The sequence below is a fragment of the Bidens hawaiensis genome, unplaced genomic scaffold, assembly GCF_021521415.1.
Source record: "Bidens hawaiensis isolate Kalapana, Puna unplaced genomic scaffold, B.hawaiensis_p1.1 tig00037257_1, whole genome shotgun sequence".
Classification (NCBI taxonomy): domain Eukaryota; kingdom Viridiplantae; phylum Streptophyta; class Magnoliopsida; order Asterales; family Asteraceae; genus Bidens; species Bidens hawaiensis.
In genome coordinates, this window is record NW_027496503.1 from 864 (window position 1) to 145,042 (window position 144,179).

Consider the following 144,179-nt stretch of genomic DNA (forward strand, 5'->3'; position numbering starts at 1 on the left):
GGAAAACCTCCACGCAGGTCAGATATAGGTAAAGTTTAGCCATCCTACTAAGTGCAAGTGACGGTCCTACCCGCACAATCACGAAGGAGGAAGCAAAACTTCAACCTATTATCTACCACGTTCAAAGGTTAACTTATTCTAAACACTTGGAAAATTGCTAATTTAAACTAAAGTATGCATGAGCAAGTCATACAACGTTTATAAAGCAAGTCATCCAGTGAAAGTAGCGGTATTACCCGCACAAAGATTTATATTTCATAATATTCATTACAAGGGCCGGGTAACTACCCGCCTACAAGAATATAAATCTATACAAGCTAAACCTATCCTAACAGTGGGAAGGGATCTTCAGGATCAAGCTTCAGGACCACTTCCACTTGGACCAACACCATCAGTAGAGCGTGGCGGTTCAAGGAAAGCTTTAAGGATAGCTAGCCCATCATCAGCAGCAGCAACTTCGTTCACCTTCTCCACCACCGGATGCGGGAAGGCGGCATACTGATTCACTGCTTGGTCATAAACAGCTTCAGTATCCACATCATACAAAGGGAAGTTGGAAGGCGGGATGCCTTTCTCAACGAACCCTAGACCAAGCAGGAAGCCGGCCTTTTCCCCATCCTCATGAGAAGCGTTGAGGGCTGCGCTCATGGCATCGTCGTATGATGTGTCCGTGAAGACACGATGCACAACCTACAAAAAAAATATACAAGTATCAAAACCTTTTCTATTTACAAAGAAAAGCGTGAAGACATTATGAAGCTAAGCTTACCTGAGACAACGCTTCTCGAAGAAGCCATTCCTTGGTAACCAGAGCTTCCTGGAGGGCAGCTTGAGCTTGGTTACGGGCGCGTTCGGCTTCACTTTTGTTAAGGTTGGCAAGCAACACTTCTTTAGCCGCAGCCTCTTCAACGCCCTTTAGCTTCCGCTCAGTATGGTCAAGCACCCCCCTCTGGTCCAAGATCTCTTGGAGCTTCTTGGCGTCTTCCATCGCCAAGGCATCATGAGCCTGTTGGAGAGCCTCTAGTTTGGCTTTAAGTTCCTCATTCTCGAGGCGTAAAGGCTCAGCAACAGCTTCAGCCTTGGTGGCCCTCTCGGTTGCGTTCCGTGCAGTTTCCTTAGCCAGCCGAAGCTGTTCGTTAACAGCTTGGGCAGCCTTGGAACGGGCCTGAACTTCAACCTCGAGGGCCTTGAAGGCCTTCTCCTTTTCCGCAGCCACTGCGGTAAGCCTCTTGTTCTCCTCCCGGACAGCCCGCGCCTGAGCTACTTCTTGGATGCGAGCTGCTTTTAACTTGTCGTTTTCACGACAAAGCAGCTCGACGCGCGGCTGCATCCGGGCCAGGAGAATCCGCAGCTCATTGGTTAGCCTACCCTCCTGGTAGCTAGCCATTGCTTCACCCAACGCACCACTGGGAGCTGCGTGACGAGCCCACTCCACGCACTCCACAGGCGTGCGAAGGGTTGTTCCTCGGCGGATGTTCCAGCGTGGAACATACACTTCATTGGAATCCGACACTGCAAAAAACAAAAAGCAGTTAGGAAAAGATGATATATATATAAAAAAAAAAGGCCAAAAGAACCCTACGCACCTGTAGGGTCGACAACAGGCCGATAGCCGCCAAACCCATCACCTGAACCCAAGGGAAATCCATCCAAGAGGTCAGGCAGATGGGAAGGAGGCAGAGGTTGGCGAGAAGCCCCAAGCATACCTGAAGGATCGCCTGTAGCTGCCGACGTCGGAGGCATGGAGGCCGCCGCGGTAGAAACCAACGGAGGTGAACTCACCGGAGGTGAACTCACAACCGTGGTCGCCGCTGCGGAAGTACCCGCAGAAATAGTCACCGCCGGCTCAGTGAAAGATTCAGTAAATATGGCACTGACAGCCGGCGATGTCATCGCAGTTGGAACAGTTGGCTCAACTGGGTGAGCAACTGAACCAACTGAAGCAGGCGCAGCCGCCTGGGTCATCGCCTCAGGTAGGTTGACCAAACCTACCGTCATGGGTCCGGAGGCGCTCCTCCCCACTCCACCCTGGAATGCGATAGCATCCACGCCTGCACAAAGAAGATATAAGTATAATGATGGAAAGCTATGAAGTTAAAAGTAAAGGAAGTTTGTACTTACGGGTTTTCTTGAGCCTAAAAGTGCGAACAGGCGGGGACGAACCCGATGGAGCCGGCCTCTTTACGCCGCTCACCGTCGTCATCCTGGGCTCTCCGGAGGTGAAAGTCGTCGCAGCCTCCGGAGCAGTGGTCTTATCACCACCAGGGTTCCTCGCCACCTCCTCGCTCTCGGTCTCTGAATCAGACCGAGGCACCGGATCGGCAGTGGAGGCCACCTTCGCCTTCCCCTTCCCGCCGGCAGCCTTCTTTTTCCGCACCAACGGAGGACCATCTGCGGATTCCTCATCAGAACACAAGATTAGAGGAATTCCAGCAGAGGTTTCAGCATTGAGGGGTCGAGGGTTGAATAACGCCTTACCTGGCCGCCTGGCGCTCAGGATCTCGTGGCCTGGCGGGTAGACCTCCACGAACCGATCCGCCGTCTGTTCAAGGATGGGCAACTCGTTCTCATCTAGAGCACGAGTACCCATCCGAGCGGGACTATCAGCCTCCCGCGGATGCAGGAGCGACTGCAAGTCGTTCCCCTCTGAAATAAAAGAAAAACAGTTAGAAGACAAACCTATATAAACAAAGAAGACAGAGCATACCGTAAGGGACAGAGTTCAAACCGTATTCAAGGACGATCGGGATCTTTTGCGCCTCCGCATCCTTCCACACCCGGCTCATCCCGAGCATCACCATCCCGGACTCCGCAAAGCGGTAAACCGGAGATTGGACTCGGGAAATCTTTGAGAACCATTCCGCCTCCTGGTAGTTGGAGGCGTGAAGACTGGGGAGTGCTTGCCCATTCTTAAACTTCATGGCAAGGGGGATGGCGCGAGCGGAGATATAAAACAACTCCCGCTTCCATGAACGAAGACTGCGCTCGGTTGCGCAAATCTTCAAACCCTTGATCCGGGTTATCAGAGTATACCACACCTGGATGCACCTCCAAGAGTAGAAGGTCATCAGGCGTTCGACGAAGGGCTCAACGCCCAGAATCCGGCACACCCACTCAAAGTGGCGAATCTTTGCGATCGCCATCGGGTGTACCTCTGTAACGATTCCGGCAAATTCAGGTATACCCTAGCCGGAATATACTATTTACGTGTTATTCAATACCGAATATGTGAATTATAATGTGTTTATAGGAGTATATAAGATTCACAGTACGAATTATACTCGAATGAATAGCTAGTTGTATTGGAATTACGATTAACCGATGAACGGTTATTGAAACCAGAACGAATCGGGGATTACATTATAGACGAAATATATGATGTTTAGTAAGGTTTACGAAGTATTAAGGCTACGAGATAAGTGAATTATAGCACAAAAAAAAGGATTTCGATTTATTGGTACGTCGGTACGATAAACGAAACCTTTAACATCAAACCAAGCAAGAGAAGAACGATCAAGCCGAAAAAGATGCACAATGACCGACAATATGATGTGTTGAGTCAATAAATGTCATGGTTTAAGTTTTTAAAGATTTTAAATCAGTTTTATATAAATTTTATTTTTAAGCCGAAAAACGATCGTTTTACCCTCGTTTTAAGCCGAATTAAGTGTTTAACCGAAAAACGAACTGAACCAGATTATCCACAACGTTATCCGGATTACACAATCCAAATGTGTGGCCAAGGTTTGAGATGTGGGCCCCCCCACACCATACATGGACCGATCGGTCCATGTGGTGCACACACACATTACATTTTCTTTTTTCTAAACTCCCAACTCCACATTTCTCTCCATCCTTCACACATTCAACCAAAAACCCTTGTTTTTTAAGAAGATCCATAAGGTATAAACATGTTATTATGGTTTGATCTTGCTTTTTAATTCCAAAATCATGAGAAAATGAGGTTTCAAGTGAAAAATGGGTGAAAACCCGAGATGAAACCGATTCTTGCATGATCAAGTTATGTATACAAGTTATACAAGGGATCTTGGTCCAAGAAAGGAGTTAAAAGAGTCAAAAACGAATTTTTACGGTTAAAATCTTTGTTTTGATGTCTTAACCGAAACCATGAAAGAAATGGCTTGATTGTGGGTATAACTTTCTTGGTGTGGTGTTGTTGTGCTTGTAGGTGTTGTATCTAGTTGCTAGCAAAGGCTAGAAAGCAAGATCTTTGCGATCTAAAGCTAGAAACACAAGGTAGTTCGGTTTTTCGTATGATTTGTAAGATTTGGACAGATTATGGTAGACTTAAAGTTGAGTCATGAAATTTCACAGAGATGATCTACACATGATTATATGAGATCTGTGAAATTTTGGTAATTTTTGGATAAAGGATGAATATTTGGTGAATTTAATGCTCGGTTTTGGCTAAAAATGGTGAAAAATAGCTAAACATCATGAAAAATTCTGGAAAAATTCAGATAAGCTTTTTATAACATATAAAAGTCACACACAAAATTTCAGGTCCATTGGAGAAGTCTAAGTAGGCTTTTCGGTAAAATGAGTTCTAAGGTTTTCTAGCTCGGTTTTGGTGAAAATGGCATGAAAAATGAGTTTTTGGTTCTGTAAAAATTACTGGGAACTATATGGATGGCAGGAGTCATTCCAGAAAAATTTGGGATTTTTCTAAGGTCGTTCGGTATTTTCGGCATATTTGGTGTTTAAATGACGTTTAAAAATAGATAAATAAATGTTAAATATAAAAATTAACTCTGGAAATATTTTTATAAAATTCCTTACTGTCAAAAACTGATTTTTGCAAAATTTCAAGATCCGAGACTAAACGGATATTTATTTGTGCTAAATGGAACTTAAAAACAAACTTTTAAAGCTTAAAACGTGTAAACCGGCAAAGTTCGCCTAAGCGAGCTGACCGGTGTATAAAAACCTTAAAAATGGACTATTTTCATGAAACTAAGTTATTCAAGTAAAAATAAATCATCCGAAAATAATTCGGATGATTTGGGTAATTTTACCCGATTTAGTCGTTTCCGGTATATTAAAGACGGAAACGGGCCCCGCGGCCAAACGGGGTGTCTAAACCGAGCTCTAATTTCACCACTTTAATTAAAATATCAATAACAACTATTTTCGGGTCGTATGTGGCCAAACTCATTTTTGAAAACATAAAGACGAATAACCGTGCTAGGCACGCAAAACGAGAAAACAAACTAATGGTAGTTTTGACTAAAGAACTCTAAGTGATATCACAATCTAAGTCCTGAGAAGTGTATCGGGGTTAACATTGTCCCCGGATCGTGTACGGTACTGGGTTAACAGTGTCCCCAGACGTACCGGTTAACACGAATTTAAGTTATATTAATAGAAATTGTGTAGTAACGACTTAGGGATCGTATTACAGATCCGGGCCGGTAGCTGTTCACAGTACTACATCTTGCTCACAAAAAAGGTGAGTTTCACGAGCCCCTTTTTATTGAACTGTTTTAAATATTTTCCCGGGGCGGAAAGCATGTTTTTATCAAAGTGTTTAAGTACATGCCGATCGCATGGAAATGAATGTATTTATATAATGTTTATTGTACGGGAATCGTACGTTAATATATTAAGATGGTAATTGTCTGAGTTGCTAATATTGTAAGACTCGAAACAGTGTTCTGGGTTAACAGTGTCCCCAGAGGTTATTAAAAGTATTTCTGGGTTAACAGTGTCCCCAGAGGCTATTAAATGTATTTCTGGGTTAACAGTGTCCCCAGAGGTTATTAAATGTATTTCTGGGTTAACAGTGTCCCCAGAGGTTATAAAATGTGTTTCTGGGTTAACAAAGTTTTCACTTGTAGGCTCAGCATAATTACATCATTAATTTATGATTATTAAAATGATTTGTCATGGTTTATTTAAATTAGTGAAACTCACCAACTATTCGTAGTTGACCGTTTTCTTTACATGCTTTCTAGGTACACCCAAATTGGAATGAGTGATACGTGCTTGCTGATGTGTGCTATTTTGTGGAAGCTTAAGAGTCTATATTTTGTTTTAAACATGTTAACGTACTATTGGTAAAACTTATGTGATAACGCCTAGTCGGTAACGAAACTCGGAACAATGTAATACGTTTAAATTATTGCAGTGGTGTTTTCTTTATAAGCAATGCTGTTGATATCAGATGTGTCTGTTGCATCCTGTGTGCGTTTCCGCTGCGGTTACGGGGTGTTACAGAACTTGGTAGCAGAGCCATTGGTTATAAAGAATTAGGATGTCTTTAAAAGATACCTAAAATATAACCAGTAGCTCAAGTGTTATAGGATCTGAATATCTACTAATAATTTATTGTGAGGAGGTCTGGATGAACTTGGATGGACAAGTGAGTTATTATGGTCCGGAACATAATAACAGACTTGTCCGCACGAGGGAATTCAGGGGAAGTCACGGGGGACTTTAATAGGTAAAATTTGCAACATATGTGCAAATATATGATAATATTGTATGTGGTCAAGTTGTATAAGTAAGTGTATATTAATTTGATTACGATTTACACTATGGAAAGAACTATATGTTTGTTAATTTGTGTGCAGGTTTGAATGTCAAGAACACCTAGTGTATCGATGGAGGAGGACCCGGAGGAGGTCAGCTCCGGGAACTCTGGGAGCCTCCCCGTTTCATCCAGCTCTGAGCCTAGCGAGGCTAGTGTTAGGAGCTCTAGCCAGTCCTCCCCAGCCAGGATTGCTAGATCTCCTACCCAACCCGCACCACAGGCCATCCCTGTCCCACCCGGATTCGGACCCCGCCTCACGGCGCGGATCAGTGTCCCATATGCCCCACCTACCTCGCCCCCACCCAGACCTGCTACCCGCAGGGGCGAGTCCTCCCGCTCCCAGCCCGAGCCTGTGACTCCACCTGTGTGGGGTCTCCCTAGGCAGGAGAGGGACGCGGCGGCGTGGCTACGAGTGCTCACCGAACAGGTGAATGAGCACTCCGCCGCCTTGACGGTGGGGGTACAGAGGCGGATGTACCTAGGGGACTGCATACTGGACCACCAGTATGCGATTTCGCAGCTGAAGAGGGAGTGCTCATACTCCCAGTGGATGATCGGCCGGATGGAGACGCGGATCCGGGTTATGCTGGCTGTGATGGTAGTGTTGGTGGCGGTGTTGGTGGGTTTGGTATACCACCGTGTTTAGTTGTGTTAGGATGGGAGTAGACAGGGACCGCTTTTTGATACTCTGTGTAAGCAGTTAGTGGTGATGCTAACATAGAGTGAATCTTGGGTAGTTATATACAACCACTGGCCCTTAGGGGGGTCTCTTTTGGGGTATATCGTTATAGATACTTTTGGGTATCATTCAAGCACTGACCCATTGTGGGTTATGTCGAGATGATGCCGACATAGGCCCTATGTAGGAAAACTTAACTTATGTAATGATGACAGGAAAAGTATGTGAACTGACAGGGATGTAATATGTACTAATGTTTGTTAATGAATGGAATGTTTGTTGTGTTTTATGATTGGAACTTGTATTAATTATATATATTTTCTTGATGTTGTGTAGAATGGCACCAAAACGTTCAGCCCAATTGTCGGAAGTGGACGTGAGCCGTTTGATTGCTCAACAGTTAGAGGCGGCGATACCGGATATAGTATCGCGCATCGCCGCCAGTATTAACAATTCGGCCAATCCAACCCCTCCGAGCAATCAAACGACCACCAATAATGACGGGGAACAAAATGTTAATCCTCCACAGAATGATAACACGATTCCGAGTAATGACGCACCGCCTAGGGTGGTCGTTACAGACAGTAATGGCCCTATACCTACGGTAGAGACGAACCGTACTGAACCGATTCGTGCATCCAGGGGATGTTCGATCAAAGACTTTATGTTGTGCAAACCTCTAGAGTTTAGCGGGTCTGAAGGACTAAATGGGTTGGTTAAGTGGATGGAGAAAATAGAATCCGTTGTGAATATCAGCAACTGCCCCGAGGATTGTGTTGTTAAGTATGCTACCTGCACATTCACGGACCATGCCTTGACATGGTGGAACACGATAGTGCAGACCCGGGGTCAGGCGGCGACAAACCGCATGACCTGGACAGAGCTCAAGGCTCTTGTACTGGAACATTTCTGCCCAAAAAACGAATTGCAAAAATTAGAAAATGAATTGTGGAACCTGGAGATGCAGGGGGCAGACCATTTGGGTTATACGAACCGGTTTAATAAGTTGTCGCGATTGGTACCATGGTTGGTCACCCCAGAGTCGAAGAGGGTTGAGCGTTATATTTGGGGGCTAACTCCAGTTGTAAGGAGTATAGTCAATTCTGGGGGACACCAGACGTATGAGGGTGCGGTGACGCAAGCTGGTATCGTCACGTATGATTTCGTAAGGAGCGGGTCACTGAAGGTGGCGGGAGAGTCCGCTGGGGGAAAGCGGGGTACACATGACCATAGGATCCAGGAGAAGCAGCAAGGTAAACGTGCTAGGCCCACTGCCCAGAACTACGCCATGACTAGTTCAGGCGGAAGGCAAGAACCGCAGAAGGGAACGTTTCCTAAGTGTGGGTTATGCGGTTACCACCATGGTGGCATGTGCAAAGAAGTGGTGTGCCACCGGTGCGGCAGGATTGGGCACTACGCACCAAGTTGTAGGACAAACCTGAACAACTTGAACCGGCAACCGCAACCTATCCGTGCGCAGCCATTTAGGACCCAATCAGCCCGACAACAAAACCTGCAAGGAAACCAAATGGTGACCACCAGCCGTGCTTGCTATGAATGCGGCAGCACGGATCACTTCAAAAGACACTGTCCGAAACTGAACCAGGGAGGAAACGGGAGGCAACCCACGGGTCAGGCATCGTCGTCCAATCCGGCGCGAGGCCGAGCATTCGTGATGGGGGCGAACGAAGCACGCCAGGACCCCAGTGTAGTGACAGGTACATTCCTCGTCTCTGATTATTACGCTTCTGTATTATTCGATACAGGCGCCGATAGAAGTTTTGTTTCCGTTAAATTCCTGTCGATAGCAAACCTTCCAATTGGTGAAACCATAGAGCCTTACACCGTAGAAGTCGCTAACGGTAAAACCATGATAGTTAATCAGATAGTTCGGAATTGCCCCTTTCTTCTGAACGAACAATCCTTTCTGATTGACTTGTTACCGGTAGAATTGGGTAGTTTTGACGTGATAGTGGGAATGGATTGGTTAGCACGTAACAAGGTAGAAATAAACTGTGAAAAGAAAATCGTCAAGATCCGGGTGTCGGATGACGAAGAGGTATTAGTGCAGGGTGAGAAGTCGGGCAATATGATACCGTTTATATCCCACCTCAAGGTGTTAAAATATATACGCCAGGGATGCGTGGCGTATCTAGCGAGCTTGACGGCCACGAATCCTGAGGAAAAACCGGTGGACGATATCCCATTGGTACGTGAATTTCCACAAGTTTTCCCAGAGGAACTTCCTGGATTACCGCCAACCCGACAGGTCGAATTCAGAATCGACTTATTACCTCAAGCTGGCCCTGTTGCTAAGGCGCCCTACCGACTTGCACCATCAGAGATGCAAGAATTATCCAACCAATTGCAAGAATTGTTGGATAAAGGATTTATACGTCCTAGTTATTCCCCGTGTGGTGCACCGGTACTATTCGTGAAAAAGGACGGAAGCCTTAGAATGTGTATTGATTACAGGGAGCTGAACAAGTTGACAATCAAAAATAGGTATCCTCTCCCCCGAATTGATGACCTGTTCGACCAACTGCAAGGTGCGAGCTATTTCTCAAAAATTGATCTTAGATCGGGATACTATCAGGTTAGAATTCAGGAGGAGGATATCCCAAAAACCGCATTCCGGACTCGCTACGGCCATTACGAGTTCTTAGTTATGCCTTTTGGGCTAACAAATGCGCCAGCAGTGTTCATGGATCTCATGAATCGAGTCTGTAAACCCTACCTCGATAAATTCGTCATCGTGTTTATTGACGATATTTTGATATACTCGAAGAGTAAAGAAGAGCACGAGCAACACTTAAGATTAATTTTAGAGCTTCTAAATCAGGAGAAGTTGTATGCAAAATTCTCCAAGTGTAACTTCTGGTTACAAGAAGTGCAATTCCTTGGTCACGTTATAAACCATCAAGGAATACACGTTGATCCAAGTAAGGTCGAAGCAGTTAAGAATTGGCAAGCGCCTAAATCGCCAAAGGAAATCCGCCAATTCTTAGGCTTAGCTGGATATTATCGTCGATTTATAGAGAACTTTTCCAGCATCGCCCAACCTTTAACCCTTCTGACCCAAAAGGATCGAAAGTATGAATGGGGTGAAGAGCAGGAAACGGCGTTTCAAACGCTAAAACAAAGGTTGTGCCAAGCGCCGATCTTAAGTCTCCCCGACGGAGACGATGGTTTTGTCGTGTATTGTGACGCATCCCGGAGAGGGTTAGGATGTGTGTTGATGCAAAATAATAAGGTTATAGCCTATGCTTCTCGACAGTTAAAAATACACGAGAAAAATTACACTACTCATGACTTAGAACTGGGAGCAGTTATCTTCGCACTTAAAATCTGGAGACATTATCTCTACGGTACAAAGTGCACCATCTTCACCGATCATAAAAGTTTGCAACACATATTCGATCAGAAAGAACTGAATATGAGGCAACAAAGATGGGTCGAGTTGCTAAGCGACTATGACTGTGACATCCGTTATCACCCCGGCAAGGCTAACGTCGTAGCCGATGCCCTGAGTAGGAAGGATCGGGTTAAGCCATTGCGAGTGCGAGCACTGGAAATGATAGTCCAGTCAAACCTTTCGGACCTGGTTCGAGTCGCTTAACGCGAAGCGTTGAAAGATGAACAATTGGATAAAGAAGGACTTTACGGTAACGAGAAGAATTTCGAACAGCGCGTGGACGAAATTCTCTATTTCAAAAATCGGATTTGGATCCCGACCCTCCATGACCTTCGAGAACTAATAATGGACGAAGCGCATAAATCGAAATATTCCATACATCCGGGATCGGATAAGATGTACAAGGATGTGAAGGAGTTCTACTGGTGGCCGGGTATGAAAAAGGATATAGCCACATACGTCGGCAAGTGTACGACGTGTGCGAGGGTTAAGGCGGAGCCCCAGAAATCCTCGGGAATGTTACAACAACCGGAAATTCCTGAATGGAAGTGGGAGCAGATCACGATGGATTTTGTGACACATCTCCCCAAGACGTCCCGAGGACATGATGCAATTTGGGTAGTCGTGGATCGATTAACCAAATCGGCACATTTTATTCCGATTAGAAATAATTATAACACAGAGAGACTTGCGCAGATTTATATAAATGAAATTGTGTCTCGTCATGGTATACCCATCTCGATCATCTCCGATCGGGATAGCCATTTCACCTCCAAACTTTGGCAAGCTGTACAAGAAGCGCTGGGAACGCGTATTGATCTAAGCACAGCTTACCACCCTCAGACCGATGGTCAGTCTGAAAGGACCATCCAAACCCTGGAGGATTTGCTTCGTGCATGTGTACTGGATTTTAAGGGAAATTGGGATCAACATCTCCCACTCGTTGAATTTTCCTATAATAGCAGTTACCATAGCAGTATAAAGGCAGCACCTTACGAAGCATTGTATGGACGGAAGTGCCGATCACCACTCTGCTGGACTGAGGTGGGCGACACACAGGTTATTAGATCGGATCTGGTCCAGGAAACGACCAGCAAAATTCTTGAAATTAAGAACAATCTAAAGGCCGCACGGGATCGGCAGAAGAGTTATGCCGATACCCGTAGAAAACCGTTATCATTTGAGAAAGGTGATAAAGTGTATTTGAAAGTATCACCTTGGAAAGGAGTAGTCAGATTTGGAAAGGCGGGGAAGTTAGCCCCTAGATACATTGGACCATTCGACATTACTGCAAAAATCGGTCCTGTAGCATACCGATTAGAACTGCCTGATGAACTGAGTGCAGTTCACAACGTGTTTCACGTGTCGAACTTGAAAAGGTGTCTGTCGGATGAGACATCGGTGTTACCTTTAGAGGGTGTCCAAATAAATGATAAGCTCAACATTGTAGAGGAGCCCATAGAAATAGTAGACGGGAAAATCAAACAACTTAGACACAATAAGATCTCGTTGGTCAAAGTTAGATGGAACTCGCAACGAGGCCCAGAATATACTTGGGAACGAAAGGACGAATTTCGGAAGAAATACCCCCACCTATTTCCGCAAAAGGAAGTAGTTGATGCGTAAAATTTCGAGGACGAAATCTTTGTAACGGGGGGAGAATGTAACGATTCCGGCAAATTCAGGTATACCCTAGCCGGAATATACTATTTACGTGTTATTCAATACCGAATATATGAATTATAATGTGTTTATAGGAGTATATAAGATTCACAGTACGAATTATACTCGAATGAATAGCTAGTCGTATTGGAATTACGATTAACCGATGAACGGTTATTGAAACCCGAACGAATCGGGGATTACATTATAGACGAAATATATGATGTTTAGTAAGGTTTACGAAGTATTAAGGCTACGGGATAAGTGAATTATAGCACAGAAAAAGGATTTCGATTTATTGGTACGTCGGTACGATAAACGAAACCTTTAACATCAAACCAAGCAAGAGAAGATCGATCAAGCCGAAAAAGATGCACAATGACCGACAATATGATGTGTTGAGTCAATAAATGTCATGGTTTAAGTTTTTAAAGATTTTAAATCAGTTTTATATAAATTTTATTTTTAAGCCGAAAAACGATCGTTTTAGCCTCGTTTTAAGCCGAATTAAGTGTTTAACCGAAAAACGAACTGAACCAGATTATCCACAACGTTATCCGGATTACACAATCCAAATGTGTGGCCAAGGTTTGAGATGTGGGCCCCCCCCACACCATACATGGACTGATCGGTCCATGTGGTGCACACACACATTACATTTTCTTTTTTCTAAACTCCCAACTCCACATTTCTCTCCATCCTTCACACATTCAACCAAAAACCCTTGTTTTTTAAAAAGATCCATAAGGTATAAACATGTTATTATGGTTTGATCTTGCTTTTTAATTCCAAAATCATGAGAAAATGAGGTTTCAAGTGAAAAATGGGAGAAAACCCGAGATGAAACCGATTCTTGCATGATCAAGTGATGTATACAAGTTATACAAGGGATATTGGTCCAAGAAAGGAGTTAAAAGAGTCAAAAACGAATTTTTACGGTTAAAATCTTTGTTTTGATGTCTTAACCGAAACCATGAAAGAAATGGCTTGATTGTGGGTATAACTTTCTTGGTGTGGTGTTGTTGTGCTTGTAGGTGTTGTATCTAGTTGCTAGCAAAGGCTAGAAAGCAAGATCTTTGCGATCTAAAGCTAGAAACACAAGGTAGTTCGGTTTTTCGTATGATTTGTAAGATTTGGACAGATTGTGGTAGACTTAAAGTTGAGTCATGAAATTTCACAGAGATGATCTACACATGAAAATATGAGATCTGTGAAATTTTGGTAATTTTTGGATAAAGGATGAATATTTGGTGAATTTAATGCTCGGTTTTGGCTAAAAATGGTGAAAAATAGCTAAACATCATGAAAAATTCTGGAAAAATTCAGATAAGCTTTTTATAACATATAAAAGTCACACACAAAATTTCAGGTCCATTGGAGAAGTCTAAGTAGGCTTTTCGGTAAAATGAAGCCAAGAATACCTCGGCGACCAAGTAACTATAAGACGGGTGCGGGTACAGTGTCAAGGCAAAACCCTTCACATACTTAGCACCCGCAGGGAATTGACGCCAGGAATACCTTGGAAGTAAAGTAACCATAAGACGAGTGCGGGTACAGTGTCAAGGCAAAACCCTTCACATACCTAGCGCTCCGCAGGGAATTGAAACCAAGAAGGATCTTCTGGGCAATGCTTGCGGAAACGGGAATAACATCCCCGCATAGCGGGAACGTCGAGAACTACATTGTTTGAAGCTCCAAGATGGAATTGGTGGTTTTAACATAATTGATCACTATGTTCAAAACTACCAAAACCTCATGGAGAATCCACACAAGTGGGACTCAACGCTCCTGACTTGCGAGGAGGTTACAGACCTACCCGCATCATACCCAAAGATCAAGCAGGAAAGTCGGGAATTTCTGCAAGTGACATAAGGACTTCCGCGGGAAGAATCCCCATGGAAAACCTTAAAACTAAACCTTTTTCAAAAACCCTTTGCTTAAGTCCAAAAGTTCACCTCACTTATTAAACACTCATGAGAAGAACATTGGACTGGGGGGACTTGAAGAGGTAGGTCCCAGCAGAGCCCAGTTGGACCCACCACAGGACTCACCTTGAAGAGAGACGTCTGCGCAGAAACCAACTGGATCCGCAGGATCCACCATGCTCAGAGACGTGACATCCTTACGCGCAGTACGCAAGCTGTTCCCGCAGGAAATGCCTCCCAATGGTGAAGTACTCCGCTTGTTCCCGCAGCTGCGGATACAAGCCATCAGGGAAGGCCACCCGCGCAGCAAGGCTACACGCACAAGGCACTTAGCTCTCAATAATTCAGTAGTCACCTGAAGGAATGAGCAAAGCCGGGAACAATCCCGCACAAAGGCGGGAGGGGGAATACTCCCGCCCAAATGAGCCAGTCCGTACGATACTGGAAGATCTTTTGTACTGTACCTGACGAGGTATGGGCAAAAGATCTGACCAGAGATACGACAGCCCATTGACAACAGTATGGCGAGCAGCATGCTCTTGTACTGTATGTCACTATTAGCCGCTACCTACTCATCAACTCCTGTCATACCACGTGTATAGCCTGCAGTTGGTGGAAAAGTAATAGTACACAGCAGGCCTGGTCACTGTCAGCCGCTGCCTACCCACCAACTACCAGCATGGCACGTGCGTAGGCCACAGTTGGTAGAACAGGAATACTATTCAACCGGCTATACCCTCTTGGAAACCTACCTTCGGCTATAAATACCCCAAATGGTATGATCATCTCATCTTATCTTGTATCTTACATCTTATACCTGATATCTGTTCTAGCAATCTCTTAATATACACTTATATTCAAGAGCAATCTAGTCTGATTCTCACGCCGGAGGGTGGTCACAAGGAGGTACCACCCCTTCTCAGTGACGAGCTCACGGTGTCTGTTTTGCAGGTTATCAGAAGAACCATCTTTGCCGGGTCTAACCCCTCGTGGGAAACATCTATTTAACCCCCAGATTATCCGTAATCTGCCCGGGGTCGATTAGTGTTTCTTCATTAAAACTTAACCAAAGTTTAAAAAATCAAGTTTTTACTATGTAAAATAATAAACGTTAGACATAAGATAAATTAATTTTGAAATTATTTTTTTACTCTGTAAAATTTTCACATACTATTGGTTTTGGTATATTGTGGTTAACACCGACGTGCGTTATTCATTGTCCACGTTGGAGCCGGCCGCCACGTCACCATAGCGCCTCCCCTTTTTCCCCTCTACCCGTTAACGCAATAGCTCCTAAACCTGATAGCGCCAAACACTACCCTCCAACGTGGTGCTTAACGCCGAAAACATAGGCATCCTCTAAAAAGCATGCCACATCGATGGCCATCGTGGTGTTAACGCCTTTCCTACCACACCCGCAACGAATATCCTTAGAGGGGGAGGGGTAGTGATCTAACGTACTCTAATCACCATCAAATTCACACCGTCATGTCAAAATCGTCATTTACCACCTCAAAACCATTTAAACAATAGATAACACCTATCTTAACCACCCTAAATTTTTTTATATTTTAAATAAAAATAAAAAAGATTATTAAATTAAAGCTTAATAAATAACCCCAAATGCCTAAAGACACATTTTTAAAGCACTATCTCTCTATATGGCTCTTTCTCCTCGTAGTACGGGAAAAAAACAATCTCTCACATCTCTCTATACCCCAAAACGATAATGAAATTTCCAAGATATTTGATGAATACGATGCTCAAATAGCTCGTTGCTTGAAGCTCGTTTGAAAAAAAAAATTGAGGAAAGCTCGCTTGAAATTGGCTCTCTTTGTAAACAAGACAAGGTTAGCTTAGTTAGGTATAAGCCCGAATTTTAATTGTTATCAGTCAACTAAAATAAATTCAATCTTCTAATCACAGTTTTTTTCAAATTATCACAATGAAACTGAATTAAACCAAGTGGATTTAGTTTTTTCTCTTCTTTTCATATTTCTCTTCTGATGTTGAACCAAACTCGAGTTCACTTTTCAGCTCGCTTTAACTTTTGACTTGAGTTAAGCCGACTTGATTTAAAATGTGGGTTGACTTCGAGCTCGTACTAGCTAAGGTTTACTCAACTCTACTTGATTAGGCTCGAGCTTGGCTCGTGAGTCAATTTTTCAAGCTCAAGCTAATGTGCAATACCTTGAATGAGCTAAAGCCCGGTTTGAACTTGGTTGTCAATGTCAAATTGGCACATAGAAGTTAAAAAGAGTTGAACCATAAAATTACACTAGACAAGATAAAAGCTCAACAAGCCTAAACGATCTTCCCCTAAGAAGCTCTAAGGCTTGAGCTCAGCTCGTGAGTCATTTTTCAAAACTCGAGCTCATGTGCAATACCTTGAATGAGGCAAAGCCCGCCTCAAACTCGGCTGTGAGTTAGAACTTAAGATTACACTAGGCTCGTGCTCGACGAACCTAAACGATCTTATCATATAAGGAACGAGCCAGTGCTTGATTACTAAATGAGCTCGATAAGACTCTAGTCTTTTCTTTTTATCAATCCGGTTTCGAGTAGCTCATAAGCAGCTCGATTCCTCTGCACCCTACTCGTGAAAACCCATAAAAAAGAGGAAAAAATTATGATTTGTGCCTATGGACTGTATGGGCCGGCGACACTATACAAATCTGAATCTTAATTTGAGTGATGCGTGTCATCGTACTTTTCCGAAGAGCTTTTTTGTGCCCTTTTGTCTGTTGATCGTCAATTAACTCGTTGACCCAAAGGCATAAGAGTATTTTGCTATCCCCGATTAGATAAATAATAATTATAATAATAAATACTACTAATAATAATGATAAGCATCACAACTATACCCCCACCGTCACATGCCTTCATCTTCTACCCCACCATCGATCCACCTTCACAACCACTGGCATATCTCGACACTTCCGGTCGCCGGAAAGGCAACCGACGATGGTCCGAGGTTGAGTCGCGTTCGAATCTATGTTTACATTCGATTTCCCGATTCGAATATGTGTTTTCATTAGTTTGAATATGTGGTTCACGCCAGATTCATAGCTCGCCGAACTAATCGGTGTTTACATTCGATGGTCCGGACCCTTGTTGCCGCTATCAATAGCTCACCGAATAATCAGTGTCTAAACGTTTTTGGTTCTTTAGTTAGATATTGGACTTGTTTATCTATAACTAAACCAAAGCGCAACCTTGTTCACATTGTAGGATTTGTGGTTGGTAAACCAGAGGTCCGGGTTTGAATCCCAGCATCTCCTTTATTATGGAAGATTATTTTTCGATAAAAGAGAAGCTTAGGGGTAAAATTGTCATTTCATCACAATAATAACGGGTCAACAGACAGGGTGGCACAACAAATCCCGTCGAAAAACTACACTGAGCACAAATCACTCAATTTTAAGAATCAGACTTGTATAGTACCCCCACTCATATAGCCTAGTAGCTCACAAATAACTACTCCTCCACATAAATAAGAAAATAACGCCGATGAGGTCCAGCCCAGCTGGTCGGAGGTGGGGGGATAACTCGCTTGCAAGGGTCCCGCCCGGGTGGTGGCTTAGGTTCGAGTCTCTGCGGAGGCAAAAAAAATACCATTTTAGGTTGAAAGGTCCCTCTCTCTGGGAGATTCGAACCCGGGTCCTTTAGGTGTTAGGGGGTGTGCATTGCCAGTGAGCCAAACTGTTAAAAAAAAATAAATAAGAAAATAACAAAAAAAGGGATAAAAGCTATCATATCTTGAAACAATAGCACACATTTTGAAAATATGTATGCTTTCAAAAACACCAAATCCCCTCACTTTTCATTTCATTTCAAAATACACACAAAAACCCTGTGGCGGCGATGGATCCAGATGCAGTGGCGAAGGCGTTCGTGGAACACTACTACTCCACATTCGACACCAATCGGTCCACTTTGTCCAATCTCTACCAGGACTCATCGATGTTGACATTTGAAGGTCAGAAGATACAGGGTTCTACCAACATCGTAGCCAAGCTGACGTCACTCCCCTTCCAACAGTGCAAGCACAGCATCACCACCGTTGACTGCCAGCCTTCTGGTCCTTCAGGCGGCATGCTTGTTTTCGTTTCCGGTAATCTTCAACTCGCCGGCGAACAACACGCTCTTAAGTTCAGCCAGGTACATTGTGCAGTGTCTGTTTTAATTTGTGATGTATAATTGTTTTTTCAAGCTAGGGTTTGTCTTGTTAGTTATTAAATTTTAATTAAAGAATATATGTGTTTTATTGATTTTGTAAATTTAATACATAGAAGTACAAATTAGGTAAAATTTAATAATACATAAGGGATTGATAGCTAAATGAGCGTTATTTGAGGCTTAAGCTTGGCTCGTTTCCAGCTTTTTATTGATCTGAGCTCAAGTAGTTTGCGAGCGGTTCGGCTCGTTTGCACTCCTAATCTAAAGAACAGTTTGGTTATTAATTATTGAACATTTGAAAGGAATTTGTTTAGTGGCTTTAGGGGTGCAAACGAGCCGAGCCGAGCTCGACTAGGCTTGAGCTCGACTCGTATAACTTACACAGAGCTTGAACTCAGCTTGTTTCGATCTTTATTTCTAAAGCTCGAGCTCGGCTCATGAGCTTTTTTTCAAGCTTAAGCTCGGCTTGTTTACAATTTATTAATTAATTTTTACATATTTATAATTATTTTTATATATATTGTTTTGAATTATAATTTTATATATAGCATAATATATATTATTTAGTTATTTTTTTCATAACATTATATATAAAAATTACAAGCTTGTTTAAGCTCTTGAGTGGGCTCGAGCTTGATAAGTGAAGCTCGAGCTCGAGCTCATTTATTAAACGAGCCTGCTTGTAGGCTTGAGCTCGGGCTCATTTAAGCTCGGTTCAATCAAGCTTTTTCACGAGCCGATCTTGATCGCTCGCCCGCCCCCCTAAGTGACTTGAAGCCAATGTCTAGTGGTTATTTGCAAGTTTTGGGGTGTTTAGTTGAATAAGAGATAAATATTATATAAGCAATTTCAAACTCTGTTAATATGAAATTTACGAAAAATAATGTGAAGCTGAGATAACATCCTTTATTATTTACACACACATATGAAGGCAAGCGTATGTGGTTATTGTGTTGAAGGTCACATCTATTTAAGATTGTTTCTTATGTTAGTATCTCTGATGAATTCATTCGTGGAAGTCATTCATTAACATCATTCAATTTAATCATCTCATTCATCAATGGTTACAAATAATAAACATCTGTTACAAATTCATCAATGGGAAATCATCATCCATCATTAACATTTTGTTGTTACTCTTATTTGGTTATGTTAATATCCTTGCCACTTCTGCACATTGAGCTATCTATCATAGCGTTTGAATACTTTATAAAAACCAAGAATTCAAATACGTGGGTAACGTTTTTTGTATTTGATGTGCTTATATATAAGTTGTTTATATCTGTCTCACCTCTTTACTGGCTAAAGGGGTGTTTTAGACTTGCTCACTATAACTTATTATTTTCTTATTACTTTTTGAAACACGTATTTGGAATAAGCAACTCCTAATTCCTTAAGTTAGTTAGTTTAGCTTCTCATATTTATAACTTGGAAGAAGCATAACCCATTGCTTTAGTCATAATTTCACTCATTTTGTCATAAGTTTTTCAGCTAATCTATTTCTTTTGTTGTTTTCAGATGTTCCATCTAATGCCCACAACACAGTCAAGCTTTTATGTTCTCAATGACATTTTCCGGTTGAATTATGCTTGAGCTTAATCAGGCTACATCTGTCACAGTGTCACCTCACTGGAGAAGATTTTTGGTTGTGATTGCTTTATTTTTCGTTTTTGGTATTTCATCAGAACTAAGATTTTAATTGGGGCAGTACTTGAGGGGGATACATGACTTGATGATATGCTTTTTGTGATGTGTTTTAAGCGATCAAATATGAGATGTTCTTTTGTTTTGTTGCGCTCTGATATCATTTCCATTGGTTTGCAAGCAGAGATCATTATGTGTTAGTTTGCAATGTTTTGGACCATAATGCAGGTTGATTGATAAATATATGTTCCATGCAGTTATTCTCGTTTTTACAATTGATTTCTTAAAAACATTAAGCCACTATGTTTGAAAATCCAGATGATTTGTCAAACCGAAACGTTTTTGCAAATCAGTCAACATGCTGATCAAGTAGAGGCAAATAATTGCCTTTCGTTTTTTCTATTTATGCAGTTGGCCTTCTATAACCGGAAAAGGCAACTGCATCATGTAACAATGGATGCAGTGTCAACCTTTTCTCTGTTATTGCAGATTAACCGAATCGAACTGTAAGAAAAAAATTTAACTGTTATGGACAAATTCACGTTTTGTATCAACGTGACCTGAGCTACACGTTTAGACCGAAAGCCCTTCACTCGGTACCCTATCTACCCATTTAGAAGAGTATTGTGAAAGCATGTTGCATGCATGCAGCAGCTAGAGTAGCATTCCTCACAGCAACCAAGGGGTTTCTAAGAAGGGGGTGATCCTCATCGTTACAAGACGTGTTTCAGAATGCATTTAATTAATTTCAACTGCTTCGACACCTACAGATGATTAGAGTCTGATCTAACTGGAAAACAAGTCAAAAGATTGCTCCTGTGAACCGGTGTTCGTGACATGACGGAAACAAACTACACACGAACTTTTAAAGTCCTCACCAATGTTCGTGACGAGTCTGATCTAATTAGTAGCATCTTGACATGCTACTAATTAAAAGTCCTCACCAAGCCATGCTTCTTGGTTGAGATAGCTTGCCGAAAAGATATAGTTAAACGGACTTTCCATTGCCTGAAATTGCTTTTAGGACCTAGTATACCCGTCTTATAAGTAACAACTAGTATCAATCTAACAACTAACGAATAGTATCAATCTAACAATCACATGTCCAGCAACAGGAAACAAACAGGCATTTCCTTCAAAGTTAAGATGGCATTGTAAAATCATAGCAGAATTATGATCCATACAAATCAAAACAATGATGCTATATGAGCTTAATAAGTTATTCAAATGAAACCACAAAAGAATGTGCATGAAAAGCAGCAAAAGAAAAAAGTCCATAACAGCATCAGTGACATGCTTAATTAAAGCTAACACATATAATAATCATCCATCATAAGCACCAAACACAGTTCACCTCCTCAAGTAAAGAATGCACACCCACCACCACCAAAACCATCACTTTTTTAAATGAAAATAAAAAAGAACATAAACCCTATGTATTGTATATGTCTTCATACATAACTGAACATCCAGAGCTTCTTCATGCACTAATACTTGAAAAAGCTCTCCTAACTGTTTTCTGGGCACTTAAAACAATCTCCCTCCCAGTTCACAACAGTTTCCATGCTACATAATAATAACAACATTAACAATTAAAGTGCATCCAAATGTAAAGTGTGGACCATTAACATCTCACACATAGCAACATAAAGTGCATTTAATATACACTCTTGAAAGATGTTAGAAACATATTTAACATCATGGTACCCCTTTGGTCCTACTTATTGAACAAGTTCATCAAACACAATACTTCCAAATCTAAATTGATGCACATGCTTTTAGTTCAATCAATATAGTTTCATTATCATTCGTATGTGACCACACACAAATCTATAACTTTATCTTTTCCTTCAAAAAGGTATACAACAATATCCATAAACCAAGACTTAATTTCAAAAATAGTTCTACATTTATAATTTAGTACTCCAAATTTCCATTAAACACAATCTAATATTTCTAAAATCGTACCAAAATGTAAGTCAGGCCCAGCTCCGAGGCAAGGCGGGCCACGACTGCCGCTTATGATATGCTATCGCAGGGGGCGGGAAATTTTTTAAAACTTCATATATTTTAAAGTTTTAAAACAATAACCAACCAATAAACACACTATAGTTCTCAAGTCCAACTTTTTATTATTTATTTTTTAAAAAACTGGTAATCCAAGCATTGTATCAAATAAAATATCCAATTACAACAGAGGCAGGTAAGTGGGCCAAAAGTTGGCCGCCACCCCCTTTTAAATGACAATTCTGGTCATACCGAAAACCAAATAAGAGTGAACATCATGGGCGACAAGCTGGGAGTTTTTTGAGCGACAAGGGGGCTCCCACACCGCCCCCAGGCAATATTGGGGGGGTAGGGTGGGGGTAGGGGTGGGGGCGCGATATAGATTTGTCGACGGTGTGGGTTTGAAAATAATAATAAAAAAAAATAAAAAATGGGACGACAACAACACTATACCCCTAAAATGAAAAGGGCCCCTTTGTTGATGTGGGGCAAGTGTCAAAAATTTTGTAGCCATTCACTACACATACACATAGCCTAATAACACATTAGAGCGTAAAAGCATAAAAGGGCACAATAGTGATGTACTGACAGTCCAATACCCATTTTGTTTTTACGCAAATAGTGATGGACTGATAGTCCAATACCCATTTTTTTACGCCCAATTTACGCCAAATAGTGATGGACTGATAGTCCGATACCCATTTTTTTACGCCCAATAGTGATGGACCGACAGTTCAATACCCATTTTGTTTAGCGACAATTTCCTACTTTTTTTTAACCACATGTATTTAATTCAAAACCAATACCCATTTTTAAAAACAAATCATATATAACTCATATAAGGGCCCATCTTTTAGTACTTGTTTGGGCATCCAAAATCTCGGTCAACTTAAGTCACCCACAACTTAGGTTATAATAACAGAAAGTCTGAAATTATAATACAACTAATCAATCAACAACAAAATCATACCATGAACGGTCTTTCGAGGCGAAGCCGGAGCCAAAGTATGGCAGAAAATCGCCCGACCGAGTATCGATAAACTCGAAACAATTCCGGCGACATACAACAACATAACCAATCCAATAACCCAAGGCATCAACAAAAACCCTATAAAAAACGTGATCGACCCACAGAACATCAACGCCAACGACACCCCTAACAACATCGACGCCAATCCCGCCGGCGTAATCCGCCGCGGCGTTGAAACCTCGCCGGAGTATTGAATCGACGACGGCGGAGGGTACCGGATTAGGTTTAGGATCAAAGCAGATAGCTCGTAAAAGGCCCTGGATTGCTGATCTTGGTGACGTTGTTGTCTCGTCATCATGATGTTATACAGATCTAGCTGAGTACTCGTTGGTTATAAACTAAATATGAAAATATATCACTCGGATTGAAAAATTCGAGGCGGTTGGATAAAGTTTATTATTATTAGGGTTTGATTGATTAATTGAGTATGCAAGTGGATTTGTGGAAGCTTCTGGAGTCGAGTTGCATATGCAGATCAGAAGATCAAATAGAGAAGTTGAAGTTACGATATAGACGGAAATATTTATGACGGGGTTACCTATCTTCAAAGTTTAAAGGCGTGAGTGATTGTTTAAATAAACAAGATAACGTAAAAAGATAACGACGTAAGCTACAAGTTTAGTCCCTATATTATTCACCGAACTTCAACTCTAGGGGGTGTTTGGTACAGAGAATTGGGGGGTGAGAAATGGAAATGGAAACAATTCTCTTGTTTGTTTACGAAAGAAAGAGGTGAGAAATGGAAATAAACCATTTCCATTTCCCTGATTTCTTTTCTCTAAAAAAAGCGGAGAAATGGTTTCATTTCTCACTTCCATTCTCTTCCTTTTCACTTCTATCACCATCCTCTAATCTCTATCTAATTACCCACCCACGCACACCACCACCATCCTCGCTTGATTTCTGCCCGAACCAGGTATGATTTTTGTTTCCCTATTCCTATTCCCTATCCTCGTAGATTTTCTGTTTCCCGACTTCTAGTCTTCGTGTTCTATTAAGAAACCTTCTGATTCGTCACAGTAATCAATTGATTGTTTGATTCACATGTTGCAGACTGGATTATGTATTGTTAATTTCAATTGGGTTGAGTTTTGCCCTAATTTTGATGAATTTTGTAATTGTTATTGAGATTACAGTGCTTAATTTCTAGGGTTTTGTGTTAGGGGTTGTACGCGCACCGAACCGATAGAATTGTTCGTGAATTGTTTGACGGGAAGTTCGTTTATTTGACATAAACTTAAATTTGTGTTCATTAATTAAACAAACAAACAAAAACGCGTGTTTCGGTCGTTCATCGTTCACTTATTTATGCTCGTTTACATAGTGATAAAAATAATTAAATGTTATTTGTATTTTATAAATTATATCATCCTAATATCTAATTAAATATTGTTTGTTTGTGTCCGTTTACTTTTATTTGTGTTTGTTTACGTTTGTTCACATACGTTCTTTTGTGTTTGTTCAAATATTTCCATTTATGTTTGTCAACAGTTCGTTAAGATTTTAAACGAACAAACAAAAACGTGTGTTTCGGTCGTTCACTAAATCACTTATTTATGCTTGTTTACATATTTATAAAAATAATTAAATGTTATTTGTATTTTACAAATTATATCACCCTAATGCCAAATGTCTAATTAAATATTGTTTGTTTGTTTGTGTCTGTTTACGTTTATTTATATATGTTCCTTTGTGTTTGTTCAAATATTTTCATTTATGTCAACAGTTCGTTAAGATTTTAAACGAACAAATATAAACGAACGCGAACATGTTCATTTTTTTAAACGAACGAGCATGAACACGTATATTTGTCCGGTTAACTGTTCGTGTTGGTGTTTGCTTAAAGTTAAATGAACAGACACAAACAAATGAACATGCCCTTGTATGCGTTCGTTCGGTTCGTTTACAGGCCTACGCATGAAGGCTAATAAATGAACACTAGCATTGTAGTTCCGTCTGGTCACAGGTTGTAGCTAGGATATTCTTATTATGAGGTGTTAGAACATTACAAGTGCATATGATCATTATATAGACAAATATTAGGTGCATGGTTGTAAAAATCGATTCTAGAAGGCACCAATTTATCGCTAACCGATGGGCTTCCGTTGCGATTTCAACTAATCAGCCTTAATATCAGGTATTTTAACCTGTCAGAATATGATAGTATCAGGTCAGTTTCACTGAAATATATGTGACTACTGTCTTCTATCTTTAATATTCATTATACTGTATGTGTAATGTGTATCATGATTCATGTGTCAGCTTTCCATGTTTTTTTATATCATTCCAGCTATTTTAGTTCTCAAAACTGCACATGGGAATTATTGTTCTTGTTTGACTAGCTGCACAACTTGTATTACAAGCCACTGAAATTGACAACTAATATTGGTACATTAGTTTAGAAGGCACCATCATATTAATAACTATATGATGAATTTTTAAAGTTTTAAAAGCATCCCTTAGTTCCAACGGGCCTGTTCGTTGTCTGCATAAGATCCAATGGAAAAAGAATCTTCACAAGTACTTCCAACCTGTGAGTCAACCCTTCTGACCTGTAACCCGAACCTGTTTTGATCCGAATTCATTTGTTTTGGAACCCCTTCTGACTTAAAAGGAAAAAAATAGCATATGATGTCAAAATTTTGCACTTTAGCTTTAGCTCAATTTTGAGTTCTGTGTAGTTTCTTTTCTTTCACTTTGGCTGCGTTTTTGCATTAATTTACCTGCAATCTCTCGTGAGGTCTAGTTTAGTGTATAATAGGAACTATGAACTCTTTTGATTTGTTATATATATGAGGTCTAGTTTGTTTTTCTTGAATTTTCTTATATTTTTATGTGTAGATGGCAAGATCACCTTCCAGACAAAGAATAGTTGCCATAGGTGCATTTTATGTCATTTATGTTACGATTCGTTGGTGGATGTTGTGTACTTATCATTTGCGTCGGTCGATTGAGTCAATGACTTTACGTAAAAAATATTTAATGAGTTACCATAATAGGCGTGAAAACATGGTGAGGATGGTTTATGAAAGTGATGTTACGAGTGTTGTTAACATAAGAATGAATATACATGCATTTACAACACTTTGTGATATGCTAGAAACTAGAGGGGACTAAAGAATAGTAAAAACATGCTAGTCGATGAGCAAGTTGCTATGTTTTTACATACCCTTGCTCATAATGCAAAGAATAGGATACTAGTCAACAGATTTCATCGGTCCGGGGAAACTGTAAGTCGGTATTTCAAGTTAGTCTTAAATGTTATATGTCGATTACACAAAGAACTCTACAAGTCATCCGTGCCAGTGCCAGATAATGAAACTGATGAAAGATGGAAATGGTTTAAGGTTAGTCAAACACATTTTTTATTAAAGATATTTTTTGCTAACATGCATTAGATGGAACATACATTAAAGTTAAAGTCCCTGCTATTGATAGAAAACCATATAGGACAAGAAAAGGGCAGATTTGTACTAACGTACTCGGAGTATGTACGAGAGACCTTTTATTTACGTATGTCTTAGCGGGATGGGAGGGTTCTGCAGCTGATAGTAGAGTTTTGCGTGATGCAATCAGTAGACCCAATGGTCTTAAAATAACTCCGGGTATGTGATAGGCAATTTTCAAAGAATATACATAGATTTAAGTATGATAATTAACATAGAGTTTATGGTTAATTGTAGGAACATACTACCTTTGTGATGCCGGTTATACAAATGGTGAAGGATTTTTAACTCCATATCGAGGTCAACGTTATCATCTTAACGATTGGTCTCGTCCTCCTACGAATGCTAAGGAGTTCTTTAATATGAGACATTCATCGGCCAGGAATGTTATAGAAAGATGTTTCGGAATGATTAAAGATAGATGGGCTATTTTGCGTGATAACTCATATCATCCCATAGAGTCCATGCCACGTATCATCATTGCTTGTTGTTTATTGCACAATTTCATACGAACAACAATGAGTGAAGACCCTCTTGATAACGAAATCCCAGTAAATCACACACAACCTGCAAATGACCATGACAATGTTATTTCTATGATCGAGCCCTCACAAGAATGGACCGATCGTAGAGACCTTCTTGCTAATGAAATGTTTAATAGTTGGACTGCGATGCGTGCGCAGCGTGCCAACAATGTTTCTTAATTATGTTTGACAATTATGTACTTTTTATTTGTAGAACCAAGGATGTTTCTTATTAATGTTTATTTATGCACTTTATTTGTTTCTTATTAATGTTTCTTGTTATATTTGTATTTGTAGTTACATGAATTATGATTTTTAATTGTATAATTATGCATTTGTACGTAGACATGGCAGATTCATATATAGTGAGAGGAGTTACTCGGAGCAAGCATACCTGGACAAATGATGAAGATGCAAAGCTAATTGATGCATTAATGGAGATACATGCATCCGGAAAGTATGCTGGTGCTGACAATGGATTCAAACCAGGTTATTTAAATGGTGTTCAACAATTGCTAGATGTAAGTCTTCCTAACTCTGGCCTCAAAGCAGAACCACATATAAAGTCTAGGATGAAGACATGGAAGACACACTTTAGCATTGTATATGATATGGTGCATACAAGTGGGTTTGGTTGGGATGAACAAAAATGTTGTATTATTGCCGATGATAGTGTTTGGAATGGTACGTGAAGGTATATTCTAAAAAATATGTTTTTTAGATTTTAAAATTTTAGTCTAATTTATTTGTAATTGTCTTGTAGTCTCACAAAGGTGCTGTGAATTTTCGTGACAAGTCATTTCCTTTCTATGACAAATTGTGTACCATATTCGGTAAGGATAGAGCTACTGGTAGTAAAGCAGTTGACCTTGGAGAAGAAGATGTTGTTCAAGAGACGCAAAAAAGCTCACCTGTTGATATTGAAGACTTTGATTTTGTTGATGAAGCCGTTCCAAATGTTGATAGATCTGAAGGACAAACAGGAAGTGTAACAAGCAAGCGCAAAAGAGGTAGAAGCACGGATGCAGATGAGATATATCGAGAGTCGTGCAAAGATATAAAGGAAGTTTTGCTTCGATTTGGGGAGATGGTGGGTGAACAACTTAGCAAAAAAGGTATGGAGGCTCGTGAAATCTATGAAAAGGTTAGTGATGAGTTGAAAGCTTTACCAGGTATCACTACGAAAAAACGGTTCAAAGCAGCTCATTTGATTGGTAAAGATGTGGATCTAGGACGTTCTTTTCTTGCGTTGACAATAGAAGAGAAAATTGAGATGGTCGAGTTGTATACCGATGGTTCAATGGGATAGTTGTGTATGGTTGAAGTATGTTTTGTATGTGAATTGGTTTTAACTATGGTTGATGTTTTTTGCTTAAAAACTATGTTTTGTATGTGAATTGGTTTGATCAATGCATATTTTGGTTGGAATTTATGCATCTTTTTATATGTTTTTTATTTTTTAATAAATATTTGTTATGAAAAAAATACTTGTGCTAATGATAAAGTTGATATAATTCTCTGTTTATTTTCTATGTACCAAACAAGAGAAATGATTCTCAGCTATATTTCTCTACTGAAATCTCTGTACTACCAAACAGAACAGTCAATTCTCATTCTCCAGACCAATTCCCTTTCTCTGCAATTCCATTTCTCTATTCCATTTCTCTACAATTCCATTCTCTGTACCAAACACCCCCTAGTTTATTTTAACTACTCTTATGTCTCTTTATAACAACAAAAAATACGCTTATTCGACGGCCACGTCATAAAAATATCATTTGTTAAAAGCACTTGAAAGTTAAAACCCACCACCTGCAAAAGGCCCAAAATTCATCTCATTATTTCTAGCTTTTACTTAAGAACTTCTTCTAAAAATCGGTCATGAAAATAATGTCCATAATAATTAAAAGCTGATCACATGTGAAAACACCTTATAATGGATGCTCACATCAGTTAAAAACTATGTCATACTAAAAGTCTGATGTTCAAAAAAATAAAAGTTATGTCATACGTGAGTAACTTTTCGCGCAACACCTTTGTATTTTTTATCGTCAAGAAGATATATGTTCAACTGACAAAATTAAAACGTATAAGAATAAAAATAGTGTGGTCATGTATCTGACTGCTAGTATTACTATTTATTGCATGAGGCTTGACTCATCATAACACTTGAATCAGTTATTCATGTTAAAGTTTGTGATATTCATCTTTCATAACAATCAATATTGTTCAATGTGTGCATGAACAATTTAGAGTTCTACTTTTTATTGCTTGGGTAGAAACTTCTAATATGTCACTCATCATGGATTGCTCTCATCCAATCAAGTTTTTGGTTTCACTATCAATTTATCCTATAAACTACAACATTATACACAAGACGTGTTGGTGATATTTAAGCTGAGACATCTTTTAGGGTTGGATGTCTCTCTCATGGATAAAACATAAAAGAAAAAAATGGATATTGGATTTTCTTAAGGTATCACAAAAAGATAAAAGAAATGTCTATACTAAATATTAGATTGAAGACTAAAAGTGAAGCTACTTAGTCGGGTTTAAAGGAATGATTATCGTAATATTAAGAACCTAAAAATTAAAAGATTTGGTTTTTTCTCTTTTAGTTAAAAAAATATTAGCAGCACAAGTTGTTACTCGTTTGCCTTTTATGTTTATTTTGATTTAAAAGTTGTTATTTTAAACCAGACAGTATATATAAAAAAAATAGAATAAAGTGAATGTCATAGTAAAGAGAAAGAAACATACGTGTGTAAAAGAGATTTGGAGAAATATTGAAGAAACATTAATCCGCCCCGGGCAGATTACGGATAATCTGGGGGTTAGATAGATGTTTCCCACGAGGGGTTGGACCCGGCAAAGATGGCTCTTCTGATAACCTGCAAAACAGACACCGTGAGCTCGTCACTGAGAAGGGGGGGGGGGGGTTCCTCCTTGTGACCACCCTCCAGCGTGAGAATCAGACTAGATTGCTCTTGAATATAAATGTATATTAAGAGATTGCTAGAGCAGATATCAGGTATAATATGTAATACGAGATAGTATATGATGATAAGATGATCATACCATTTGGGGTATTTATAGCCGAAGGTAGGTTTCCAAGGAGGTGTAGCCGGCTGAATAGTATTCCTGTTCTACCAACTGTGGCCTACGCACGTGCCATGCTGGTAGTTGGTGGGTAGGCAGCGGCTGACAGTGACCAGGCCTGCTGTGTACTATTCCTTTTCCACCAACTACAGGCTATGCACGTGGTATGACAGGAGTTGGTGAGTAGGTAGCGGCTAATAGTGACATACCGTACAAGAGCATGCTGCTCGCCATACTGTTGTCAATGAGCTGTCGTATCTTTGGTCAGATCTTTTGCCCATACCTCGTCAGGTACAGTACAAAAGATCTTTCAGTATCGTACGGACTGGCTCATTTGGGCGGGAGTATTCCCCCTCCCGCCTTTGTGCGGGACTGATCCCGGCTTGCTCATTCCTTCTTCAGGTGACTACTGAATTATTATGAGTGTTAAGCCTTGTGCGTGTAGCCTTGCTGCGCGGGTAGCCTTCCCTGATGGCTGGTATCCGTAACTGCGGGAACAGGCGGAGTACTTGGGAACCATTGGGAGGCGTTTCATGCGGGAACAGCTTGCGTACTGCGCGTAAGGACGTCACGTCTCTGAGCGTGGTGGGTCCTGCTGATCCAGTTGGTTTCTGCGCAGATGTCCCTTTAAGTTAAGTCTTGCGGGTTCAACCGCGCAGACGTCCGTTAAGGAGTCTTGCGGGTTCAACTGCGCAGACGTCCCTTTTCAAGGTGAGTTGCGGGTCCAACTGGGCTCTGCTGGGACCTACCTCTTCAAATATTAAGCTCTTTGAATAAATGAGACTTAATAAAAAAAAATTGAACTGAAGGAAAATAACTTCTTCAAATACAAAAGAAAATGATGCAACTTGATTGATAGTCCGAGGACTAAGGTTGTGCTTGTTTGAGACAAACTGATTGGATGATAAATAGAGCGTGGGTAAACGCGCGCCATTCATGTTGGAGCTTATCGGCACTAGTGGATGACGTGGAGCCTTATCTAATTTGACTCAGGAACGCCACACGTTTACGATCGTCCCGCTGCAGCAGCGCGTGGATTCAAAAAAAGGCAACTGGTGAGATGACGTGGCCAACAAGGCTCTCTTTTTATGCTCTTTTTCCTTTTTTTATGGATACCCGGACACACTTTAAAGGACTATACTCGGGGTGTATTGGTTGGTTTTTTTAGCGAAAAAAGGTATGAATGTCCATAAAATTTCCCTTTTCTATTTTCATCTGATAATAAAAAGTCAAAATGAAGTGCCCATTAAATTATTTTTGAGATGTTAATAATAAAATAGCCTAATAGGAATAATCAATTACATGCCGGTTCAGGATAAGAAAAAAAAATCGTCAATTAGGGGCTTGAATGATAGTTTTATGTTGAATCATTAAGAAACTTAACTGATTAAAAGATACCATCTGAATTATTCAATGTGTTTCAAAATCTTAGATGTTGTTTAGTAATATTGCGCTGAATCGTCAAGAGACCTAACAAAATAACAGATAGCCTCTGCATTATTTAATATGTTTATGAAATTATTATCCAGTAAGAGACTTTATGAATAATTAAGAAGTTTTTTAGTAAACCAAAAAAACTCTATCTCTACGGATTCATAGGTACCCTTACTAGAGTCAATAAAAGCTATTAAAGAACCCCTTAGTTATAATTAAAAGTTAGTTGGTGCATTGTCAAAAACATACTGTACTATACCATTCATTAAAAAAAAGTCTACTACATGTATCATGTGTGGAACTGATGCCGACACGCTTCCCATTTTTCCATTGCTATTATATAATCTAGTTGTTTAAAATACTCAAAAAGGGTTAACTATTATATATGATAATCATTGGCAAAAGTTGAATCCAGTTTAAACTAAATCGGTAATACGTTAGTTTGCTTTAGTTCAAGCTGATCGCCTGATCAATTGACCAAGTGGAATAGCCCGCAGATTTTAACTGGTTTAAACAACGAGGCAGGGTTTACACATGTGACTTTAAACGTTAACGTTAGAGGAAAGGGGATTAACCACATTAATATCACATTTTATTTTTCTCTAATTCTTTCACGAAATGTCAAAAACAACCTTGGGTTTTATTTTAACTTCGATTCTAAATGTACTTAAAAAAAATCATTAGTGTGTAACACCTAGGGGTAGAGGTGCACAAATCGGTTTTTTTAAAAAAACCGGTTCGGTTATTAACCGGACCGGTTTTTTTCGTCCAGAAAAAAAAACCGGTTCGGTTAATAACCGGACCGGTTAATAACCGGTTTTTGTGTATGAAAACCATAACCGGTCAAACCGGTTAGGACCGGTTTGGGAACCGGTTTTTTTATTAACCGGTTTTTTAATAACCGGTCTAACCGGTTAACCGGTTTTTTTTTTTTTTTAAATAACCATTATTTTTTCACAGTATAAACAAACCGGTAACTACAAGGCAAACCGGTAACTACAAGCATTAAATCGTTATCGCATATTCGTAACTCAAAAATACATAACTTTCATTTATAGCTTTTACATTAAAAATACAAACATTAAATCGTTATCGCATATTCGTAACTCAAAAATACAAACATTAAAGAATGCTTAGACACGATTACATTAACAACTTGCTGTTTCTTACTCATTATTTTCATCGCTACCCGATCCCGAGCTATTCCTTAGGTAATCGTCGTACGTGGCTTCTTCATCGGTCATTGGTTGAGTGTGTCCTTGATTGACCTCGTCTTCATACAAGCCCGCCTCATAGTCCATTTCCCCCTCGAGTGAGCGTTGATGTTGTGCCCTATCTAAAGAGTCCAAGTAATCCTTGTAGCAAATAGACATCTCTACAGCTGGTGGAGTGAGTCGAGTCCTCCTAATCGATATAACCCTGCCAGAAACAGAAAAAGCAGACTCCGAAGCTACCGTGGAAGCTTGGACCGTTAGTAAATCTTTGGCCATGGCGGCGAGGATCGGAAACTCATCCTCCTTACCTCTCCACCAAGCCAGCAAATCAAGACTTCTAAATTCATCTGGAGTCATGTGTTTCACAAAGTTGGTACCACCATACCTTCCAAGTTCACTGCTTGGGGTGTTTACCTTTTGACGTTTACCGGTGTCTTCCCAAATCATGTAGTACATCCCCATTTCAAGGTCGGTTTGGGATTGGGATTGGGCAACAGCTCTTAACGAGTCATGAATTTGGGAAGACGACCCGTATTTTGTAAGGTAAACATCATACATGTTAGACAAGGTGGTGTTGAAAGCATTCTTTAAAGTTTGGTTATAATAGGGGTTTTGATCGTCGTTTAACTCTAGCTCATCACAAATTTTTTCTATTAAAGCTTCAACACCACCAACATTTATGCAAGGGTTTAACGCAGCAGCACATGTCAAAACAGCGGGTAGTTGTTGAAAATATTTTCTAAATTTTTCTTTCATTTTTACACCCATATCAAAATAAGATGCACCCCTACAATGAAGTTCACTCAACGTTGTGCACATGACAGCAATTTTTGGTAAAGCAATGGGGCTTGTTGGATAGTAAACCCCGGATAAACTAGTTGTGCAAGATTTAAAAATTTGAAGGACCTCCGTAACGATCTCAATCAATAACCAGTTTCTAGGATCGTACGGTGCACATTTACCCCTACTTGACATTATTTGATGAAATGCAATTAGTGATTCTTTTTGTTGGATGGCTTTCTCAAACATATCACAAGTCGAGTTCCATCTTGTTGGACAATCCCAATTGGGCCCCAACCATTGACAATTAGCTTCATCACAAAATTTTTTTTATCTTGAAAATATTTTATTGTTGCTAAAAACATCTCGTAACATTCTTTTAAAATTGTTTCTTTGCGTTTCGATCACGTTTAACCCATCTTGCACGGCCAAGTTGATAATATGTGCAATGCATCGGCTATGAAAAAACGCTCCATCACAAATAGGTTTATACTTTAATTTTAAATGGCCAACCGCGGCCGTATTGTTGGACGCGTTATCAAACGAAATTGAAAAGATTTTATCTTCAATCTTGTATTGTCGAATGACTTTATCCAAGAGTTTAAAAATATTTCTACCCGTGTGCGGGTAATCAAACAATTGAAACGCAACGGTTCGTTTCATCATTTGCCACGACCCGGGGTCAACCCAATGAGCCGTCACACAAATGTATGAGTCGGGCGAACCATTAGATACCGACCACACATCCGTTGTTAAGTTTACACCAGTTTGTAAGTTTGAAAAGTATGAAATTAGTTCGGATTTAGCGTTTTTCCAAGCTTTAAGACAATCTCTTCTAAGAGTCGAACGACTTACGTGTTGGTAGCGTGGTTGAACATACTTTTGCATCATCTCCGTGAATTGAGGGTTGTCGAAGTGGTTGAAAGGAAGTGTATTTTGAATCACAAAGTTTGAAAACTTTTGACGTACCGCTTCAAGGTCGTACGTAAACACCGTTCCTTGATTCGTCATCTCCGGCTGCGAACTACTTCCCGATTCGTCCTTCAAGGCCTTGCAAAAGGGCCTTTGTACATGCGCTCTTAAAGTGGAGTTTGTATCTTTGCCATAAAACTTCAAACAATGTTTGCATCGAGCTTTTTGGGTACCGTTAGACATTTCGCATAGGTCGAAATGTTGCCAAACATCTTGGTTTCGTTTCGTGGGGATGACCCGAACGACCGTTTCTCCCGTGTTCGAGGCACCCATGTTGACGGATGAAGTAGCACTTTGGGAGGCCATGATAATCGACTACGAAATAAGAGCGTATGGAGTGGTAATGTGGTATAATTGAGCGTGAGATAACAAAATAATCGCGTATGTAATAAACGTTTAGAGCGTTTGGAGTTGTATAATCGAGTGTGATCTAACCAATACCCAACCTAAGCTATATATAGATGTTTGTGGGGGTAAAATGGGGAAAAAAAAAAAACGGTCAAAAATTATAAAAAACGGCTATATGGCCGTTACTCAACGGGAAAAAAACCGGTTTTTAACCGGTTAACCGGTTTTTTTATAACGGTCAAAAACCGGTTTATAAAAAAACCGGTTAACCGGTTTTTTAAAAAACCGGTTATTAAAAAAACCGGTTTTTTAATAACCGGTTATTAAAAAAAACCGGTTTTTTTTAATAACCGGTTTTTAAAAAACCGGTTTTTTTTTTATAACCGGTTATAAAACCGGTTTTGGCTCCAAATTGTGTAACCGATATATAAACCGCCGGTTTGTAAACCGGTCAAACCGGTTTACAAAAAACCGGTTTTCTTAAAAACCGGTTTCCGGTTTAAACCGGCAAACCGGTTCGAGGACCGGTTTTTTTGACCACCTCTACTTAGGGGTGAGCATTTGGATCGGACCGACCCGAACCGGGATATACCCGACCCGGACCGAAACCCGGGAAATCACAAATATAGGAACCGACGACCGGCCCGCTGGACTAACTTCGGGTATCACGTAACATCGGTCTTCGCAACCCGGGTAATATTGAAAGACCGAGACCGATTAATCTTCATTCCAATTGTTGATTTAGACTGTAACTTTAATGTTCGCAGATGATGGGAATCATCTTCAAGCCAACTTTTAGTTTGGAGGTAGAAGAAAGTGAGGCAGTAAAAATGATTGAAGAGAGAGAAATGAGAAATGATAAAAAAAAATTTAGATAAATGATACAACTTTAGGATCATAAATGAATAAAATATAAATTTTTATCTGTACAACCTATTAGTCTACAACCTTTCAAATTTGGCTTGTCTCTGACAAACTTAATGCATGACATCTTTTGGATTCCCAAACTTACTTTAATGTATTATTATAATAATAGCTTAAAATTTTTAGTTTATTTTTTTCGCAAAGTTACTGGAATCTATTGTAATAATTATTATATATGCATGCATCTTGTCAATTTCAAAGTTAATGGTATTTGTTTATTTAGTTAAAACTCTTTCAAAAATATAAAGAACATTTTGATGTTTTGTTTTTTCTTTCTTCACCACTTATATCTCTCACACAAGTACCAATATTCTTCGACAACCATGAGTTCAAAAGCTTTTCCGGCGGCCATGGAACAAAGGATTGTTCATCATGTCACTACCCCTGTCATCGTAAGCTGCAAATATGAAGCCATTGGTGTAAACCCACACCTACTGTCCCAGAACCCCTAGATTTTGATTACACATTCGGGTCGGTCCAGAAATAGGCGGTTAACCCGGGTCTCGGCCCGATACCCGACCCGAAACCGAAATGCACAGGATATATGGCCCGATGAAAGACCGAAGGTTATAATGCAGGTCCGAGTTTCGGTCTTTTTCGGTCCGGGCCTAATTATGTGCACCCCTAGTAACACCCCATAAAACACTATAGGTCCCCCCTTTCAAAACCACCCCTCCCCCCGCCACCCACCAAAACACCAACTGAAGAAACACTAACCGGACCCCGGACAGATTACTGGTAACCTGGGGGTTGGAGAGATGTTTCCCACGAGGGGTTAGACCCTTGGAAGATGGTTCTTCTGATAACCTGCAAAACAGACACCGTGAGCTCGTCACTGAGAAGGGGGGGTTCTTCCTTGTGACCACCCTCCGGCGTGAGAATCAGACTAGATTGCTCTTTAAATATAAAAGTATATTAAGAGATTGCTAGAGCAGATATCAGGTATATTATGATGATAATGTAGTAAGATATGATAAGATGAGATGGTCATACCATTTGTGGTATTTATAGCCGAATGTAGGTTTCCAAAGAGGTATGGCCGGCTGCAACAGTGTTCCTGTTCCACCAACAGTAGCCTACGCACGTGCCCTGCTGGTAGTTGGTGGGTAGGTAGCGGCTGATAGTGACCAGGCCTGCTGTATACTATTCCTGTTCCACCAACTGACGGCTACGCACGTGGTATGGCAGTAGTTGGTGAGTAGGCAGCGGCTAATAGTGACATACAGTGCAGGAGCATGCTGCTCGCCATACTGTTGTCAATAAGCTGTCGTATCTTTAGTCAGATCTTTTTCCCATACCTCGTCAGGTACAGTACAGAAGATCTTCCTGTATCGTACGGACTGGCTTATTTGGGCGGGAGTATTCCCCCTCCCGCCCTTGTGCGGGATAGTTCCCGGCTTCGCTCATTCCTTCAGGTGACACTGAGTGATTGAGAGCTAAGTGCCTTGTGCGTGTAGCCCTGCTGCGCGGGTGGCCTTCCCTGATGGCTTGTATCCGAGGCTGCGGGGACAGGCGGAGTCCTTCACCATCGGGAGGCATTTCCTGCGGGACCAGCTTGCGTACTGCGCGTAAGGACGTCACGTCTCTGAGCATGGTTGGTCCTGCGGATCCAGTTGGTTTCTGCGCAGACGTCCCTCTTCAAGGTGAGTCTTGCGGGTCCAACTAGGCTCTGCTGGGACCTACCTCTTCAAGTCCCCCCAGTCTAATGTTCTTCTCATGAGTGTTTAATAAAGTGAGGTGAACTTTTGGACTTTAAGCAGAGGGTTTTGAAAAGGGTTTTTTAAGGTTTTCCATGGGGATTCTTCCCGCGGAAGTCCTTGTCACTTGCAGAAATTCCCGAGTTTCCTGCTTGGTCTTTGGGTATGATGCGGGTAGGCTGTAACCTCCTCGCAAGTCAGGAGCGTTGAGTCCCACTTGTGTGGATTCTCTGTGAGGTTTTGGTAGTTTTGAACATAGTGATCAATTATGTTAAAACCACCAACTCCATCCTGGAGCTTCAAACAACGTAGTTCCCGACGTTCCCGCTATGCGGGGATGTTATTTCCGTTTCCGCAAGCATTGCCCAGAAGATCCTTCTTGGTTTCAATTCCCAGCGGAGCGCTAGGTATGTGAAGGGTTTTGCCTTTACACTGTACCTGCGCTCGTCTTACGGTTACTTTACTTCCAAGGTATTCCTGGCGTCAATTCCCTGCGGGTGCTAGGTATGTGAAGGGTTTTGCCTTTACACTGTACCCGCACCCGTCTTATAGTTACTTGGTTGCCGAGGTACTTGGCTTCAATTCCCTGCGGGTGCTAGGTATGTGAAGGGTTTTGCCTTAACACTGTACCCGCATCCGTCTTACGGTTATTTGTTCGCCAAGGTTTTCTTGGCTTCAATTCCCTGCGGGTGCTAGGTATGTGAAGGGTTTTGCCTTAACACTGTACCCGCATCCGTCTTACGGTTACTTGTTCGCCAAGGTTTTCTTGGCTTCAATTCCCTGCGGGTGCTAGGTATGTGAAGGGTTTTGCCTTAACACTGTACCCTCATCCGTCTTACGGTTACTTTTTCGCCAAGGTTTTCTTGGCTTCAATTCCCTGCGGGTGCTAGGTATGTGAAGGGTTTTGCCTTAACACTGTACCCGCATCCGTCTTACGGTTACTTGTTTGCCAAGGTAAGGGGTATTTTCCCGCTTACTTTTTAATATTTTTAAATTTTGAATTTTGAAATTCGAAAGGTTGGTGGAAAGATAGGAACAGTCCAAACCTCTGAAACGTCGTGCGACAGTTTTCTTCTGACTGTGTCAGGACGTGCAGGAAGTTATGGTGACGTGACATTATATGGTCATTCCAGACGCTTTTTTAGGCGCGTGGGCGCGATTTTCCGGGCGCGTGGCCGCGAAATTACTGGCACACGTCCTGTCAACAGCTGTTGCCAGCCTGCTTTTTGCCACGTGTCATAGTTTCATTGCACCTTCGATTTCTCTCTCCTCCGCATTAATTTCACCGCATTAATTGCGATTAGTATATAAAGGGGGAGAGGCCTCTTTGTAATCCACACTTTCACCTTTCTTCTTCTTCTTAGTGATTTCCGGCAAATACTCCCCTTTTCAGGCAAGCATTTTCCCGAAATCACTTTCTTCTTTCTGCAAAATGTCTTCCCATGATGCTGAAGCTGTAGCCGATGATAGGAGTACTGCTGGCGAGTGCCAGTGTGCTCTACCTGTCGATCAGTACCAGTACATCGTCAGGAAGTTCATGCTTGAGTCTCTTGAGCCTGAGTTTCCTGAATCCCACCAGACTGTGTACGATGCCCCCAGTGGCAAGATCGGGGTATATGCTGCATTCTTTGTCTATGGGAACCTTAGGTTTCCTTTGACAAAGTTTATGTACCGTGTCCTGGAGAGGCACGGTGTGCACCTGACCGAGGTGCATCCGATGGCGATTGCCAAGATCCGGCACTTCGAGTGGGTGTGCCGGATTCTGGGTATTGAGCCCTATGTGGACCGCCTGATGACCTTCTATACTTGGAGGTGCGTCCAGGGGTGGTACACCCTGACAACCCGTATTAAGGGTTTGAAGATCTGCGTGACCGAGCGCAGTCTCCGATCGTGGAAGCGGGAGTTCTTCTACATCTCTGCCCGCGCCATCCCCATTGCCATGAAGTTCAAGAAGGGTCAAGCGCTTCCGAGCCTTCACGCTTCCAGCTACCAGAAGATATCCCGGGTCCAATCTCCGGTTTACCGGTTTGCGGAGTCCGGGATGGTGCTGCTGGGGATGAGCCGGGTATGGAAGGTGGCGTCTCGGTTTCCTATCCTTCTCGAATACGGTTTGAACTCTATTCCTTATGGTATGTCTTGTCTTTCTTGCTGATATTAGTTTATTTTCTAACTGTTTCTTTTCTTTCAGAGGGGAATAATTTGGAGTCGCTCCTGTTCCCGCGGGAAGCTGACGGTCCCGTGCGGGTGGGCACTCGTGCTCTGGACGACAATGAGTTGCCCATCCTGGAGCAAACGGCGGATCGGTTTGTGGAGGTCTATCCGCCGGGCCAAGAGATCCTGAGCCACCGGCGGCCAGGTAAGGCGATATTCTATCCTCAACCCCTCAATGTTGTACCCGCTGTTGGAAATCCTTACATCCTGTCTTCTTCTGAGGAATCCGCAGATGGTCCTCCCCTTGTGCGGAAGAAGAAGGCTGCCGGAGGGAAGGGAAAGGAGAAGGTGGCCTCCACGGCTGATCCAGTGCTTCTATCTGACACCGAGTCAGATAGTGAAGAGGTGGCGGGGAACCCCGGTGGTGAGAAGACCACTGCTCCGGAGGCTACGACTGTTACCTCCGGAGAACCAATGACGACGACGGTGACCGGCGTCAAGAGACCGGCCCCATCGGGCTTGTCCCCGCCCCTCCGTACGTTCAGGCTTAAGAAAACCCGTAAGTACAAACATTCTTTTTGTAGATTTATCACTTCATAAATTTATTAACACTTATCTTCTTGTGCAGGCGTGGATGTTGACGCATTCCAGGGTGAAGTACCAAGTAGTATCTCTCCGCCGATGACGGTAGGCTTGGTCAGCCTACCTGAGGTGTCGACCCAGGCACCTGCGCCTGGTCCCGCTGGTTCAGTTGCTCATTCTGAGCCGACTGTTCCAGCCGAGTTTACGCCACCGCCGGCCGTGAGTGCGATTTTTACGGCGTCCTTCACCGAGCCGGCGGTTACGATTGCTGCGGATTCTGCGGGCAGCGGCTGCCACCATGCCCCCGCCACCGGCACCGATGGCCGGCCCATCAGGTACGCATGGGAGTACTCGCCAGTCCTTGCCACCTTCCCATCTGCCTGACCTTTTGGATGGGTTTCCTTTGGGTTCAGGTGATGGGTTCGGCGGTTATCGGCCTGTTATAGATCCTACAGGTGCGTAGGGTTCCTTTGGCCCTTTTTAACTTATTTTTATCATCTTTTCCTAACTGCTTTTTTGTTTTTTGCAGTGTCGGATTCCAATGAAGTGTATGTTCCGCGATGGAACATACGCCGAGGAACAACCCTTCGCACCCCTGTGGAGTGCGTGGAATGGGCTCGCCACGCTGCTCCTCATGGTGCGTTGGGGGAAGCCATGGCTAGCTACCAGGAGGGTAGGCTAACCAATGAGCTTCGGGTTCTCCAGGCCCGAATGCAGCCGCGCGTCGAGCTGCTTTGTCGTGAAAACGACAAGTTGAAAGCAGCTCGCGCCAAGGACGTATCTCAGGCGCGTGCTCTTCGGGAGGAGAACCAACGATTGACCGCAGCTGCTGCGGAGAAGGAGAAGGCCTTCAAGGCCCTCAAGGTTGAAGTTCAAGCGCGACTCGAGGCCCGCTCCAAGGCTGCCCAAGCTGTTAACGAACAGCTTCGGCTGGCTAAGGAGACTGCGAGGAACGCGACTGAGAGGGCTACCAAGGCTGAAGCCGTTGCTGAGCCTTTACGCATGGAGAACGAGGAGCTCAAGGCCCAATTAGAGGCTCTCCAACGTGCTCATGATGCCTTGGCCATGGAAGATGCCAAGAAGCTCCAAGAGATCCTGGACCAGAGGGGCGTGCTTGACCATACAGAGCGGAAGCTTAAGGGCGTTGAAGAGGCTGCTGCAAAGGAAGTGCAACTTGCCAACCTCAATAAAAGCGAAGCCGAACGCGCCTGCACCCAAGCCCTGGTTGCCAAGGAATGGCTTCTTCGAGAAGCGTTGCCTCAGGTATTTTAGCTTTACGTCTTCACGCTTTCCTTTATTCATAGAAAAGGTGTTTGACACTTGTATTTTTCTTTGTAGGTTGTGCATCGTGTCTTCTCAGAGACATCCTACGACGATGCGATGAGCGCAGCCCTCAACGCTTCTCACGAGGATGGGGAACGGGTTGGCTTCCTGCTTGGTCTAGGGTTCGTTGAGAAAGGCTTCCCGCCTTCCAACTTCCCTTTGTACAATGTTGACACTGAAGCCATATATGACCAAGCAGTAAACCAATATGCTGCCTTCCCGCATCCAGTGGTGGAGAAGGTGAACCAAGTAGCTGCTGCTGATGATGGGTTAGCTGTCCTTAAAGCCTTCATCGAACCGCCTCGTTCTTCTGATGGAGCGGGTCCAAGTGGAGGCGGCCCTGAGGCTTGATCCTGAAGATCCCTTCCCATTGCTAGGATAGTCTTGTACGGATGTATTTATTTTTCTTTTCGTAGGCGGGTAGTTACCCGGCCATTCTTGTAATAATTCATTTGTGAAATATTAATCTTTTTGCGTATAAGATTGTTATTTCCTTCTTTGGGTTCCTTGCTTTATAAACTTATGACTTACATATTTAGTTTAAATTAGCAATTTTCCAAGTGTTTAGAATAAGTTAACCTGTTGCGCGTGGTTGATAATGGGTGTGAAGTTTTGCTTCCTCTTTCGTGATTGTGCGGGTAGAACCGTCACTTGCACTTAGTAGGATGGCTAAACTTTAACCTTCATCTGACCTGCGTGTAGGTTTTCCTCATCTTTTGAGGATAAGTTAACCTTTGAACGTGGTTGATAATAGGTGTGAAGTTTTGCTTCCTCTTTCGTGATTGTGCGGGTAGAACCGTCACTTGCACTTAGTAGGATGGCAAAACTTTACCCTTATCTGACCTGCGTGTAGGTTTTCCTCATCCTTTGAGGATAAGTTAACCTTCGAACGTGGTTGATAATAGGTGTGAAGTTTTGCTTCCTCTTTCGTGATTGTGCAGGTAGAACCGTCACTTGCACTTAGTAGGATGGCAAAACTTTACCCTTATCTGACCTGCGTGTAGGTTTTCCTCATCCTTTGAGGATAAGTTAACCTTCGAACGTGGTTGATAATAGGTGTGAAGTTTTGCTTCCTCTTTCGTGATTGTGCGGGTAGAACCGTCACTTGCACTTAGTAGGATGGCAAAACTTTACCCTTATCTGACCTGCGTGTAGGTTTTCCTCATCCTTTTAGGAATTTGTTTTGAACCGTTCGACGCGCGGTTGTCAATAGGTTAGTGTTCAGTTTCCTTTAATGATTCATGCGGATAGACCGGCACTTTCATTTAATGGGATAATTGAACTCTTCCCCTTCAACTGACCTGCGTGAAGGTTTGCCACGTTATTGGGTTCGTGCGGGTAGGACCGCCTTCCCACGCAACGACTTCACGTAATGTGTGCCGTCACCAGTGTTGCATAGTTTAACCGTTCGACGCGCGGTTGTTGATAGGTTTTTATTCAGTTTCCTCGTTATGATTGGTGCGGATAGACCGGCACTTTCATTTTTGGGTGCTGAACTTTTTCCCCTTCAACTGACCTGCGTGAGGGTTTGTTACGTTATTGGGTTCGTGCGGGTAGAACCGCCTTCCCACGCAATGACTTCACGTAATTATGCGGTGAAAACCGGCATATTAGTGTTCAGAAAAGTATAAATGTAAAATCATCAGCTTCGATGTTCTTAAAGAGAATCATTTCCATTAGAAGTGGCTCTTGGCCTTTTCTTTACAAATTGGAATTGATTTACATGCAAACTGTGTAAATGAGCTCCCTTCCATGATGTTGGGATGGGAGTGCCATCGAGCCGATACGCACCTGGTTCGGGATCTCGTTCTTTACGCAGCATGTAGTCTCGATATTGAAGCTGGAATTTTGATTCGTGTTTTCCCCAGCTGGGGTTCTACACGCACCTGCCTGCTCAGCTTTTATTGCGCCACGAGGTGCGCGAGCGTCCCATCTCTGACAAATGCTTCGACCATGTCTTTTACGTCTGTGCATTCTTCAGTGTTGTGGCCTTTTGTCTTGTGAAAGTCACAGTATTTGCTCCGATCAGCATCGTGACGATGTCGGATTATTGGAGGCTTTGGCCACGGGAGCTCCTCGGTGGCGAATATCTCAGTGACGCTTTTGCTGAGCGGCGTCCATCTGGAGTTCCGGTGCGGGTGTGCATTATCCCTTCCGCCCAATCGATGTTGCAAGCCGGATGAGGTGTCAAAGTTTACCCTTGACTGCCAAATGCCTTGCTTCCGCTTTTTATTTAGTTGGGCAGTGAGGACGTTGTCTTCCCTCGTCTTCTGAGTGTAGAGGTTTGTGCTCTGTGGCAGATCTCTACCCAGTTGCTTCTCCGTTTCCGCATAGCGTTTTGCTGCTGTCATGATGGCATCCCATGTAGATGGCATGCCATCTTTACCCGTTAGGGTGCGGATGAGCTCTGGGTCGTGCGCGCCCTGGATGAAGGCAGCGCGAACAAGATCTTCGCTGATATTGCCCAAACTTAGCTTCTTTGAGTTGAAGCGAGTGATGAAGTTTGGCAGAGATTCATCTTCTTCTCGTATGCATTTGAGGATTGTCCATTGCTCCTCGGTATACTTCCGTTGCTGGCTGAAGTGTTGGCTAAACTTCTGCTGGAAGTCTGCCCAGTCGTAGATGTGGTTGACCGGTAGACGATCAAACCAAGCTCTAGCAGCCCCAACAAGCGTCATTTGGAACATGTAGCACCACGTGGGTTCCGTCCAATTGCTGACGGTTGCCCCCGCTATGAACCTGTTCAAATGATCGTCTGGATCGGATATACCGTCATATGTGCCTATGTTAGGCATTTGTTTGGCACTCTTTGGGGCGATTGCTTCCGCAATGTCCCTTGCAAACTTGGACGTTCCTGCATTTGCAATGTTTGGTCTGAACGTTTTGGAGAAGTCTCGTGGACTTCCACCTGTGCTTTTTGGTTTGAAGGCTTGTCCAAAATGCCTTTTTGGTTGGGATTCCATTTCCTTACGCTTCCCTTTTGCCCTATGGCGAGGGTTCGCGTCGGAGTCGGATTCCTCCGAGTCATCCAAGTAATCTTCGAATTCGTCAGCCTGTTGGACGGAACGCAAGCGTTCGTCCAACTCAGCCTGGAATTCCTTTTGTCGTGCCTCCGCCCATGCCTTGACTTCATCGAGAGTTTGGCGGGGGAGTCTTCGTTTCTCAACCTGGGTATCAGTGAATCCCAGTAGGCGATCATTTACTGCACTTGCCCCAGCTTGAGTAACTGGGGTAGTGTTCGTAAAATTTACTTCACTTGCCCCGGCTTGGGTAACCGGGGTAGTGTTTGTAAAAACTGTGTTACCGGTGTTCATCCCAGTAGCTGGGGTTGTGGTTACCGGAATTTCTCTAACCATCTTTTGTAGAAAGTTTGAAAAAACTGGAGATAAAGTTCTAGCTTTATGCACGGATGGCGCCAATGAAGAAACACTAACCGGACCCCGGACAGATTACTGGTAACCTGGGGGTTGGAGAGATGTTTCCCACGAGGGGTTAGACCCTTGGAAGATGGTTCTTCTGATAACCTGCAAAACAGACACCGTGAGCTCGTCACTGAGAAGGGGGGGTTCTTACTTGTGACCACCCTCCGGCGTGAGAATCAGACTAGATTGCTCTTTAAATATAAAAGTATATTAAGAGATTGCTAGAGCAGATATCAGGTATATTATGATGATAATGTAGTAAGATATGATAAGATGAGATGGTCATACCATTTGTGGTATTTATAGCCGAAGGTAGGTTTCCAAAGAGGTATGGCCGGCTGCAACAGTGTTCCTGTTCCACCAACAGTAGCCTACGCACGTGCCCTGCTGGTAGTTGGTGGGTAGGTAGCGGCTGATAGTGACCAGGCCTGCTGTATACTATTCCTGTTCCACCAACTGACGGCTACGCACGTGGTATGGCAGTAGTTGGTGAGTAGGCAGCGGCTAATAGTGACATACAGTGCAGGAGCATGCTGCTCGCCATACTGTTGTCAATAAGCTGTCGTATCTTTAGTCAGATCTTTTTCCCATACCTCGTCAGGTACAGTACAGAAGATCTTCCTGTATCGTACGGACTGGCTTATTTGGGCGGGAGTATTCCCCCTCCCGCCCTTGTGCGGGATAGTTCCCGGCTTCGCTCATTCCTTCAGGTGACACTGAGTGATTGAGAGCTAAGTGCCTTGTGCGTGTAGCCCTGTTGCGCGGGTGGCCTTCCCTGATGGCTTGTATCCGAGGCTGCGGGGACAGGCGGAGTCCTTCACCATCGGGAGGCATTTCCTGCGGGACCAGCTTGCGTACTGCGCGTAAGGACGTCACGTCTCTGAGCATGGTTGGTCCTGCGGATCCAGTTGGTTTCTGCGCAGACGTCCCTCTTCAAGGTGAGTCTTGCGGGTCCAACTAGGCTCTGCTGGGACCTACCTCTTCACCAACTCAACATTCCGTTACTAGTTTTAACATGGCAACCATTGTTGCATGTAAAGCAATATTCAAACCTGGCCTTATCTTGTAGTACTGTGTATCGGTTCTACATATTTATCAGTGTTAGTGGATTGGTTGAACACATGTTGTTCAATGAGAGGATTAGAGATAGTAGTCTTTACCTGGTTCTTTATAAACCATGAGTTGATTTTGGTTTTGTTTTTGTTTTATGTTAAATAATTTAACGATCTAGAATTATGTGTTGAAATGGGCCAAGGATGTTGTAATTTTCCTTCCATTATCGATTTTGAAAAAATTGTATTATTATTTTAATCATGTAGTCACTATGAAAATATGTTAACTTTTAGACAAGAAAGTGATAGTGGGTCATACCAACTCGGCCCATTTTGTCGTCATCCGTACCAAAACATGACTACTTGACAAGTGTTAACCAAAACAGTTTTTTACTTTTTCCCTACCCATATGACTGCCATATGATTATACTGTTTTTTTTTCTGAATGTTTAAGCTTGCCTCCTACTATTTACAATAAACCGCCATTGCCAGGGATCGAACCCTGGACCTCTCACCCAAAGGCCTAAGCCTTTACCATCCCAACAAAGTGGAGATGACGATTATACTGTTTAATCAAGTCTACAAGTGAAGATGTTAATCTTCTTTTATTGATATGAATCTTCTTTTATGATTCATAAAAATTCATTCATTCTTACTTTTATCGAAAGTAGAGGTGTACAAAACCGATTTTTTTTTCCCAAACCAAACCAAAACGAACTAGTCTGGTCAAACCATCGTCCAAATCGATTTGACTCAAACCGGTTCGATTTAGAAACTGGTTTAGGAGCAAGAAAGGTCGAGCTGGTCCAACTCGATTTGGTTCGGTTTAACCAGTTTAAACCGGTTTTTCTCAATCCGATGCGGTTTTAAAACCGGTTTGGTAGTTCAGAATGGGAACCGGTTCCAAAATCGACCGGTTTGGGTCGGTTTGGGACCCAGTTGGGTGAAACTGGTTTTCTTGTTAATCGGTTTGGATTGCAGTGACCTGGTCCCATGTTTGGATTAGTGAAGTACGTTGGGTCGTGTCTATTGGTTGACAATTAGAAAACTAAAGGGGACGACCCGCTTAATTATGGAGGATGACTTATTTGACTTTTTATTGATCCCTATGTCATTTAACCTAATTGTTCTCTATATATATCATGGTCATGTATTGTAATCTTTATACCGTGCTTAATAAAAATACTCTAGTTGCAGCCCGTGGACATAGGTCGCCTTGACTGAACTACGTAAAATATCGTGTCTCTTGTTTGTTGCTTTTGTTTGTGTGTGTGCGTTTGTGTTTCCGCTACGTATCAACTCTGATTAACACCTAACAAGTGGCATCGGAGCCGAAAGTTCGTTAAACACATGGCTGCACTGACAAGAGGAATTATCTTCGGTTCATAAAGTGTGTGGAAAATTCTTGGGTGAGTTTTTTACTTTTTAGTTTGTCACGATATTCAAGAAATTTAATTTGCTAGTCAGAAAGAAGGTGAAGAATTAATTTTGTTATTTTCTTGTCGTGGCTGGCTCACAGAGAAAAAAATAGAAGCCGTCCACTTTGTCAAAAGCAATTAGGGTTATCTGTTTGTGATCTATTATATGCATACGAATGGAATTGTTTGCTTTGTTTTCAAGCAATTGGGTTTGACTATTTTACTCATATTGAATCGCGGCTATGCCATCGAAAATACGCCAACGTCGCATGACAGGGTTAGAGTTTTGTTTATTGGTTTTTTTCCTTTCTGCTTTCTCATTTGCGATGTCTGAAGATGGGAAGGTTCGAATTGACAAGTTTAACGGGACTGATTTTGCATGGTCGAAAATGCAAATAGAGGCGTTACTTGGTGAACATGATTTGGATATAGTATTGGAGGAAAAGCCAGATAATATGGATAAAGCTGAAGAAGCAATTTGGAACTCAAAGGACAAGAAGGCTAGAGGTAAAATTACATCGGCTTTGACGAGGAGCGTTGCATTTAATATCATGAAAGAAGCCATGAATCGTGGTATGATGACGGCTTTGTCAAATAAGTATGAAAAACCGTCTGCAACCAATAAGGTGTTTTTTATGAGGGATTTTTTATGACGAGGATGTACGAGGGAAGTTTAGTCACATGTCACATTAATGATTTCAACTCAATTATGTCCAGGTTAGCTTCAAGCTATGAAGTTGGATAATGAGACTCAAGCTGTGATATTGTTATCTTCTTTGCCTGAGAGTTGGTCTGGAACTATAACTCTAACGGCCATTGCTAGTTCTATGGGGGCCGATGGTTTGACATTTGAGGGTGTCCGAGACATTGTGTTGGGTGAAGACGTTCGCCGAAAAAGCACAAGTGGCGGATCATCTTTTGTTATGTTTTATGCAGGGAGGGGAAGGAAAAATAACAGAAGCAGTGGGAGTTGGGGGAGGAGTTCGTCTAGAACTCGAAAGAATGTGAAGTGCTGAAGGTATGATGAAGTTGGGCACGCTAAGAGTGAGTGTCCAAATAGATTATAAGAAAATTGCTGCTGAGGTGAACGCTGCTGAACAGGTTAATAAAGGCGTCAGTGATGACGATGCATTATTTTGTAGCGTAGCATGGTGGACTCTTGGGTCATGGATTCCGGATCTTCGTTTCACGCTACGCACAGTAGGGAGACAATGGTGAATCTAACGGTTGGTAACTTTGGAAATGTACGTATTGCTAATGGTGTTGTTCTTAATGTTACGGGTAGAGGTGGGCAAATAAACCGGTTAACCGAACCGACCCGAAAATTGAACCGAAACCAAACCGGTTTGAAACCGATTATGTAGAAACCGGTTTGGAACCGATTGAAATCGTAGGTTCGGAACCGGTTTGTAATTTTCTCCACAAAAACCGGTTCCAAACCGGTTAACCGAACCGAAACCGGCCAAAACCGGGCAAAAACCGGTCAAAACCCGAACCAAAACCGATCAAAACCCGAACCGAAACCGATCGTAGCATGGTAAGAAACCAGTTTCAACCCGAACCGAAACCGATCATAAACCGGTTTTGACTTTTGTTGACCAAACTGAACCGGTTTTAAGTTTTAAACCGGTTTGTGCACCTCTAGTTATGGGCATGGGGGACGTTAATTTGGTAACTCAATTGGGAACCGTTTGGAACTTGAAGAATGTTAGGCTTATTCCATCGTTGAAGAGAAAGCGTATCTCTGTTAGTTAACTGGATGAACTAGGCATAGAAGTAAAGTTCGGTGAACGTAAATGGAAGTTAACTAAAGGTAGTCTACTTATTGTTTGTGGAAACAGGTGTGGTTAATTATACATGGTGGAAGTGCCTACTAAGGGAAGTATGACCGTCCCTCAAAACAAAGTTGGGTTCGCGGAGTTGAAGGGGCAAAATAAGGTTCAATATGCAAGAGTGGAGCCTGGTGCTAAGGTGATTCAAGCTGAGCGGGGTCAGAGGTCTAAAACATGTTAGGGGTTTGGTGACAGTGGGAGCGCAGGTTGTGTTCCGAAAACAATTACAAAACAACGTTGGGTTATGAAGACTGTTATTCCGATTGATAAAATCTCTCTTAGGGAACTCTTGCTGAAAGAGGAGAGTGGAAATGGTTCTCGGGTTACCTCTGGAACTGGTGGATCGTGCGTATCAGTTGAGATAGAGGACGAATCAGTTTTGGCTGATGAGTTGGAGCTCGGTGAAGCTTCTGGTACTTGATGTTGAAGGGGTTGCTGCAATTAGGGGGTAAGGCTTAGCTTGTTTATGAGAACTCGAAGCTTGGAAGATTTGCTAATAAAGATTGCTGATATAACTTATAACTGGGTTGCTATGTACTTGAATGGTGGGCTGGAGTTTATCGCAAGGCCTTCAAGTGAGAGATTGTTAGGATTAGTGAAGGCTTTTGGGTCAGGTATGTTGGTTAAAAATTAGAAGACTAAAGGGGCAGCCTGTTTAATTATGGAGGATGACCCATTTGATGTTTTCTTGGTCCCTAAGTCATTTAACCTAATTGTTCTCTATGCATATCATGGTCATGTATTGTAATCTTTGTACCCTGAGTAATAAAAAATTTCAAATACCCTAGTTGCAGCCTATAAACGTAGGTCGCCTTGACCAAACCACGTAAAATCTCGTGTCTCTTATTTATTGCTTTTGTTTTGTGTGTGTGTATTTGTGTTTCCGCCGCATATCAACTATGACCAATACCTAAGTCCCAAACCGTTTTTCTTTACATATCTAATCAAAAGTGTTCCTTCCATTTGGATCTTATGGGGCTTAACCTATATGTTAAGTGGGTCCACAGTTGAGCTTAAGAGTCAAGAGACGATGTATCGAATATCGATTGCTAATGTGGGCCCAAGATCATGTGTTTCAGGTTTGTTGTATATATATTTTTTATTCTCAAACAATAATTAAACAGATTAATTACTGATAAATAGTTTCAATAATTAAACAGATCAATTTATGATAAATAGTTTGTTGTATTTTTTTTGAGCTTAAGAGCATTACCATTTTTAAAATTTTTGATTGAATCTTTATATAAAAAAATAGAAAGAACATGTGTTTTGTTTCTACAAACCCGACCCGTATGTATCCTCACTCTGTCACTCATACATGCATGTTTCTCAACATGTCCTAAAGATTCAAATCATAATATGATTTCCATGGCTGATACTTAGGTGTGGCGGGTGATGACAACCACTTAGGCTGTTCTATATTATGGGGTTATCGAAGCCCCTTCACAGTGCCACGCCATCGTCACGTAGAAAATGGGGTTTCGAAGCTCACCCCACTTTGGTTTAAAGCCTCTTGGGCGTCCCAATACACACACACACACACATATATATGTGTGTGTGACATTTGAGCCAAAACAAGGTACACCTCAGTACGTATTTACCGATTAAGCAAATAAACGCCTTTGCGTAACAAACGAATGATTAACCGAACGGGTCGGGTTATGACCCAGATATCTTGGGGGGCCATTTATAAGTGATATACGATCTATACAAGCTAAAATATTAGAAATATGGTCTTAGTTTGATAGCAAACAAGTTAAACGAAAACATGCTCGTTTAACTACCCGCTATAGATTTAAATGCGAAAGATAGTTACAAACCAAGCATTGTATCATTCGTTAAGCCAAAAAAGACTTACCAAACACTTATTTGAAATGTTTTAAGCGATCCGTGAAAATATTTTTGATTTTTACAAACGTATAGTATGCTTTTATAATTTTACACAAAACTAGCCGAAAAACACTCGTTTTCGCGCTGTGTAACGCACCCGATAAGCTTTTCGCGCCAAAACGAACCCGAACTAAATTTGGACCGGGCTTTTCTTATTTGGGCTTGAGAAATCAGAAACTTGGGCCAAAATGGGCCCATGGACTTCTGATCGGCCAGCAGCCACCCCCCTTTTTATTCTTTCACATTTAAAATAGATCCAAGATATTTTCAACATTATTTCTTGAAAACTCTGGACACAAGCTCTGTTCCAGCCAGAAAGCCTTCAAACCCTAAGGTAAGGGGCTTAAATAAGTAGCTTTTGTACTTGTTTAAACTTGTTTAATACCATAAAAACATGTCTTGGTTATTAAAAATCATTCCTAACTGTGTAAAAATCCTAAAAATAGTCCATAAACATGTTTTGATCATAAACACGGTAAGGAACCTGTTTTGATAGTTTTTTTTGGCCATAAACACGGATTAAAGGGTTGAAACGACGTTTTTACGGTTCAAAAGTTCGTTTTTATGCACTAGCCGAAACCCTAAGTTAAGGGCTGTTATGTTGATGAAAAATTGCTTGGTTTGTGATAGGACTTTTACCTAGCTTGCTTAGAAGCACAAGAACCTGAAAACTTGATTAAAAAGTCGGAAACGAGCCAAACCCGCTAAGGTAATGCCGAAACACTCGCGTACGGGCTATTTAGGTTAAGGTTGTGATGTGCATATTTTTAGGACTTGAAATTTTTCAGGGACATCAGGGACCATGTCAATGAGCCCCTTTTCAAATTTGGTAATTTTTTGACCATCCGAGAATATTTGGTGAATTTATTACCGAATTGAGACGTTTATTTGGGAAAAATAGCTAAAATACTTCAAAAATTATGAAAATTTTCTGGGAACTCAGATTTGATGTATTTTGATTACATATGAATTTTGGGATCATTTGGAGAAGTTTAAAGGTGTTTTGTTTATTTGCGTTCGTGTGAATTTTTACAGCCGAATTTGGGCCGAAAAGAATATTGCACGAGCTTTTTACCTTTTGGAATTGATACAGGTTGTTTTGGGACATGATTTGAGTATTCAGGAATTTTTGTGAAATTTTTGGAAATTGTTTGGGTAAACGGACGATTTTTAGGCGAAATATAGCTGATAAAATGAATTTTTATAAATTAATAAATCAGTAAATAAATTCCAGAAATATTTTTATAAAAATATACATATTTTAATTGATAAGTGGTTAAATTTTCATAATTTAATGATTAACGGTTAATTAATTATGCTAATCTGAATATTAAACAAATTCAGTTTTTATAAAAACCGGCAAGTTCGTGACTAGTGAATCTGCGGGAATATCAAAACACCAAGAGTGATCAAAAATCATATTTTTGGACTAATTAAGTGAAAACGAACTTTTCTATGAGAAACCTGGACAATCCGGGTGGATTGTGCGCGTTTCTTCTTAAAACAAACTGAATAAACGGAAACGGGCCCCGTGGCTAATCCGGGACCCCAGTATGTGATCATTCTTTATAACTTAATCATGTTATTAACCAATACATTTACTCAAGCTTATTTTTCCATAACTGTTTTCTGAACGCGTAAACGAACAACTTGGCCCAGCTGTGAAAACGGGAATCTGAGCCAAGTTCAGTTCTAAGTATTAGACATTGAACAACATCACAACCTAAGCCTATTGCCACTTTCTGGGCGTTCCAGCTACACCCAGATTAGTTATACAGCCCAGATTAGTATTGAGATTATGATAATATTAAAATATTAATATTATTATAATATTGATTATAGGAACTACTGATAGCGGACCGAACAAACCAAGAGCTGATACAGTACTGATTATCTACTAAACCGTGAGTTTCATGACCCCACTTTTAAACTGTTTTACGAACTTTTGGGGTGAAAAGCAAGTTTGATTACATATACATACCTGAAACATGTATTGATGTGAATTATCTAAGTGCTAACACACGAAAGTCCCCACGATCACAGTGATTAACTTCGAGCCATTGGCTTGTAAATAGTACTATTGGTTTGACAAACCCAAACGAAATCGGCCTGATTGCCGTGTCACATAGCGCAATTTGCACATGACCATATTTATACAAATAGGCTATGTAGTGTTAGACATAGCTACCGGGGCATGTTGTGGGCGGAAAGGGGCCACGGTGGTTGATGGAGCGTGGGAAATGGATGCACGCAACACATACAGTCAAGGCTTCACTGTAGCTTAGCATAATTACATCATTTACATACATACATACTTATTTCATGATTACAAGTGTTGACTTGTGAATACTCATTACTGTTTTCTTGAAACTAGTGAAACTCACCAACTCTAGTAGTTGACCCGTTTTAAACTGTTTTTCAGGTGTACCTAAATCGGAGTAATTTGGTGATCTGTTACTTACCTGAAGTGTGTGGTTGATGCTATGTGAATAGAGGCAAGGGTGTTAGTAGTAAGAACGTATAGTTAATGAACCAGTTTTGTTTGTATCGCCTAGACTGTAAAACAATAATAGAACAATGAGTTGTAATATATTGGAAATTAATTTGTAATGTTTCTTTATAAACAATGTGTTGATACCAGAGGTGTCTTTTACATTCCTGTTTTACGCTTCCGCGTTGTTCTAGTCGGGGTGTGACAATATATATATATAGGGGAAGGATATTTTGAGAACCATGTTGAATTGTAAGAATTTAAGAACTCTCATTTTAGACCACACATTTGATTAAATGAATTAGAATAAATATGTAACTGATTACACTAAGTTTTACGTCCGTTACACATGTGTAAAATGTCGACTCGGTGCGTAAAAAATTCTGTAATTTTTTTACGTCTATGTAACCTACATATATTACGCATGTGTAAAAAAAATTCGAAAAAAAAAATCGTTACACTGAGTTGTTTCGAGTTCTTAAAACTCAAAAGGGTTCTTATTTGAAATCTCCCACACACATATATATATATATATATATATAGGGTTAGGTTAAAATTAAAACCCACTTGAGTTGTGAAAACTCTAGAAACCCATTCTCAACCACATGTTTTTAATTGAAGATTAAATTTTGTGGTCCACAATTAAAGTTAATAAAAAATGTTAACATAAATATAAATTTTTCTCTCTTCTAAAAACATATAAAAAAATTAGTAAAAAAATGTTAAAAATAACAAAACATTTTTTTTAAGGTTTCGATGTTTTGTATTAAATGTTACAACATATATTACATGTAAAAAAAAAAAAAAAACGATGTTACATAGGGTTTTCGCGGGTTTTCACAACTCAAGTGGGTTTTTATTCTATACTTTGCCTATATATATAAATTCGAAAAAAAAATCGTTACGTTGAGTTTTTTCGAGTTCTTAAAGCTCAAATGGGTTCTCATTTGAAATCTCCCATATATATATATATATGTGCGTGTGAGAGATGAGGGCCCACCTTTTCCCCTCTTACGCTCCGGTCGTTCCAAAGACGCCCCCTTCCGCGCCCCTCGGCGGTGTTCAGCGCCCTCCACGCCCCCTTCTCTGTGCCCATAGCATGAAGCCTTAGGGTCCAATCAGACGGGGACCGGAGTTTTCAATATAATAATAATAATAAAAATAATAATAATAATAATAATAATAGTATCTTTAAAAAATTAGAATTAAACCCACAAACCTTTTATAAACCTGTTAATATTTTCAAAACACAATAAAAAATTAGAATTGTTTAATTTACAACCCGGCCAACTCAAAATTTTCGGAAAAATATAAAATTCTATATGTTTTAAACAATAAACAAATGTGCTAAACAAATAAACGATGCATTGCATATTTGCATAGACAAATTGAATTAACGAGGTTTGGTGCATGAAATCCTAATTACATCGCACTTATCGCCATGCCTAAATTAATTGCTCCCTATTAATGGCATACCCAAATTATAATTATTATATTCAGGGTCTGATTAAACTTGAAAATATTTGATCTATGATCACTATTCCGTAAATGAAGGTGCCAAATCAAATTAGTCAAATAGGTTTATTATTAGAAAGTTGTTGAAACAAATAAATTCACAAATGTAATAAGGCAAATTTACTACATTGCAGGGGTTATGACTTCTTTCACAAGTTAATAATATATGCCTATGTAACCGATGCCGTATCTTTTAATGTCGGATCATTAGTGGATCTTTGTACAAAAATAGACACAATATATTATTAGCGGATCATTTATGGGCTTAATACTAATTTCTTAAAGATATTATTATTATTATTATTATTATTATTATTATAACTATATAAAGAATATATCTCATGTAAAAACAAACGAAATTCATACCAATCATCATGAATCATATTTCTTGAATGGAAGATCTATTATAGAAATGGCTTCGGATTGTTTTTAGAAACTTATTTTAATTCCATAAATCACTCCAATTTCTTCCCTACAATTCATTCAATTAACCTTCTCTCTTTATTACATAAATATTTCTTCATCCTAATACCAAAATCATCTTCCTACCAGCTTATTCAGATACCAGAGGTACGTTAGTTGCAGATTTAAACCTTTTCTTCATGTTCTTCAAGTTTTCCTTTTATGCATTAATTCATATGTTTATAGTCGCTTTCTTTTTTCTTTTTTTTTCTGGAACGGCAGACTATCATATTCCTAAAAATACTCCTTGTAAAACCACCTGTACCTACACCCGCTTTTGATTTTTTATGCATATATTCATATGTTTATAGTTGTTTTCTTTCTTTTTCGTTTTTTAGAACGGCAGACTATCATATTCCTAAACGCTCATTCTAAAACCACCTATACCTACACCCGTACCTTGCAAACTTTTACAGTTGCTTTTGATTTTTTATTTCAATATATATATGTTATTACTATACATCGATTCCATCGAAACATTCTAAATATTTGTCCCTCAAATAGTATACAATCTTATTAACATGATTCTTTGCATGCATGCACATGTATTTATTATGTGTTATGTTTCACTAAACACTTTTATGTAACTATATATGTTCTTTATAGGAATTAATTAATGGAGAAGTATACGGAACCAAGATATGTGAATAATTATGATAAAGAAATTGATAACAATGGCTATCTACAAAAATACAAAGGGGTGGTCCCACAACAGAATGGGAATTGGGGGGCTCAAATATACACAAACAACCAACGTATATGGTTAGGAACCTTCGAATCAGAAATAGATGCAGCTAAAGCTTATGATAGTGCATCAATATTGAAGTTTAAAAGTGCTGATGCACCAAGAAACTTCCCGTTGACTGAGTCAACTGCTCTAGAAGCAAATTTCCAAAGTCATTACCCCGATGAAGAAATTCTTGGTATGATCAAAGATAAATCATATAAAGCAAAGTTTGAAGATTATCTGAGGCAGAAAAAGGGTCAAGAGAATGATAATATTTTATGTGTTGAAAATGGGAATTTAGGGTTTTGTTGTAGGGTGCTTTTTCAAAAGGAGCTGACTCCAAGTGATGTTGGTAAGCTAAATAGGTTGGTTATACCTATGAAATATGCTGTGAGGTATTTTCCACGCGTACCCGATGATGTGGCACAAGGGTTTGCTAACGACGAGGTGACGTTGCCGTTTTACGATACTAAAAAAAGGTTGTGGAAATTTAGGTATTGTTATTGGAAAAGCAGCCAAAGTTTTGTGTTCACTAGGGCGTGGAATCAGTTTGTGAAAGATAAGAAACTAATGCCAAAGGACAAGATAACCTTCTATTATCAAGAGAATCTTGAAATGCAGAATATGGGGTTTTGGGTGATTGACACGTGTAAGTCTACGAGCCGTAGTGGAGAAAGTTTAAAACTTGGTATGGAAGCAACTGAAGATACTTTTAAGCATGGCAGCAAGATGGATGATGATGATGATCAAGTCAATAGTGAGATGGAAGATGATCAAGTCAATAGAGAGATGGAAGAAGATAAAGTGAATAGTGAGATGCATGAGGATCAAGCCATGCAAACAAGCAATGTAAAGACTCATGGATTTAAGCTTTTTGGTGTCCACATATCTAAAGAGGAGATGGATTAATGCTTGTTTTAAGATAGAGAGCATGTGTTTTTTAGCAACAACTATATATCTATGTTTTAGCATATCAATCTATGTCAGACCTTTTTTTTATGGTTATGATATTATCCAATCTACAACATAGACTTATACTTATTTAATTATTTAATTTGCCTCTTTTGTAAAGACTTATGTTCTAGACCATATCCACAGAACTTCAGAAGTTTGCTTATATTGTCTCAAAATGACAAAAGGGGTTCCAATTTTAAGTAACCAATAGTGCTGTTATCACTAAAACTTAAGAATATTTAAGTCATTTTCACTTTTAAAAGATTCATAGGTAAGGATATGGTTTAAAATGCTTTTACTAAACTAAAACTTCTCCCACCATTATATCTCATTGAATGTTTTAAAGGAATTACAAAAGTCAAACAGACAGTCAAACTATACAACAATTATAATTTTTGCATGTGTGATCAAAACCGACTTCAACTATCATGATTGATAATGATGAACCTATGCCAATTTGTAGAAACAATAGCCATTGTGTTGAATCAGCATTTCAAATTTCTTGCCACATGAACAGCCCAACTCAAATTTCAAATCTCCATTCATTACTCGTTCAACACCTACACACTCCTCTTGTTCCTGCAATCAGTGAAACATGCAGCCGAGTTTGAGTAAGATTAATAGGATTAGGATTAACTTTCTCTTCAAGAATTTGTTCTTGTTTCATAATTTCCAAACACCTGTGTTGAATCTCCCAAACCGTATCTTCTAAGTTTCTCAATCTATGTTCATAGATTAAACATTTAAATATTTAATCATAACTCACCAACAAGAAATATACAACTTCACTATTCGATCAAGGATTAAATATTTATTTAAAAAGTAGTGATTACAGAAGGCAAACAGGCAACAAGATACGAACCTCGGAATGGAGACTATATTTTCTGGTTCTCTTTGGTTGTTGAAGATCAGAGAGCCATCGTCGAAGTGGGTCGTTTCTTGGGACCTTAGGAGGTGTGGTGGTTGTGTGATTAGTAGATGAATTAGCGTCGAATAACGTTAAGAGAAATGCGTCTTGGAAACAAGTACGGGGAATGCTAGAGATTGGATGGCAAAATGTGGGGGCGAGTGTTGAGTTGGTTAAGATATTGTTGTTGTTGTCATTGTCGTCGTTGTTGTTAACATTGATCGGAGATGGAAGTAGTTTGGTGAAGTTATCGGCGGAGGAGTTCGCTGGTGGGGATTGGTGGAGGATGATCGATGCTCGTTTTCGATTTACGTTTTAGGTTTATGGGATTCTAACAGATTCATGATTTATATCATTTAATACATACCATGTTTATTGATGTTCGGTCAGTTTGTACATAGTTCGGTTTGTTATTTTAGTTGTTTTAATTGTTTATTTTAGGAACTTCGATACTTCATACGTGTTTATTGCATTTCAGGTCACGGGTATTTAAGGGAGCTATTTTGACCTGTACGAGCACGGGATGCAGACCCGAGATGCCCAACACGCGAAACGAGACGAAAAACTAGTTCAGCTGATGAAGGGACCCATCGTGGTACGTGATGGGTTGGAACGATGACCATTGCGATACGCGATGGTGTTTAATAATAATAATAATTTATTACTGACTGCGGTCCATCGCAATACGTGATGGACCAGGGAGAGATCCATCACGTACTGTGATGGGTGGCACAGCGGGAAAGTTAGGGTTTTCATTTATATTCTATTATGACGACCCTATTCGACATTAACCACTTCCCAGGCAGTTTTTAGAGCACAAGAGAGTTCTTCCATCAATTCCACTCATCCTAAGATCACTATTATGCTCCATAACATCAAGATTGAAGATCGAGAGATAACGAATCGCGGCTAATCCCTTCGAATCATACATGGGATGTATAGTTTGTAAAATCTCCGTATTTTCTCATGTACTAGAACAATTGATTTGTAATTATTGTTGGTTAATCTATGAGTATTGATGTTTAGTATTGCTGTGCATTCAGTCGGTTTAGGTATTTGTCGATCAGAACGATTAGTTTGCTGGTTGCTATAATAATTGCTCGCATGGTTGTTTTGATTAGTTAATTGCAATGAAGCATATAATTGCCCTTAGTTGAGTCACACTGGTAGGGACCGTTTGATAACTAGTGTCGTGTGTTAGTGATTGTTTATGCCTTTGGTTTAGCTCGTTAAGCAATCTTTAGTTGACTAATGATAGTTAATCTGTTAAGTTGCATGAGAATACTGTTTAATTGCATACTTGAATTCCCGGGTGTGATTTGTTTTTATTAGTTGTTTGAAAGTTGTTTAATTGCTTTAGTAATATTAAATCCAAATTGTTTTCTATTGTGATCAGCACTTTTGACATTCACTTCATAATTCTAATAATTAGTTGCACGTACACTGACCACATACTCCTCGTGGTTCGACACCCTACTTACCCTAGCTTGTTTAGGTGATTAGGAGTTGATTATAATTGTTTTTGACTAGATAGCGACAGCCTAGCATCAAAATGGCTCCGTTGCGGAGAGTTAGTGCGCTTAGTGTTTTCGTGTTATTTGATTTCTTTGTTTCAGTTTAATTTAGTAATAGTTTTATTTTTAGTTTTTAGTTTTTATTTTCCCATTTTATGCAGGGTGTGTTATTTGTGCAGGTAATAGGTTTATGCACGCCCACAATTCGGGAAGAAATTCACCACTTATTTTCGAGTTAGAAACTGAACGAGTAGCCTGGCAGAACGGAGCTCAGATCAGAGAATCAGCTATGGAAGGTCAAAATCAAAACCAAAACCAGAATTAGAACCAAAACCAACTACCTGAAGACAACACCTTTCACCCGAACCAAAACAACAACCAAAATCCATTCGACAATTATCAACTACCACCCATCAAAACCAATCAACAGCCAAATAACTCAACCCGACAATCGAGAAACCGAAACATTAGCAGACCTGGGCCATCAGCCTCACATAACACTCCTAACCGCAGAGTTTGGATTAACTGAGATGAGGATTATGTCAGTATTCACACCGAGGATGAAGAATGCATGGAGTGGAATGAAACAGATTAGTGGAAAGATGGCAGTAATGGGGACGATTGGAGAGTTAGATAGAATGACGGGTATGAGCCTAGAAATGAAGAAGATGTTGTTTGGGATGAAGAGGTGGAAGAGCCAGTGAATTGGAGAGGTGCCGGGTTTAGAAATCAAAACAGGGGTAGAAATGGAATTGGGAGGTTTCTTGCTGAAAGAGGACAAGAGATTAAGGTTAACAGGGGGCGGCTTGGAAAATCAGGGCCGGGGGTGGAGGATTAATTTTGTGGCTCCAGTTCAAGGTGTTAGCAGCTGCTTCAGACCGGCCATTTCAGATGGTGCATCCCCGATTGTCCCACATGTTTATATACCGGGACAACAAACGTTTAAGTCACGACCATCTTACATCAACATTGTTCCACATTTTCACAGGATGGCGTCTGAGGATCCGTATTCACATTTGTTAGATTTTTCAACCATTTGCGGGTTATTGGTGACGGTACGTTTGACCAGGACGAGATTCGGTTACAGTTGTTCCAGTTTTCACTAAAAGACAAAGCAAAGCACTGGTTCAACTCATTACCGATGTACAGCATTGAGAACTGGGGTGAGATGCGGCGGGTATTTCTGAACGAGTATTATTCGCATTCGAAGACAAATGAGGCCCGAATCGAGATTTGTCATTTTTCACAGTTACCGGGTGAGTTATTTCATGACGCTTTTACTCATTTTAAGGAGATGATCAGAAAATGTCCGCACCATCAGATTGAGTTGTGGGAATTGATGAAGAGTTTGTTGAAGGGCTAACTTATGAGAACTATAAATATTTGAAGGCGTCGTGTAAAAGCTTATAAGGATTCTGTAAGTGTCTTTTTGAGAAGGCTCAAGGGTCTTTTTTAGTTTCCCCTTAAGTGAATAATATAAGATCACGGTTTCATAACGTAGCATTTTTCTACCATTTGATAATTAATGCATTAGGGATTCTAGCCTAGGTGGTTTTTCCATCATCATCTGAATTAAATTCAAGTTCTAAGTTTAGTCGTCTTTAGTTTTATTTAGTTTAAAATTAGTATTTTAGTAAGTCCCCCTCAAAATAATAATAAATAAATAATCGTGTCTGTAGTTAAGTCTAATTTAGCTAGTTTACGTAATTTAAAGAGTCTCGTGGGTTTGATATCAAGACTTACTTAGCTGTACCAGAGTCGACCGGTTCACTTACCTGTTAGTAGTTTTAGTTAAGTTTAGAGTCCGGAATTATTACTTAGTGTCTAGATTAGTGTAATTTTAATTAATAATTTTATAACTACTTTTAGCATATCACTGAAGAATCTACAATAATACCAATCAACTATGTTCGCCACTGTAGAATTTACTTTGATAGAAATGAACAGATGGTTAGAGTAAATGAAGAAAAGAGGGTTTCTGAAAAGAAGATATAAATCATATAGCCACATTTTTCAAACGACGGCTTATCACAATTACATCAACTTTATTTTTTTTTTTTTCAAATATAAAAGGCCTAAAAAATTGTAGAAAATAGATCATATTTTGAACCCAAAATTTGATCTCTTAACCAAAATAAAATTAGCCCATATAATCCCAAAAATATATGTATTGTAGAAGAAGGCTTATATGTTAGCTAATATATCTACAAAAGTCTATATTTTCACCCATTAAGATTATTATTATATCTATGCATACCTCATATTGGATAAAATGCATAACAAGTAATATAACCTTCACTCGGACCATAATATCTCAAATAGATTATCAATCTGGTAACATAAACAAATAACAACATATAATTTATAAGACTCCATTTAAAATATTTAATTATATAGCCCATGAAAATTATTATATCCATAAACACAAAATTACATAACTAAAAAAGTCTTCGAGCAAGCTTTAGTCTTTCTCGAGCACGGATCCTTGACCTTAGTAATCTTCAAGCAAATTTTGGTCTTTAGCGAGCAAGCGTATACTTAGAATAATTTGCATCGAGAAAGCATGCCTTAATCTTCTCAAGCAAGCCAAACCTTGCTCGACATGCTACCACAAGAAAGAGGATCCTTGCTCGAATCAATTCAATCTTTACTTGGTTTTTATTAGAACAACCAATAGTATGCTCGGGTACTGTTGACTTGCTCGAAAATGAACCTTGCTGGGAGTGTCACCTAGATGACTACCAAAAGTCTCTACTAGCCTGAACGTGATGTTTTATTCAAGCAACATCTTGCTTAACCCACAAAATTATTCGGGAACCTTCTTTAAGCAGTCGCTCTTCAACAAGTTTGCTCGAAAACAAAATGTGACATTCGTCAATTTCGGGTCTTGTTTGTATTCGTTTTTGTATTTGTTTATTATGTAAACCGACCCGATTTGTAAACCAAAGCTTATGTTATAATCAAAATGATGGATTTATGTTACAATATTGTTTCACACTTGTTGGGTCTTGAAAACATCCTACCTTTATTTTTATTTTTATTTATTTATTTATTATTATTATCTTATTATTATTTTTTTTGTTGTTTTGTGTTTTTGTCTTGATCCATTTTGCATGAAAACTCTTGTGTCTCACACCCATATTTGACCACCAACATTACTCTATATATACACCACATTTTCTCTTCATTTTCCCTTGCTACAACTCAAAAAAAAAAAAACTCTCTTAAACATCAAAGATTCAAGGTTATCTTTTTAAGTGTTCTTGAAGGTTTTTAGTCTTTCATCTTAATTAGTTTATGTAGCCTTATTAATACTTGTTTATGGTTGTGCAACATATATATAATATACACCCCTTGTTTACCTTTGGTAGTTACTTCTCCGATTCCGGTCGGTGAGGTTTCGGACCCCATAAGGCAAGGCTTCATGGAGGACTTCATGTTCTTGATATATATACATCTATATAACTTGTTCATACATATTAATCTTGCTTATTTTAGTTTGTTGGTCATGTTTACAAGTTCCATGGTTATGGGTTTTTAAGAGTCAATGCTTCGGTTTAACCGTAAATAGCTCTAAACCGTAAACCGAACTTTGTTACTAGTTTTGTTTGTTTAAACATACTTAGTGTTAGATCTAAGTTTCTAAAATCATTTTTACAAATTCTATGGTTATGGGTTTGTAGAATCTTACCTCGGTCTTAACCCAAAACACAATCCGAACCGAAAACCGAACTTTTGTTTAAAGACTTTATTGTTAACTTTTGGTATTTTTTTATTTGTACATTATTATACAAGTTCTTTAGTGTTTGGACATGTGGAAACCATCCATGAACTTGTTTTGAGATCGAAACCGAACCAAACCGATTCTTGCTCGCTTAAGACACACAAGTGTGTGTTTTTTTTAGCCATCAAGACTTGTATATTTCTTTAAAAATAGTTACAAATTGATTTTTAAATATTTTCTTAAGTACTTGGAAATGTTGGATCCAACTTGATCTCATAACAAAGTTTAGACCAACAAAACCGAACACTCGCTTAACGTGCGTTATTAGTTCTAAAACAATGGAACTACATACTTGGTTAAGTCTTATTAAATTTTATTGAGTTATCTCATAACATTCAATATTTCGGAAAGTTGACTTTGGGTTTGACCAATTATCAAGACCCGAACCGACAACCCGAACACTCGATAAAAAAAAACCCATTTTAGTATCTTTATTCCAAAGGGATTTGCATTCTTGCATTTTACCCACCTTATTACTTAACATAGGTTGAGTAAATATTAAGGTTAGATACTTTAACCCGGTTTCGAGCAAACTGACATTTTTAAAGGGTTATTATTATAAATTCTTAAATAGTTACATTTTAAACCTTGAACTTTAATTATTTACATTTCTCAACATTTATTTTGTTTAAAGACCTTCAAGACAACCTTTCTAAATTCAAGACTTCTTTTCTTTTTAGGCATTGTGCGTTAAACTTGTCGTTCCGACAAATCTCCAAATTATCATCTTTCAAGTTTACTACTTGAAGGTGAGTACTTCATACCCCATTTTCCATCTTTTATTTTGGGGGTGACATTTCATACTTATTCAACAAAATGCTTTATATTTGAATCTTAAACCACAAACGTAGTTGTATACTTTACCTAAATAATTGCTCGATTTGGTGTTCTATGCTTATATGCCTATGTGTTTATCGCTTTTAGTTGGTGGAACTATAAAATCCTAGACTATTTGACATCCCCTTATAGCAAGGTGTCGTTAACGTAATGCAATTAAAGATAACTATAAAATCCTAGACTATTTGGCATCCCCTTATAGCTAGGTGTCGCTAATGTGTTTAGCGATATCTATTTATCCAAATTACCACTTTTATTTATCGTTTCATATGCAAGTTTTGTGGTTATCTTTATTATATACTAATATGATTAAACTTATGAATTGCTCACCAACCTTTGTGTTGACAAACTTTATTTTATGAAATGTTGCAGGTTTGCATCTTGGTTGATTTATGATTGTGAAGAAAACGACATCAAAGACCTTAGGATATTAGTAAAAATGAACAATATCAAATTTGCCATATTTTGTGATATCTTGTTTATGGTTATTTTATGGATAATTGTTATGTGACATTTTCGATGTTGTGAAATGAAATGAGTTATTAAATACTGTCACTTTAATTAGTGTCATGTGCTTATGGACAATCGTTACACCTCGGCATGTTCCGCCACCTTTGGTCGGGGTGTGACACAAAACTTGTATGCTCAAGGACATCACTTGCTCGAGGAAGTGTTACTTTGCTCGAACTAACCACTTAGAAAATATGGGAGACTTATCTTGCTCGAGGAAGCATTTGCATTGCTCAGAGTACACTGGGTTGCTGGGAATATCTTACTCGGTATTAGGTATGATGCTCGAGGAAGCATTTGCCTGGCTCTGAGTGCGCTGGATTGCTCAAAATCCATACTTACCGAATTTTGGGGAGGTTGGGATATTTTAACCACTCTTTGGACCCAACAATCTCCACCTTGATTGAATCAACTCGGATTCAACCAAAACACACTAAGATTACTTACAAACTTTTAAAACACACATTTCAATAAATCGATTGAAATTCATATGCCGCATAACCCCTTTCAGTCATTAGTATTTAAATAAAAGATAAAATTAAAATAAAAAAAGGCCTTGATTGGACAACCTTAACAAACCCCCCATTGAGAACTCTTTCTCTCTCTCTCTTTGTCACCGCCACCTACTGTCTCTTTCTCTCTCTTTTTCTACCATCGGCTACAAACACCGTCGTCTCCATCATCGGTTTGCCCTGAGAGTTTTCATGTTCCCTGTCTTAGTTCGTTTCACTTGACATAATGAAATAAATCAACTTTAAAAAAATAATTAATATAATTCCTATATAATATATATAGTTAATAAAGATATATCTATCTAAAGATACATAAATTAAAATTTTAAAATGTTTATGGTATTTTTTCTATTATATTATTACTTGAGAATTAAGTTACAAATTAAAAAAAAAATCTTCAATTTTACTAAAAACAATATTATTGTCCTTATAAGTTTAATATAAATGAGCCAAAAGCTACCATAGAAGTTGTATTGGGTCAATCATTTGAAAATTGTATAGTTATAGGTCATAAAAATATCATTGATAATAACTGACATAATGAACAAATCATCTTAAAAAAATTAATATAATTCCTATATAAGCTTTTTTTATTTTTAACAAACGAACATATTGATTTTTTTAAACGAACAAACTTGAACACAAATGTTTGTCGAACAAATTCAAAATCATCAATCCAATGAAAGCCCTATACACGTACAATTAGAGGTACACAAATCGGGTTTTTCAAATGCCCGGGTTTGGGTATGGAACTGGGTTCGAGTATGGCCGGGTATTGGAAAATCGGGTATTGGTTATACCCGGGTGGTCTGGTTCGGGTCCGGGTATTGTCTCTAAAAACCATACCCTATGCATCGGGTTCGGGTCGGGTATGAAACCGGGTATTCTAAAACCGGGTATTTGAATACCTTATTTTTGGATATTGAAAAAACCCTACTTTTGGGTTTTTTGGGGTTTTTTTCTGGGGTTTTTCGGGTATAGATTGGATTTTTAATGGGTTACAATTTTTAGGGGTATTTTCGGGGGGTTTTCAGGTATTTTTTGGGTAATTTCGGGTATAGATTGGGTATTTGAAAAACCCGATTTCGGGTATTGGAAAAACCCGGTTCCGGGTTTTGGGTATTACCGGGTATAAATCGGGTCCGGTTCCGGGTACAGGTTTTGGTACTAAAATGCATACCCTATTCGTACCCTACGGGTAGGCTCGGGTATTAAAAACCCGGATATAAAAAAAACCGGTTTCAGGTATTTTTTTCGGGTCCAATTCCAGATTCGGGTTTTTTTGCACCTCTACGTACAGCCCGAAATGAAAGTCTTTAGAGCCCATTTAACCTTGAGGAATAAAAACACATCGATTACTTGGAGCATATTATATATACTAACCCAGACAACATCATACAAACATAAACAATGAAATAAAAACCTAAAAGTAAAATCATCCTTGAACTAAATACATAAATTAGTATCTTTTATTTTTAATAATTATATCTACTCACAATAAAACCTATTGGGCCAAATCGGACTATATCGGACATTTTTTTTTATACTTTTCTAAATATTTTGAAATAAAATTTTTAAAAGTTCTTTTTTTAATTTTAGAAGACAATCAGACCTCGGTTATTACCAATTAATCCTACTTATATTTGATCTTATATTATGTGAGCTTTGAAGTATTTACGTGAACTTTTTATGCTTGGTTTTAATGATTGGGCGTTTCAATTCATTGCTTTAATAACATTTTTGAAAAAGTACCACTAAAATCGAACTTTTGGCCAGTCTGATCGACTTATGTTTCTTCAAAATCGGTGACCGACCGATCAAACAAAGATCAAGTTAGAAAGATCTGTGTTGCTACAGTCTTTTGTAAACAATAAGCTACTAAATTGCAATTTGATGATGCGAAAACTGTATAAAATGTAAAAGAGAAAGAACAAATCAAATATAAAGTTCATCAAATTTAATTAGGTTCAATTTTAGTTCATTAACTCTCACTTGCATAATCTAAATTTATATTACATAGACACGATTCGAATGTTCGGTACAATCTTTAACAATCAACCATACGTTCCTTGAAGAAATTAAGCATCACTGTGGATATACAAGACATTTATTCATTATACATTTTTAAGTTTTACGATTCAAAACATCCTTCAGAAAATGTAATAGGAAAATCCAAATTCCAACAAACTCCCTAACAAAACCAGGCTCAATCACAATCTTAAAACTAAACAATTTCTAGTTTAAGATTAAACTAAGCTCGCTCTACCCGTGAGATACTTCCCACCAGGCCAGCCCCTCAAAGGCTTTCCCCATCACCATCTTCCTATTAATTACAAAAATATATGTCCAGCTTTAGATCAGTAAATAATAATAATAATGCTAGACGCTCTTAGTTACTATTTATTTGGAGGACGCCCGCGTGAGAAAACAGAACTTATTCCAGAAAATGTTCGACCTAGCACACTCGCGTTCGCGCTTCCTTCTTCTGTAATGTTTAACCCGTTTGACGCTCGGGGAGTGTTTCTAGCATCTTCAGGCGCATCATGAAGCCCCTGCAACATATAATTCATTTTCTAAATTAATACCAAACTAATAAAGAAAGAAAATTATATCTTCTAAATTTCACAAGCCCGAGAATAACCTTTAATCCAGAAGCAGAGACGGCAGTTTCCAAAGGTCGCTTAGCCTGAAAAATATGAACTCATTAGTCTATCCTTCTTAATATAAATATATAACTAATGTGAAAAGCAAACCTTGGGAGACACAGGAGGGGACGATTGTAGCTCCTCTATTTGAACGGGTGGCAAAGACATAGCCTGCAAAGAAAAATAGATTATTTAAATAACCAACATTAATAACTGTATTGTCTTTTGATTAGTGTATATATAAGCTGTCACTTATATATGCACACATAGCTTATACATTAAGGTTTACCCTATGTGGCAATTCAATAGTTGGGTTTGACGAACTGGCTTGGTTTGCCTACAACAAACGAAAAAAAGGTGATTAAAATAAAATAGAAAAAAAAAAAGAAAAACATGATGAATAATGTCAAGCCTATTATTTTGTACCTGGTTTTCCATTGATATGGCAGTGCGTATCAATCTCTGCACTCCTAAGTTTGTTTCATCCTGCACACAAGTCAATTTAACAGTTTGAACAGAGCATATAATAACATTAACCGTTAACCTCACTTTGTAAATTTTACGCTTTAAAAAACATTACCTGCTTCAGTTCAAACATATGCAGCCTACTCTCCTGAAACAATAAAATATTAGAACACAACATGAGCATAAATAGACATCAATAAACTCACAAGCTAAAAGATAAAAACCGCATACCAGTGTGTAAACCTTGTTATGTATAGATTGAACATCCTCAGAAAAAACCTTTGTTTTCCCACGTATTGCAGAAACCTATGAGTTGTTTTAACAAATATTCCAAAAATCAATGCAAAATTTATTTTATAAATTAATGTAGCTTTTGTGTACCTCTTCTTTAGTTGTAGCAGTAATCTCTGCAACCTCATCTAAACTACAATCAACACGATCAATTCTTGAAGATAGATGTCGCTTGGTAACCTAAATAAAACAACATAAACAAGAACCTTAAACAAATCAAAAATGATAAGTTTATATGAAATCCAGCTTAAAGAATACTAAGAAACAAACGAATAAGTACCGCAAGTGAAGAGTAAACAGTCTCAAGTTGTTTAGCTACAGCATTTGTTGCATCAGATAAACTACGTTTTGTAGCAAACATCATATCAGGAAGTTTCCAACCCTGATAACAAAAAGGAGCAAAAAGTAAGATAATAACTTAGCACATTCTTGAAAAATGAATACAGCAAAGTTCCAATGTTTTATGCATTACTTGATTGATGATAATACAGTTTCTGAAACGTAAATAATGATGATAAAATAAAACTGTTATTACCTTCCACCAAACATAACCATATCCTACAACAGCAACTATGATAACGATACCGTATTTACTGCCTGCACGAGTGAAATATAAAGTTAATAAAAACTTAAGTCTATTGCAATTTGATGCACACAAGATTTATATAAAATAGCAAACCTGCTGAGCCACTAGAGGTCACAATAGTAACAGGCCTATTTGATGCCAGAAGTTGCAGCTCATGCCTTAGACTATTGACCTGTTTAAAGTAATACAAGACAACAATCCAGTAATTTGACAATACACATGCAAAGCAAAAACAATCATCATATAATATATTAGAAATTTATTAACATATCATATAGCTGTTCAAAATGAAGATTCAAACCTGTGCCAACAATGAGTCATTGAGTGGTTTTGGCTTCGACGCAGGTTTATCATCACGACTAAGTGCTTTAAGTACCTAAACAAAATAAAAGAACACGTTATTGTATGATCTAAAACATAGGGATCAAGTAATTAACTAAAACACAAAATGCTTACTTTAGAAGCACCAGAAAACAAATCAGAAAAACCGGGCAGGCGACCTTCTTTTGCATAAACAGATCCAACAAGGCCTGCAAACATAACATCAAGTCGACGCATTCAGCTTCAGTTAGCCGATTAGTTTTTTATCAAAAAACAAACAAATTGTAAAGCTACAGACGGTGTTTTAAACTATTTACGGAACCGAAAAAACCATTTCGGGTACGCCTAAACTATTTAAAGTTTGTCTACATGCTGCCTAACGAGCTTCAATAATAATGTGTAAAACAAAATGAAAAACAACACGTTTCTATAGTTAAATGAAGCCCTAGCAAATTAGACTAAAACAAAATTACAAATGATTAATCACAAACAGTTACGTTCCTAAATGAGATTAACAGTAATAAAAGTAATTAGGGCAAAAGGTAAAAACCTGCTCCGATAATAATCGTCAGCTTGCCGAGAGGGAGAGCCATCGTGTTAAATCGATCAGCCAAATACGACTATGTGAAAACTTTGATCATATCTATAAGCTTGGAGAACAAGAAGCGTCAATTTGGTCTCTAATTTGTCAAAATAATAATATAATGAATGGTTGGTTTGTTCAGAAGTGAGGCACAAACAAACCCTAGCTCGTGATCCCCCAATAGTGACGCATGGTGGTGGTGGTGAGTTGCGTTAACATAATAAAGCAACCCTGTGCACAAGCCCACCCGTAGCCCAAGTATAAGCCCAAACCTTTTTTTTTTTAAACCGTAAAGAAATGCGTGGAACCGGTCTTTTTATAGGGTATTCTATACCCGAAACCGGAACAATCCGACCTGTAGAGTATGGATAGGGTATGCATTTTAAGCTCAATGCCATACCCAGAACCGTACTTGTTTTATACTCTAACTAGCTTTTGAACCCGTGTATTACACGGGATTTATCAATCGATATAAATAAATAAGGTCTGTTATTTTAATTGTGGTTCTCAAAATACTTATGAATTAATTTAATGTAGACTTAAAAAAAACAAACGGGTTATGGAAAATTACTAAAATAGCATGATTTTGGAAACGTCAGGTGTGGATTTGCAAGAAATTTAAAAAAAGTGCTAAAGTTGCGTAGTTGGTCAAACTTCAGGTATAGAAATGACACTGTGTTATAAAATCCATGCTATGTTATAACCCGCTTGACAAAATGATTTTAACCCATAACCTATGGATAGCTAGAATAAATGAGATGAGAGATTAAAAATTAGGAGAAATGTAGACTTGACACCTAAGCTTCAATATTTTCTTTTATTAGTATTGTAAGATAAGATAAGATTCGTAAATATCCAGAACCGGTCATACCTATACCTATGCCTGGCTATATCCGATACTAATTTTTAACACCCGAGATAATACATGAATTTTTATAGTATATTTTTATGTTTATTTCACAACTATTATGTTTAAGTTTTTTTAAAATACATATTATAAAGTAAATAATTTGTACTTGAGTGAATATATGGTTTTTGTAATATATTATAATTATTTTATAAATTACAAAGCAAATTTAATTTTTAAACGAATTGAAATATGTATAAAAAACTACAAATTCAAAATCTGGTATTAATACTTGGTTTCAGGACCCGGTTATATCTGAACCCGATCATACCCTACCCAGACACATAGGGTTGAGTTTTTTTCCTCAGTACCCTACACGATTTTACAATACTCGAAACCGATTTCACACCCGAAATTGGGTATTAGAAAAAAAAACCAATTTGTGCACCTCTAACTATAACATAACCCAAACACATTAAAAGAAAATTACACCAATTTGACCAATCTATACGGGGCCTCTTCGATCTATGGTTGGACCATAAGAAGCCGAGCGACTTTATCTCCCCAATAACCTCCTAAACCTTAATCTCTTTATGCTTAATATTATTTTATTCATTGCTTTCCAAATACTCCAACAAGCTATAATCACTAACCCGTGGAACACCTATTTTTCCTTATCCGAATGGCATGTTGTCTTATCTAACTCCAAAACGTCTCTCACTGAGAAACTATAGATAGGGAGGGACCTTGCACCAACGGCTTAAGTGATCCCAAACCATCGTCGCCACTGAATAATCTGGCAATAAGAGGACAACCGTTTCCAAACACAGTGGACAAAAACAAACCTTTTTTTTGTTGAGGTACATAACACTTAATATATTTATTGTTCTTTTATAGTAATTAATAACAGTATTGTAAAAAAACTTAATTTAATACATCCATAATTACACATATGAATGTGGTTTTGTAATGAATGAAAAACAACATCATTAATGTATTATTGGAGTGTCGTTAATTTAAAATATCAAATTGTTTCGGTCTCGTTATCTGTGCAATTTATCCGATTAATATAGTTGTATCTCGTTTTCATCTAGGGGTGTTTTTTTTCGTTTGTGGCAGTCCTCCTTTCGCTATATATTTATGTGTTCGTTTTGCGATTTAAAAAGGGTAGAGTAGCTTATTGTCCATTTGTCTTCCGTTTTGATGTAATTAAAAATTTAAAGTTTAATCATTTTGAATGAAATTACTGGTTAATTCTTAAATACTTAGTTCACTTTTTTTTTAAATGCCAACTTTTATAAAAATAAAAATAAACGGCTTACAAGTAGCAAGACGCCTAAAAAGAAAACAAAGAAGAAACAACTAAAAACAACTAAAGGACTATAATAAAGCATACAACGGGAGACCTATAAAGGAAAAAAAAAACCCGATTTGTGCACCTCTAACTAGAACACAACCCACCCACACATTTAAGGAAATCATAACAAACTTTGATACAGGTTAGAACGTGTGAATTACACGCTCGATCAAGATTATTGTGATATTTGCATCATGGAACCTCAAGGTTTCTATATGGGGAGCTTTGAGAGGCTATCGCCCCCTTGGTAGGATCAGGGGTGTTCCTATTTGGTCCAAGGGCAACACCTCCCGCTGGGTTGGCATAAAATCCACATTAGTGATGCTTTATTGGAACCACATCGGATTAATTACCATTGATGATAAGTTGTTACTTAGTCTCACGGAGGCAAATTAATGGTATTAGTATTAAGAGTAACTAAAAAGCAAATGAGAAATCAATAGGAAAAAATAATAATAATAAATAAAATAAGTGGAAACTAATCGTCAATTGCACTTTGGTTAGCTCCAACTCTGCAGCATCGCCAACATGAGTAGTGAATACATGGTTCCAACTAACGATTTTTCCATTGGTATAACCGATATAACTTATATGGTTACCCCTTATTATGACTTTTCATGAAAGGTATCAACGTTTCACCCCAATCATTTGTGTTGATTCTGACTTTTACATAAATCATAAAATCATATCTTTTTTTTTTTTTTTTTGGCATTAGTTCATTGTTTTGATACATTCAAATGACTAGTATTTCACAATAACTAAACTGGATTTATTGTCATAACATGCATTTTTCAACAAAATCGATCCATTTAACCCATGTAGTACATAAATATACTCATGAAAAATCAGTGGATATAATAACTTGTTTATCCTTGGTAATTAGAAGCTTATATAGAATATTTTAGCAAAGTTGAAGATGATGTTAATGCATTGTAACTTAAATCATAAAGTAAATTAATTTATAGGCTATTTCGTTTAGGATATATCACCAATTCTGATAACCAAACCTGATTTTACTTAAATAAGAATACATAAAGAAATGAGTACGAATGCATAATTGGATCACAAATTCACATTCAACAATTAACACTATCTGATCTTAAGATAGTAGACAGTGAAGCATGGTCCCAGCGATTGTGCGGGAACATATTAGTTGATGGTGCAAGATATCTCCCGTCTACGGTTTTTTGGTTCGAGATATGTTAGAACTTCACAAGACCGTCAAGCTTGGTGAGGCCAAGAAGGAGACGTTTCACGGGATTATTATTATTGCTTGTTGGAGAATTTAGAAAGCGAGAAACGAAAAGGTTTTCGAAGGTGAGGAGGTGAAAGTAGAGGAGATTATTGGAGATATTAAAGCGCTAGAATTTTTATGGTTCAAAAAAAATCCAAGTATAGTTCGGTAGATTGGTTAAATTGGTGTAACTTTGATTTCACGTAGTTTGATCTTATTTGTGGCACTGCTCTCCAGATTGTAGAGGTTGTGCGTGGGTGTGTTGATCGATGTTGTGTTTTTTGGTGATGGTTGTTTATAAAAATTCACAGTTCGGAAAAAAAAATCTTCAATTTTGACAGGAACGAGGCTTTAGTGGACTCACCCAAAACATCATTAAGGGGCAACCAACCACTGTAGGAAAATTTATTTGAAACAAGTTTCGAAACCTTAAGATCATAAAGATCTCAAGTCTCAACTATAAGCCGATTGCTAAGTTTGTTGTCATGTTATATGCAAATGTCAATTTTCATTGTCAAAATCCCATTTATAATTTTCTGAATTTGTGATGATTCAATCAAGTAATCAGCGAGACAAAAAATGGATTGAGTAAAGACACAACAAATGATGGCCTGCGCCGGTATACTTATTGTTAGAAGAAAATAATGCTTTTAACAAGTTCGCTTTGATACAAACTCTAACAAAAAAGAACAAAACACATTTATTCAATTTGTCTAATCCACCGACTCTAAACATCTCTAATCACATGTTAATTGAACTAGATTATAAACCCGTGTACTACACGGGATTGAGTACAAAAATGATTAATTTAAGAAAAATTATAATAAATATATATGCATATTATATTTGATAATGTTACAATTACAACTAGTACTTTACCCGTCCGGTGGACGGGAATATCAACGCGAAAATGTAACGACCAAATCAATTCAGTAATTTGAATAGGCAAAACGCAAGGTCTGGATGAGATACTATCATCATCATCATCGTACTCAGTATATCCCACCAATAGCAAACCAAGTTGAGACTTTTTTAAAATAACTCATTTAAACCCGAACTAAGTTTACACTTTCTATAAAACGACCCATTTATTTCAACTGAAAACAATCATGAGAATGAAAACAAAAAAAAATGTGCCAAAATCTCGATCATGACACCAATCAAGTCATGTTTGACCAATATTTGACCAATATCTCTCCAACTTAAAACTATAAACAACCAACAGTGAAAACGAAAAACAAAAACAATATATCCCAAATAAACTACCTTCTGAAGCTTTCACAAGGGCTTCAAGTTTTTATCCATTGGACTGTCGTATTGAATTTTATACGCCTATTTGAGATTACAATAATCTTGTAAGTGGATATGTGTGTCAAAGGACTGTTGGTCAATTTGCCATTATTCAGTTGAGTTGACGACAACCTGGATGTACCGAACACATTTCCTGTTTACCCGTGGTCCGACCATTTGTATACATGGGTTGACCGAGCCCAGTAAAATCAAGTCCTCTTGCATTGGAACCTACATAAAACATAAAGTTTGAAATCTTTAATAATAATAACAATTAATAATAATTATCAGCACAAACCTTTTGGGACTAATCTCATGTGTAGAGCCCTTAAACATGAGCCTTTTCATGTTACCCAAACTAAAACTTCAAAACATGAAGAAAAACCTCATAAATCCATTTAAAAAATTGTTGTGGGTATATATGTTGTGGGTATATATACCACATAAATCCACATGAAGAAAAACCTCATAAATCCACTTGAAAAATTGTTGTGGGTATATATGCTGAAATCCATGTAGTCTTTGCACCATTGGTAAAATTCCCAGCCTGTCATTCTGTATCTTAAAAGTCCGATCAAGTACAAATTTAGAACAAAGTTTTCAATTTTATCCAATTGTAATAAGTCATGTAGTACAATTTTACGTCTCAACAGGGTCGAATACAGACCCATCGGGACTCTCGAGAACATGGATTCACATTTTGTGAAAACATGTAATTTGAATTTATTTAATAAAATTTTTCATTTTAAAAAGAAGTGATTCTATCAAACAAAAAATATACAATACCTTTCTAATGAGGTTCATCTTAAAGAGACTGTCAGTGATGGGCCCAATAGAAAAGTAATATCACTATTTTAATGTCATAATGAGATAAGTAATTTTCTTTGCATTCTAAACAAAACAATATTTGTTTAAGAAAAGCAAAAAAACAATATTTGTTTAAGAAAAGCAAAAATGTGTGGAACGTTTCATGGAAATTGGGCTCAATAGGCAAGTAATATCATTATTTTACTAAGCTTAAAAGTACATTTTTCAATATTTAAACGTCATTGAAGATCACTTACAACAGAATAAGACCACCAATTTCAGCTTCCTTGTTAGCAAAAGGCTCGGTGAAGGAAAATTTTTAAGTTGGAATTAACGCCGGCCAATGGGTCAAAGTTAAAGTTTGGATTATTAGAATCCAATATTCCTTATATTATTATTATTATTTAAAGTGTAGACATTTATACCTTTCTCAACCTAATATATATGTTTAAGTCGATGCTCCAAATACTAAAGCTCTTTCACACTCAAGGAATCAAGGTCTTCTCCATAGCCTAAAACCCAAAACAGACATATACAAACATATACACACACTTTACCAAAAATTAAAATAAAAGTAACAAAAATGCAACGAAATTTTTACTGATAATTTACCTTTGTGCTTTTTGCAAAAGCTTCATACTTGACTTGAGTTTGTCATGTTGCAACCTGGTGAAATATAATAATTTATTTGATGAGGAACTACTCAAAACACCTCAGTGAGAATCTGATTGATTGCCCTTCACTTCACAATCCAGGTACTATTAACGTCTCTGCCAAAAGTATCACGCCTTGCTTCAAGTACTATTAACCTAACCAAAATACCATAAATTTTGTTATGTAATATTACAAAAACATGCTGGATACTAACTAAACATTCAACTAAAGGATAGTTTGGTTAGTCAACCTGGTTGGACATCACAATGTCATTAGTTGAATCAATTACCCAATCAATCTAAAGCACAAAGCCATGACAACTCACGCCTCAATGAACTCAACCTGTAATAACGATCCTTTTCAATTACAATAGCCAAATTTAATGCTTCCTTTTGCAATTTTTTTAATTATTTTTTGTTTTTTCAAAAGAACGGCAGTGTACCCTTGTTCTACAATGGAATCAAAATCAAAAATAAAATCATGAAATCAAATCAAATCAAAACAATATAATATTGCACGAGGAAACCTAAAGTATAATTGAATCCCTTATATATACTTGAAGCAAGAAATCTCCAAATTTCTCTTGGAATCTTGGATTCGAAGCCATACTCTTTTCTTTTAAGACGAAACGCTCCAAACTCACAACTTTTGACTGATAAAGACAATGACTTAATCTAACCACCCACTATAACCGCAGTAATCGTCATAATTTATTTACAAATAATATGTTGAAAGAGATGGCATACCAGTAAGGAACTCGCCAGGTTCGTTTTCATGAAGATTGTGAATCACCGGCGGAGAGTGCAAGACCATCTAAAAGCACCGATAATTCTGATTTCTCTCTATAAACATATGCAAATTTAACTACACATCATCTGCGCTAACAAAATACACAAAAAACCTAACGTAATTAAGTAATTATGTACTCGAAACAGTAAAATTAGAAGATAATCCAGAAATTACCGTCTCGTTTTAGCGTTTTACTGTCAACGGAAACAGTTAAAACGCAATGAATCAATAGAATCAACGAAACTGCTGCAATTACGCGAACACGCACCATTTTAGGTCCAATTAATTACGATCGGCTTGTATTTACTGTCAGTCAGCAGAAGGTTGAAGAAAAGAAGAGGACAAAATATCGGTCTCTTTTTGGTTGGTATATAAGGGGAGGCGACATGGGAGAGACAGAAGGGGATGAACTGCCAGCGAGTGGAACTGCCATTAACTTCTCACAATTTACTGATTGAGAAAGATGAGCCCTAAACACGTGATAACAAACCATAACTGCCTTTTAACCTTATCCGAGGGGCTGAGTTCTTATCGGACTGCCAGGTTTAAATTTCACTATAGGTTTATCGGAGGGCTGAGAATCAATCTTATGTTTTTATCCAACGGTCAGGTTTAAATATGACTCTATGGTAACTAGTATATATAATTTACAACTACAAACTACAAATCTCTTTTTCATCAATTTATCATAACCTAATGCATAGTCTTTATTGTCAAATACCTTGTAAAATCACTAATCAAGAACAACAATATGATTGCGTGACATGCACGATATGTATGAATCGACTTGATTGCTTAAAAACAATACCTTTACCTCGATCTACTTCATATCCCAGCGCTAGGCATCGGTTTCATCTATGAAATTAACTTTGAATTAGTATCATATCTTCATATTGTCTTTGCCAATAAGTCTTTTCATATTAATCTGGTCTTTGATCTGCATTATATAAAGGAACACTAAACACATGTATATGAAATTACAAAACGAAGAGCATAAGTAATCGTTGCTTTTATAACTTATTTGGCTACATTTTTAACTCATTATTAATTATTATTATTATTATTATTATTATCTAGAATTTTTTTATGTAATAACTTAAATTGGCCGTTGGCAATCTCGTACCAAAATTTAAAACTTAAAAAAGTGTTGACGATTTTATAACTAAAATTTAGTTTTACACAAATTTGCTTTGTTGTTAAAAAAATGTAAATTTAAAGAACGAATATGTGAAAAAAGATTTAAATAAAATAAAAAAACTATCATTTTCAAGCAGGTCGGGTCAACCCGTGAATATACGAGTCGTGTTATGGTTCACATGCTTGACACTCCCAGTTTCTCTAATGTTGCTTGTTGTCACACCCCAACCAATGAAGGCGGAAACGTCGAGGCGCGACATGATTGCTCATTGCATAATGACACTATAAAGTTAGAATATTTAAACAACTCATTTAAATCCATATCATCATAAATAACACAACAATTGTTCATACAAAATGCCAAATAGATAGATAAACAAATAACTTGTTCTTTTATTTTCTAATATCCTAAAGCCAAGATAATAAGTTTCTTCAAGTAATCCAATCAAGCTAACATCAAACCTGTAACATTGCATAAAATAGAGTTTGTCAACACGAAGGTTGGTGAGCAATTTTCATAGTTTTGGACAATAAGTATATAGTATGAAATCCACAACTAGTATATGAAAACAATAAATAATAGCAACAATTTAGAAAATAAAACCGTCAATAAGAATACATTGACGACAATAATGAAATCGTCAATAAGAATACATTGACGACACATTTCTATATGGGGATACCATATATACTCGGAATTAACGTATGATCATACTTTGATGAGGCTACCCGCCTTAGCATTCAAGAGGCTACCCGCCATTCAAGAATTTGCACATAATCATATAAAGCATATAACACCAAATCGAGCATTTATTTAAGTAAACATATACAATACGTGTTGTGGTTTAAGACTCAAGTATAAATCATTTGAATTTGAATAAGTATGCAATGCCACCCCCAAAACGAAAGATGGAAAACGGGGGATAAAAAAGTACTCACATTAACAAGTAACTTGAAAGATAGTGTCGTGAATAATCGGAGAGATCGGTTTAACGAGCAAGACCTATATTAAACGGGTCTTGTGTTAGTAGGTAGTCTTGGAAGGGTTTAAAATAAAATACATGACAAATAAAGTAAATAAATAAAGTTTAGGATTTTAAAATGTAAATATTTGAGAAATTAAAGAAACGAGTTTTGTAAAATAAGTTTACTCGAAACCGGGTCTCGGTATTCTATTCATTAGTTTTTTTCTTTTTTTACTCAACCTATGTTAAGTAATAATGTGGGTTAAAATGCGATATTGCAAAACCTTTGGTTATAAGAATACCAAAACGAGGTTTAAACTAGTGTTCGGGTTTGTCGGTTCGAGACTTGATAATTGACCAAGCTCACAGTTAACTTCCCAAAATAATAAATGTTATGAGATAACTCAATAAAATCAAAATAGACTTAACCAAGTATGTAGATCTATTGTGAAGAACCTTAACGTTCGTTAAGCGAGTATACGACCTTATCGGTTCAAACTTGTTATAAGATCAACTTGGTTACCGACATGCCAAGTATGTTTAGAAACTAACTAAAATTGATTTAAAATATAATCTTGAAGAAAAATATGAGTTTTGGTGGCTAAAAACACACTTGTGTGTCTTAAGCGAGTGAACTCGGTTTAGTTCGGTTTTTGGTTCGGTCCTTGACTCGGAATAAGACCGAGGATGGTTACCACATACCCAATTACCATGGAACTTGTAAAATAACTTATAAATAATAATACTCAAGTTTTACATTCAAAAAGTTAACAATAAAGCTTTTAAACAAAAGTTCGGTTTTTGGTTCGGTCCTTGACTCGGAATAAGACCGAGGATGGTTACCACATACCCAATTACCATGGAACTTGTAAAATAACTTATAAATAATAATACTCAAGTTTTACATTCAAAAAGTTAACAATAATGCTTTTAAACAAAAGTTCGGTTTTTGGTTCGGTTCTCAACTCGGGATGAAACCGAAGCTAGTCACCACATACCCAATACCATGGAACTTGACAAATATGAAAAATAAACTAAAATATGTAGAATTTAAGCAAGTATAACAAGTTATATGGTTAGATTTGTTAAATATATAAACAAGGACTACAAAGTCCTCCATGTAACCTTGCCTTACTAGTCCGACATTTCAACCGGCCGAGACCGGAGAAATGAAAGACCGAAGGTAAACAAGGAGTGTATATTATATATATGTTGTAACATCAAGCTTTAAGTATGGAGAAGTTAGTTAAAATGAAAGATTAGCTTATGAAGAACAACCTTAGAATTCAAGAATTTGAGAGAGAAATGAAGAAATGAGCAAGCACAAATGAAGAAAATGAGTGTGTATACATAGGGTATGTTGAATGGGTCTTCATAAAGGGTGTTTCATGAAAATGGGTTGGTTATAGACCCAAGAAAGCACAAACTATAAATGGGTCCTTCAAGTCTCCATTTTGGTAGTTTTAGTCCCTGGAGTTCGTTTTGAGCGTTTTCGGGGAATTTTAAGAACCGAAAAGGGTGTTTTTTTTTATCCAACAAATATTTAACATACAATTCATCATTTTGATAATATCGAAAGGTTCGGGATACAAAACGGGTCGGGTTTACATTAAGAATACAAGTATAAAATAACCCGAAATTGACAAATGTCACACTTGTAGTATGAAGTTCGTTATAACTACCGTCATACTTGTAAACATATAAAGAAAACTTAAAGCATTACCCAATTTGATAAGGAGCACTTCTATCCATTTCAGTAGATGTTACCTATGAGACTTCACCAAATAAATTGCGACCACCAACTACTATATCGCCTACGTCCATTCAGCAAGCTAACCATACTTCTCTAGCAATCAGCATTGTCAACTATGAAGTAAAAGAGAACTGCAATGATGTGTTGATCATATAAATATCATGGCAATACAATAGTTGGATCGACCCGAATTCAAAATGTCAAAAAAAAATAAAAATTTTTTACCAGTTAAATATTACACTCTTTAGCGAGTGAACCTTGGCCTCTTATTCTATAGCATAACAACCTTATCACTATCACCACACCAAAGTGGGAATGGCTCAAAATATAAAAAAAATGACTCATTTGACTTTCACTTAGTCAAAGTTACCCGTAACTCAAAAGTTCGATTCCAAATTGAGCAAATTTCTACCCCTTTGCACAAATTTGACATGCATAAAAATATTTAACAGTAACATGCTCATTTTTGACCCGTACCCGAGATAACACTTGACCCTTTTCAATCTTGAATTATACTCATTCCGAAATTACTCCTGAGCTCTGAAACTTTAATTTCAAGATTTACAATATAAAGAAAGTAAAATATGCAGTTAACTACAAAAAGAGCATGAAAAATAATAGTAGAAAAAGATATATGCATTTGCTCTTTTAATTTAAAAAATGCCCAGATTACCCTTGTGGCTTTAACACTTGCAGATCAATGTAATTTCTTTTCTAGTGCAAACTTGTTGCATCCAACAATTTGTGATCACCAAATATGTTGCTAGCATAGTATATGATGCCCGTTTACAAAATCTAAAAAAAAAAAAAAAAACCAAACTTGCTACTGTTGATTTTGAATTTGCTCACAAAATCTGTAGCCAACACTCGATAATACCCTAATATATCCTAAATTACGTATCAGACTTGCTGATACGGAAACACACCAAAGCATAAGCGGCAAGCGTATACCTTGCACTGTATATAGATGACAACACAAACACCCAGCGAAGGCTGTCAAAATACAACAGATGGTTAACAATAAAGCATACCAGCAACAAACAACAAAGAAAATGCATCATACACCATAGACACATAAAATCATATACATCACAATCATGATTCTGAACTGATCAGGTTATCAGTTTGAGTAAACTAAAGCTATGACAACTATAAGTTGCATGACGGGTCAACAGACAACGTTTGACCATTGGCAATTAATTAGACATTATTATATTCAAATGAAAAGGTTTGATTCTAATATGAACCAAAGTATATTTCGCTTGTTAAACTTCTATTTTAGAGCAATACTAAAAACAATGTTACTAAGCATATTCAAAGTATGCAACAATTAATTTAGATAAAACTATACAACCAATCCGGCCTAAAAACCCTATTTTGACAGTTTGAACAACCAACTACTGAACCAATCAAAACCATAAACACATACCAATCGATTGATAGTTAAACAAATAAGCCCTAAATCCAACTTAATCAATTAAGAAACACATACCGGTGGCAAAAAAATTCGTCCATCATGACCAAGCCATAATTCCGAACAAACTGTCTGGTGTCTGATTTCGACGTAGGACAGCCAGAAACCAGAGATTCGGATGATCGACACAAGAACTGTAGTGACGAGTTGGACGATAATAATGAGAGTCGTGATACAAAAGCGGTGAGAAAACAAAACATCCTGCACGCAACTGCTTGTAACTCTTGGAATTGATCAATAACTTCCATTGTGGTCCTAAATCTGCGTTCTTTATTGTGGTGAAGAAGCCAGGTGTCTAAATTACAGGATGTGAATATAAAAGGGGAGACAGGTGTCCTTTAAACCTTGTTTTATTATAATAGCATATAGATGTTAAATTGTTCCCCATTTTGTTTAAATATATATTGTATCGAAATTTTCTTTCTTTTTCATCAACAAATAAATTTAAGTATTAATTTTTAATCTTGATACAGTTTCTTATAGAAAACAAATCACTTTGTTAAAGATAATGAGTTTTATAATAAATTAAATAGAGTATTGCCTAATGGAATTGGTACCAGGTATCGAACACAAACTCAGATACGTTTGTTATTATTGAGAAACTTCACAAAACTCAATTATTCAGATTACGATCTCCTAAACCCCAAAGCACGGGTATTTATAATCTAAGGTATCACGTTTAGACTACAACTAGGATTGCTAAATAATATGACCTGATAATTATACTAACAATTAAATCTGAGCACATTTAATTGTTTATAGTTATCCACTCCTTAAACCATGTTACTTTGCCTTGCACGCCAAGTAACGCTCTTGATCCAAAATTCCCAACAATCACCCCCGGAATTTCGAACTCGAAACCGACAAGTCTTCAACTCTAAGTAATTCCCGCATCTCCTTGAATTTGATTCTCCCAAGAGCCTACGTCAAGATATCGGCACATTGCTTAACACCACTAACATGCTCGACACTTACTTCTTCACGTTCAACACATTCCCGACTGTAGTGATACCGAGATTTAATGTGTTTGGTCCTTCCATGGAAAACTGGATCACGAGAGCTATCGCTGATGTGTTATCGATACGTAACACCACTACTGGAATTTCCTTGTCGAATAACTCACTTATCAATTCCCTTAGCCAAATCGCCTGACTCGCGGCTGCGCTTGCCGCTGTGACATCTGCCCCGATCTGACCCGACCCAGGTACCCGTTTCTCTGACCCGATCTCTTTCTTTTATGGTTTAATATTTATTTTTACTTATATTTTACTTTTACTAATGATATATATTTTCCTTCCCGCCTCTTTCTCTCTTTTCCTTCCCGCCGTCCCGTCCCTCTTCTCTCTTTCCGCCTTCTTTTCCCTCTTGTCGCCGTCCCGCCCTTAAGCCTTGAACCTCTCTGTCCTTTGTTCCTTCCCGCCTAAGGTTGTCTGCGCAGCTCCACGCGCCAGACTCTTTACAAGGAAGCCTGCGTGAAGACCACCTGTTACTGCAATACGCGAGACGAACTGTCCCCGCGGCGCGCTATGGATACTGTTCTTCCCGCGACGCGCTAAGGAATATAGTTCTTCTCGCGACGCGCTTAGAATTGAAGTTCTTCCCGCGGCGCGCTTAGAAATATAATTCTTCCCGCGACGCGTTAAGGTTGGTTCTGTCTGCCTTCGCGCTCGCGCACTTTTGCCTTCACGCTCGCGCACTTTTGCCTTCGCGCTCGATGCCTTCTCGCGTTTAACCCTTGAGTCTTTTCTCCTGTTTAATCTAGCCGTTTGCTTTTGTGATGTCTTATCTTCTGTGCTGTTGACCTAACCTGTCTTATGTCTGAAAAGTTACTTTCGGCGCAGCATGCGCACCAACCCTATTGGTTGACAGAAAAAGTGACTGACATTATCTTTTGAGATCTGCTTTTTTCATGCTTGACCAGTACCTTTATCTGATCCACCCATGCCTTTTTACTGTTCCCTGTCAGCCTTTTTCTCTTTTTCCCTGCTACCATATCTTTTGATATCTTTTACTTTTCTGAACTTGCTTTTGATATCTTTTGTTATCTTTTGTTTTGTCTTGTTCTGTTTGTCTTGGAATCTTTTCCCCTTTTTCTGGATTCATGTCTCATAGGGTTTCTCTATAAATAATAATATTATTTTTTCCTAACACATCACACACAAACACTTAATTTAAATCTTCTCCTTGCTCTCGTCCTTGTCCTCTGCCGTCTCCTCTCTTTGCCTCCGTCTTCCTCCCTGTTCTACCCTGCTTTTCCGGTAATAAATATTATATAATAATTTACTTATTAATTATGCTAACTTATAATCAAGACATTAAAACAAATCGTTAAAACAATAATCTTAATTATAGGTTAACCTTGCTTGTTTGGTTCTTGCTTTACCTATCTTCACATCGTTTACCAAGTGAGTAATCTCGTACCTAATCCCTTTTTGCTTTTAATGTTTTGGGATGTTCATGTGTTCATACAAACTTAGAGTCTTAAACTTGTTTATGAACTTTAGACGCGCAGTATCCCATGTGTTGAGGACGTAGACTTGGCTGTTTATTTGTATGTGTGGATCATTAACCGTCTTGTCGGTCTATTCCGCAGTTTTCATGGTACCATTAGATGAACACGGGAGAACTATCGTTTATGATTTTCTCTTTTGTATACACATGCACAGTTTGTCTTGTTTGTGAGCTCAATTGTGAGCACTGGCAGTCTTATGAATCTTAGAGTTGGTCCCGATCAGATTACACCCTTGTTGAAAACCAGTCATACACATGTTGCGCGCAGATTTATTGATATCTATGTATTGTATTAAACTTGATTTCTCACCAACACGCAAGTGTTTGACGTTTATTTTAACACATGTTCAGGTTTGCAGTAGCTGTTTTGGAGCTTGTGGACACGTAGGAAGTTTTCTTTATTTTGGACCTAGATTAAAATGTATCAAGACAAGTTATTGTTGTTCGAATATTTTGCCTTATAATATATTAATTTATGTTGGTTTATTTATATCTTGTGTTTACCCTGCGCCTGCGCGAATGAATGTATTTATTAAATATTGACACCCAATAGTGTCACGAGTAATGAAACAATATGTGGCGCCCCGATGTATAATCCGCCTTTGGTCGGGGTGTTACAGATTGGTATCAGAGCTCGTTGACTTTAGGATAGGTGGTTAGACGTAATGGCCTAGAATACCTAAGAGTCCCTTCTCGCGCATGAGAGAAATCTCATGTTTGCGCGCTTATTGTTAATTACTCGTTATTTATGAATATGCTCGCGCTTGCGCAGTATATGATTTTATGTTTTATTTCGCGATATTTCAATTTTTGTTGAATTTCGATTTTATTGATTTTACTTACATATTCGTTTGTTGGGTTTGAAAATCCGAAAAGTCATGGTGATACATGAATAGTTGATTTTTAATTCCCATTTACGATTATGTTCTGAGGTTGGAGACTTGAAAAGTCATGGTGATACATGAATTGTCAACTTCCAATACTCATTTTCTTGTGTATTTTATTGAAGATTGAAAAGTCATGGTGATACATGAATCGTCAATCTCCAATACTCGTTTGCTCGTATATTTTAAATTGGGAATTCGGAAAGTCATGGTGATACATGAATTGTCGATTTTTGATTCGAATTTGTTACCTTTATTAAGTCTAGGGTCATTTATTTTACTTTAACTTTTGATAGTATCTAACTCCGTGAAACCAAGCTTTATAAGATTTAAAACTTTGTGCTAAAACCAAGATATTAACTAAAATTAAAATTTTTATAGAATGCCTCCGCTATCTCGCCGATTTCAGAGAAGAGAAGCCTCGCGCATGCGTAGACAGCAACGTTCCCAGGAAATGGCCGCCGCGATAGCCCAAGCCTTGAGCCAAAACAATACCAATACCTCCAGTTATAACATTAAGTCCTTTAACGCGGGTAACCCTCCGAAGTTCACAGGTCTTGAAGGAGCCACCGTGATGCTCCAATGGCTCGAAAAGACCGAAAACACTTTCCTCCACACCCAATGCCCCTCAGACAGACGAACCCTGTATGCTTCCAGTGTCCTGGAATCTAGAGCGCTTACATGGTGGAATGGAGTAGCTCATGCGCGTGGCGCAGAGGCTGCTTCTAGCATGACATGGGAGGAATTCAAGGAAATTCTTACGCGAGAATTCTGCCCTCCCAACGAAATTAAGCGCCTAGAGGAAGAATTCTGGAACTTGAAGCAATACAGCGGTGAAGCGCGCGAGTACGCGACGCGCTTCCATGAACTAAGCCTGCTTGTCCCTCACCTTGTTACCCCTTCACGCCGAGCCATAGAGAAATTCCTTGGGGGTCTCCCCATGGAAATTCAAGATTCTGTATGGGCCAGAAACCCAGTAACCCTCTCTGACGCCATTGAGTTGGCCGCTGTGCTCAGCGACAACCATGTCAGAGCAGGAACCCTGTTCCTGCGGGGAACAGAAAAGACCAAACCCAAGACTGCCCCTGAACCAACAGAAACCAAACCTGAACCCTCAAACCGTAACAACCTCAAGCGCAGGCGCAAGGCCTATGCGCTTACCAACCCGCCCATTGTCCAGCAACCCGCATACCAACCTCCAGTTCATGCGCCTAACCCACTGTCAGCCTACCCAACACCTCCTGTAGTCCATAACTATGCCTTAACCAATCCCGCACTCCCTGCCCCGCCTCCTAAGAAACCTTACACAGGAAACCATCCCTTATGCCCAACCTGTAGATTTCACCACCCAACCCAAACCCCGTGTCGACTTTGTACCCGATGTGGCCGCGCTGGTCACCTTGCAGAAAACTGTAGAGTCCTTCTCGCCAATCCAATTGCGTCAACACCACTAGTCTACCCGCAGAACCCACAACCAACCTACCAAAACCCACGACCAAGATCGTGCTTTAACTGCGGTGATCCTAGTCATTTCCGGAACGCGTGCCCGAGACTGCAAGTGCAAATCACGCAAGCGAATCCGGTGAACCAGATTTCAAACCAAGTAACGCGTGGACGAGCTTTTAACATAACCGCGCACCAAGCGCAAGCGAATAATGACGTAGTTAATGGTACATTTTTGCTTAACGGATTTTATGCTTCTGTACTTTTTGATACTGGCGCCGATCGAAGTTTTATCTCTCGCGCCTTCGAGCAGAAGCTTGCGCGACCGCGCAACGATTTAAAAGAGAATTTTTCAGTTGAATTGGCTAATGGTGAAATTATTTTAATTAACTCAGTGATTAAAGGTTGTACGCTTAACCTTAACGAAAACGATTTTCTGATTGACCTCATCCCTATGCCTCTTGGGAGCTTTGATGTTATCATTGGTATGGACTGGCTTTCGCATAATCGCGCCGAAGTTATTTGCGCCAAGAAGTTGATACGCATACCTCGAGAAAATGGTGATCTTCATATTTACGGCGAAAAACCCTCCAGTGGTCTTAAGCTTATGTCTTGCGCCGAAGCCCAAAGACTCATGCGGAAGAAGTGTATTGCATTTCTAGCCCATGTGGTTAAACCTGCTGAAGAAAAGAAGCTTCGCGATATCCCTGTTGTGCGTGATTTCCCTGAAGTTTTTCCTGATGATCTTCCTGGTATCCCTCCCGCTCGTGAAGTCGAGTTCCGTATTGATCTTGTCCCTGGTGCTTCCCCCGTAGCTAAATCTCCTTATCGTCTTGCACCCGCTGAGATGCAAGAATTGGCAAGCCAACTTCAAGAGTTGACTGCTAAAGGATTCATTCGCCCTAGCTCTTCGCCCTGGGGTGCTCCGGTGTTGTTCGTTAAAAAGAAAGATGGATCGTTTCGCATGTGTATTGATTACCGCGAGTTGAACAAACTCACCATTAAAAACCGGTATCCCTTACCGCGTATTGACGACCTCTTTGATCAACTCCAAGGTGCCTCTTGTTTCTCGAAGATTGATCTCCGCTCTGGCTATCACCAGTTGCGCATCCGCGATGAAGATGTTCCGAAGACTGCTTTTCGAACTCGTTATGGCCATTTTGAATTCTTGGTCATGTCCTTCGGTTTAACCAACGCACCCGCCGTTTTCATGGATCTAATGAATCGGGTGTGTAGACCTTTCTTGGACCGTTTTGTGATCGTGTTTATCGATGATGTTCTGGTGTATTCTAAGACCAAGGCCGAGCATGAGCAACATCTTCGGTTGGTGTTGCAGAAGCTTAGAGCTGAGCAACTCTATGCTAAGCTTTCCAAGTGTGAATTTTGGTCGGATGAAGTACAGTTCCTTGGCCATGTTGTTAACAAGATGGGTATCCATGTCGACCCATCCAAAATTGAAGCAATCAAGAACTGGATTACGCCATCTTCTCCTACCGAAATCCGTTCCTTTCTGGGCTTAGCTGGTTACTACCGGCGATTTATTTCGAACTTCTCAAAGATCGCTTTGCCTTTAACAGCTCTAACGCACAAAGGTAAACCGTATATTTGGGGCTCGAAGCAAGAAGAAGCCTTTCTGACGCTCAAGCGTCTGTTGTGTGAAGCTCCTGTTCTTGCGCTACCTGAGGGTAATGATGATTTTGTCGTATATTGCGATGCATCCAACCAAGGTCTCGGTTGTGTTCTTATGCAACGAGGCAAGGTTATCGCTTACGCATCAAGGCAACTCAAGATTCATGAAAAGAATTATACAACTCACGATCTCGAACTTGGTGCAGTTGTATTTGCCTTAAAGATCTGGAGACACTACCTCTATGGTACTAAGTGTATCCTCTACACTGACCATAAAAGCCTTCAGCATATCTTTGATCAGAAGGAACTTAACATGAGACAACGCCGATGGAACGAACTCATCAGTGATTACGATTGTGAGATCCGGTATCATCCTGGTAAGGCTAATGTGGTAGCCGATGCGCTCAGCCGAAAACCCTGCCAGCTTAACTGTATCTTGCCGCGCACCCAGCTTCACTTCGCGCCGATTCAAAGCAACCTTGAATCACGTATTCGTGACGCGCAGCGCGCATCCATCAGTAATGGTAACCTTCGCGCCGAGTTAGCGTGTGGCGCGGAAGCGCATTTTGTGCCTAATCTGAGTGGAATTCTCTGCTATCTTAATCGCATCTGGATTCCCTTTGATGAGAATCTTCGCGCTGATATCCTGTGTGAAGCGCACAAATCTCGGTATTCTATTCATCCTGGCGCTGATAAGATGTACAAGGATTTGCGCAATACTTATTGGTGGCCCGGTATGAAAAAGGATATTGCTGTGTTCGTAGCTAAATGCCTGACTTGTTCTAAAGTAAAAGCTGAACACCAACGCCCATCTGGTTTGCTCGAACAACCAGAGATTCCTACGTGGAAATGGGAATGTGTAGCGATGGACTTTATTACCAAGTTACCTTCGACAGCAAGCAAACATGATAGCATTTGGGTAATAGTGGATCGTTTGACTAAGTCTGCTCACTTTCTGCCCATTCGTGAAAACTACCGTGTTGAGCAACTCGCGCAGCTTTATGTCAAGGAAATTGTCTGCCGCCATGGTACTCCTTTGAGCATCATATCCGATCGTGATGGCCGTTTTATATCTCGCTTTTGAAAATCTCTCCAATCTGCGCTAGGAACTCGCTTGGACATGAGTACGGCATATCATCCTCAGACTGACGGTCAGTCTGAGCGAACTATCCAAACTCTTGAGGATATGCTCCGATCTTGTGTTCTTGATTTTGGAGGTAATTGGGATTCACACCTGCCTTTGATTGAGTTCTCTTATAATAACAGCTATCATTCCAGTATCGGTATGGCCCCATTTGAAGCACTTTACGGTCGTAAGTGCCGCCCCCCGATCTGCTGGAGCGAAGTGGGTGAAACTCAAATCACAGGACCCGAACTTGTTCAAGAGACAACCGATAAAATCGCCAAGATCCGTAATCATCTGCTGACTGCCAGAAGCCGACAGAAGAGTTACGCAGATCGTAGGCGGAAGCCTCTCGAATTTCAAGTTGGTGATCTTGTTCTCCTCAAAGTGTCGCCCTGGAAAGGTGTTGTCCGCTTTGGGAAGAAAGGTAAGCTTGCTCCTCGATATGTTGGACCATTCAAGATCATCGCGCGTGTGGGAAAAGTTGCCTACAGACTTGACCTGCCGCCCGCGCTCAGTAATGTGCATCCAACGTTCCATGTATCCAATCTCAAGAAGTGTTTAGCTGACGAGAACCTTCACATTCCACTTGATGAAGTTCAAGTTGATGAAACTATGCATTTCGTTGAGAAGCCTGTTGAGATTATGGATCGCGAGGTTAAGCAAACCAAGCGCAGTCGCATCCCTATCGTGAAAGTTCGCTGGGAGTCCAAGCGCGGAGCCGAGTTTACATGGGAAAGGGAAGATCAAATGAAGATCAAGTACCCGCACCTGTTCTCTGCGCAACCTACTTCGAGATAAATTTCGGGACGAAATTTCTTAAAGTAGGGGAGACTGTGACATCTGCCCCGATCTGACCCGACCCAGGTACCCGTTTCTCTGACCCGATCTCTTTCTTTTATGGTTTAATATTTATTTTTACTTATATTTTACTTTTACTAATAATATATATTTTCCTTCCCGCCTCTTTCTCTCTTTTCCTTCCCGCCGTCCCGTCCCTCTTCTCTCTTTCCGCCTTCTTTTCCCTCTTGTCGCCGTCCCGCCCTTAAGCCTTGAACCTCTCTGTCCTTTGTTCCTTCCCGCCTAAGGTTGTCTGCGCAGCTCCACGCGCCAGACTCTTTACAAGGAAGCCTGCGTGAAGACCACCTGTTACTGCAATACGCGAGACGAACTGTCCCCGCGGCGCGCTATGGATACTGTTCTTCCCGCGACGCGCTAAGGAATATAGTTCTTCTCGCGACGCGCTTAGAATTGAAGTTCTTCCCGCGGCGCGCTTAGAAATATAATTCTTCCCGCGACGCGTTAAGGTTGGTTCTGTCTGCCTTCGCGCTCGCGCACTTTTGCCTTCGCGCTTGATGCCTTCTCGCGTTTAACCCTTGAGTCTTTTCTCCTGTTTAATCTAGCCGTTTGCTTTTGTGATGTCTTATCTTCTGTGCTGTTGACCTAACCTGTCTTATGTCTGAAAAGTTACTTTCGGCGCAGCATGCGCACCAACCCCATTGGTTGACAGAAAAAGTGACTGACATTATCTTTTGAGATCTGCTTTTTCCATGCTTGACCAGTACCTTTATCTGATCCACCCATGCCTTTTTACTGTTCCCTGTCAGCCTTTTTCTCTTTTTCCCTGCTACCATATCTTTTGATATCTTTTACTTTTCTGAACTTGCTTTTGATATCTTTTGTTATCTTTTGTTTTGTCTTGTTCTGTTTGTCTTGGAATCTTTTCCCCTTTTTCTGGATTCATGTCTCCTAGGGTTTCTCTATAAATAATAATATTATTTTTTCCTAACACATCACACACAAACACTTAATTTAAATCTTCTCCTTGCTCTCGTCCTTGTCCTCTGCCGTCTCCTCTCTTTGCCTCCGTCTTCCTCCCTGTTCTACCCTGCTTTTCCGGTAATAAATATTATATAATAATTTACTTATTAATTATGCTAACTTATAATCAAGACATTAAAACAAATCGTTAAAACAATAATCTTAATTATAGGTTAACCTTGCTTGTTTGGTTCTTGCTTTACCTATCTTCACATCGTTTACCAAGTGAGTAATCTCGTACCTAATCCCTTTTTGCTTTTAATGTTTTGGGATGTTCATGTGTTCATACAAACTTAGAGTCTTAAACTTGTTTATGAACTTTAGTCGCGCAGTATCCCATGTGTTGAGGACGTAGACTTGGCTGTTTATTTGTATGTGTGGATCATTAACCGTCTTGTCGGTCTATTCCGCAGTTTTCATGGTACCATTAGATGAACACGGGAGAACTATCGTTTATGATTTTCTCTTTTGTATACACATGCACAGTTTGTCTTGTTTGTGAGCTCAATTGTGAGCACTGGCAGTCTTATGAATCTTAGAGTTGGTCCCGATCAGATTACACCCTTGTTGAAAACCAGTCATACACATGTTGCGCGCAGATTTATTGATATCTATGTATTGTATTAAACTTGATTTCTCACCAACACGCAAGTGTTTGATGTTTATTTTAACACATGTTCAGGTTTGCAGTAGCTGTTTTGGAGCTTGTGGACACGTAGGAAGTTTTCTTTATTTTGGACCTAGATTAAAATGTATCAAGACAAGTTATTGTTGTTCGAATATTTTGCCTTATAATATATTAATTTATGTTGGTTTATTTATATCTTGTGTTTACCCTGCGCCTGCGCGAATGAATGTATTTATTAAATATTGACACCCAATAGTGTCACGAGTAATGAAACAATATGTGGCGCCCCGATGTATAATCCGCGTTTGGTCGGGGTGTTACAGCCGCCATGTACTCTGCTTCACACGATGAAAGTGCAACTGTGTCTTGTTTCTGAGAACACCAAGTAATTGGTGAACACCCAAGATAAAATACGTGCCCCATAGTGCTTCTTCCATCGTCCTGGTCAATGTTATGGCTACTATCATTATAACCAACTAACACGTTTTTCCCACGAGTGTAAGAAATACCAAAAGAAAGAGTACCATGAATATAACGAAGAATTTGCTTTATAAGAGTTGCATGAGATTGCTTCGGGCTTTGCATGTACCGGCTTACGACTCCGACTGAATATGCCAAGTCAGGACGAGTTTGTAAAAGGTCCGGAGACACCCAACAATCTTTCGATATCTCGTAGCATCAAAATCTTCTTCATCTTCAAATTTAGAAACTTTTATACTCGGATCCAATGGAATTTGAGCAAAATTGAAAATCTCCATTCCCGCTTCAGCTAAAATTCTCTTCGCATATGTTTCTTGCTTGATTTTTATCACATCCTTGCTTTGTGAAACTTCAATTCCGAGATAGTAAGTTAGCTTTCCCCAATCCGACATCTCAAAGTTTAAAGCCATCTCGCGCTTAAACTCCATTATTAAGTTTAAATTGGAACCCGTCACGATTAAGTCGTCAACCTACACACCGACTATTAAGAGATCAGCTCCAATTTTCTTTCGGTATACCGCTTGTTCTTGCGTGCACCGGTGAAACTTCATATTTAACAAAATACCGTTCAGCTTTGTATTCCACGCCCTCGGAGCTTGCCTTAAGTCGTACAATGCTTTGGATAATTTGTATACTTTGTACTCTTCACCCTTTTTAACAAAACCATGCGGTTGAGTAACAAAGACTTCTTCTTGTAACTCGCCATGTAGGAACGCGGATTTGACATCGAGGTGATGCAATTCCCAACCTTCATTCGCTGCGAGAGATAATAATAACCGAACCGTTTCGAGTCTAGCCACTGGTGCGAATACCTCATCAAAATCGACTCTGGGTTGCTGAACATAACCCTTTGCAACGAGTCTCGCCTTGTGTTTATTAAGCGAGCCGTCCGCGTTTCTTTTAACCTTGAAAACCCACTTTACACCAATCGCCTTTGCACCACGTGGTAACTCGGTTAACGTCCACGTATTATTTTTATTTATCGACTCAATTTCAATACGCATTGCTTTCACCCACTCCGGTTTCGATTTTGCATCATCAAAACAAACCGGTTCATCATTAGCAAGCAATAAAATATCTTCATCGATCATACTCGAATTCAAGACATAATCATTAAAACGTACCGGGGTAACCGTGGCTCGAGAAGATCTCCGAACAGCCGGCTCAGGTGTAACCGTGTTGCTTGTACTAGCCGGGCTTGTTGGAGCATTTTTGACTATCGGTTCTTCATCGTCTTCTTCACCCCCGTCGCCACTGGAACTCGTAGAGTTTGACCCAGGGCTCGACCCGATGTTTTCGGTATTCACGATTCCTTCTCCGGTGTCAATTTCATCACCAAAGTTAACCCAAAACATACCTGGTGATCGATCCTGCTCGTCGATTATTTCGGTACTTTTACCCCAATTCCAACCCTGTTTTTCATCAAAATCCGTGTCACCCACTCGACTCACAACAATTTTCCTAGTCGATAGATTGTTTAAACGATACGTCGCCAAACCTTTCTAGCTCCCGAGATAAACTAAACGAGTCGAACGATCGTCTAATTTCTTAATATTCCCACCAAGTATTTTTGAATACGCAACACATCCAAAAACTTTAAGAAATCTAAGATCCGGTTTCTTTCGCTTTAACATCTCATACGGTGTTTTGTCTTTTAACGCTCGAGTTGGAATTTTATTAATCACGTTGGTTGAATGCCCCACTGCTTCTCCCCACATATAATTAGGAACTTGTCTCGCTTTTAATATACTCCGAGTCATATCCAATATCGTGCGGTTCCGCCTCTCCACGACACCGTTTTGTTGTGGTGTATATGGAGCGGTTAAATGCCGAATAAAACCTTCGTTTTCAGAGAACCAATTGAAATCACGAGAGGTAAATTCTCCCCATCGATCGGTTCGAAACATCTTAATTTTCTATTTTCTGCTTCCACCATGACTTTAAATCGCTTGAAGGTATCAAATGCTTCACTTTTTTCCTTCAACAGAAAAGTCCACATGAAACGAGAAAAATCATCAATCAAGACGAACACGTACCTATTTCCGGCTATGGTACCAGGAGTAATGGGCCCGTATAAATCTCCATGGATTAGTTCCAAGGCTCGGGTTGTTCTGTAAGTCGCCGACTATCGGAAACGGTTTCCTCGTTTGCTTCCCAACTAAGCACGAGTCACAAATTTGATTTTCTTGATCAATTTTTGGCATTCCAACGACCATATTCTTTTTCACCATTTGTTTCATAGACTCGAAATTTAGGTGTCCTAGTCTCGCGTGCCAAAGCCAATTCTCATTACCAATCCAGGCTTGTAAACACACGGGTTTCCCCGTCTTTAATTTAATCGTATAAAGACGATTCTTGGATTGAGTAACCAGCATCAACAATTTTCCTTGATCATCATACATCAACAAATAATCGTTTTTCATACGAATATCACAACCACTTTCTGTTGGTTGCCCAAGACTAATAATATTACTTTGTAAACTAGGAATATAATAAATGTCGGTCAATAATTGTTGCTCCCCCATTTTACCGACTAGCAATATCTTTCCCGCAAATATCAACATAAGACCCATCTCCAAATTTAACTTTGCCACAAACACGCTTATTTAATTCAGAGAAAAAAGATACATTACCCGTCATATGGTTGCTCGCTCCATTATCCAAATACCACAAGTCTTGTTCGTCCGAACCACCATTGTAATCTTTTGGTATAACCTTCTGTTCATTCAAGTACACTTTTTCTTGAACACGCTGCACCATATCGAGGGACGAGTCTTTTTTTTTTGCGTCGGCCAAATTTGCTTGTTTTTCTTTCCTTCGCTCCGAACACCTCGAGACGAAGTGACCAAATTCGTCACAACGAAAGCATTGAACTTCAGAGTAATCCTTTTTAACCTTTCGTTTATCCCCTTCATTCGACCCTCCTTGTGAACCACGGTTCTGATTGCCACGTCTACCACTGCGTCCACTACCACATCCTCGGTTCGAACCTTTCCCGCCACCCCTACTCAATTCGCGTGAAACCTGCCTCGAACTCGAAGAGGATTCAGAATTATTAAACAAAAGTTTACCTTCTTCAGAACGCAACACATGTCCTTTGATACACTCCTCATAAGTCTTCAATCTCCCGACAACATCCTCAAAACCGTCTGTTTAAGGTCTAACACTTGCTCGAGGGATGCTACAACTTGGATAAATCGGCTCGGCAGGCTTGTGAAGAATTTCTGAACTAAATTCCTTTCTTCATATGGTTGTCCAAATGTGGTTGCTTTAGAAGAGATCGCGGTAATTCTCGAGGCATACTCGTCAATTGTTTCGGTTTCTTTCATCATCAAACCGTCAAATTCACGTATTAACGTATGAAGTCTAGCATCCTTCACACGTTCCGCACCCATATTTCTTGACTTTATGGCATCCCACATCTCTTTTGCCAATTTAAAATTACTGATTTGAAGTATCTGTTTCTCGAGAATCGACTGAAACAGAAGCGCCTTCGCGATGTTATTTTTCTTCGCGTTGTTAGAGCCCTGGTCAATTACATCCCAAACTCCATGAATCCCAAAAATAACCTCCATATGCATACTCCAACTCGTGTAGTTTGTTTTTGTCAAGCGCGGACACTGAAACGATCCGGAGGTCGTCTCTTTTCCCGTTTGGTTCACGTCACTCATCGTGTTTCTACGGCTATAAGATTTTGAAAAATCCCTTGGTGTAACTGGTTCAATTTTTCCAGCCTATATGATTAAACCTGGTTCTGAATCTAACCCGAACACGTCTTTCGGTTTTAAAGAAGCACAACCGAATCTCTTGTTAAAATGTTTAAAATTGAAACTTTTGTCTTTTGTGACCAAATTAAAAAAAACTTTATCAAAAGAAACCCACAGGTTGGTGAGCAGATCCAAAAATCCACCCAACCCTTTCACCAAAACACAATCACTTGAGAAGTTACACCACCTCGATAACCGTGCTTCCTTACCGAAACACCTCAAGAGGTTCTGTCAAAGACAACATGAAACTAAATCGCCGTCAACAGATCCCGTGACCTCAATCTCCGTCACGCCGGTTGCCGATTTCTGCTGCTCACCGGTCGGTCGATGTTTCCGTGTACTGTAGCAGATTGCCGACGGAATCAGAAGCGCCTTCAACGGAAACCGATGTTGTTTGCTGTTGCTCGCCAGTTGGAATTCCCTCACGTCACAGGTTACTCCGACCTTCAAATGCACAGGTCCGACCTTTCACGCCGGTTCCCAGGTATGTCGAACGCTCTGATATCAATTAATGGAATTGGTACCAGGTATCGAACACAAACTCAGACACGTTTGTTATTATTAAGAAACTTCACTAAACTCAATTATTCATATTACGATCTCCTAAACCCCAAAGCATGGGCATTTATAATCTAACCTATCACGTTTAGACTACAACTAGGATTGCTAAATAATATGACCTGATAATTATACTAACAATTAAATCTGAGCACATTTAATTGTTTATAGTTATCCACTCCTTAAACCATGTTACTTTGCCTTGCACGCCAAGTAACGCTCTTGACCCGAAATTCCCAACATTGCCACCCTGCGTACAATTTATATTTTATAGGTGCATTATAGTAATAATTTTGTATAATCTACGTCTCGTTGTCCCTGGAAAAAGAAAATCCAGCATACATCATTTTATTTTGAACAATAATTTTTAACACCTAAATTCAACACTTACCTTACATTTATAAAGATCTGAACCCAAGTTTACCACTTTACCATGCATGTACATTTACAAAAATTTACAAGAAAGACATCATACCATATCACTAAATCAATATCTCATGGTTCCATCATATATAATTTAAAACCATCTAAATTGAATAAAGCAATAAACATTTGACATAAATTATTAAAGAATGTGATCACACATGCAATAAAATATTGCACATCAAAACCAATACGCATCATGTAGTACAACAAACGAAACATTGTAAGCTAAACCCTTATATCATGTTATTATTTTTATTGAAAGCATGGGCATTTATAATCTAACCTATCACGTTTAGACTACAACTAGGATTGCTAAATAATATGACCTGATAATTATACTAACAATTAAATCTGAGCACATTTAATTGTTTATAGTTATCCACTCCTTAAACCATGTTACTTTGCCTTGCACGCCAAGTAACGCTCTTGACCCGAAATTCCCAACATTGCCACCCTGCGTACAGTTTATATTTTATAGGTGCATTATAGTAATAATTTTGTATAATCTACGTCTCGTTGTCCCTGGAAAAAGAAAATCCAGCATACATCATTTTATTTTGAACAATAATTTTTAACACCTAAATTCAACACTTACCTTACATTTATAAAGATCTGAACCCAAGTTTACCACTTTACCATGCATGTACATTTACAAAAATTTACAAGAAAGACATCATACCATATCACTAAATCAATATCTCATGGTTCCATCATATATAATTTAAAACCATCTAAATTGAATAAAGCAATAAACATTTGACATAAATTATTAAAGAATGTGATCACACATGCAATAAAATATTGCACATCAAAACCAATACGCATCATGTAGTACAACAAACGAAACATTGTAAGCTAAACCCTTATATCATGTTATTATTTTTATTGAAAGCAAGATAATAACATTAACAAAATGTACGTAATTGGAGATACAAGAAGCAAGAAGCTATATTTTATTAAGAGTCACTATGCATATTAATGTTACTAAAGGCTAAATAGAACAATAACATTTTTACATTCTTTCCTATGGCTAGAGAGATGCTAAAGAACGAAATAAACCATTATCATGTATTAAGTTATCAATCATTTTAGCGAGAGTAGATTTGCATCTGCGTAAGAATATTCTCAAAGTTATCAGTAGATTTTTTAATTGGATGTGAGTGCACTCCTTCGTATGTTGTCACCACAACTCCGTCGTCATTTGATAGTCGTTGGACTTGCTTCTTGACATTGCATCCTTGGTGTGTGCAACGATAGTAGTTCCTATATTCATAAAATTAATGATAGCTGTTAATCAGTGTGTTTTGTTGTTAAAAGTATAGAATTATCATCAAATCTAATTATAAATAACAAACTATTTCTATCATTTTCTAACCATCACAGGTGAATAAAGATGTTAATTAGGACTCTATTTCACGAATACAAAGTTATATTTATGACTCGAACATTATTTTTGTTAGCATCCATTTGGATGTTAGTGTGCGTGATGCATGCATATTTGGCCATATAAGTATACACGTTTATATTTTCTGATGCTGAATAATTATAAAAATTCTAGTGTATTTTGCATAAACAATTTAATTGATCGAGAATTATAAAGTTCGTTATAACTAGCTAGACGTAACCGAGCACTCAATTAAATTTTCATGAATAGCTGGGAAGGTCATTTATTTAGTAAACAAACGAACATCTTCTGATTAAATATTTGAAATTGTCAATTTTTATTTATTTATTTAATTAATTAAACAAACAATCATGAATACAATATGTCTTGTTCGTGTATGTTCGTTACATGCACTCATTTATATCCGTTTACATATATCATGTATCAACTCATCATCCATATCAAATACTAGATGCAAGTGTTAGGTAATCAACTAACAATTCGAACAACCGAAAAAAAAAGAAAACATAAATGATATTTAACCATCTACATTTGTTTTGAATATAAACAAACACAAATATAAAACACTTACATAACAAATGAACATGAACAAAAATATCTTTTTTTTATATATGCTCGTGTTCGTTTGTTACTTTGGTTAAAATTAAACAAACGAACATGAAGAAGCTTAATTCAGTATCAGTTCATTTATGGTCTACCAATGAAAGAATCAAAGTACGGCAAAATAAACTACAGCAAAATCGATTATTATCCAGTGAAACAACATATAATTTTATTGAGTACAAGAAAATAAATATGAATCATACCTTGGAAATCTGTTATTCTTGACGGCCTTTTGACCGTACTTCCTCCATCGATAACCATCGTCAAGAATATCAACTTGACTCCTGGTTTGAAAAGCATGTTTAGGCTTTCTAATCTTCTTCTCACCTTTTCTTATATTATTATTAACCTTTCCTGACACCGTCTTCTGATCATCACCACCGCCGTCTGACTGCATACTGCTTCCCACATCAACATGGTCGTTCATCATCAACGTCCCAGCTGCCACCTGCTCGTAATTAACATGATTGTTGCTCACCATGTTTAATGATAAATATGATGATGTTGGAGATGATGAGTAAGAAAATATTTCACTAAAGTTGTCGGACATTTTTGAGAGGGGTACCGGCGGCTAGGGTGATGGCGGAGGAAGAGAATTGTGAAGAAGGATTAATGGTGGGTCAGTTTGCTTTTATTGATGAAACGAGGGGCGGCTATGATCATGGCTAGAAGACAAGGATAACATAGTCTTGGTCACACATGTTGAAAAGTTGTAACTAGTTTGAAATTTTGTTTGGGTTTGACATGTTAAAAATGCCATATTAACCGCAACTTACGAACGTCATGCATTACACATTGCATGCACGTGCTGTGCACATGGCAATACTCTTTTAATGATTTGGTATTAAAATCTCCACATCTTCAGTCTAACATAAGCAGCAAGGTCACATAAGCAGAGAATTTTTAAAATACAAGTGTGTAGGATGATTAAAGAATGGTCCTCTAAAATAAATTCGGTAATAATTGTGATAACAATAAACAAAACAAAAATGTAATAGCAAAATAATTTAATTTAAAACTTAAATGAATCATGAAGTTATCATATCATTTTTAGTTCTATATCAAAAAGTCTTTTGCTCTTTTGATATAAAAAAGAAATTAATATGACTATTAATATAGGGTCTAATAAGAATTATTTCATGAAACAAGTCCTGTTAATGAAAATGAAAAAAGTAATTGGTTTTATCAATTTTAGCTTAGATTAACATTGGGCGTCTAATTTAGTGGGGGCGTGGGTTTACCATAAACAAATGGAAACCACAAAATTAGAGAAATAAGCATGTGATGTAAGATTTGAACTTGAAAAGTTCACTTGACAGAGGAGTATTCTACTAGTTGATCTAACGTTTTGTTATTAAACTACAAGGGTTCGTATATATTATATATACAGAAACTTTTAATAGGGCCCAATATTCGTTGCCCACTCCTTTAGGTCAGACCTGAATGTAAGCTTCATGTCTCGGCATTGCATCGATCATGTCATGCTATGTAATATCCTATGAGAATGCTCTCACCGTCGTTACAGTAATTGCTAAAGCGTTCAACATGAAATAATCTCATTGTCACACATCTCACCAAGCATATGAGATGACGTTCTTATCCCAATATGAACAAGCTTTCTAAATACATTTTATACTGGTTTCATTTTTGTCTTATACTTATGAAGTGCAAATCCCTAACTCCTAACCTATGTGGTGTACTTGTATGAGATGAGACGATGAGCGTGTAAACTCATGATACATATTACACCTTAATCATTTTAGGCAGGAGTGAATAGGAACGCAAGCAATCTATATCTTTTCATGTGAACCCATGCTTCGATCATATGACTTGTGACATTAAGATCACATGTTAGATTAACCAAAATATGATTTCAAATTTATTGTCATTCATCTTGAAAAGTCTATAAAAGAATGTAACGCCAATATTTTCTAGCTTTCTTTTTCTCTAGAGCCTAATCATGGGCTAAAAAGCTTGAATCATGTTAGGGACCAAGTACCTAAAGCCAATTTGACTTGGGAATACACAAGTTGATGAGAAACAATAGGGCCAGTATAATTCCCAGACCTTCCATACATACATGCGTTGTTAACAGACTCTCAATGCGAAAAACAAATCATGTATCACCCCCATCAACATACTTCTTGCATCCATACATGAAACATTTCTATGATTTTTTATAATGTTCGGTACCTTATGGTATTGAATTACGCATAATGGTTTATTTAAGGCTTTATGCTAGCAAATTAGGTAACATTTTAATCAAAATTCATTTAGTTTACTTGTGGTTGTATTCAAGGACGTGGATTATATGTAAACACAATTCATATGAGCAATTGTTGTGATGGGGTGGGGGGGGGCCACTCCCTGCCACCACACTACCTACGTCACATGTGACAGTGATGTGACATTACTTTTTATATTAACCAACATCTTTATAATGCTTAGAATAAGGAGACATTAATGATGAAGATAGAAATGTGAAATATGATGTGTAGTTTCATATTTATTTTTTAAACTTACAAAACATTAATACCGTAAAATATAAATGAAAGTTATCTTATCCCTATATATATATATATAGAGGGTAAGGTTAAAATGAAAACCCACTTGAGTTGTGAAAACACTATGTAACATCGTTTTTTTTTGTTACATGTAATATATGTTGTAACATTTAATACAAAACATCGAAACATAAAAAAATGTTTTGCTATTTTTTAACATTTTTTTACTAATTTTTATATATGTTTTCAGGAGAGAGAAAAAATTATATTTATATTTACATTTTTTATTCACTTTAATTGTGGACCACAAGATTTAAACATTAATTAAAAACATATGGTTGAGAATGAGTTTCTAAAGTTTTCACAACTCAAGTGGGTTTTCATTTTATACTTAGCCTATATATATATATATATATATATATTATTGAAGTTTAATATAAAATTCTGAAATGTTTTTATTTCGTCACATGTGAGTGCTTGTAACTTGCGTAATATATATCACATACAAAGAAACCTATGAATACAGTTCCAAAAAAATAAAAGAAACCTATGAATCACGCTTATTTTGGGTGGTCAAAACTCGTGCGTGCGATTGTCCAACGTTATAATTTCTCCCAGTAGAGACGTTGTTGACTGTTCCTTGGAAGTTATCCAGAATTTTATACTACGACCAAAACTCTTCTTACTTTGGTTGACCAATGCGTGTAGCAATTTTCTACATATTCTTTATATCATATATTATATATATATATATATATATATATATATACACATACTAGATTTTATCCCTCGTATTACGGGGATTGTTTTAAATTATTCGTTTTTAATATTTATATATGTATATTTGGATTTTAATTTTATTTATTGTAAGAAAATTAATAATTAATATACTTGAGGTTTGATGATGAAATGGTTTCACAAATAAATGATATGTTATAATCCGGTTTAAAAGCTATCTGGGTTTGGTGATACCCATTACCCGTTTATTTTCTTTATTATAAATTGTTTCTTAATTATAAATAATATCTTTTTTAAAAAATAAAATAGGATATTAATTTTTAGTATATTCCTATTTTATAAGATTTTCATATCAAATATTTGATGAGATTATTTTTTAATATAATGAGATGTTATAACCCGTTTAAGAGCTATCTGGGTTTGGTAAGACATTTACCAGTGAACTCGGGTCAAATGCGTGAGAAGCCTTTATTTACAAAAAAAGTAATCTGATTGCTTGAGAGAATGATTGTTTTACATTTTTCGTTTTTTAATATTTATTTTTTTGAATTTTAATTTTCTTTATTATAAGAAAGTTAATAATATACTTAGGGTTTATGATGAAAGGGTTTCATAAATAAATGATATGTTATAACTCGTTTAAAAGCTATTTGGATTTGATGACCCAAGACCCGCTTATGTTTTTTACTATAAAATTGTTATTAATTATAAATAATATCTTTTTCTTTTTAAATTGGATATTAAATTTTAGTGTATCCCTATTTTATAGGATTTCCATATCAAATAATTGAGAAGATTAATTTTATATTTAATGAGATGTTATAACCCGTTTAAGAGCTATCTGGTTTTGGTAAGACTTATACCCATGAATTTGGGTTAAATCAATGAGAGGCCTCCATTTAAAAATCAAGAAATCTGGTTGCTTCCATAAAAGGGGGGAGCAACCACACCGCGACACATAAGATTTTTGGGTTTTCGTTTATATATATTATAGATATAGGGGAGGGTTCAAATGAAAACTAGTTAAATTAATCTTGACCATTTAAATCTTAAATCAATGGCTTATATGTATTATGGCAATTAAGTAATTAAATGAAAACTAAAGGGGTTTAATTAAGAAGATAAGGGACAAATTTGGTAAACTATACTTAATTACTTATAAATCATGTATCCTAAAAATCCCTCAAAGTCTCTCTCCTCTGTTTTATTTTATTTTTTCTGGTAATAATGCCTCTCTTCCTTCATTCCATGTTTGTACAACAAACTGAAAGACCATATTCTAACGAAAAAACATAAAATCAACATAACATGAAAAGCAAATAAAAAGTAGGAAGATCAAAATTCTAGAAGCATTTCTATATATTTACTTTTATGTTTTACATTTCAAGTAATTAAAGGTATCCTCTTCTGCCACATGTCCAACAAACTTAATTTACTTCTATTTTCCTGTTATTAAACATAATTAATGTTTTTTATTTTTCATTTTTTCTTTTATTGTTATCCTTATATAACGTTCATGCTAAAACAAAGTTCGTCGTTGTGATACATATATGTAACAATTTATTTATACATATGTAATTATACAAAAACTACATGCGTACTCTCGTGTTCATATATGTAGCTCTATTATTATTATTATTATTATTATTATTATTTGCATTTAGGAAATGGTCATACTAAGATACATATATGTAACTTAATGGATATACATATATGTAAAACAAATTACGAAGTTACACATATGTAAACTAGCTGACGTGTTGTTCATGTTCTTCTTGTAACAAAAGTTACATATATGTAAATTAATTAAACATGTTCTTTGTGCAACTATAGGGAACAATGTTCTTCTTGTTTATTGTGTCTTTATAGCAAAACAAGCATACTCAAAATTGCTAAAAAATAAATCATTATTTGATAACCTCATGCAACCAAACAAAAAAAAATATCTAGGCTAATATTCAATTTAAATGGAATAAATAAGTTAGTAAAATAAAAATACCAATGAATAAAAAAAAATTAAGTTCATAATATATACGTAGTATTAGGAAAAGAAGAATTAAATATTAAACAAGTCATATGAACTATGAAATTGATGGTTGATTGAGATGCGTGAAACTGATTTAATTAGGTTAGAAATGAAAGAAATTAATGGTTAATTCCTAAGGTACGGGTAAATACCTAAAATAGTGGAATTGCATTTTACTAAAATGTCCTTTTATAAAACTACAATAAACATAAATCCCAAATTATATGATTGGTTGAGATTAGTTTTCATAGTTTTCTAATAACTTGGAGTTTTTATTTAAACTCTCCCATATATATATATATATATATATATATATATATATATATATATATAGTTGTTTTACGGTACCTTAAAAAAAGGATATAGTATAAAGAAGCAAGATTATGATACATAGTAAATTTGAAAATTTAAGTACAAAGGTATTCTTGTACTACCAAGAAAAATATATTGTTTAGCATATGTTTTGTGTTTACTTCCATTTGTTTTTGTTTAGATATGACTATTTCATAGCCTGTGACTCTGTGTTTGGATTCTTAGATTATATGTTTATAGATAGTGTTTAGATTAATTATCAAGTATTAGGGTAAGGTTATTCTACGAAGTGAGGAAAAATAAGAAGAATGAGAAGAATTTTTAGCAAAAAAAAAAAGAGAAAAAAAACCCTCAAAAAAATGAAAATTAAATAAAAAAAAACATAACTCAAAATTTAATAAAAAAACAAAAAAATATAAAAACATAAAAATGCTTCCACCGTCTTCCTCGTTCACAAAAAAAAGACATAACGCCTAGGAAAAAAATCATTATGTCTTTTTATTTATCATTGTGTTTTTTTGTTTATTTTCGTCACTCATTATGTATTTTTTTTTCTTTGATATTGTGTTTTATTACCCAACATTGTGTTATATGTATATTTTATTGCATATTGTGTCTTTTTTTATTTATCATTGTATTGTTTGTTCATTTTCGACATTGTGTCTTTTCTTTCGGCATTGTGGTGTCTTTTCAGCGTTTTTTTAACCGGAATAATGGGGGAAACATTTTGGTTTTTAAAATTTTTTTTGGTTTTTTATTCATATTTTGAGTTACGATTTTTCTATTATTATTTTTTTCAATTTTTTAAAGGTTTTTTTGCGTGACCACAAATCATTCTCATATTTCTCATTTTTGTCTCTTTGCGTTTTAACTTTTCCCTCAAGTATTATATAGGTTTTGTGTTATTATAAGGTGACGAAACATCAAACTAACTATGGGTAGGCTTAGCTTGATATCTCAATCGAGACTGGATAATCACCTATCTAACCCTTGGTGGGCTTAGATTAATGTTTCTCGATCTTCAAGACGAACGAACTCACACCTCGATCTTCTTCTCCGCTTTGCACAAGTTCTGCCATGGAAGAGTTGGGGGGGGGGTTGACCGTCAAGAGTTTCCTCTTATTCACAGACACAAAAATATGATGGAGACCAAGGGTCTCTTCCAATGAGAGATGAAGAGCCCTTATATAAGGAACCTCATGGCCACCATCATTAAACCCTAACCTTAGTGGGCCAAACCCGATTAGAGGTTATCCCCACAACCTCCGGCCCATTGGGCCGTGGTTAGTAACAATAATAATATAGCAAATACAACACGTAATATAATAAGTAAAGCTATACCGAAAGTTTAGGACCCAACCTCCACATAAGGGGTTCTTTATTTTATCATTTAGAATGTACGTCTTTTTCTAAAACTCAGGTTATATTAAAAGTAGTGGTGTTCGTATCGGCCGTTATAATAATGGGTTATATCAAAAGTAGTGGTGTTCATATGCTAATTTCAAATCAAACCCGACTTATTTAGATTATACTAGATACACTATAGGTTAGACCGGTCTCGTTTGTGGTAGCGAAAAACGGGCCAAAAAGCCAGGCACACCGCCACAGCTCGTTTGGGTCCAGTTTTGGACGATAATCATGTAGACAACGGTGTTGGGGTGGGGTTGTCTAGTCAAATTGTTTTCTCCTTTAATTTATATTAAAAACGTTAAGATTGTCTAACGATTGAAAGGAGATTATAAGGTATTTTACCACTAACCGTTTTTTGCAAAGCTCTCAATTACTTAGGCTATGTATTGTGAAGGTGCCATCCTTATCACATAGGTAGGATGGCCCCCGTAAACACAACCCCACTTAGGGCTGTAAGTGAACCGGACGTCCGGCTGTCCGTTCGGTGAGAAATTCGTTTATGTTTGTCTGTTTAATAAATGAACCGGACGTGGACAAAAATGTTTTGTTTGTGAGCTTAGTGGATGAACACGGACAAAGGTTGAGCTCGTTCAATAGTGCTCGTGAAGTCTGGCAATGTCCTTTTAATAGTGTTGTATATGTTGAAATTCATTTAAAAATGAAGAAGTTGAAGCTTGTTTCTCGTGAAACACTAGAAATTTGTGGATGTTGAAAACCGAAACATTATTTGGATATGATTATCTGTGGTTGATTACTATGTTAATTGTTAAGTATTTTCAAAAATTATGTGTTGTAATGTTTTCATTAGTTTTTATGCCAAGTATTTTGATATGTTTATGTTTGTTCATCCATTAACGTTTATTAGTGTCTATTGGTGTTTGTTTGTCCATTAATGTCCGTTAGTATTTAGTTGTCCATTAGTGTTCGTTAGCATCCATTTACAATACTAATGAACAGACACAAACGGACACGGACAAACTCAATTCCTTAATGGACGAATACTGACATAAATTTTTGTTTCGGTAAGGTGTTCGTGAACCGTCTGTTTATCCGACAATAGCTTAACGGATGAACACGTACAAAGTCTCATCCAGTTCGATTCGATCCACTTACAGCCCTACCCCGTTCAAAATAAACCATGGGGCCATGAAACTTTTCTCCTGTTCTCGTTGTTCCAATGACGCCATATTGTCTGTAGCTCCTTTTGATTCCAAGAAATTAATTGTTCACACCAAAACAAAATCCATCTAATCAATTTTGTCACTTTATTTTTTCTATATATATTTTAATAGATAGTTGCTAGTTATCTCATAATGCTTAATTAGTGAATGACTAGTTATCCTATGTGACAGCGATATGACGTGATAACTAGCTCTTGCTAGCTATCTCACAACACATACCCTTATTAAAATGTCACGTGTCAAATAACACTCGTGAAAAGTTATCACCACACATGATCTTATAAACCCCCATCTTGCACAACTAGAAAGAAAAAGTTTTTTTTTTCCTACCTTGTTATTTCAACTAGAAAAAAAAATGATTTTTTTCCTACCTTGTTATTTCCAATGATTGTTTACTACACATGTTAAATAAAGGAAATATTAAATAAATGATATTTTTTTTTTTAATTTTGCAAGTTTTTTTGAACAGTATTCTATATTTTTTCGAAAAAAAAAGAAACGCTAGACAGGAGAAGAGCAGCAAATAGTTATTTGTTTATTATGTTACTAGGTTAGCTACCCGTGTACAACACGGGTTTAAGAAATTAATTTTATAACTCCAAAACGTTGGAAGTATTAATAACGAAAAGTCATGATAGATAAATTTGCTTATTAAACAAAAAGGTACAAACAAACATTACAATTATTAGATAAATAAAATTATTGTGACTAATACATTGATCATAAATCGGCAAATCAGTTATGTTTTCCAACGAAATGAGATTTTCTAGGTATTCTACACATGCTTGACTTTAAGTACATTTTCAGCAAGTGTATGTCTATTAAGAAAATGCTGTTTTAAAGTTAGGAACGTAAGTTTTAAACCTGTCTTGTTTGCGTCTTCATTCCCTGAAAGTTTAATCAAGTTGTAATTGATGAATATAAAAAAATAAAAATGATGTTGAAAATTTACCTTCCTATCCATTATAATGTCATCACATTTTGTTATTTATAACACTATAAGAAAATGTATGCTTGACTTTTAGCACATTTTCAGCAAGTGTATGCCTATTAAGAAAATGCTGATTTAAAGTTAGGAACGTAAGTTTTAAACCCGGCTTGCTGCGTCTTCATTCCCTGAAAGTTTAATCAAGTTGTGATTGATGAATAAAAAAATAAAAATGATGTTGAAAATTTACCTTCCCATTCATTATAATGTCATCACATTTTGCTATTTATAACACTATAGAATTACCAAGTTGTTAATGAATTAATTTGATATAAAAAATGTTATCACGTTTTGCTATTTATAACACTATAGAATTAGCAAGCTGTTAATGAACTAATCGTTTGTTTTGGAAACAGAATAATTATTTTGATTATTAATCAAATTTCTATAATTTGTATAATAAAACACGAAATTTGTTGTTGATATAAATAAGTTTGTAACTGAATTGAAGGATTAGATGTAATTTAGGTTGACATCTAAGTTCACGCAGAAATTAAATGACACAGTTAACTTGCTAAATTAGATAGAGTCATTGTAAAATCGTAATTTGAATAATTTGAATTTCACACAGCAAAACGTGATAACATTTTGGAAACGTTCTTTAGAGGACTATAATTAGGGAGTAAAATTCGAAAAATACTATAATTAATTAATTATAAATCATATTCATAAATGATATATTCAATCATAGAAAAAGTCATAGAAAACTTACCAGTTAGTAAAAATTAGTAGTTATTTCCAAGATTAAAATCATATAATCAAGTCAATTGTTTCTCAAGAACTTAAATGAGTCAAAACGGGTTAGGTCAACCTCGAAACACATTTTTGTACCATATAAGAAGTGATACCAAGTTATTTATAGTAAACGTTACATAAGATATGATTTGTTTATTCCAAAATCATTTAATCATCATCTTGACTATTATTTTAAGAAGAAAAAACATTTTATTGAATTTTCGAAGAAGAACATCGAATAGGTATCATATGCCGTATGAACACAAAATCGTACAAAAATCATATATAAAATTAAAAAGAATATTTTATTTAAAATTACAAAACAAACATCAAATAGTTATGCAAGTGTTACGCTTAAGTATAACATAAAATATTTGCAGTAAAAGTGTTTGAGGAGCCTAAAAAAATTAGGTCAAAAGAAAAGAAGATTTATAGGCCTGCAGACAAAAAAAAGTTTGTAAATATAATTTCATTTTTGTTATACAGTCAAGATCATGGTGGCGCTATGGTTTTTTCATAACTATTTTTATGACTATAATTTCATATAAAAAAAACCCAAGTACAGAGACATATTTGTAAGCACGGTGATCAAAATTGGCTAAACTTGTATAAGATAGATTAAATTATAATATAAATACAATTAAAAATTCAGAAAGAAAGCCATTAGTTCTAGTCGCTGTGATTTTGAAGATGAAATTAGAAGTTCTAATTTAGCTTTTCTGGTGATGAAATTCGAAGTATTGCGCCAGTTATTTTGGAATTTGGGATCGATTTGACAGATCAATGAGAGGAGAGATCGGAATGTTAAACATTAGAAAAGAGACAAGAAATAGGGTTTCTAAAAATTCGCCAATGTGTTTGTTCGTGTTATAAGTAGTTAATTGGGTCGGGTAACGATATGAACCGGGTTTGTAAAAGGAATGTGATGGAAGACGGGAAATTGAAATAAATGATGGGCTAAAAAGAAAACATGTGACATAAGAAAACCTTTATTTATTAATTAGTATAGATACACATCTAGAATAAAATCAGTAATCACGATCTCATAATGTCTCTTTCCAACCTTTGAATGACTATTAACATACTTAATTTGTAAGGAAAAGTTAGAAGATAACAAAAAAAGTGTTTTTGAATGCTTCTAAGTTCTAACATGTTATATCATTGTAATGTCAACAATCCTTAAAGTAACAGCGAATCCTCTGATTAAAGAAAACGTGTCCATAACTACCCTCTTCTTTGTCACTATACTCCACTTATAGGTAGAACGAATTGAATGGCATAAAATCCAATTTGATTTCATGTGCTGATTCGTTGTACCGAATTTTCTTTTAGACTCGCCATATTTTCTTTTGAGTTGCCATTATCGTTATAATGTTATTGACTATATATGTTGAAGTGAAAATTATATGCATATTATTATTTATCATATATTCAAAGTTGAAACCAAATCAAAGAATGCATCCAACATACACGATACCAACAACCTTCTGCACTTGAACCATATGCTGCTTAGAAGGCGCTGTTGCCGCACCAGCTGTTCTCTCCATCCTCAAATGTGGGTTTTGGTTTTTAGGGCAATTCAACTAGGGTGAATTTGAATACGTGTTTTAGTTTCTAGGGCAAACACATACAAAGATATACAAGATCCGATTTCATGTTCTATTTGGGGTTCTAAACATACACATGAGATATGGTTTGGGAGAGATTTTGGGTAAATAAAAACTCAATAATTGAATTTCGGCTTTGATGCATGTATGTGATGTGCTTCAAGGTTTGAATATCTGTTTAGGCGTTTATAATTTTATAATATATGTTATCGAATTTGTTTATAAAATCGTAAGTGAATAGTTTATGCATTCCATTCTTGTAAAATTACAAATAATTCTCGTGTAAAAGTTAGATGTATGAAAAATTCATTTAAACAATCAAACTTGTCCATCAGATATTCCAAGTTAAACTCAAATTAAGATCACAATTTCGACTTAGAATGATATGATATTATATAGTATACAAAACACAATATCGGACCAACTCACATGTTTATTGTTCATGGAATAAGAATGTAGAAGTGCTTGAAACAATTTTATACATCATTGTGAAATAAACAAAATCTAGAGTTACAATATGACCCTTTCAAATTTAGCTATATTTATTCTTTGCACCATATACTTTTAAGTTTTAAGTTGTTTTTCCTTTTCCTTTTCCTTTTCCTTTTCCTTTTTCTTTTACCCTTACCACCTTTTGACATATGCCCTACTCGTTTTTTTTCTTTCAAATATAATATTGCGGTATGTTTATTTTCATCTATGGTTCGTATAAATTTCATTTAAAACGTAGTTGTGAGTAATAATGTGAAAATTATCAAAGTATAAATGTATAAAACCTTTTATTATCATCAATGTAAATTTAAATCAAGATTGTACGACATGATTAGTTTTTTTTACACTTTGATGTCAATTTTATTCAACTACGTTGTTGTGATCTGCTTATTTTTATCTTTGTTTTCGTACAGTATAATTCAATATCGTGCCTTACAAATTTCCAACCACGTACGTGTTCACATCTACTGTTTGTTAAACAAGGGCGGCTATGAAGGGAAGGGGGGGGGGGGGGGGGGGCGACCGTCCCTGATTCGATTTTTTTAATTATATATATTTTTTGAAAAAAAAATGTGCTCTTAATATTTAAACCCAATTACTCAACTCCTTGAAATTCATTTTTATAATTTTTTTTCACAACTCAAATATCATAACTAATTAAGCTATTTAAAAATTTAATTGTTTAAGCCAAATAAAAGAATCCTTTTACTTAAGGCCAAAATAAGGATACCCAAAATCTAATAACAACAGCAAATTGGTTCTTACTATATATTTTAACAATAAAATGTATTTGATCATGTTTCATTAATTGATTAATTTGCCTTAGTTTGGTAGTTATATAAAATTGTTTTTTTTTAAGAAAACTAGCAACTCTCTTATTAATAGTATTATATTTTAATAATATGACAAAATAATTGAGGTTTAACACATCTCTATATGTTAAACGCACACCTTTTGCCGGTAAACTCTTTCGTATAAACAAATGAGACGGTGGTAGAGTGATAAGAAAGTGATTCACTGTTTCATGTGGCACATGTTTGATTCATGCCCCATCATCTAGTTTTAGCGGTATCAGGTGACGATGAGAAACTAAGCGAGTAGGTGGAGTTCAATAGTCGGATCATTGAACTGGTAGGTTTTATCTTACCGCATTGTCATGCATTCAGGCAAGTGTTCACAGATGTTGCCCGTAAGTGAGGGTTTTTTTTCTGGATAGGAAGACGAGTGTATCCGAGGCGTTTGGGATTCCTTACTTTGCCTGCCTATGACTTTTTAACTTTTTGAAAAAGTTAAATAATATTTGGGAGTCCTTATGATGTGAGTGGAGAAGTTAGATAAACTACAACTTTGTAACTTTTATCTTTTCTATAAGTCAAAATAAGGAATTCCAAACACGCCGTAATAAATCTAGTAAGTACCTCATTTAGATTATTTGTTTGCTATTAATAGAAAAAACTCTTACAAATAAATTGTCCCTATCACGTGTCGTGACAAAAGGAATAAAATATTATACAATCATAGCTTTTTTCCTTGTGATAATATTAACCAGTCAAGGGTTTCTAGATTTATAGCAGTTGGTGGATTGAAATTGAAACAACTACTTATATTTTTTCTTACATAAAAGGTATATCCATGTAAGTGTCCCACTGTAACAAATATATGTTTTATGATGGCCATATAATACGTTAAACCGTGTTCTAGATCGTTTTAACCGATCTTTAATTTATTGACTCATACAAAAAGCTACTCATTTAATACGTTATCTTTAAAAAAATCCTAGGCCTAGAATCCAACACGTAATATTCATATTTTGGTCCTTGTCGTATGCCACGTCCCTAACAAACGTAACATCTTATCAATTATCACACAAAACAAGTCATGTTCAACACACAAGAAGCAATCAAATACTCGAGAATTCGAGCTTTAAACAATAACACATAAGTACAAATATATTTACGTATGTACAAAATTAAATAGCAAAAGAATTCACCAGAGTGATTATACTAAGATAATAGCATTTAAAAAAGTCAGCGAATCAATTCAAGAACCACATGATATACGCTAATCAATTAGGGGGGCGTTGTGGGCGGTATTGGTGGGCGGCAAATTGACATGGCCCGGCTTTAAAGGCCAACACACCGTGCCGAGGTAGTAAGCTAGGGAGGGGCAGTAAGGTGGGAGCCGATAGCATGTTAATAGACGGTAATGGAGAAAAAGGTGAGGCCATGAGGCTTTAACAAGAAAATGGGGGCTTTAAAGGACTTTAACAACAAAATATGGACTTTAAACCACAACAGGATTTTAAAAGGAATTGCTTGTTAAAGCCCTACTGCCTGCCTACGTGGTAGTGATGCGGTGCTTTAAGTTACGCTTTAAAGTCCCTCCACAACAACAAGCTTTATAACCATAACAACGTAAAACAAAATCTTACTCTAAATTTGTTATATGAATGTACATCTTAATTTCTTATGATTTCTTTAAATCAATTTCTGTACAATTTTAAAAGTAGAGGCTTATTATTTAAAGTTCGGAAAAGTTATTTTAGGATGATTTGTGGAAAATGAATGATGCATGCATACACAAGTGTTGAGAAGTCAAAGTGGTCAACTTCTGACCCTTGAAGATCATCATTGTAATCAAAGAAAGGGAAAAGTTTTCTCAATATGTTTTTAGTAATTTAAGTATATATGTTAGCTAGACATTAACTGGAGGGTCGAGAATACATACGAATTAACATAGCGTTTGGTATGCAAAAATGACAGAGTGAATGGAATGATTCATTGCGTGGGAATGAAAAAATTGGTGTTTGGTTACTCAATGGAATGGAATCATCCATTACACATGGAATTCCATTCCATCAAAACCATTACTTCCCACCTCCCTTCTTTTTTTCATTCGATTCCTCCTTCACCCTACTTTCTCAACAATACCACACTTAACAACCACCACCACAACTACCATCGGCACCACCACTGTCACCGCCGCCACCACCACCTTACCACCACCGTCGCTCCCTCCACCACCGCCACCAACAACGTCGCCGTAACCTCCGCAACCATAGGCACCGCTGCTGCCTGACCATCGCCGCCACCACCACTGTCGTTGCCTAACCACCACTACCGTACCATTGCCATCGCTACTAATGCTACCATCACCACCGCTGCCGCCTGATTGCCACCACCACCACCACTATCGCCACCGCCACCAGCATCTTTGTCGTCGGAGCTACTACCATCGCCATTATAGGTTTTCTTTTCTTTTCTTTTTTTCTTTTTTTTTTGAGATAGGAGTGTTTTTATTATTTCTATTTCATTTCTATAATTTTTTTTGGATACCAAAAAACATAAAGTAAAAATTCATTTTATTCCCAGAGGTTAACCAAACAAGACAAATGAATGTAATGATCCATTTCATTCCATTGTCCATTCCATTCCTTCTCCCATTCCATTCCCCCTTCATTCCATTACCTCTAACCAAATGTTTGGTATACAGTAATGATAGAGGAATGGAATGATTCATTGCATTGGAATGAAAAAAAATGATGTTTGGTTGCTCAATGGAATGAAATCATCCATTACACATGGAATCCTATTCCTTCCCACCCATCTTCTGTTTTTTCATTCCATTCCTCTTTCACCCTACTTTCTCAATAACACCACCACCTAACAACAACAACCATCACCACTACCGTCGCCACCACCACCCCCTCCGCCACCACTACCTTACCACCAGCGTAACCGCCACCGCCACCGCCACCATCGTCGCTGTAACCACCGCAAACATTGTCACTGCCGCCACCTGACCATCACCGCCACCCTACCATCTCCATCACTACCAATGTTACCACCGCTTGACACTGCCACCCCCACCACCACTGTCGCACTACCACCACCATTTTCGTCGCCGGAGCTAACACCACCACCGTCGCCATTGCAGGTTTTTTTGTTTTTTTTTGCAAAAAAAAAATTATTTTGAGATAGGAGTGTTTTTGCTAATTTTATTTCATTCATACAATTTTTTTGGATACCAAACAAAATAAAGTAATAATTCATTTCATTCTCATAAGTTAATTAAACAAAACAAATGAATGATAATGATCCATTTTATTTCCTTATCCATTCCATTTATTCTCCCATTCCATTCCCCCCTCATTCCATTACCGGCCTCCAATACAAATTATTATTACTCAATAAATATTTACGATATAAGATGCAATGAAACTAAGTATAAAGCTAATAACGAAATTCAAGGTGAGTAGACTATGTTATGGACTATGGTTATGTGATAAAAGTTGGGTATCATCAAAAGCCAGCCGATACAACTACAACAAAAGAGATAGAGGCCCAATCGATAGCCATAAAAGCAATGCTCATTCCATGCTCCACGCAACCGCTAGACAATACCAAAGATGAAGGTGCCGTGTGAGCGAGTGTGACATAGCATCTTTAGTAGAGAAATTATGACAACTGGTGCAAATACGAAAAAAAATCTTTAATATCTAATTTATTTGAACTCAAAACGAGTCAAGTGTAAAACTTAATTTAGAACTTTATTTTAAAGGTATTTTATTTATTATGTAAAACATCAGTGAATAAGGTAGCAAAAACGTTTTTGAAGCTTTATATAAAACTTGGGTTTCTAGAAAGCAAGAGTTTTGAACAGAACCAACCAACCTACACTCACCCTAAATTGCATACCTTGATTTGGAAAAAGACATTCTAAGACAATTAAACGCATTGATTTATAAAGAAAAAAAAGGACAGTAAATTCCTATAAAAAGGTAAAAAGAAGATAATAATTAATATGGTTTTAATTTCGACATGTAATTGGGAGGTGCATAAATGTTGTAATGTTGTTGGGTGTGAATTTTTCTTTTGCTAGTATCTTACTTGCAACGTTTTGGTTTTTATGCAATAAAAATCTTATTTTGTTGGCTGTTAAAAAAATGAAAATGAAAACAAAACTGGAGCATTAACGAGACAGGAAGTCGATTCGTGAATCTATTATGGGCAGTGGAGCCACTTATGTATACTGGGCTGGTGGCTCTCAAAATTTGGGTCGTTGTACCTTCAATGTGCCGAGAGGTGTTAATTATTCTATAGAATATAGATGATCATTAATGTTTCGTGTTCAGAGGTCACCCAAGAGGTGCTATATACGGGTGTGAATTTCTTACATAACACGAAATCAACGTAAAATTTGTAGGTTTGAATTAAATCAAAACTTTTTTTGGTTATTTTTTGTTGACAATCAGCTAAACATGTCATATTTAAATCAACTTAAACATGGTTTACCCGTTTAATCTTATACTTTTATTTTATGTGTTTGTATTATAAGTTGTAACAACCAGAAAAATTATAATAAAATAGACAAATAAATAAAAACGTGTTAGATAGTACATATAATACTAGAAATATCTCTTATTTGTGGCCTAGTGGTAGCAAGGCTTAGGTTCTCAAGTAGAGACCCAAGTTCGATCCCCCTCTTGTGTCACTTTGGGTGGATATTAGGCTTTGCGAGGTTGTCGGTTCGGATCCTAAGCCCACCTGGGTTTTCGTCCCATGGTGTGTTATGCTAGAGAGTTAAACTCTTGTGGCGGCACAACGACTGTCAAGTGTCGTAGGCTGTCGTGGTTTACTCAAACAATTAATTTTAGTGACTTAAATTCCTATACTAGTACGGGTAAGTAAGGTCATCTTCACAAGGACTCAAGAAAAGTGCAAGTAGATTTTTAATCAATTTATTTAATTAACTAAAAACTGACAGCCGATGTTAAACGGTTTTGAAAAGATTAATATTAAAAACTAAACAAGTACTTTTAAATTTGTAAACAATAATGATGAAAAACATTCACTCTAGGTTCGGGTAATGTGACATTCAACTTAATCGCAGATTCACTTGACTTGATTGCGTAGTAATTACTAGACCTATTAGTTTGATTGTGATGACAAACGATAACTTAACCGGATTATTGCGACAATTGAACTCGATCTACCCTATTACCAATTTATGTTTTATGACAATCAATTAATTAAGTAACAATAGCCGATGATTATTAGTTCAATGACACAAGAGCTAACCCTAAATGTTGATGAACACAACCAAACAAACAATGCACTAATCAATAATCAAGAACACAAATTGTTTAAACAACCAATCAATAATTGAACAAGATCAAATAATAAAACTAATCAAATTCTTAGTCATAAGGCACAATGAATCTGGTCATAAGCTAAAATACACAAACCCTAGCCTAGAATGAACAAACGAACTTAGCCGAGTATTGACATTACGTTAAAACAACTTATCTTGATGAACATGTAATCACAAGACGAACCGGAAGCTTCGGGATGGTTGAAAGTCGATCTTGGGTCCTTCTTTAGCCTCTGGAAGTAATGGTATGACGAATGGAGGTTTAGATATGTTTATATAGTGATTAGGGTTAATTTTCTTCGATTTAAGGTGGATCGCGTAGCGCAAACGGGTAACGGGCCTATCCTTAGCATAGCGCGAAGGAGAAAATAGTCGGGGTCTGAATCTGGCTGGTTCGCGCAGAAGCTCCACTCCTTCGCGTCGTGCGAAGGACAAAAGTGTCAGCCACAATATTTTTCTTTTCTTTATTCTGCATCGTGAAGCGTGTAATCCCATTCCTGCACTTCTAAACCTTCATTCCAAGCTCGAAATCAACCCCATAAGCCTCCATAACACCCAATGCCCCAAAACACATAAAAATGCTTGAAGTACTAATGTTCATTCATTTATTTAACTAAATATAACTAATTAATATATTATAATACCTAACTTTTAACCAACCATCATCAAGTGGCAATCGACAGTATGGTTTCCAAGTGAAATGCCCAACCCAAACTCTGAAGCCAACGTGAACCTGATTAAGACAACATAGTCTAGCCAGAGTGAGGTAACGAGGCTTTCCAAATTAAAGAGTGCGAGCCAAAAAAAATCTTCATTCTAAAAAAATTATAATACTAGAAATTTTGTAACGAGGTTTGACATTTCGAGTCAAAGATAGAATTTCAAAAATAAAAATAAAATTCATTCATAAATATTAGGGATATTGGATTTTAATAATCCAAGCGTTGGTCTATTGGGTGATATTAATCACAACTTAATAAATTTCTTACATTAGTTTCAACTTTCACTCGATTGGTCTCCACTGAGTCTTTTCTTAACGGAAACTAACCCAGTTAGTTTTAGAGCAAAATATGTCATTTCTCCAAGTTGAGAGTGACAAATAAAAAATGTAATTTAACTTAAAAACTCACCACCACGGCCGCCGCGACCAACACTACCACTTCCGTCGCCGCCGCCGCCGGCACCACCACCAACATCGTTGCCGCCGACATCACCACTACCACCGCCGCCGCCAACACCACCGCCACCACCTTCGTCACAGCCGCCACCTCTGCTGCCGCCGCTACCACCTGTTTATGAAAAGAGGGTTTGAAAATGGGATATTGAAATTTAATAATCCAAACTTTGGTCTTTTGGCCGCAATAATAATTATATAAATTTTCAAACAGGCATAGGTGGTGGTGGTGTCGACAGTGGTGGTGGCGGCAGTGGCGGCATTTATGGAGATGGCGAAGGTGGCGGCAGCGGCGGTGGTGGCGGCAGCCGTGGTGGTGAGTTTCTAAGTTAAATTGTATTTTTCATTTGTCTCCTCAACTTGGAGAAATGGTTTATTTTGCTTTAAAACTAATCGTGTTAGTTCTCGTTAAGAAATGCTTAGTGGAGGCCAAGAGAATGAAAGTTGGAATTAATATAGTGAATTTTTTAAGCTGAGATTAATATGGGCTAGTAGATCTAGGTTTGAATAATTAATATCCAATATCCCTAAATATTATGAAAGCATTAAATAAATACAACCCAATCCAACATTTATGGGTGAAAAAAAGACAGATGAGTGAGAGCCACGTGATTTTTGAAAGCGCCATATCTAGCCCTTAAATGACTTATAAAATCCTATTTATTTGTGAAATATTTTAATTATAATTTTTACGGGTCATGGGTCTCACCAAATCAGAATTACCTTTAAAAAGGGGTTATAGCATCTCATTTATTTGTGAAACTCTCTCATAATCAAATCCTAATTTAATTTCTCCCATCTTCATACCGATCTCCATCGCAAGTCTATCCTCTCAATTATCGGTTAACTTCTGAGTACCACACACCATTGTTAATATCCTTTCTTATGCATCAAGCTTATCTATATCAAATGCTCTTTCTTTGTTGGATTTCTCCTGAATCACCGAATAAACACCAGTTAATCGGCCACCGATTCTAGTCACCCCTTACATCATCTTTAATTTATGAAACCCCATCCGGGCCAACCCGTTTTCATCTTCATCACTCACCACCACCACGCCAATAACCTTGATTCCATACCTAGAATGGTTGTTATTGGCGGCAGATTACTAACATATCATGCTATCTTAAATTTATAAAAGCATGTTTGCTTTAGTTTTTGATCTTAATGCTCTCTGATACAAACCCGGGTTAAATGTTCGTTCATTTAAAGTTTAAACAAATAGTTCATGAACATAAACGAACGTAAAAGAACATAATTGAACAAAGGTAAACGAACATAAAAAAAATATATTAACAAATCTTAACGAACACTAACAAACATAAACAATATAAATAAACACACTTAAATGAACACAAACACATATTAAACATTTAGTACGTAGATGATTTATTCAGTGTTTTATCCAAAAATGAATATAGATGAACATAACCAAACATATATAAATGGATCAAAATAGGTCCAAAGTATATTACAAACTTTCTTACAACAAAACTAACAAAAATCCAAAAAATTATTCACAATATTATAAACGACATATGTAAAAAAAATTGATACGGAGGGCGAAAAGCTAGTTTATTTATATATTTATATTTCTTGTTGTAAGGCTTATAATCTAGAATATTAAAAATAAAAATACGTGAATATATAGAATAAAATAAAGTTTCAGTGGGTTTTAACCAATCAACCGTGCGCGCCAACCCATGGAACTCACGTCGTCTTCAGATCATGTGTCTAACAAGATTTTTAGGTTCGTGCTCGATTTGTTCCGCCAACCCATCCTATTTAACACCCCTAGGCTGCCACTGTACTGGTTACCACAATGGTAAGAAATCACGTCAATAAAAAGCGTCTGAAATTTAATAGATTGTGGAATCTAAAGTATATGCCAAACTTTTTTTCAATTCTGCTTGTGTTTGTCAACTGTTTGGTGATGGTTGTTTGTGGGTTTAGCTATCATGGATAGATCCTTGTTTGTCCCAAAGTCTTAAACCCACAACCACTTGTGATTTGTGGGAGTAGGGAGAGTTATGGATGCATATTGATTGTTTGCGGCATTTATTAGGTAAGCTTGGACTGTAGATTGTGGAACCATCTAGTGAAAGCGATTGTAATATACCATTAATGCGATCAATAGTTTTTTTATGTAGATTAATGCTGCCAAAGTTAAAATCACTTAAAACAAGTCTAGTTTAATAATAACATTTTGCCATGTTATAAACACATACCAAAAATACCGTATATCGATTCAACAATACATGATCCAATCGAATCATCGGCATGTGTTTGCCAATTGTTACAAAAGCTTATTATCCATCCATTTTCAGCCTTCCGTTCTTTGAGGGAATAACGCATCGAGGTAGAAACTGTGTAGTTGTGGGAACAAGAATTTGATCAAGAAGAGAGCCTTATAAAACCTTGGTTCTGTAATGGATGTTGCTCCTTCGCATATGCCATCAACAATGGCCTTCGCACATGGCTCGGCTCCCATAGTTGGGACTACATCTTTGAAATCCTGCTTAAAGGGCTTCTAGAATCAGTAGACATATGTAGATAGATCTGTTGCGGCAATTTGAAGGGAAATGCTACTACTTACTTTTCTTAAACGCACACCAACACCCTTGGTAGCATATTCGGCCGTTATGATATTTGTTTGTATAAACCCAAGTGTCAAGATTGTTATTGTTATTGCCGGAGACACTTCAAATCTAAGGGATTCATAGAAGCTGATCAACGCTGCTTTACTTGCCTATTGGCGCAATAATATATTCAAACATGAGTGAAAGAGATGTGAACATATCACATATGTGACAATTTTCTTGTTAATAAGATGAACTAGACATAACAAAAATAGGATGATATATTATGATTACATAACATATATAGACAACACGCTGAAGTAAGCTAAATGAATTGTGTTCGTTACATTGTAGAAGCCACCGTTTGGCGGGTGCAACATTCCAGCAGACGAGGCATTGACAACAATCTTTCCATTGGTTTTCTTGAGGTGTGGAATTGCAAATTGAGTTGGATAAACCGAGCCCCAAAAGTTTATGTCCTACAAATATTCGTTAGTAAAGCCACTGGAGTAGTCAACATATTTTTCTTGATTATGTGAACAAAGTGTAACAAAATTGTGTCACACTTAAAAATGTAGCTAGTCTGTCTTAAAAACTTGTGAAAGTTATAACATATAAAAACTGCCCTAAATTATGTACAAATGAAATAAAGAGTGTGCATATATACATGCTGATAGCAAATGATAATCAATGAAAATATATAATAAAAAAAGGATAGGTGCATTATAATTAATTTATATGTTTTGGTGTGTGTTTGTGCAGTGTGATCATACCATAACAGGTTCAAATTTGGTGACATCATGGTTGATGGAATAAAGAGGTCCGATTCCTGCATTACACACAAGATGATCCACTATGATCGAATTGATCAGCATAATCCACACAAAGTGATGGTGAAGAAAGTAGTTTATTAAGAAGTCAAGGATTACTTACAATGACCAAATTGTTTAACGGTGTCATCCACGAAAACTCTACACTCGTCGACTTTTGACACGTCAGCAAAAACGAAAAGAACACCAGGAGAGCCGAGCACAAGAGCTCTATCCGCTACTTGCTCAAGTCTACTCTCGGGTTCTTTTATTGCTATTAGTGCTAAACGCGCCCCTCGTTTTGCATACTCATATGCCATGAGCTGCAAATTTTATTCAAGATTTTTCGGATATCTTTTCTTTGGTAAAAAAACGGTTAAGGTCTAGGATTTACATACCTCTCCAAGTCCAGATGAAGCGCCTGTAATCAAAACCACCTTTCCAGACAGGTTTTCATTACATCGGAAACATGAACGGACGATGTTGATGAGTTCCCACAAGAAAAGAAAGGGTGAAACAAGAAGCAAAAGCAACAAGCAAATGTGATAAACGAGGGCATTTGTGAATTTGTTATTGAAGTAGGCTTCATACATGGCTGCCAATTATTCGCATACCACCACTCAGCTTCTCTAAATTTATATACTTAAGACGGTCAAGTGTGACCAGCTCATCTGGGTCCCACATGATTTTCGACAACCAATCCTATTTTTTACACGAGACACATCTTACACAAAAGAAAATGTTGTTCATATGTCTAATCCATACATGTTTGGGTTGACATGCCTAACTTGGGTTGACATGCCTAACTTGCTTAGTAAAGCGAGTCGCGTTTAACCTGCACTAAAATTAAATGCGGCAATCCGTTCACTACTTTATTACAACCTGTTTTGATTGGCCAACGTGTTTGACATGTTTAAGTAAACAAGTCACACATGTAGTGCTTGACTTACATGGTATTAAGGGCGTGGCAACACCGACGCAAGTGCTTTGGCTTGGATCAGTATTCGTGGACTTGAATTAATTAACTTTGCCAAATTGTGTGTTTCATGATAGAACCAATGACTGGCTAAAGTGATTCGGGTATGGAGGGTGCACCACCTCCTTTAATGAATCGATTTCAAATGGGTACCAATGAGGTGACTTTAATTGATTGGTTGTCTAGTTTGGATTGATTGGGTACGCCCCTAGTACTTGCAGTGAATTTCAACCCGTCAATGTGCTTACCATGATTGACACCCTAGTTCAATTTCAAAGCGACCACGACCACGAAACTAAATATATTTTATGCTCATTAAGCAATTTATTTTTTCTTACTTCTTACTTTCTTAAGTTGTGACACGTGTAATTATCATCCATTTTTACTAATATACATAGTGTATTTTTTTTTGCTAAACATGCCTTATCGTGCCTAAACAGGTACCCAATTTGCGTAATCAGTTGTATGACCGTATCATTGTGAAAATTGGGATCGAGTTTACTTGTTGATGAATAAACTAGTAAGTTTTATCTATAAATTTGTCCCTAATTATACAACATCAAAACAGAAGTAAATAAACTGACCAACAAAAATAAAATAGGGTACGCATTTCGGTTGGATATTTATGAGCCTACTTAATGAACTCTGATCGAATCATCATCTCTTTGTATGTATGTTTCACATTTTTAATTTTATACTTTTTAAAAAATAATTAAAATAGGAGGCTATATATGGTTTATAATTTCTCCTTCGTAATACATAAAACATGTAGCCGCCACCCTTAAACCACCAAAGTCAAGTGTTAAACGAGTCATTTTTATGTTTGATATTTATATTAATTGCGCCGTCTCTAACCTATTAAACACGATAAGACACGATTTGCCAACCCTAGACTTAAGTAAGAAGTTGGCACTCATCGTATTAAATCTTTCTCACCAAAAATGATTCACCAAAAACTCCATACTCCTTTCAATATACAATGAAAACAAACAAACTATATATGTACATCAACATATGTGGCGCATATGTTTAGGCAAGCACATAACATATGTGGCGCATATGTTGATAGCAGAACATATGCGCTCACACAGCTACCCCATTGTATTTATGTTGTTCAGTTAATTAACTTTTGCTTTGATGTTATAAAATATAGATTTAATTACCCCGTTAATGTCTATGGTTTTTAAAAAATAGCAGGTTTAGGTTAGGTTTTCAAGTTACAGGTTTGGGTGAAGCAAAAGTAGCAAACAAATGTAAAACGCAAGAGCATTGGTGAACTTGTTATTGAAGCAGGCTTCATACATGGCTGATAATTCCCACACCACCACTCATCTTCTCAGACATTGTATGCTTACAAATTACAACGTGTTTGAGTATGCCAAGACGAATGATGATATGAGTCATTTTTGATTTGTCAATACCAATCCGTCAACCCTTTGTCTAACGCGATTGACGAACTAAGTAAATATTTATAGGTGTTTAAACGCCAAGACGAACCAAGTAATTAAACATCTATGCTATATTCAAGTAAATTGTTATCTATATCTTGGTTGTATTATTAGTTGAAAAAACTAACAGAGTAGCTTTTATCCCGTGTTTGGAACATAAACGGAAGAGACGAATAGCTTTTAATGAGTGGTGTAGCACTAAGCAACCTATTCCCCTCTAGTAGAGGTCTTAGGTTACCATAACCTCTCGAAAGCCACTTGCCCAATAAGCAGTGATTTACGTTATTTTGTTACTATTTACAATAAACCGCCATTGCCAGGGATCGAACCCTGGACCTCTCACCCAAAGGCCTAAGCCTTTACCATCCCACCAAAGTGGAGATGGCCAGGGTATTCTTGATGTCTCGAAAGCTTATAACTGATAGCCACTTAGGTTGTAACCCAGTGGTAAGAGGCAAAAAAATTCTTTGGTGAAGACTTGGGTTCAAACCTAAGCATGGCGATTTAATAAAAAATAGAAAGAAAAAAAGAAAGAAGATAGTGTGTTTAGCTGTTAAAAATAAAAGATAAAAAAGATGAGATGAAGAGTGCATTCAGTAGGTTCATAAATGTCCATCCAAAGTACGTATGGTACCATCATCAGCTACTCCCATTGTATTTATGTTGGTCTATTGTTATTTACTTTGATGTTAGACTGCACGTAGTGGAGGTATTGAGGCGTTACTTCATGCTGAGCGATGTGGATGCCATTTCACAGTTAAGCTGCCATCACAATTGTCCATCAAGGGGTTAACGAAGCTAGTATATATGTATATACTAGATTTTATCTCCCGTGGGTTATTTTTCATTATTCGTTTTTAATATTTATATATGTATATTTGGATTTTAATTTTATTTATTGTAAGAAAATTAATAATTAATATACTTGAGGTTTGATGATGAAATGGTTTCACAAATAAATGATATGTTATAATCCGGTTTAAAAGCTATCTGGGTTTGGTGATACCCATTACCCGTTTATTTTCTTTATTATAAAATTGTTTCTTAATTATAAATAATATCTTTTTTAAAAAATAAAATAGGATATTAATTTTTAGTATATTCCTATTTTATAAGATTTTCATATCAAATATTTGATGAGATTATTTTTTAATATAATGAGATGTTATAACCCGTTTAAGAGCTATCTGGGTTTGGTAAGACATTTACCAGTGAACTCGGGTCAAATGTGTGAGAAGCCTTTATTTACAAAAAAAGTAATCTGATTGCTTGAGAGAATGGTTGTTTTACATTTTTCGTTTTTTAATATTTATTTTATTGAATTTTAATTTTCTTTATTGTAAGAAAGTTAATAATATACTTAGGGTTTATGATGAAAGGGTTTCATAAATAAATGATATGTTATAACTCGTTTAAAAGCTATCTGGATTTGGTGACCCATGACCCGCTTATGTTTTTTACTATAAAATTGTTATTAATTATAAATAATATCTTTTTCTTTTTAAATTGGATATTAAATTTTAGTATATCCCTATTTTATAGGATTTCCATATTAAATAATTGGTAAGATTAATTTTTAATTTAATGAGATGTTATAACCCGTTTAAGAGCTATCTGGTTTTGGTAAGACCCATATCCATGAATTTGGGTTAAATCAATGAGAGGCCTCCATTTAAAAATTAAGCAATTCTTTTTAAATTGGATATTAAATTTTAGTATATCCCTATTTTATAGGATTTCCATATCAAATAATTGGTAAGATTAATTTTTAATTTAATGAGATGTTATAACCCGTTTAAGAGCTATCTGGTTTTGGTAAGACCCATATCCATGAATTTGGGTTAAATCAATGAGAGGCATCCATTTAAAAATTAAGCAATCTGGTGGTTTTCAAAAAAAGAGGGAGCGACCACATCGCGACACATAGGATTATAGGGGTTTCATTTATATATATATATATATATATATGGGATATTTCAAATGAGAACCCCTTTGAGTTTTAAGAACTTGAAAGAACTCAGTGTAACAATTTTTTTTTAATTTTTTTTACACGTACGTAATATATGCAGGTTACATATACGTAAATAAATACAGAATTTTTTACGCACCGAGTCGACTTATTACATATGTTTGACGGACATTTAAAGTTGTGTAATCACTGTACATATTTATTCTCTCTCCTTTTCGACTTTGTTGCCAGATTTAATCTTAACTACATATTCTAATCCATTTAATTAAATGTGTGGCCCAGAATGGAGTTCTTAAGTTCTTAAAACTCAACATGGTTCTCAAAAAATCTCTCCTATATATATATATAGGTCTAAGTTTAGGAGAGAAATAAGATTACTGTAATAAATGTGATAAATGAATATGGGCCATTAGTTTTATTTTAGGTTTTAAATGGTTAAAAATAAATGAAAAAAATATAAATGCAACAATAAATGCATTCTCTCTCTTCAATTAATACAACTAAACCATAATATATCACTCTCTAATTATGGATATGCATATTCTATACGTGTATAGGTAATATGTTTTTCGTGTGTAGGTAATATGTTTTTTTATTCTTGAAACAAGTGTATGTTTTTGTTTAGATTATATATTCTTTATTGACATTTAATGCTAACATATGTAAGATAGTTTTTTGTATTATTTATCACAATGTACCTACGTGTTGATTAATATTGATATATTGAGTTGGAAGAAATTGGTTTTGGATAGAAAAAAAATTTAATATATGAATAAATTGTATTTGTGTAGGATAAAATTTTCGAGTGTATGGTATACGTTTTTCGTGTGTAGGTTATACGTTTTCGTGTGCGTGTGTAGTTTATTGATGCTGAATTTTGTGTGTAGGTTATATATTTTCTTATTATTAGAACAAGTGTAGGTTATATGTTTTTGTGTAGGTTGTGTACTTTTTTATTGATATTTAATGCAAACACGTGTAAGATAGTTTTTTGTACTATTTATCATAATGTAACTACGTGTTGATGGATATTAATATATTGAGTTGGAAGAAATTGGTTTTGGATAGAAAGAAATTTTAGTGTATGAATAAATTTGTACAGGATAAAATTTCAAGAGAGAAAAAATTAAGTTATGAAAATAAACGAATTCTTATTATTTTTTAATTATAATAATTTGATTAGTTGTATTAATTGAATAGATAACTATTATATTTGTTAGTTATATTAATTGAAGAGAGAGTATGTATTAATATTTTCCTAATTTATCTTTAAGCATCTAAAACATAAAATAAAACTAGTGGCTCATATTCATTTGTTACAGTAATCTAATTTCTCTCCTGAATCATCCCATATATATATGTGTGTGTGTGTGTGTGTGTGTGTGTGAAACTAGCTTTTATCCCCCATATTACGGGGTTGTTTTACATTATTCGTTTCTAATATTTATATATTTTTTGAATTTTAATTTTAGTTGTTGTAAGTAAGTTAATAATATGCTTAGGGTTTGATGATGAAAGGGTTTCACAACTAAATGAGATGTTATAACCTGGTTTAAGAACAATCTGGGTTTGGTGAGACCCATGACCCGCTTATTTTTTATTATAAAACTGTTTATTAATTATAAATAATATCTTTTAAAAAACTTAGATATTAATTTACTATTTTATAGGATTTTCATATCAAATATTTGGTGAGATTGATTTTTAATTTAATGAGATGTTATAACACGTTTAAGGGCTATCTGGGTTTGGTAAGACCCATACTCATGAATTCGGGTCAAATGCATGTAAAACCTCCATAAACAAATAAAGCAATCTGGTGGATTGAAGCAACCTGGTGGATTGAGAGGATGTGTGGACAACCAGAGAAATTTTAAAGGTTTCGTTTATATAAATTTAAGATAAATATATACATCTCTCGTGGTATATTTAATTGTTTCCAGTGTTTAAGATATTTTTGGCTTTATAATTAGAGGGTTTTAGCTTATAAAAGGTTTTATATCTAATAGTTGTGGGATTTGGTTTCGATAGGTCGAGCCGGTTCATCTTAGCACTTTATCTCTTGTCCCAATTTGAGCACAGTTTATCATCTTTAGTGGGAGGTTTATTGAGTTATAGTCGGGTCTTCACTAAATAGTCGGGTCCTCACTAAGCAACTAGAATTAGGATTTCATAGCATGTGTCTAGGGATTCAAACCTAGGTAGCTCGTTTTATCATATTTAAACACAAACCAATTTTCTCGTTTCTTGTTTTCATGTCAATTTTAGTTTTCTTTATTATTTTAAGTCTTTATTTAATAATTATTTAAAAACCCCTTTATCAATTAAATCATTTTCTTTAAGTTTTCAGTCAGAGTCTAGTTTTAGTGTCGCTAGTGTCTCATGGGTTTGATATCCAGACTTCAAGAGGCTTTACTGCATTCTGTATGTACGCTTGCCTGTCGTTTTGGTCTAGCATTAGCAGAGTCCAGAGTATTGCTAAAGTATCTAGGTTAGGTCAATATTAGGTTATGCTTTATAGACCGCACTTAATATATCAATGTTAGGTTACTTATTTTGAAAGATCGAGTTGAATGGAGATTTTAAAGCAAAAGTTTCTAATAAACTTTGAATGGCATGTGCGGTTAAGATCAATAATACCAAAAATGACTTAAATATGATGCTAATAATCAACTGGACGAGGTAATTATCATCTAAAAGTAACTTCTCTTGTGCTTTCATAGCCATAGAATATTATGACACATTTGAGTATCGTATCTATTTGTGTATGAAAATGTTGGTGGTATTCTGAAGTGCAGGGCCGTCTCCGAGGATTTGAATACCTCGGTCGAGCCAAAATAAAAAGGCCCATAGCCTTAACGAGTAAAGAAATATATAAGCTAATTTTTTTAAACGGGACTTAATGTTACAATAAACATTGAAAAATATATTATTAAAAAAATATCATAATAACTAACGATTAACTAATGATTTGTGAAACTCTCCTAACATGGGAAAATAAATAGCTTGGTCCTTGGTGGCAAGTTTGATCAACCGTGAAGGAGCCTAGTGGTTAACAACGAACCAAAGAGAAAGGAACCAAAGAAGGAGGAATGCACCAAAGAGAAATTTCAATCGACCGCATTTTCTTTTATTTTGCATCGGGTTTTTATTTAATTTTTGTAGTTTTTAGTTTTAGTTCGGTCCCAATAATTTAAACTTGATTAAATGGATTATGGATAAAAAAGAATTTTGTGCCCAATAATTATAAGATGGTAAAGAGCAATTCATATTATCTACGTTTTATATTTTTAAATGTATAAAATAAAAAATATAGATACAAAAAGTTTTTACCCCTAAAAATTACATGCCCCGGCCGACGATCCGACCGGCGCCACCCTCCTGCCGGCCATGCTGAAGTGGACCACAACAAAGGATTGGATATTTGGGGGAAACACTATACCAATAAACAAAAATATGTGGGCTAAGGTACGCGGGCCGTATGCCTGTATTTCATTTATGCTTTACTTGTATTAATATCTGCCTGATTGTGTTTAATACGTTTGAGTTATAAGAAAATAGTGTATACGTATTTTTGTAACAGGAACACGTGATGACAGCAAAAGAAGAACCAAACTTAACCAACTTAAATACACAGCGCTATGTCGCTATGAAATGACCAAACTAAATAAAAGGTAGATATATGTTGGAGAATCAACTTAATATTGAGCCTGAAAATTTGGGACGTTTATCTTCTGTTTTAAATGCGTCACTTTGATTCGCTTATCATCAACGAAGGATCATTAAGTGCAACTGTCAAGGTAATAATACTTTTTATTATATGTATCAAATGGTCAAATTAGAAGGGTCAATTTGCAAGTAGACCCGGGCCTTGGTAAGCTTGACCCAAAATCTTTTCGATCTATCTAATCATGGGTTATGGACAAAACCATTCATTCTTTGTCTAATCTCTTTTCTCATTTATTTTATCTATTCATGGGTTATGGACAAAACCATTTTGACAAATAGGTTATAATTTTCTTTCTAATCTTTCATCTCATTCATCATATATATCCATGAGTCATGGGTCAAAATAATTTTAGCAAATGGGTTATATTTTTCTTTATAATTCTCTAATTCCTCATCTTATATATTTATCCTATTTTATTTTCTTCTTACCTTTAATTTTGTTCATTTCTTTCAAATAACGTACCTATTTACTTTTATTATTTAACATACCCATGTAATACACGGGTTCAAAAGCTAGTTATAGATATACTATAATCTGAATTACCTATGCATAAGTAAACGGTTCAAAATGTCATTCTGCTCTCATATCATATCTTTTTTGATGCAGGAGTCAAAACTTTTACAAATTTGGTGCTTATACACTTTTAGTGGATGCAATTTTAATCATTTAGATCAATAAGTTATATAGATTTATATTCTAGAATTAATTTGATTGTTTACATTATAATATTAATTAAAGCAAACCTAACTTCCTATAATGCTTTTAGGAGGTCTAATCACATGACAGTCACTAAGTTTTTTTTTTTAGTATTTCAGATATTAGTTTATGTATTTATTGCTTTTAAACTATAATAGTATAATATAACACAAAATGTAAGATGGTTTGATGGTAAAGCTTTGCTCTTAGAATCTATTGAACTTGAGTTTGAATCTGCCCTTGAACAATCTCAGTTTTTTTTTTAATTTATATGTATATATTTTTAACGGTATATGTATTTATATACTTCATACTGAATCAAGCAACGAAAAAAATAATGTGGTGCGGTTGTAAAGTTGTGTTACATTGTGTTTAATGCGGGTTTGAAACTTGCGAGGGCCAATTTTAGTTTCTTCTATTGTTAGTTTTATAAGGCACAGGCGCAACGCGACGAGGGCAACCTCTAGTTGTTTATTAATGTTCTCTTTTCCTGTATATCAGATGAGAACTGGTGAGCCAGTAGATGGTATTTTGGTCTCTACTTGACACATGTCAATTAATTATGGTTTCTCATACTCCTCGATTTTGCTAGCCTTTGCAGAAAAACTCAATCCTCAAACTTATAAAGGTTGGGTTGGGTTGGGTTGGGTTGTGAATAAATATTGTCTAAGTTTGAGGGTTGAGTTATCAACTTCTATTGTTAGTTTTATAAGGCATGGGCACAACGCGACGAGGGCAGCCTCTAGTTGTTTATTAATGTTCTCTTTTCCTGTATGTCAGATGAGAACTGGTGAGCCAGTAGATGGTATTTTGGTCTCTACTTGACACATGTCAATTAATTATGGTTTCTCACACTCCTCAATTTTGCTGGCCTTTGTAGAAAAACTCAATCCTCAAACTTATGAAGGTTGGGTTGGGTTGGGTTGGGTTGGGTTGGGTTGTGAATAATATTGTCTAAGTTTGAGGTTTGGGTTATTCTATAAATGTCAACAAAAATGAGAAGTGTGAGAAACCATAATTAATTGACATTGTCAAGTAGGGACCAAAGAAAAAAAGATATAAAAGTAATAGTTCACATTTTCTCTCGTCACACGCAAGTAACATGTAAATTCCTCCATCAGTCCATCATTTTAAAACGTCTATAACTTTTTCATATGATTTATAAAAAAAAATCACCATAACAACAATCGTTTTTTATCTTTAATATGAGTATGATTTTATTATATAAAAATTAAAACAAAAATTACGTCATTGCGTCTTTTTGCTTACCATTATGTTTTTTCGTCATTGTGTCTTTCTATTTGTCATTATGCTTTTTTGAAATACTAACACCATTGTGTAATAATAATACATGAAAATATAATGAAAAATAACAACAAATTATGTAGCATTAGTTATTTTTCAACCCGAAACCCGACCCATTTTTTTTTTAAAAAAAGAAAAGGAAAAATTTTATTGTTCTGGACTATCGCTATCTAACAAAGTCTCTTGATTGTTGGTTATTTAATTTACTTTCCGTCACTCGGTTTAGTTTCTTTTATTTAATAAAATATTAAAACTATTAGAAATGTGCATAATATACCCCTAGCTAACTTTTACCCACTTTTGAACCTAAACCAAAGCCCAAGGACCTAATCACAAAAGATTTAAATTATTTTCTCCCTCCTTCCCTCTTCTCTTCCTATCAGTAACACCCCTCCCCCCTTCAATTTGATCCGTTAATCATGTCGTGAATCATGGAATCAATCACCCTAACGCGTTAACTGGTCAATCTCGCTTTCAATCAATGTCTAATTGTGTTAATTGACAACCTAATGACACCAAATCTTGGTTATCACAAGTCGCGACTTTCATTGACCCAATTCACCTATAAATACGTGATTATAATATAATTATAATTTAATTAATTTGACCTGCACACTCCTTACATCACCGCTAAACTAAGCCATAACACAATTGTATACAGAACCAGTTTTTGAATCCTTTTGAATTCGCTCTCATATCGAAAATCCTAAGTGGCTTATCACCTTCAACCTGTGTTCATATCGGGTAATAAGTGCGTGGGTTTGGATCGGTTTTTAACGATTAGTCTAAGCCCTCTGTCAATTTCATGTGACAGAGGGCAATCAACCACCAATTTGAGGATTATTGCATTCTAGGGTTTGTTTAAGGTTTGGTTGATTCAAGAGGGTGCTTAAATAATTTAACTTTCATGTTATAAGCATATTAGGCACCTGCCCTAGTGGTAGGTGCACTCATTTATGGTTTGGATCGTGGACGGCGTTGGTTCGAGCCTCTTCGGAGCCGATTTTTGCTATTCATTTTTTTTGTTATATCTTTTTTTTATAATTATTATTTAAACAATATATATAACCAAAACTTGTGTTTTCTAACCAACATTCATGCTGACAAACTCTATTTTTATACATGCTATAGGTACAAGTAGTGATATTGTTTAAGATCGAGGATATTAGTTTTACCTTAGGATATTTATCCAAAATACAATTATTATATATTTGTTTTGTTTATGGAATCTGTGTACTTGTTTAACATTAATGAAATCAAATAATTATTGTCGCTTTAATTAGTGCCTTTTGAGCTACTGCCCAATCAATACGTTACGTCCTAGTATGTTCTGCCGCCTGATGGTTAGGTAAAAGTTAGTTATTATTATATATTTATTAGTTAATTTTAGTTAAATAAATGAATGAATATTGGTACTTCAAGCATTGTTTACGTGTTTTCAGGATATTGGAAGTTATGGAGCTTAATGAGGATATTTACAGGCTTTGAATGAAGATCGAGAAGTGAGAGATTGGACATACACGCGTCACGAGGCATTCAAGAAAAGAAAATAGAAAAATCTGAAATTTTACATCTTCGCTGTGACATTCGTCAATTTCGGGTCTTGTTTGTATTCGTTTTTGTATTTGTTTATTATGTAAACCGACCCGATTTGTAAACCGAAGCTTATGTTATAATCAAAATGATGGATTTATGTCACAATATTGTTTCACACTTGTTCAGTCTTGAAAACATCCTATTTTTATTTTTATTTATATTTATTTATTTATTATTATTATTATTTTTTTTTTTGTGTTTTTGTCTTGATCCATTTTGCATGAAAACTCTTATGTCTCACACCCATATTTGACCACCAACATTACCCTATATATACACCACCTTTCCTCTTCATTTTCCCTTGCTACAATTCCAAAAAAAAAAAAAAAAACTCTCAAACATCAACGATTCAAGGTTATCTTCTTAAGTGTTCTTGAAGGTTTTAGTCTTTCATCTTAATTAGTTTATATAGCCTTATTAATATTTGTTTATGGTTGTGCAACATATATATAATATACACCCCTTGTTTACCTTTGGTAGTTACTTATCCAATTCCGGTCGGTGAGGTTTCGGACCTCATAAGGCAAGGCTTCATGGAGGACTTCGTGTCCTTGATATATATACATCTATATAACTTGTTCATAAATATTAATCTTGCTTATTTTAGTTTGTTGGTCATGTTTACAAGTTCCATGGTTATGGGTTTTTAAGAGTCTATGCTTCGGTTTAACCGTAAATAGCTCTAAACCATAAACCAAACTTTGTTACTAGTTTTGTTAAATGATTGTTTAAACATACTTATTGTTAGATCTAAGTTTCTAAAATCATTTTTACAAATTCTAAGGTTATGGGTTTGTAGAATCTTACCTCGGTCTTAACCCGAAACACGATCCGAACCGAAAACCGAACTTTTGTTTAAAAACTTTATTGTTAACTTTTGATTGTAAAACTTAAAGTATTTTATTTGTACATTATTATACAAGTTCTTTAGTGTTTGGACATGTGGAAACCATCTATGAACTTGTTGTGAGATGAAAACCGAACCAAACCGATTCTTACTCGCTTAAGACACACAAGTTTTTTTTTAGCCATCAAGACTTGTATATTTCTTTAAAATTAGTTACAAATTGATTTTTAAATATTTTCTTAAGTACTTGGAAATGTTGGATCCAACTTGATCTCATAAAAAAGTTTGGACCGACAAAACCGAACACTCGCTTAACGTGCGTTGTTAGTCCTAAAACAATGGAACTACATACTTGGTTAAGTCTTATTAAATTTTATTGAGTTATCTCATAACATTCAATATTTTGGAAAGTTGACTTTGGGTTTGACCAATTATCAAGACCCGAACGGATAACCCGAACACTCGATAAAAAAAACCGTTTTAGTATCTTTATTCCAAAGGGATTTGCATTCTTGCATTTTACCCACCTTATTACTTAACATAGGTTGAGTAGATATTAAGGTTAGATACTTTAACCCGGTTTCGAGCAAACTTACATTTTTAAAGGGTTATTATTATAAATTCTTAAATAGTTACATTTTAAACCTTGAACTTTAATTATTTACATTTCTCAACATTTATTTTGTTTAAAGACCTTCAAGACAACCTTTCTAAATTCAAGACTTCTTTTCTTTTTAGGCATTGTGCGTTAAACTCGTCATTCCGACAAATCTCCAAATTATCATCTTTCAAGTTTACTACTTGAACGTGAGTACTTCATACCCCATTTCCATCTTTTATTTTGGGGGTGACATTTCATACTTATTCAACAAAATGCTTTATATTTGAATCTTAAACCACAAACGTAGTTGTATACTTTACCTAAATAATTGCTCGATTTGGTGTTCTATGCTTATATGCCTATGTGTTTATCGCTTTTTGTTGGTGGAACTATAAAATCCTAGACTATTTGGCATCCACTTATAGCAAGGTGTCGTTAACGTAATGCAATTAACGATAACTATAAAATCCTAGACTATTTGGCATCCTCTTATAGCTAGGTGTCGTTAATGTGTTTAGCGATATCTATTTATCCAAATTACCACTTTTATCTATCGTTTCGTATGCAAGTTTTGTGGCTATCTTTATTATATACTAATATGATTAAACTTATGAATTGCTCACCAACCTTTGTGTTGACAAACTTTATTTTATAAAATGTTGCAGGTTTGCATATTGGTTGATTTATGATTGTGAAGAAAACGACATCAAAGACCTTAGGATATTAGTAAAAATGAACAGTATCAAATTTGTCATATTTTGTGATATCTTGTTTATGGTTATTTTATGGATAATTGTTATGTGACATTTTCGATGTTGTAAAATGAAATGAGTTTATTAAATACTGTCACTTTAATTAGTGTCATGTGCTCATGGACAATCGTTACACCTCGGCATGTTCCGCCGCCTTTGGTCAGGGTGTGACAGATTGGTATCAGAGCCCTGACAATAGGATAGGTGGTTAGACGTAACGACCTAGTATTGTTATGCTTAGGGTCCTATACGTGTGCTCATACGTGTTTACTCTATTTTGATTGTTCATATCGCATATTATTTATAAACTTGTTTAAAATTCACCAATATCCCAAATGTTCACATACACACAATTTTATAGTATTTCCAAGGTATCCTTACCTTAAAACGCAAAAAGTAGATTTTCATTGTGTTTTATGGATTACAAGATTAACTTGGATCCCGTTGTTTATCATCCCTTAAAAGTTGCATTTATATCGGGTTCGTAGCCCTCATAGGAAGCGAGACATTATAAAACGACCATTTGACAAAAAGATTCCAAGAATCGAAGGTGATTTACTTACCTGGAATGGTGGGATTATAGTGCTCGTTTTCTAGGCCACAAACCATGTTATACATGTCAATACTTTAAGTAGTCGAATGCGAGCGTTCTGGTCGCCATCATATTTTTTTGGTGTCAAAACAATAGAACTACGGTGATTCGTGAACTAGTGCTTTGACATGACGTTGTATTCCGATTTATGGTGTTATTATCGTTATTTGAGTCAAAAACATGAAAAAGTTGCGGTGATTCGTGCACATGCTTAGACTCCAAAGTTGTGTTTTATAAATTTTTTTTTTGAGTTGGAATATCAAATCATGGTAGTTCATGTATGATTTTCCGACTCTATACACCTCAAAATCTCAAATTTTTAAGCTTTAACCCCTCAAAATCTCAAAATCATTTACGATTGTTTCCGGTTTGTTGTTTATATACAAAGATTTATATTTTATCTAACACTAACATCTACTCCTCACTAACTCTAGGATTCACAATCAAAAAGAAAATTTAACTTCACCTTATTCTTATTTTATACACTCTCATATCCATTTCTTTTTACCTAAAACTTATTCCAATTCTTTATAATCTTTTAGCATGCCTCCACTAAGACCGCGCAAGAACACCAACCGACGTATGGCTGCTTTTATCGTCAAGCAAATGGCCGCTGTGATTCCCGAACTTGTAACTCAAATACAAGCTACCAAACCTCCTCCACCCATTGTTGCACCCGTTGAACCCAAACCCGTATCCTACCCATATAAGCAATTTACTAGTGCCAATCCAACCGAATTCTGGGGTACGAACTGTGCGACTACCTTGTTGCAATGGTTCGAGTCTATGGAGAATGTGTTTAGATATAGTGAGTGCCCCGAAGCGAAAAAGACAAATTTCGCTTCAAGCATGTTTAGAAAAACCACTCTAACATGGTGGGGTAGTGTCATGCATCTCCAAGGGTCGGAAACGGCTATGGCTCTTCCATGGTCCGACCTCAAAGCACTCATGATGAAGAAGTTTTGTCCCAAACACGAACTTCAAAAGCTTGAGAGGAATTTTGGAACCTCAAGCAAGATAGTGGTGATAACGCCGCTTACTCACTTCGTTTTCGCGAGTTGAGCATTCTCGTCCCTCATTTGGTTACCCCGGCTGAGCGTGAGCTTGACAAATACATTGGGGGTTTACCTATGCAAATCCGGGACTCAATCATGAGTAGCAAACCCATGAATCTTGAGGATGCCATTACTCTAGCCGGTGCGCTATCGGAGAATCATGTGAAAGCGGGTACCCTAACCCTCAAGAAACCAAACGAAAAAGCCAAACCAGAGCCCGCACCACAAGCCAAGGTTGAACCCACACCACAAGCCATTAACTACTCCAACTCTTCCCATCACAACAATAACAACAACAACAAGAAACCCAAAACCAACTACCGAAACTACGCCGTTACCCAACCCCAACCTCAACAACAAACCCAAACTCCACCCCAAACCCGAAAACCCTATACCGGTACCGCCCCACTATGCAACATTTTCCAACTCCATCACCCACCAAACATGCCTTGTCGCCAGCTTTAGAGATACATCAACAGGCTGGAGATCAGGCAGAGGCATCTGGCTCGAGTCAGGTAGCTAATCAGCCTGACCCAGCGGGAGGAGATTAGACAGGAGTTCATCAGACGCCGGTTACCGTTTGGGGTTGTTTTTTCCATTTATTTTGTTTTTATTCATATGGTCTTTATAATATTATATTATATTTAGGAAAACATGTATGGGTAACCGGTTGGGTAACATTTGTATATATCTTGTGATGTTTGTTTGCTGTATTTGATATGTATATTTGTGTATATTTGTTTGTGTTGCCTTGGAACTTTGTGGGTGTGTTCACTATAAACCCTCACGAGACCTCACTCGTACACCCGGGCTACCGAGGGGTTTAAAGGGCTTGTTGCATACGCTAAATGCAACCGTGATTCCTACGAAAGTGAGTTAGGTCTTTTATTATTTTTAATTAATTAACAAAAAATATTTATGAAATTGACTAACTCGGCTCGGTAATGGTTTTTATAAGATAATAATAATATTAACTCTCGAAAGACCTAAGTCTTATACTTGTGAGTGGTTGCTTATACATGTCTCGAGATTTGTGCAGATTTGGTTAGACAGAATTGGTTAGTGGTGGAAACGTGTGTCACGAGTGTATTGAGAGTTGTGGGCCGAGTTTAGCACTGCATTGTCTTTATTATCAAGTGATTTCAGTTTCATAAACTATTTTGTTATTTTTATTTTAGTTGTTAGAAATGTAATTGTATTATTTGCTTTAGTTCATCACATTTGTTCCCCAAGTTTTTAAGTGGTCAAACTGTTAGTTCAACCCCGTCCCACAAATGATTATTAATTGTTTTATTATTATTTTAACATTGAGGACAATGTCAACCTCAATTGTGGGGATGGGGGAAAATTGAAAATCTTTAGCCCGATAGTACCTCGAACAATATTCAGAAACTTAAGTTATTAACTGTCACTTATTGCTATTAATGCCAAGTTAGAGGTTTTTGGTCATGGTTGGTTTTTCAGCTTCTCGATAGTTTTCCCGACAATGTTTTTAAAATGAGAAGTTGAAAATGAAATCGTTTAGGCTGGGATAACAAGTAAAGGGGACGTGTATACATGTTTCATATTGGCAGCCCATATTTCCATACATACTTTGAGGTTAGCCCCTATACTTAATACACATATTATATAATAGATATAAAACATGTCTAGTCATTTATTGAGGGAAACCGGTATTTTTTTACAGCATTAGAACTTGCTTGTCACATGCTTTTCGAGATCTTAATACCACCACTTGTATGGAGATTAGGACTTTAGAAAACCCATTCCGTACATATTTTCCTCACTAAATAAATTATTTACCCGACATTATCCCCTAGGAGCCCGTTTGGACCATATTCCTTTTTCGTTTGTTAAACTGAACATTACACACCATTTCAGCCTTGGCCTTCGTTTTATTTTTACCCGTGTGATGAAATCCAGTTCGTTATCGAGTTGTATATATATCGAGTTGTATTTAGTCAGGCGAGTTGTAAAGTTGTCAAAGTCTGGGTTGTAATTATCAGTCATTTCAGTTATTATTGTTGTGAAAAAAAAATTAAAAAAAATAAAAAAAAATCAAAAAATCAAAAAAAAGACAAAAAGAAGTTACCAGTCAGTATTTTAGTTGTTATTAGTAGTTGAGTATGTAAATAGCAGTTGTTTTTTTATCTAGTTAGTTTGTATTCGTGAGTCTGTATATTGGTTTGTTTAACTGGGTTTCATCCACCTGAGTCATTAAATATGCCTAATCCGCACCCAAACCTAAGCCACAGCAAAACCCTTAGTCCGAGTCTTTAGGCAACCGGTGGTTAATGGGTGGAGATAAGACTGACCTGCAAGCATATTAAGTTGTAACTCATATTAGGTATTTGAGGGGAGAGACATATACTGGCACATCTTTTGCTAGTCCAGATATTAAACCGAGTGGAGTATTGATAGTGTGAGGGGTGTGAACATGTATACCCTAACCGAAAACAAGGTACACTTCTCTGGGCGATTCTATAGTTTTATGGTAGCATTAACTTTATTTGTGGGTTGTCAATCTAGAAAGTGTCAGTCTGGGAAACTGGGTATGACCTTAAACCTTGCTAGTATTAATGGTGATAATTGGTTGACCTATGATGGCAGTTAATGTTTACTTTAGTGTTTTTCTTGAGTATGTGATGTTCGGTCTATTTGTACATATTTTAGTTTGCTAACTTAGTCGTTTTAATCGTTTAGTTTAGGAACTTTGGTACTTCATACATGTTTATTGTGTTTTAGGTCACATGTATTTAACGCGCTTAATTTGGACCTGTACGAGCATGGAATGAAGACCCGGGATGTCGAGCACGCAAACCGAGACATTAATTTGGACTTGCTGAGTGAAGTGACCCATCGAGTAGCGCGATGGGTGTTGAAGGTGGCGCGATGCCCTGGAATTATTGACCAGGCGTTAACTTCTGGTCCATCGCGTAGCGCGATGGACCTGGGGAGGAGACCATCGCGCTACGCGATGGTCTCCAGAATCGTGAAAGTTAGGGTTTTTTTCATATATTATACTTTGATGACCCTAGACGCTATTCTTCACCTTCCAGACGATTTTCATAGCAGAAAGGAGAGCCACCATCACTTCCAATCATCTCCAAGCATCATACATGTCCTACCATATCATAACCGAAGCCCGAGAGATGCCGATTCGTGGCTAGTTCCTTCGAGTCATACCCGGGATGTAGAGTATTGTATCTTTCACTTTTTCTCATGTATTAAGAACGAATTGATTGTAACTATCTTTGATGTTAATCTATGAGTATTGATGTCTAGTATGATTGTGCACAACGTCAGTTTAGGTTTATCGATCAGAACATTTAGTGTGCCAGGTGCTATGATAATTGCTTGTAGGATTGTTTGACCTGTCAATTGCAAGAAAGCATACGTTTGCCCTTAGTTAAGTCACACTGGCAGGAACCGTTTGATAACCAGTGTTGTGTGTTAGCGAGCGTGGATGCCTAAGGTTTAACCGGTAAGTCAGTATATAGTTGACACAGGATAGTTTATCTGTTAAGTTGCATGAGTTTGCTGTTATGTTACGTACTTGGATTCCCGGGTGTGATTTGTCTTTGTTAATCGATTGAATACTTGATTACTTGCTTGATTATTATAAAACTCAAATCCATTTGCTAGTGTGATCAGCACTTTTAATTGAACTACTTCATGATGTTAGGAATCGGTTTCACCTTACACTGACCACCAACTCCTCATGGTTCGACACCCCACTTACCATGACTAGATTAAGGTGATTAGGACACTATAATTAATTGTTTTTGAATAGATAGCGACAGTCAAGCATCACGCGACTGAAGTCATTGACAGGTTGAACCCTCACGGGAGTGGGCATGATGCCACAGAGGAGTGTGCTATTTGTTGCAGGAAAGCTGTTGAGCATGTTCTACAGTTACAAGAAGAAGAAAGAGAAGTGGAGCTGTATGCGGCAAGTATTGGGAAACCGCCATGGTCTCAGCAGGTGGAACGGTTGCCCGATATGATCGATTCAAAATTGAAACCGTCATTGGATAGTCCACCGACTGTTGAATTGAATGAGCTCCCGAAACACCTGAAATACGTGTTTTTGGGAGAGGAAGAGACATTACCGCCATCATCGCTGCAAATTTGGAAGATGAGCAAGAGAAGGCGTTGGTGGGAGTCTTGAGAGAACATAAGGCGGCTATTGGTTGGACGATAGCAGATTTGAGAGGGATCAGCCCATCCATTGTCATGCATAAAATCATCACCGATCCTGAGGCAAAACCCGCTCATGATGCACAAAGAAGGTTGAATCCAAACATGCGGGAGGTAGTGAAGAAGGAGGTCTTGAAGTGGTTGCACGCGGGCATCATTTTTCCGATCTCAGATAGCACGTGGGTAAGTCCGACACAAACAGTTCCAAAAAAGGCGGGATTTCAGATAACCCGTAATGAGAAAGGTGAAGAGATTGCCACCCGACCGGTAACCAGGTGGCGGGTTTGTGTTGATTATAGGAAATTGAATGCGACAACATCTAAGGACCATTTCCCCTTGCCGTTCATTGACCAGATCATCGAGAAACTCGCAGGTAAGAAATTTTATTGTTTTCTAGATGGCTATTTAGGGTACAATCAGATTGCTATTCATCCCGATGACCAACATAAGACCACTTTCACGTGTCCATACGGTACTTTCGCATTTAGGCGAATGACTTTTGGTTTGTGTAATGCCCCGGCCACCTTTCAAAGGTATATGATGAGTATCTTTTCAGATATGGTCGGGGATTCACTTGAAATTTTTATAGACGACTTCTGGATTTTCGGTTCATCTTTTGAAAAATGCTTAAATGAATTAACTAAAGTTTTAAAAAGATGTGTGGAAACGAATTTGGTTTTAAGTTGGGAAAAGAGCCACTTTATGGTTCAAGAGGGGACGGTTTTGGGACATGTCATCTCAAGTAGGGGGATTGAGGTTGACCGGGCGAAAATCCAAGTCATATCTAATTTACTGCCACCTACTAATATAAAAGGGATAAGGGCATTTTTGGGTCATGCCGGTTTTTACCAACGGTTCATTAAGAATTTTAGTGTCATATCTAAATCGTTGTGTAATTTGTTATTAAAATATGTACCATTCGTTTTTAACAAAGAGTGTCTTAATGCATTTAATGTTCTAAAAAACAAATTGGTTGAAGCTCCGGTCTTGTTGTCACCTGATTGGTCACTTCCATTTGAAATTATGTGTGACGCAAGTGACTATGCGGTCGGGGCCGTGTTGGGTCAATGGGTGGATAAGAAGCCCGTTGCCATATACTACGCAAGCAAAACCCTTTCCGATGCTCAAATTAATTATACCATTACTGAAAAGGAGTTTCTCGCTTTAGTATATACACTTGATAAGTTTCGATCTTACATTTGGGGGAGCAAGGTTATTGTTTTTTCAGATCACAGCGCCGTTAAGTACTTGATGGAGAAGAAGGATGCGAAACCGCGCTTGATCAGCTGGATTTTACTGATCCAAGAGTTTGATGTGGAGATCCGCAACAAGAAAGGAAGCGAGAACGTAGTAGCGGATCATTTGTCGAGACTTATGGGACAAGAAGAGGAGGAGAAAGATGAGAGGGCCATCAATGTGTCTTTCCCGGATGAGCAATGGTTTTCTATTTCAACCTTGCCATGGTATGCTCACATTATTAATTTTCTTGTTGCAGATACAATTCCGGAGTTTTGGCCAAAGAAGAAGAAGCAACATTTCCTCTCGCGGGTGAAGCACTATGCATGGGAAGATCCGGATTTTTTAGAGTTGGGGCGGATGAGGTGGTGCATACCGGAGGAAGAGATGTGGAGTGTTTTGTACCATGCCCATTCATCACCTTGTAATGAGGCGGTGCATACCGGAGGAAGAGATGCGGAGTGTTTTGTACCATGCCCATTCATCACCTTGTGGAGGCCATTTCAGCGGCCAGAAGATAGGACATCGAGTGCTTGCATGCGGATTCTATTGGCCTACTATATTCAAGGATGCAGCA

General features: G+C 37.4%; 5 protein-coding genes and 2 pseudogenes across 7 annotated transcripts; 2 read left to right on the forward strand and 5 right to left on the reverse strand.

Annotated features, from left to right (window-relative positions):
* The first annotated feature begins 18,093 nt into the window (after window positions 1-18,093).
* On the forward strand, window positions 18,094-20,030 carry LOC143589157 (nuclear transport factor 2B-like). The gene is made up of 2 exons (XM_077069997.1): window positions 18,094-18,395; window positions 19,932-20,030. Exons 1-2 carry the CDS (start codon window positions 18,099-18,101, stop codon window positions 20,004-20,006), a joined length of 372 nt encoding a protein of 123 aa, XP_076926112.1. The 5' UTR covers window positions 18,094-18,098; the 3' UTR covers window positions 20,007-20,030.
* Window positions 20,031-23,008: 2,978 nt separating this feature from the next.
* Window positions 23,009-23,582, reverse strand: LOC143589164 (uncharacterized). The gene has a single exon (XM_077070003.1). It carries the CDS (start codon window positions 23,390-23,392, stop codon window positions 23,009-23,011), a length of 384 nt encoding a protein of 127 aa, XP_076926118.1. The 5' UTR covers window positions 23,393-23,582.
* A 32,704-nt stretch (window positions 23,583-56,286) lies between these two features.
* On the forward strand, window positions 56,287-57,439 carry LOC143589158 (AP2/ERF and B3 domain-containing transcription factor At1g50680 pseudogene; annotated as a pseudogene).
* Window positions 57,440-67,664: 10,225 nt separating this feature from the next.
* LOC143589159 (uncharacterized) lies at window positions 67,665-70,325 on the reverse strand. Of its 2 annotated transcripts, none has more exons than XM_077070000.1 (14): window positions 70,274-70,325; window positions 69,859-69,932; window positions 69,704-69,778; window positions 69,496-69,574; window positions 69,352-69,413; window positions 69,097-69,198; window positions 68,907-68,996; window positions 68,757-68,831; window positions 68,641-68,673; window positions 68,487-68,546; window positions 68,350-68,397; window positions 68,169-68,231; window positions 68,057-68,101; window positions 67,665-67,967 (listed from the first exon to the last, which is right to left on the reverse strand). In XM_077070000.1, exons 1-14 carry the CDS (start codon window positions 70,314-70,316, stop codon window positions 67,812-67,814), a joined length of 1,005 nt encoding a protein of 334 aa, XP_076926115.1. In that variant the 5' UTR covers window positions 70,317-70,325; the 3' UTR covers window positions 67,665-67,811. The 2 variants fall into 2 exon arrangements, with proteins under 2 accessions (XP_076926115.1, XP_076926113.1); XM_077069998.1 differs by having other exon boundaries at window positions 68,338-68,397.
* A 25,333-nt stretch (window positions 70,326-95,658) lies between these two features.
* On the reverse strand, window positions 95,659-96,803 carry LOC143589153 (uncharacterized). The gene is made up of 2 exons (XM_077069995.1): window positions 96,279-96,803; window positions 95,659-96,156 (listed from the first exon to the last, which is right to left on the reverse strand). The coding sequence occupies exons 1-2, from the start codon at window positions 96,801-96,803 to the stop codon at window positions 95,659-95,661; spliced, it is 1,023 nt and encodes a 340-aa protein (XP_076926110.1).
* Window positions 96,804-98,881: 2,078 nt separating this feature from the next.
* Window positions 98,882-100,441, reverse strand: LOC143589160 (putative WRKY transcription factor 75). Its single transcript, XM_077070001.1, has 2 exons — window positions 100,095-100,441; window positions 98,882-99,146 (listed from the first exon to the last, which is right to left on the reverse strand). The coding sequence occupies exons 1-2, from the start codon at window positions 100,439-100,441 to the stop codon at window positions 98,972-98,974; spliced, it is 522 nt and encodes a 173-aa protein (XP_076926116.1). The 3' UTR covers window positions 98,882-98,971.
* A 21,079-nt stretch (window positions 100,442-121,520) lies between these two features.
* LOC143589154 (11-beta-hydroxysteroid dehydrogenase-like 4A) lies at window positions 121,521-123,192 on the reverse strand (annotated as a pseudogene). The gene is made up of 6 exons (XR_013145221.1): window positions 122,998-123,192; window positions 122,724-122,922; window positions 122,564-122,643; window positions 122,138-122,269; window positions 121,808-121,960; window positions 121,521-121,726 (listed from the first exon to the last, which is right to left on the reverse strand). The product of XR_013145221.1 is annotated as an 11-beta-hydroxysteroid dehydrogenase-like 4A (transcript).
* Window positions 123,193-144,179: the final 20,987 nt, after the last annotated feature.

What these genes read in the sequence shown, in the direction of transcription:
- LOC143589159 (XM_077069998.1), bottom strand. Translation starts at nt 70,316, where the DNA reads ATGGCTCTCCCTCTCGGCAAGCTGACGATTATTATCGGAGCAG. An exon ending in GACGATTATTATCGGAGCAG is followed by an intron (nt 69,933 to 70,273) that starts GTTTTTACCTTT and finishes TTATGTTTGCAG; the next exon opens with GCCTTGTTGGATCTGTTTAT. An exon ending in CCCCTCCTGTGTCTCCCAAG is followed by an intron (nt 68,102 to 68,168) that starts GTTTGCTTTTCA and finishes CATATTTTTCAG; the next exon opens with GCTAAGCGACCTTTGGAAAC.
- LOC143589157 (XM_077069997.1), top strand. Translation starts at nt 18,099, where the DNA reads ATGGATCCAGATGCAGTGGCGAAGGCGTTCGTGGAACACTACTACTCC. An exon ending in ACGCTCTTAAGTTCAGCCAG is followed by an intron (nt 18,396 to 19,931) that starts GTACATTGTGCA and finishes TGTTGTTTTCAG; the next exon opens with ATGTTCCATCTAATGCCCAC.
- LOC143589160 (XM_077070001.1), bottom strand. Translation starts at nt 100,441, where the DNA reads ATGTCCGACAACTTTAGTGAAATATTTTCTTACTCATCATCTCCAACA. An exon ending in AAGAATAACAGATTTCCAAG is followed by an intron (nt 99,147 to 100,094) that starts GTATGATTCATA and finishes TTATGAATATAG; the next exon opens with GAACTACTATCGTTGCACAC.
- LOC143589164 (XM_077070003.1), bottom strand. Translation starts at nt 23,392, where the DNA reads ATGATGACGAGACAACAACGTCACCAAGATCAGCAATCCAGGGCCTTT.
- LOC143589153 (XM_077069995.1), bottom strand. Translation starts at nt 96,803, where the DNA reads ATGAGTGACGTGAACCAAACGGGAAAAGAGACGACCTCCGGATCGTTT. An exon ending in TGTTAGACCTTAAACAGACG is followed by an intron (nt 96,157 to 96,278) that starts GTTTTGAGGATG and finishes AGTTCGAGGCAG; the next exon opens with GTTTCACGCGAATTGAGTAG.